Below are 121,896 nucleotides of genomic sequence, written 5' to 3'. Positions count from 1 at the left end.
TCTGTGTTGCAGTAAGAAGGTGCCAGAAGAGGCACAAGGGTAATTTGCAGCATGGACTGGTTTTCATCCTTCCTGTGTTTTGTTACAGTAACAGCTCCTTCTTAAATTCTTAAAACTAAGCTGGGAAGATTTCTCTACTGTGCATTGCTCAGGGGAGAGATAGATCCATCCTTGGCAGAGGACTACTCATCATATACCACCCATCCACAGTTACTGTAATAGGACTGTACAAAGTAGCCAACTTCGAAGTTATTATCTTTATTGCTACCTGATTGCAATTTTATAACTGATAGGAAGGAGAAAGTCATTGCAGAGGCCAAACCACTTTGAAACAAACCACCAGGGATTTACATCTTTTCCCCACTGCAACAGTACTAAAACTTCACAAGAAAATACTACTTTGTTTGGGCCTGTAGTCAAGTCTTTAGAAGATAATCAAAATCTTCTAGGATCACTTCACTTGGATCATTGCTGCATTTGGATGAAGAGGTGACTCAGTTGCATCATGAACTTCCTTTGTTCACAACTTCTGTTGTCCATCATGGTCAGGTAAGTGGTTCTTCATATCTTCAGGGTTTTGAACTGAGAAAAAAAAAAGATATAGAAATCTCTTTATGAGGCAGAAGTTCTTAATCTAGAAAACAAAAAATTTTGTAAGGACTGTTAAATACTGTGTAGTAAAATTATAGATACCACAGCCCCCATTAAGGAGTAGGTTCAGTGGTCCTATACCGAAAATAGGTCACAATGTAAACATGAACGTTCAAAAAAGACATTAACTAGGTATAGCTTGCTACAGGATACCATGTAAAATATCTTAACATTTTCAGTATGTGATATTTAGGTTAAAAGTAGGGGGGGTTTACCATTTTCAATCCCTGCAAGAGCTGCTTGCTTATCTGTTTCTGATTCAACTTCATTCACATCTAAATTGTAATCAACATCCTTGTCCTGGTTCACTTCTTCACGTTCCTGTTTGTCTGGAAGAAGATTAAGTAGTTTTATGCTATACCATAAGGTCATCTGCACAAAAAAAGAGTGATTGTAAACATCTTCCACAGAATTACTTTGCTATTGAATGAATGGTGTTTGAGTAAGTTTTTATATTATTTTTCCTTTGAAGTGTTAATTTTCAGAGCAACTTTGGCTGTAAATCCTGTCAAAAGAACTAGACAGAAAACAATATTTTGGGATTTGGAAAGCATAGCAAAATCAGCTAGCACTCTGATGAACATAAAGAGTATTAGACAATTTCAGAATACGTTACAGGACAACCTGAGGAAGAGCAAAATCTGAAGCCATTCCTCAAAACCCCTTGTTGTTTTAGCTTGTCCAGCAAGCAGAATGCTATAAACTATAGTACTTTTCTCCTACAAGAGATTTTCTTCATTCAGTCATTAACTCCTCTCAAGGAACATTTACTGACTGTCATAAGATTTCTTTAGACTGAGGACTCAGACATAAATGGAAACATTTCTGATTGCCAGAAGACTATCATTATTTTTCAAATAATCAACCAGGAAAAAAAGTAACAGAAAAGACGTGTAAGCAAACCTCACTTAAGATAGATCATAGCCTCTGTTCTAAATGTTCTGAAGACAAGACTTCCAGTTAGTAAGTGACTAAGAAAGAGGGCTGAAAATTGTAAGCCATGTTCAGACCACCATATCAAATATATTTCTATTGTTAGAGACCTAAAGATCTGAAAATTTCAGAAGCCACTCTTCTTGAAAGAGGATGCCCATAGACTACTGAAGAAGTCTTTCTACCTTAAGCTCCTTTGGCTACAAGGAACCTATGCAGTAAAGTTGAGCAATAAAGCCTGAGAGTATCCTCCTAACCTTTTTAGCTGACAGAAATGAGGACCTTTGAAGCAGAGCTTTCAAGGGCATGGAGGAGATTTTTCCTTGCACTAACTGTTGGATGATTTTGTTTTTATCTATCCTTTCTGCTCTTTATTTCTGTCAAAATGAAAGCAGTTTAGGTAACTTGTAATTACATCTCTTAGCCTGCTCTGGCCAGCATCTTTTTGGACCAGTTGGAAAAATACTGCTTTAATGCCGTTGAGATTATTGTTGCCAAGTTAGCAACAATGTTGACACTGCAACTTACAATTCTAAGGCTGTGTTTACTAGAAAAGCATAAACAGCATTTTTGTGGGCATCAATTCTTGCTCTGCCATAAGGCTTCCTTTTAATTACTTGGGCTACTGAGTCAGAGCTTCAAGTCAGAGGAATGTCTGGATATCAGTCAGGTTTAGACACCACATTAATACTCTGCTGCTCAGTGCTGTTGAGCTGTGTAGTTCAGGGTCACCTGATAGATGCCAGAAACTGGCACCTTTACAATATCTGATCCATGTTTTTGAAGACTCACAACACTAAACTTCAGATATCTGAAGTCTGAGTTACCAGTTTTACTCATGGTAGCTTCTTTTGAAATAGGAATAGCTAGTATTCACACATTGACATTGTAAAAAGACTAACTGCAAAACATCCATGCTTGAGTAACCCTCTACTCATCAGTGCTTTGGATGATTAACATACCATCCTTTTCAGATGCATCACATTCTTTTAAAGCTGCAATACAATAAAGTTTTGGGCTGAATTTCCCTAAACACTTTGTGGAGCCAGTGGAAAGACAGTAGGGCTGTTATGATGTGGGACACATATTGAGAAAGTAAGAAAATTACAGCCTGAAAAATATTCCAGGCTGGAGCTTTTCAGCTCTGTTCCCAGCCAATAAGCTGGGCCAGCTCAAGGCTAGGGAGAATTTCTCCCAGGGTGATAATTTGGCCAAAATAAAAAGGAGGTAATAACAAAGATAGAACACCTGTTGTGGTGTGTGACCAGGCCCTGGGAATGGGGTGTCTTCTCTCTGAACCAATCACCTTTTCTCTACTCTTGGAATTGCGAGTCATGCTATAAAACCAAGTGTGTTTCTGAATAAACTTGTCTCTTTCTTCCTGTCACGAAAGATGACCATGTAGCTGTGCATCTTATTTCCGCTGCACTTAAAGGGTTAAAACCCCATTCCACTGCTACATTATGGTGCTGCAGAGGAACTCAGCCTGGCAGCTTTGTGTTGCACAATCAGAAGCCTACATCCTAACTCGTGGACTGCAGCAGATTGCTCGGGACTGACACCTTCCACATCACACTGACCTTTATGAAAACTTGTACTAGGTCTGTCCAGCTTCCACCACTGTTGTAGAAATCATGCCCTATTCCACGCTTTCATTTATTTACTTTTTTGTTACTGTTTTTAAGAATACATGACATGCTACAAACCAGCCTTTCCAGGGGGCAAATCATCCTGCTTATCATCGTAATTTAGGAGCTCTTCCCTCTCTATTTCCTCACTGGCAGCTTGCTCTGCTGCTGGCTCTAACATATCTTGCCCAGCTACACGTTTCTCATCCTCAGGTGGATTTGGCTCCTTCTCTGACTCAGGCAGCATCTCCTTGTGATCTGCAGTAGCCTTGAGTGACTCTTGAGGTTTTTCCAACTGACTAGAAAGCTGCTCCTCTTCTGCCTTAGGCTCCTGTTTTCTGATGTCGGTTAGGCTGTCTGTTCTTTCTGAAAAAAACAAAAATGATTCTGAGTGGAAAAAATAATGCCCTCCAGCATGGCAAAAGTTTAAAACGTTTAATAAATAATTATCAATATTTAATTTTAATAAATAGTAATAACTAATTATTAATACTAATTATTATAATATAATTATAATTATTTTATAATTATAATAAATTCTATAATTAATAATTCTTAATATAGATTGATGAATAGTAATTAAATCTTAATTATTACTATTTAATTTAAATAATTATTAATATTATCATAATTATTATTTTTTATTTCTCACTAAATTCTTGGTTTTCCTCTGAAAGAATGTCTTCTAATCACATCAGTTCCAGAGATAAGAAGACAACTCATGTTTTTCGTACTGGGAACAGCTAAAGAAGAGAACTTCATTTACTGTCAACAGCTTCATGCTTTTACATCCTTAAAATTTTGGTACATGGGGTTAATAAACTGGGCAAGTGAAACGGAGAAATTTAAATAAAAATTGTGGTGTCCTATATAAGCATCAGGTTTCTGTGTGTTACATCTTATTACCAACAATAAAATGGATTTAGTGTTCAAAAGTAGCTCAGGACAAAGGATCACAGAACGAGATTTGCAACTATCCAAGTCTGTTCTTATTTTTAAACATCAAGAAGGAAGTGCAGGACTGCTATAATTTTTAGTTGACATTAACATATATCTTTTTTCTCATGCATCTGCATTTTAATTTTAAGAAACTCATGAAATTTTCTGAATTAAACTATATGTAGACACTGTAAGAATTTAATTTCTATCACACACACTACTATGCAGAACAGACACACGAGGATACATCTGCAGACACACTGTTAGAGACCTAGAAAAATTACAGCCAGGAAAATCATTCCCAGGCTGGGGTTTCTCCTGGTTCTCTCACAGATCCGTTCCCAAGCTGACAGCTTGTTCAGCTCTCCCAGGATGATAATTTGGTCAAAATAGAATCGAATTAATAAGATTAGATTAATACCTGGTGCCAACCGTGGGACCCATTCTGAAGTACTGTCCCAGAGGTGTTTTCTCAATTATCCAATGAGCTACTGTCTTGTCTTAGCTCTGTGGAACATGCTATAAGTACAGATTGTGCTCTCAATAAAATGCCTTCTTTCCCTAAGAAGGTCTGTGTGTGTTGCTGTCATTGCTCTCTCTCTTTAGCCCAGTAACCACATACATCCACTCAAATTAATAGTTTCTGAAGTTTAGTGTCAAAAGGAACCACGAGGCTAACAACCTAAATCCATGTTTATCATTTCTCTTTCTTGCATTTGGCTCAATGACAACACATGGGAAGTATGGATGTGTGCTTGTTGTAAGCCTAACTTTCAGCTATTCCACGAAGAAGAGGGGTACCAGGCTGAGTATGTCAAACTTACTAAGAGAGCAAATTTTAAGTATGCTTGAAAACTATTCTGTCCAAAAGTTGGGTATTTTTTCCATATTAAATAAGGAATGTGACTCCAAAGTTGTAAATACTTCTCTTATCCGTTATGTGCAATGTACCTACTACAATAAAACTGAACAAACACAAATCCTAGCAAGTTTTCCTTCAGCTGGAAACCTGATTGATGTTCAGACTGTTGGTGTCAGTTTTTCCATCTTAATCTGGTGTAAAAAAAGGTTTCTAGATGTTCAGTTGAATTACAACCGTTCTTAACTAGTTGTTAGTGAGACAAGGATTTCCATCTCACCTTTAGCCTGCATCATGTCTGTCTCTCTTACTGTAGGTGCTGCTTTAGGAACATCTTCACTGGTTTTCTGCTGTTCCAAGTCAGCCTGCTTGAACCCTGTTTGCTTCAAGGCTGACAGTTGAGTATCGACCTATAAAGTGAACATACACAGGTAAGCACTGGTCTATATAACTGCACCTGGATTTGAAAAGGGAAGTAGAATTTAGATAAGAATTCTGCATGAGAAGAAGTCCTAACACACTCTGAAGTATTTGGACTGAAATGATTTATTGGTGATAGAAGTACTGTACAATTCTGAATATGCCGTAATGTTTCTATGTAACAGCATACCACATCAGGAGAATTTTAAGATATCTTATTTAACTGCAGCTAATGACAAGATTACTGTCCTTGGTTATTCTCAAGAGTGTTACAGAACAATAAAACCACATATTTATCCACTGTTGTTCTGCTACTGTGTCAGGGTCAGTAGAGCAAATAAAGAGATGCCATTTACTATTACGTGCACAGGGCAGGAAAACCGAGTTTGGTCGTCATTAGACTTCACCTAAGTAAGGCTTGTATAGAACTGGTCTGTAACTATATTAAATGCAGGATTAAGAAAAGTGTAAATTAACCAACTAGAAAATAATACCTGTTTAACATGATGAAGCTTGCTTAACAATGTATTAAATTCTGGTGCTAGACTGCTATAAGCATCTGACCAACTTAGATATTAAGCCTAAGATGTATACCATCTTGAAGATCTTCCAACTGGGCAATTAAAATTCTATGTATGATTTCTACTTACTTGCATTGGCTCCCTCACATGGCCATGGTCTCTCCCTGTATGTCAATGTTGGCACGTTTGCCTACCTGAGGCCCCCTTCCATCTCCTCCCCATCTCTGGTCTAGTGGCTGGCAGTCCTGTGCTTGGTGCTGTCTCTGTCGGTAAATCCCCTCATCTACAGCATGGTGAACAGGCAGCTCAGGAATGCCATGTCACCAACTCTCCATAAATGACTCCTAGACCATATGAATTAAGTATTTGGGGGTGTAGGTTTGTACTGGACCTCTTGAGAGACACAGGACTCAACTTATGATTCACCATTAGTTCCAGGAGAAAATGGAAGATGGCCAGTGAACTGAGGGATATACCCAGGGGCTTTCACACAGGTGAAATTAAGAACACCCATCCTCTAGGAGGGCAATCTGGAGCTGCCTGTAGAGAATGCTGATTCTCCAGCTACAGTATGTTTCTGGAGTTGAGTGGAGGTAGAAGAGGTTTGAAAAGATGGGGTAGCCATGCTTCCCCTAATGTAACTCTATCACTCATATGGTACCCCTTGTAGCACCCAGGCTCTTCATGGTCAAGGCTCAAGCAGTCAGGACCTTGCTTGCCTTGGTATATGGAATTATTCTTTCCCCACTGTCATCTTAGAAACATTAAATGAGGATGCAAAGCCAGGACCAGTGGGGGATAAGCAAAGCTGAGCTGTTTGCAGATGAATTTATGAGAACAATCAAAAAGAAAGACTTGAGAGGAAAAGAAAACAAAATATACAGGCTCGGATATGGGATTACCAACCTGGCAGCCCAGCATCACTGACTTCAGTGGGACCAAGAAGCTACAGTTGATGGGTCCAAACAAATGTTGCTTACTTCCATGGTCACTGGAAACTGGAAAGCTCTCCCAGTCAACTTGATACATTACCATCACTGCTCTCTAGCACCACCCCAAAGGAGGTAGTTGTATCAAGGTGGGGGTCAGCTTCTCCTCCCAGATAACGAGACAGAACAATAGGAAATGGCCTCAAGTTGCCATTTCAAACCGGAAAAGGTTTAGATTGGACATTATGAAAATTTTCTTTTCTAAAAGGGTGGTCGGGCTTTTCCTGGAAGTTTGGAAAAGTTGTGCCACAAAAATGGCACATGGAGACATGGCTGAGTGGTAAACACAGCAATGTTGGGTTAATGGTTGGACTTAGAGGAAGATCTTAGACATCTTTTCTGATCTTAATGAGATTATGATTCTGTAACTGACATAGAGCTATGTCAATTCAATTCACACAAACACTGAAAATGGAACATGAAATACAGATGGGAGCCCATTTTGCTCTAAACCAGCTTGGTGAAAAAAACCCAGAGTGTTACAAAATCCCCATTTGTTCAGTGGGGATTTTTTGTTGCATTTTTATTTTTGTTTCTTTTGCAAAAGAAAATAAAGCCAAGTATGTAGAGAAAGAAAAAACATGCACACATTTAGAGATAAAAACCTCTTTGTGTCTGGTAGTTTATAAATGAATGGGCAATCTTATGGTATAGGAAGTCTCACAGTTGACAGAATTGTTTTCTGTTACCCATCGTCATTGGTACTGTCAAGACTAGCTTCCCATTTATCTAAGGAGGGCAGTGAAACTATGTTGTCAAATATTCATTCAGTCATTTGGAAAAATGACTGCAGAAAGAAGTAGCTAAGTCACCAAGAAGACAGAGTTGTAGCATGAATACTTGGCTATTTTGAAAAGCATTTAATTTCCATCAAAGCCAGGCCTTTGTGTCATGACCTCTTTGTGTCAACACCATGAAGTCCAGTATCAGCAACTAATCTAGCATCAACTCTTACCAATGCTTGATAAGCAAATGTTACTATAGAATATTTGGTTATTGCAATGAAGATGTTCAGAAGAACTCTATCTTCCTTCAATCAGTAAAACAAAAATGCTGAATTTAAATATGGTTCCGTTTTATAAATAATTCAGCTCCTTGAGATCACTCTACAGTAGAAATCACCAGAAACTGAATATAAGATCATTTTTCACTTTTTGTTTGGCATGAATTCTTCTGCAAAAATACTGAGCCTAGACTTAATAGCAAGAAGTTACCTCTTTAATTACACATGCAAAATCCTTTACTTATCTTAAATTTCTAGCCAAGTAATTCTTAATGTCAAATACATTCAAAGGGTATATGCTGATTTTTTTTAGGTTGAAACAGTTAGATAAAAAGATAGCAATTGAACATATTATATTTTCCTCAGCCAAGAAGTACACATCATTCCTCAAATTACAGATCTCTAAGTAAAGCTGTTTATAGAATCACAGAATCACAAGGTTGGAAGACACCTTAAGATCACCAAGTCCAACCCATGCCCTAACATCTCAACTAAATCATAACACCGAATTCCACATCCAATTTTTTTTTTTAACACGTCCAGGGATGATGACTCCACCACCTCCCTGGGCAGACCATTCCAGTACTTGATCACTCTTTCCATAAAAAACTTTTTCCTAATTATTAGCCAACATACAACCAACATACAACATAAAAACCAACATTCTGTTTTCTTTCTGTTTTAAGACAGACTTTCCTATTACATAAGCACATACATCTTAAAAATAGGAATTATTACAGCTTAAAACACTGGACAAAAACATACATAGACTTTGTCAGGGTAATCTTGCACTAACATAACATAAAACGAAGTACACTTTTATAAAAGCAAAAGGCTGAAATTCTTGGGCAAGCAAACAACAGAGAAAGTTACTGCTTGGCCAAAGAAACACTGCCACAGATACTAGGGAACACAAGCAGACAGAAATTATTTAGGCAGTAGCTGTATTATCTCAGATGAGTTCGCTCATCTGAGACCGTCCCATTTACACATAAGAAGGATAAGAAATAATCTGCCCAGCTTTACGGATAATCGGCTTTGAGTAAAAATTGCCTCCAACTATGCACTTTAGGAGACTGAAATTGTCCTGCAAAGGAGCTTCAGTCAAACTCCTCAGGTTGCTTCCAAGATGATTTATCTTCCAAACTGGAAATGGGAAAAGAACTCCAAAAAGGCAACAAACAAACACATACAAACAAATAAACAAAGAAAAGGAATCTAATGCAAGTAATTGTAACTAAAATCTGTTGCAAAGCCACACTAAAAGTTAACTTGAGCTCTATATTAGGGTCTTCCCTAGATCAACTTTCGTAAACAAGACACATCTGACTAACAGATGATCTCCAAATGATGAGGGCTCTTTTCACTTACAATTATATATTATTTACTTTTTATCTACTTATTTGATACTGTTGATAAAAACTATTGACAAGCTGTAACTTTTATTTTAAGGCATAATTGGATAGCACTTCCTGTTTCTAATGCTTCATTCAAGTTGCTCACATAGTTAGGTTCCCAAGATAAAAGGTCACACACTTCAATAGTTCTGTCTCCCTCATTTTATATAAAGGACGACACAGACCTGGGAATCTCTGGGCAGACAAGTCATCAGATTTAGTCTTTTCCTAGCTAAAGAAAAAAGGGTATACACTACAAAGCCCCCACTGTCTTTGTAATGATAGTAGGTAACCCAAGGTAAAGGGAAAGGCCCCACTGCAGTCACATGTAAAAAGTCTAACTTAACCTCTGTTTATTCAGTAATCCTGAAGAAAAGGCTATTTTGATACAGAAATAAACCGGGTGCCTTCTCACCCGAGAGTTTAATTGCCTCTTTCCAGGGCCGTCCATATCAAGCTTAACCAATCAAATCCTATGCTTGACTAAACCCCGCATCAATGAAGAAGCATCAATAAATCACATGCCAAAATAACAAGATGAACTGAAATTTCCTTTTCTCAGGATTTTCTGCCACCCTCTGCATCCCAGGAGAAAAAGCCAGCTGACATAGCCAACCTATTTCAGAGCCTGCCCTCCCCTAGTGAGCCTTTCAATAGGTTCAGCAAAGAATGTGTGATTCTTTGGCTCAGAATATCCAACAGCTGAGATATCTGATTATCCCTTTATTCCTACAGTAAAATGCTGACATAAAGGACTTCTGTGAAAAGTCACAGCTGATGAACCTTGTACTACAATATTCAGGTTTGCTGCTTCTCTGAAGTGATTCAAAATTTATCCTCACCCTTAAGACACAAAGCAACTAAGTTCTTTAAAGTTTAGTCGTGCAAACGTTCCTTAATGGATCCCATACTGCTTCCAGCATCATTTCTCAAATTCTGCCCATCTCAGAGACACAGTGATTTGGAGTCTTCTACAGGACATTTCCTTGTTCTGTCCTTGAAATCACCCCATTTCCCATAGATCAGAAACATAGAACAAATACTGAAGTAGTGAAAAATTTAATGGGAGATGGGGTAATGCTTATAGGAGACAGCAGAAAGGTGAAGAAACACTTAAGAATTACAAAGAAAGTATTTTCAAGAAATTATCCAAACCATACCTGGCTATCTTCTGTGAAGTCTTTGTGTTCTTTGATTTGTGGTACATCACTACTCTTTTTTGTAAGCTCACCTATCCTTTCTTCACATTGTTCTTTTAATTCTTTCATCTGATTGATACACTGCGACCTGAAAAAAATATGAACAAGATGTTTAACTCTCATCTAGACTCTTCTATAACGTACTTTTGTAAAATTATCCAATTTTTTTCATATATCTATTTTTTTCTTTACTTTTTATTATTTCCTTCATTATACTACCTGGGCTTACATTTGAGAAATCACTAGGAAACAATGAGGCCTTGACTTAAATCCTAAGGACAAATTCATAGTGCAGGCATGCATTCTTTCTTCTATTGGAAGAAATTAATTTAAACTACTTTTGTTTGACTAGATCAACAAGCTATATGACTTTTTTTCTTTGTGTCTTTGCTAACCAGTAAAGTCCAGTAAGGTAAAATCAATTTTGATCCTTGAAGCATTCATATTTTGATTTTAGCCAGCAAGTGGAAACAGAAAAGTACAGCTGAAATAGAAAACAGATGTAATCTACTGTTACTAAACTGAACGCTCTTCCTCAGTATTTCAGCAAAATGCAGTGCTGCAAGATGTAACAAAATGTATGTTACAGAAATTGAGTTAAGTAGTAGCTACTATAAGTTCCAGAAGGAATATATCCTAAAGATGCAAGCACTGTATCTTTTACATACTTTAATAGTTAGACAGCACCATTAGCATCTTAATCTTTGTGACAGTAGTCTTCTATCTGCATCTGTGCAGCCTGCCTTTCCCTCACAGCTCCCTAAACTCCTACGTCAGGTCTGCTGTATGCAGCAGTGTTTTTCCTAAAGCTGCCAGAGCAGTGTTCTCCCGTTCTAAGAATGTGCTGGGGATCCTGTGCAAAGCCCAGGAGTTTTGTCAATCTCAGTTTCTCAGGGAAGGTGGCTGCAGACAGGGCAAGATTATCCTTTCTCTCCCACTCTCTTCATAAGTCGTTTTACAGCTTTTGGTTTTTATCAGAGGAAGAACAAGACCTAGTGAATAGCAAACCAAGATAAACATTACCACCAACATGGGTGATAAACCTCCAAGTTTTCCAAAGGCAGACTAACTACATCTGTCTTGAATCACTTCCCTGCACGTGTATATCAATCCAGTGCCTAACGGGTGTTCCTCTCATGACTGTCCAGCAGATAGATATATTTGTGCAATATACAGATCTATTTATTCCTGCTGATCTTAGACTTAAAAGGAAGACAGACACTGGCAAACAGATTCACTGATCAGCACAGAACTATCAACAGAAGTCCATGAGTCTCAGGTCTGTCATTTAACTAAACAGCAAACAGTTTTTGGTACCATGGTACACAACAAACACAGAGAGGGAAAAGCCCCTTAACAGATATATAAGCAGCACAGCTTATTGAAAGGCAGGCACATACTTTCCAACTTTGTTCTACTTTGCTGTTAGAAATCTTAAATTACAGCTCCATTAATATAATCCATCTAGGTCATCTTTATTACATGAGTAATAATCCAAAAAAGATCACAACCACCTGGTAATCAATAAATATCACAGAAGTAGTAATATTAATCCTTAATTCTAATGTCAAGGAAACACAAAAAGAAAAAAATACTTACTTCAAGTGTAGCCTGCAAAATTCAAGTTCTTTGACTGTCATGTTCCACTTTTAGTCATAATTCCTACAAAACCTGGCTAAAGAATGGCTGCTGAAAAACCACCTATCACTACAAAAATTACATTCTTGATGGAATATAATTATGAGAACAAACACAAACAACAAATTCTATTGCTCTTTTGTATCTGTCCACAATGGGGAAGATACTAGAGGTTGTGAAGGCAGGTAGAGGAAACAAGAATATTATTGAGAGAAGAACTGAGGAGAAGTTCCTAGAAATACCAGAAATGTGTATTTAGTGTAAGGATACTATAAGTACTTCTGTTCAGTTTTCCATGCTTTAAAATTCAGTGGGAAACCTCAAGAAAAAGCCATGAATAGATATGTCATGTAAAGCAGAACATATGAGTCTCATAGTACCAGAAATTTCCAAGACTTTTTAACTCAATAAGGTGCAGCTTCTCATCAGGTATTCCCCTATCTTAATTCAAACTTTTTCACAGTTTAGGCTCTTACTGTTTCAATTTTCCCCCACAATTCTTAAGTGATAATATTGATACCTTTATCCTTCGTCCTTCCTGATGAAAGAACATCAAGAAATGTCTGGGCACAGAGATGAAAACACTAGGAAGTTTATGCACTTTTCCGAGATCAACTGTGAGCAACCGTGAGCAATTTTCGAAGATGTGTCAGATGTTACCTTCCCCTTAAAAACGTATATTTGCAAACAGAGCTATAGCTAACAAGGTACAAGAGTACCTTGGTTTATAACCAAGTCACCTATAATTTGGGAAGTCATCTTTCCTAAAGAACATACTTACAGGTCATATGAGAACTTCCTCTGAAGGTTAGTCTGGTTCTTCTGAAACCAGTAAACATCCAGCTGTAGCTTTCCATATTCTGTCTGTAACTCTTTCAAGTGTTCTGGTCAAAGCAGGATTAAAATACACATATATGTACATATTCTACAACACAAACGTCAAGAAACAAATCTACAATAAGAATGCTAAATTAATTCATCTGTCATGCAAACTACATTTCGTTCACAAATGCATAGATAATTGTTACATTTATTCAACAAGAGTGCACAGGATCTGGTAAGAATAACCTTTCAGCATAATATATTAGCAAAAACAGTATAATGCATATTTTTACCTACTTTTCCTCTAAAGGAATACAAAACAGATTTGCAAACCCCGCTAAGTTGCAGTCTGGAAAATCCTTCTATGAAATCATAATCAGAACACAATATGAAACAGCATTCACATTTATCAGTCATATACAGACAAGCTTGCAATGCTTCCCTGAATAATATGTAATTTATAGCCATGTTCCGTAGCAAAAGAGGCATCTGTGGTTTAGAGCTTCCTGATAGAAACCTTTGTGAGAGAGCAGCAGAAGACAATACCACAACACACACACTTCTTTGTAGGATTAATTCCCAAGAACCTCCAGAGGAATACACTGCTAACAACAATTTTGAAGCACTGCCATGAATAGAAATGAATTAGACTGATTTTTCTTATTTAGAATAGGATTTATGAATTCCTCTGGTGCTAAAATGCAAGACTCCACATCTCAGGGAAGAATGCAAGAATATGTTGCCAGGTAAAATTAAGAAAAAATGCATTAACTTAGTTCTATTCCGTATTGCATCGTAAGAGTCACGAGTACTACATCAAACACGACATGGACAAATCCTCCTACTATTGGGGCAGATTAGTCTGATACTTAACTGGAGCTATGCAGAAGAAGTATCTCAGTCATGGCAGCTCCTGTACCACACCCATAACTTGAGAAAGGCAGCATTCTCAACAGACCACAGAAAAATGCAAGTCTTAAAAAGAGAGGGCCTAAAAGTCAATATGAGAGAGATACACGGGGTACTACAACCATACCTCGTAGGCTCTGAATCAGTCGATCATTTACTGTGATGTTATTCATCAGCACTGCCTGAAAGAAGAACAAAAAACAGTATTTTAATTGTGAAGGACCTGTATTACCATTATAAACAACACCTATTAAAGCACTTGTAATAAGATCTACTTTTTGCATGTCACAGTTGTAACAGTGTCACAGTTGAACAAAACCTTTTAGCTGCTTAGAGATCTCCTATCACAAACAGCATTCATTTTAACATCGATTTTCCAGTAAGGGGGAATGGGAGAAGGTATCACTGCAGAAATAAAAGGAGGAAGAATTTAAAGTAATTTAAAGACACTAAAATTGCTTGTAACTTTATTCTAATTTAATCTCACGACTGGAGTCACAGTCAGACTTACTGTTATTTATCTCTTGAAGGAAGAATACAACATCACAGCTCACTACAAATTACCCTCTCACTCAGGAATCAATATACCTACATTCAGGCATGCAAAGATGAGCTATGAAAGCATTAATCATTCAGCATTAAGCAACTCCAAGAAAGCAAGGTGAAGCCCTTGCACTGTATATCCCTTTTCTCCCTATCTTCTTGATTGCTTTCATGTTGGAGTGGCATCCTTCCACTCCCTCACTTTGTTCTCCCTCTCATTCTGAAGAGGTAGCCAACACAGGAACATGTTTCGTCTATTCTTTCATCAAACTCCATCTACCATTTCATATACACATACCTCAAAACACCTGAAAGCTGAATCAAGTCATGGCTAAGTGAAATTATTCCTGTGAGCCAGATGTCAGGATAACTCAGGTTCATATTCAATATTTATCAAATCTGATGCAGAAGAGTTCTTAAGAACACAAAAAAGAGATCCAGTGACTCTTAAGAAACATCCCAGTCTAGTCTTAGGAAGGTATTTCTCAGGCTCCATTGTCAGTTCCCCTATTATCCATGTCGTGGGAAACTTCAGGGTTCTTCAAGGGTCCCAGAAAATCAACTCCCTTGTTTCCCAAAGTTTCTGCTCTAGCATTGATATGCGTATATGTCCACACCTGAAAAGAAGTAACAGTATCCCACTCTGTCTGCCCAAGTCACCCTGAAACATTGACAGCATTGTCGGTGCCTTTCTTCCCAAAGGCTACAGTAACAGAGCCAGTTGATTAGGTGAAGTGCAGCATTCAATAAATCTGAGTGGGCTAGCACCCAGTAGAGTAGTTGTGCCTCTGAAAGACCCTTTAAAAAGAATCCTGCTTCACAGAGATGGTCATTCCGCTGTTGCTAAGTATTTGTACACCATTCTATATGTACAGCTGTTCTGTGAACACCACCATGAAACCTCAAGAAAAAACTCCTTTATTAAAAAGGAAAAAAACTCAAAAAGCAGTAACAACTTACACGTATGATTGTTTAAATTCTCCCTCTCCTTTTTCATAGGCCAAGTAAATAAAAAATGAATCTGTTTTCACTGGTTTATTGGGGAAAGGAAGTTAAATGTTTCAGTGGAAATTCCAAGTTTTGCTAATGTGTGGACAATGTAGTCAGGTTGTTGCAGGATTATTATCTTCAGGATAATACAGCATTTGCCATTACCAGAAACTGTCAGTGGACTAGAAAAATCAGTATGATACAGAATTTTATAATTTTATGTTCTTAAAGTTTTTTGTGGGTCTTTGTTGGTTTTGTTTCTTTTTTATGGTGAGGAGGGAGGGAAGACTGGGAGAGAATAGGGGGTGGGGGGCAGGGAGGTTCCTTAAAATGAAACTCCTAAATGCCAGGATCACTTATGTGACAGTAAAACATACAAGTGTTATATATTTTATACATTGGGACAACAATAACTGTGATTAGCTGAAGTAAAAAAAATTACTTTCCATGGTAAGAAAAGTCTCTTCAAATCACAACAGGGAAGAAAAGAAGTCTGCCTTGGTCTTTCTGGATTATATATAAAACTTTCTTTTGGCAAAGCCACACCTATCTCCTTGAATGTGTGCAAAAGTCCAGGCAAAAACCTGTTAAAATCTAGTTACCTGTTTAACTTGAGCAGGAAATACTGTTTAATAATTTACAGCACAGTACTGCAACTGCCAGCTTCCAAGCTGACTAAGTCAATAACATCAGGCCTTCCATTCTTCTTCCTATCATTCAAGTGTTAACTAATTTTTAAACTAATAACTGGGGTTTTATGCAGGTCAAAAATGAAAACTGCTGAGAAGCACTCAGCAGACACATGCCAATACTCAGTTCTAGAAAGAAACTCACATTTTAAACTTCATTCAGCCCACAGAACAATAGCTGTAATCCCCAGGAGCAAAAAATTCAGCTTTTGGAAAACCACTCTATCACCGTATCAAAGTCTGATATTCTGTGACACAGTAACTCTGTAATATAGAACCAGCTTATTCTATTTGTAAACATGTTTGCACAGAAATCCTTATCAGAGAAGGAAAAAAAACAGTCTTTTGATTGAAGATAATGCTGTGGACAGCAGGGCTTCAGACACTAAAGCTCAAAAATCACACTTCCACCAGCAGTATGGGAAACAAATTGCTCCAGCTGTACAGTAAATTTTTTTATGACAGCTGCCAAAGACTTGTTTGTTATTCACCACAGAACATGCCTACATAAGTCTTATTCCTCTTAAGAAACACACAGCTAAAATTTGTTTAAAAATAATAAAACATAACGCAGAAATATGCATGAGAAAGCTCTGAGATAAATTACTTGAAGTCTTTATTTTGAGCACATACTTTGAACTATGTAAATACATTTGATCTGAATAACGCCAAACAGTATTCTCCATACATATATTCCTTGGAATTCCTTACTACAGTAAATCCTCCAGCATTTGCTACTGTCAAGACTCAAGCTAACCCAAGCACACTGAACTGACATACGTGCTTTCTAACACTGACTGTATGTGGTGTATATAAAACGAGGTAAGATAATAATGAGATATTGGAACAGAAAAAAGAATGCAAATAGTTTGATAAGCATAAACACTAAAACTTAAGAAAAAAGGGAGTTTGCATTCACAAATATAGCACAAAGGAGACAAAGATAAGCCATAGGATCAGTAACTCAGCTGGTAAGAACAAAACCAACTGCGAATAAAGCAAGACGGGAAAGTAAGATTTATACATGCAAAACCAGCCATTTACAATTAATCAGGGAAAACCAGGGCACTTATTTCATTATTAACTCAAACTGATTTAAGTCCTTCCAGCAAAGAAAAAGAGCGGCTCTGTCTTGCATGCTCCTAAGACTCCCCACCACTATTCTGGCATTAGCATGAGAATGAATAAGGCTGGCAACAACTGATGTTTTAGTTACTGCTCAGTAGTGCTTACACTAAGGCAAGGATTTTCCCATGCTCTGCCAGCCAGCAGGTGCACAAGAAACCAGGAAGAAGCTCTGTCAGGTATCCCAAACTGGCCAAAGGGACATTCCATGCCATAGAACAGTGGGACATAAAGTGGAGGAGTTAGCCAGGAGGCATCTATAGCTGCTGGTGAACAAGTTGGGCATCATACCACAGGTGCTAAGCAACTGGATTGTGTGTGTTTTTCTAGGGTTTTATTCCTCTCAGTTATCAAACTTTCTTAACACAGAGTTTTCTTCAAAAATCTAGAGGAAGATGTGGGAAATAAGTGGGTGCATGGTATTTAGTTGCCAGCTGGTGTTAAAACATGACAACTAACCACAAACAAGCTTTTTGGTTCCAGGACAAGAGACTAACAGCTAAACTACATATTAGAGTGTGGGGGGGAAAGATGATAAATAAGATTTTTAAGGAAGTATTTCTCTTTAAGGTTAATCATTGTGCTGCACACTCATGTACACTTCAGTGGAGGCACATCAATTAGGTAAGCCTTACAACAAATTTCAAGCTCAAAATGAAGGAGATATTGTTCATTTAAATCTATTTCTCAATAAACTGGAATCTATTCAGAAATTGCATTTTTCCTCAATAAACATAAAAAACCCCACCCAATCAACAAAAGAACCCCAAACAAAACACAACCAACCAACTGAACAACCCACACACCCAACAAAACCCAAGCCCCCCAGAAAAACACCTCTATTTCTATAGTGGTCCATTCATTTAGCTGTGAAGAGGTAGCAACATTTCAGTAGTCAACTTTAAACTACATATACTCTAAATTCCTTCTCTCTAGCTAGCCTCAGGCATCCTTTTTTTTTCTCCACACCATGTGAAGATATATTTTGAATAGAGATGATCTTCTAGACCTCTGCTGTACCAGTTATGAGGATGCATAATGATTTCTATTGCTAATTTAGTAATATTGTACTATGGCAAATATGGGACATGAGGCAGTGCTTCCTTAACTCAAAGCTTTTCCAAAACTAGATGATGCAACATTGTTTGGGTTGGAAAAAAAAAATAAAAAAACTAAAACCAAAACACATACAGCCTTCAGTGAAAAGGAAAAGGTACCTTTCTACTCTCTCCTACAGACTACTGTAATTCCTTCTGAGTGGAGTCGACTCCCTGCATACCAATAAGTACTTTGTGTCAGAAGACTGTGCTGGAATTGAAATTTTCCCAGAGGGAGGGGACCAGAGAGCAGCTGTGGCCAGTGTTAAAAGATACTGAGCAACAGGACAGTGACATGCTTCACATAGAACGTACTAGTCCTTCTCAGTAAAACGGGATTTGGACTGGAGTAGATTTATGTAAATCAAAAGAAAATTACCAACTGCGAAATCATACTCATTCAGTTAAGAGGTATTGAACATACTGTTGCTCTGTTAAGCTCTTCAAAGAGATTTCTGTGGCTCTGTACATCCCAGAAGCTACAAGTCCTGAGTAACACGCACAGAGAATATTGTTCTTTACAAAATTACAGATTAGAAACAGCCCTTTTGCACTCCTGAACTGTTGTTATCAAGTGTTACTGTAAGACTACTTGATCTCGTCATTCTACTTCTGTATGAATTTCCAGAAGCCATTTCCTAAATCTACACTAAAAATTCAAGCAGGTTTTTTAAAAGTAGACTGATGACAGTAGTGTTTTATACATACTCAGACCTAAGAAAATAATTACAGCAGCCATTTTCCAGAACTACACTGCCCCAGTGAATGGTAAGCCCACCATTATATACACTATATATACTACCTACCTTCTATGCCCTCATCCTTCAAGTAGCATAGAGACAGTTCTACTACAAAAGCAGGCAGATTTAACTCCAATTACTGCATTGCTAGTGACAATTATTTTAACTGGGCAAATACCTTACTGGTGTTTTGGTTTGGTATGAAAGCAAATCAGTAATATAATTATTCTGTATTTTTATCAGCAGAGTAATAAGACATAGTGAGCAGAAATGAACTGCAATTATGATAGGTCTTAAATGTTACTTGTGAGGTGCTTTTGATTAGAAGTCCAGATTTTGTAAGTATACCTCATATGAAAGTCTTTTTTACAGCCAAAAGAACCATAATTTCTTCCTGAAAAAGTGGGAGGTTTGAGATGGACAAATCATTCCTACACAACTGCTGAAAGCATTGGAATTTTTCTTTAAGAACAGCAAGAAAATCAAAGAAAAATCTCATTTATGCCTTGAAAAATCTCTAGTTAGTTATAGAGTTTGTAAAATGCCTGAAAAACTAGTTGAGAGTCTCAGGATTTAGATCTGCTTTCCTTCTTCCTGACTACGTAAATACTAGCTACTAATCCTCACAGAGTAAATAAAATTCAGTTCAAGGAGCAAGCTTCCTATAAGCAGAAAGGGTGAATTAATTACTTGCCTCCCAGGAAAACCAGATTCCACTGCAATCCATGGTGCCAAAAAACAAGGATATGGGTGTGTATACAAGATATGGACGTACAAAACGTATTTACACACGGATATAGATACACATAAATAAAAAAGCACTCAGAAACTGTCTTTTCTTATATTTCACACCCCTCTGTAGAATAACTTCTGATCCTAGACAGCTTCTTCCAATAAAAGTCATTATCAGGGAGAATTAAGCTTTCCCTCTCTTCCCTGCCACCATACTGGAGGCATTCGTGAATTACAGTGGATGAATCTATGCCAATTTGGCTGATGTCTTCTTTTGACAAGCGCACAGCTCTCCCTACTCTAAAGTCAGAGTTGGAAAACAAACAGCATCTCTGCAGGATATTTATTTGTGTGCCACAAGAAAAGCAAATTTTGAATTTGATGCAAAATGGTGCACAGGCATATACATGCTCACTCTACCACTTCAGGCTCCTAAGTGAGACACATGCTCTTCTCCAGTCACAAAATGCAGAAGACAGGAAATTAGTCCAGTGCACCACTTTCATAGGGTATCACTTCCTAGGGGTTTCAAAGCAAGCTTCATAGACCATTTCATGACTGAACAACTGTATTTTAGGATGATAGAGGGAAAACCACTTAGGAGGAAGGAATTGCTACTAGATTGGTGCCAAAACCCACCTTTCTCAGCATCCCACCTCTAACACTGAAACGCCAAATGAATTCCAGGGCAGCCATAAAACACAGTATTTTCCAAGCAGTAGCTTCTTCTATCTGAGGAACGCTTGGAGACAGAACAAACACCCTGGTACTGGGTGGCGGGTTAGGTGTTTGTCCAAGGTCATCCAGTTCCTTTTGAGCCTGCACAAACCCATTGTAACTGGGTATTATGGATGACACGCACTTGTGGCTTCACCACCTTCTGCATGAAGAGCACTACCTTCTGCTCAGTCTGAACTACAACTTGATGATGGCATTTGAAGCACATCAATGAATGCAGGACAACCCTGCCTTGTCTCCCCTAGCCACAAACATTTTCTGTACCATTTGGAATCCTGGAGATGATTGTGACAGCTCTCTTCTGCTGACTTGTCCAGCCTGTAAACCACATACCAGATTCTCATAGAAAATCTACTGCACAGCTTTGGTGACCTTTGCTCTCCTCTCTGTGCCTTTCACAGCACTCCAAAACACCACTGGTGACCTGCCCACAGTATAACAATTAACCCAGTGTATTTCTAAGCTGCTTTGTAACTTTTTCCATGTCATTCACCCTTCCAATACCACTGTCTTACCACACGGATGCATAATATCTCTACAAACCATTGCAACTCCAGGTGTAAATGTGCTCACTTGTCTCCCTCACCTTTATCTCTGACTCCTTCAGAAGAAAACTCCAAGGTACTTCAGAAGAAAGACTTTCTTTTCTAGAAGCCTAGAAATTTGACTTTTCCCCAGACACCACATTCCACCCCATGTCCAACAGCAGTTCTAGTTCTTTTCACTACTTCTGGCACAGAGGCCACATTTTATGAACACTTCCTGTATGTCCTCCAGACTCAAAAACACCATAAGGAAAGTGGATTGTGTGGTGCCATCTACCATTCGTCTGATGTCAGAAATTTGAAGCAAAAAGGTGGCACATTGTGCTTGGCAGAAGCAACATTTCATTCACCAAACTTCCTCAAAACTCCGGGATGAGGTCCTGTCACCATCTCTCAATATCTGCCCATCTTGCTAGCCTGTGTTATAAACTCTCTGGCCAGCCCTAGCAGTTTCAGTGCCTTTTAGTAACTCTGGTGATATCTACTCATGGAAAGGAAGCATAATACTGCATAACATTTGTCTTTTTCTTACCTTTGAATTTTTTTTCCCACTCATGCATGTGTTTTCACTCCCTGTAAGACTGAAGCAGAATGCAAGAAAATGCCACAGCATTCAGTAGCAATATCAAGTAACAGGAGGCAGAAGTGACAAGATTGATTACTCATTTGAATCCTGTCTGAATATTCTGAGATATCTTTTTTAAAAATGCATACATTGAAAAAACAATTAGACAAACTATACCTCATCTTTTTTAAAGTATATGCAAAGACTGAACACAAAGAGAAGAGAGAAATTATTAAGGAAACATGCTTACCTCAAAAGAGGTAAAAAGAATCGATTTATTATTTCCTTGACGACTTGGGGTAAAGATTACTTCAAAATAAATTAATGATATATGACATCGATGTGCACATTCTACCTTCCATTTTTACTCAATTTTTGTTCCTCTTTGTTCTTTAAATATTAATCTGGTGATATTTTGCTCAGGCAGCACATTTTGAGGAGCAACCATTCCCTCACAGTGAACCTGCTACCTGAAGAGTACCTATTACCATTACAAGATGTGCCTATTCAGCCTGCTGAACATAATAGTCCTGGAAAGTTGATCTTATAAACTTCAGTCAAGAGACTCTACAGGAGAAGCAGTTGAATACTCTCAACTAAATACTTCCCTACTAACAGGGATAAAAGGGATACTACTGGACTAAAAACTGCAATGAAAGCAGTATCAGCAACACAAGGAAAATACACAGTAAACTATTTGCAAGATGCTACACTGCCACATTGACTGGTGCTGTGCTTGAGACAGAAAACACGGCACTCTCTGATCCATGTGAAAAAAGCCTCTATTCTTCTGACTTCTCCTTAAAATACCTTTCTTAATGTTCCTGGGTAAGCGCCTGTGATTGGTTTCAAGTGCAGGCTGCTCAGCCCTCTGATCAATAGCCTGTGCAGCTTAGGCTGGAACTCAATGGGTCACATCCTTGTCTATCTCGAATTCTGTCCTATCTCTGGTCTCTGAGGGCCTGTCCATCAGACCAGGCCGCCTCTCCTATCTGTTGACAAATTCACTGCCCAGTGTAAGCAAGCTTGCACTGTGACACTATACAGCAGGAATCATACACAATGCTGTTAAGTAGTTTTTTTCACATTCTTCACAAAGGAATACCATCCCCCTGATAAAGCTGAACTGTCAGGAGCGCTGCCATGAAAGTCCTACCTTCTCATATCTTCCCAATATTATTGGGTTTTGGAGGCAGAGAGCCAAGATGCCACAAAATTTGTAATGCATTTAGAAATAAACGTCAACCATTTATGCTTAAAAATATATTTGGGAATATATCTCTTGGTGCGTCTTCCTCTTTTTCGTAATTTTTAAAACATCAGTATACAGGAAAGAAAGCAAGGGGACAAACCAAGCATGGTAACGAGTTACAGAGAAGATAAGAGTTTTATTCAGAACTACTGTTACTTGCAGCTTCTAGTATTTCAAAGTTATACAGTAAATGCTAAAATGTCCATTCAAGGTCCATTTTCTCAATATCATACAATCATAAAATGTTTTGCCACATCAACATTGACTGTAAGCTGTAACACATGAGCATCACTTCTGTTGCAGAGTGTGTCTTGGTATACCACAGTCCCACAGAAAATTGTGGCTAGGAAAAGCCCTACCTTCTCTTCCTGATGTACTCTGTTGGCGTTTTCCATCTGAAAGCTGTGCAAGGACTGGATTTTGTCGATCTGCTGTCGCTGCTTCTCCAGTTCCCCTTGGAATTCATTCTTTTTTTGCTCCACAGCACCCCTCTCTGCTGCCGCCCTGCGGACTTTGCCTTCCAGATCCATGACTCGAGCCTGAGAAAGAGCAGATTAGCCAAACCAAACAGAAATGCTTCCCCCCTGCCAGGATCTTGTCCAATATATTCAAGGAATAGCAAATTTCACAGCTCTAACATGCTGATTTCACAGCTGATATCATGAAAGTCCTGTGTCAGCCAGAGATACTAGTCATACGCACACACACCTCCCTGGTTTTATGTAAATTAACAGGAGTGCGTGTTTTGTAAAGACTGTTAAAATATCAGTTAGAGATAAGAAAAATGAAAAGCTCAGTACTTGAGCTTAAAAAACCCCTAAGACATAAACATAAAAAAGATTAGAGCCTACAATCTTTCTGCAAACTTTTTTTTTTATTTAGCCCATACAATTCTGACAGCTCTACACTTCTCAATGTTGACCCCAAACTAATTCAGTGTGAAAACTCAGCTCTCAAATCAATCTGATTTCCTGGAAGAGCTAGATTAGAGGGAGGACAGCACTGCCCAACTTTTACATGAACAATTCACATATGGCTATTACACAAAGACATATATGAGAAAAATCTATTCATAAACAGAAAATTATAATTTTTCTTGACTGCTCGAAAAGCAGCTACAGTCAGAAGAAAACTCAACATCATAACATCCTGTACATACAAAGACATAACCTAAATCATCAAGCCTGATGTTTTCACATTCTTTCCTCCTCCCTCCGTTTTTTGTAAGTACCAATTTAGTTTTGCAGAACATTGTTTCTAAATATTTTGGATTAAAATTGTTTCTCAGCAGCAACTAGGAATACAAAACATGCACGGGGGTGGGGATATCAACAGAATCTACCCATATGAAGAAAGACCTGGTGATTCCTGGATTAAAAATTAGATATAATAAAAACTGTGCATGTTCCAAGACTCCAAGAAAAATGTACCGTGTCTTCTTACATCACAGTATGTAGCATATCATGACCCACCTACCCTGCTTCTCTGCCACAGAAAGCAAGAAAAGGGAGAGGAGGCAGAGAAAAAAAAAGGAAAATTACATGCAGTTTACCTAGAATAGCAAACAAAAGCATGCATTCCATTTCAGTCATAACAGCTGCAAAGTCTTGCCAACAAACAAATGGGTCTACAGAGTGCTTTAGAAGCTCCATCCATGATCACCTATGCTTTTATTCCATTCAGAGTGAGTGACCATGCAAAACTGAAGTAATTTTCAGGCTAACTTTAGGAGAAATGTACAGGTGGTACAGTACATCAGTACTATCAGAGGACCTTGTGTTTCCAGGTTATTGAGACCAAGAAAAACTAGGATGGTAGCATATTTTTCTCACTATCAGCTTCTTCATGTCTGTGCAGCAAAACTTTAGCAGTATTGACTCAGTTACTACTCACTGGTAGCCACCATCCTGATGCCACTGACTAAAGGGAAAGCAAGGGATAACCAGAGCCTCAGAAGTCGTAAGACATACCCATAACAGCATGGCCAGACACAAGTCCTGTTTGAACAGTGCCTGTTCTGCGGTGAAACAGGAGGTCAGCTCCTTCAGCTGTCCCCTCAGTAGTAAAATTTGCCTCAGTCACAAAGAGCATATAAATTCACCAGATAAACTGGGAAGGAGCTCTCATGAGTCACATTTAATCAACATGTTGTTAGCTTTTAGGTTAGGTTGTTAAGAACAATAAGAAAAAGAGGGGAGAGAGGGGAAAAAATGGAGAGAGGAAAAGCACTGTCCTGGAGAGACTGTCACAAACCAGAAACTTGACTCACGTACTCTGTATCAGAACAAATGCTCCAGAAAGGACTAAAACCCAAGCTTTACAGCCACAAAAAATACAGTTATAATCAGAAAAATACAGTTATCATCACACAACTTGCATGACTTGCATGTCCTTCTGAAAGACCACTAAGAAAATTCAGATTTTTGTTTCTGAACAACCTAGATTTCCTTGTACTGAGTGGAAAAGTATGCATACAATATTATGGGTCATGTACAAAGACAAATCTAGGGATATGAATGTGCCAGTTTTGATTGGGATAGAGTTAGTTTTTTCACAGTGACTGGTATGGGGCTCTGTTTTGGATTTGTAATGAATACAGGGTTGATAATATAACAATGTTTTTGTTATTGCTGAGCAGGACTTGCAAAAGCCAAGGCCTTTTTGCTTTGCATACTGCCACAATGGCGAGGAAGTTGGGGGTGCTTGGGAAGGGACAAAAAACAGAAAATGGCATTTGTCACATATTTAATGTGAAACAGCACAAGACAGCTGAATGTTTTGTGAGAGCAGAAGTAACAAATTATCACACATGCAGGTATGTTCAAGTTTTGGGTTCTTCTCAAATAGGCACTCCTCCCATCCCCCCCAGTCTCCCACTACTGATAAGCAATGACTGTAAAATCTGTGGAAGTTCCTACAAGCTGAAGTTCCTGACTTGCCACATGAAGGAGAACCATCCTTCTTATGTACTATATTTATTATTTGTACAAGTACAAAGTGACACACAGAGCAAAAGGAATGTTACCTGCAGATCCATGCTGCGAGAACTTGCAATCCAGTAATTGAAACCCAAAACAATTATGCACGCCACAAGTGCAGCCATGAGGAGTGGTGGAGACTTCATCCCACGACAGCTGTTTCCTAGTCCTACCATTTCAAGGAAAGATCAAATCCGAACAACCCCAGCAAGTATGGGAACCTGCAATATAAAAAGGGCACATTGTACTGCATCCTCAACCACAGCTATTTTATATGCACAATAAAACATTCTTTGCAATAATGCAACAGCTGTCAGCTGACAGGCTTACACCTAGCAAGGAAGGTAAATGCATTAGTATTGACTTGTCTAGATATTTCCATCTGAAAGACAAAGAAAGGTCATTGCATGCTATTAGCTTGTACATAAAGCTCCACATGGTTTTGAGGGGGATGTCTTGAATACTCCTAACAATATAATGAAAATCTGCAACAAAGAAAACCAGCCATCCTTTTATCACACATCTACCCGAAAATCTATGTAGGCAACACTGGGCTAGAATATAGATTGCTTTTTACCTAATTTACTCAGAAAATTAATTTAGTCTTGCTGTTTGAGGAGTAATTTGCACTTTGCTCTCTAAAATTAGACAGTTTCAACTTATTCAATCTGACACTACTATTCTAACGTCTTGTTCCCAAGCTTGTAAATAAATACATAAATCAGATTGAACCAGAATCAGATTGATTCAAATTATTTAAAGGAAAATCTAAAAATAACAATTAATATAAATATGAGCAGACACTCCAATGATTTCAATGCTACACTGCGTTAAGTGTTCTCCATTTTCATCCTCAGCTGCTTTGTGTGCTCATACAGAAAACAAATAATTAATTAGTAGTACCAGGGATACCACTGGTTGTTATTGAGACTTGTGTTATTTCGGTGAAACAAGCCATCTTAAAAGACAGGCAGGAGCAGGGTATTTGCAATTCTCTTTGAAATAGGCTACATTGATTTTATGATGTGGTAAAATCTGGTCTTAATAAGCCTAATGGCACCTAGCTTTCTGAATCCTCAAACTCCACTGGGAATCTTGGCTGCAGTTTATAGAAAATTGGTCCCTTGTAAACTGAGATTAATTTTTTTCTTTCTGCACTCCTGCAGACAAGAGACAGCAAAAATAAGCACAGAAGACCAGGCAGACAGCAAATACATATACATCACAAGATACTAGTTAAATCTAAAATGGGTACATTTACTAATAATATATTGTACAAGTGCTCAAGGTACAGGCTCTTAAGCAAAGCAACCTCTTCCCTACTGTTGCAATGCACAGGTGGAAATGTTTTAAGTTAATAAATGACAGCAACTCTCAAAGGATTTATAGGTGAATATACACTGCAAACAAAGAGAAAGAACATGATACCAGCACTTCACAGGTACCAGAAATGTGAATTTTACAGTACATCCAGCACTTAAGTCGTTCAATAGCTCACCTATACCTCAGTGTCCACGTGCATTCTCTGCAAAATTCCATCTTTGCAGTCAAGATAGATTATATCTTCTTCTCTTTTCTCAGCAGGCAGTGCACAATACTGCCAGATTCACAAAGGTTTCAAATCCGTGTTTATTTGAAAAATTTCCTAATTTGTATTTGAGGGTGGAACATACAGAGGATATAAGAGTAAAATGTAGCTTCCGGAAAATGTTGCCTCTTCATAAACACACACACCACAAAACAATCCAAAACAGTATGCAAAAAAGTCTAATACCTGAGACTTGAGTTTCTTGCCTAAAGGAAACCTCAGCTAAGGGACACATGCAGCACAGCTCCAGTGGACATCCACAGGGCAGACAGGGTCAACACTAAGAACCAAAGACATGGAAAGGGAACATACTTTTTTTTTTCTAGTAAAGCAAAAAATTAAGATGCAGTAGATTAGAGCAAAAACAGAGACATGCACAAATTTCCAATAGAAAGCTATGAATTGCAGAAACACATACATTTTGCACAGACTATTTTCCTACTGTGTCATCCTAGAAGGAGCACCTGAGAAGCACAGAGCCACCATGTCTTACACATGATCCCTGAAAACCAAGAATCCCATGTCTTCGAGTGACTGTATGATGCCTATATCCCCAAATCGTCTGTTCTGTTGGTGTTGAATATTAAATTCTGCAACTTTAAGACTGGTTCCAGGAGTAAAAGGTCGGGGGTGGAAGAAGAAGTGCAGAGTTTGTTATCAGAGACTGCACTGGCTCCCCTGCATTCCTGCACTCAGACTGTGTTGTCTGCGGTGAACAGTGAAAGAGAGCTCTCCTTTGCTCTTAGTTAGTTTTTTGGCTAGCTGAGGCAGAGAAACCCCCTGGATTGTTTTTTTCCCCCTTTTTCTGTTTTCCTGGAACTGTTTGAACTGAAAACCTGCTTTGAACTGAAAACCCAGAAGAGCACCATGAGCTCACACCTGTGGCCCACCGGGCCTGGCCTGGGCCGTGGCATTCCCCAGCACAGGAGGGACTGAGAACAGACTGAGAACAGACTGAGTGAGCCGGGCTGCCCACGGAAAGAACTCTTCTAAATCTGCCATCTCCTCGGAACGGCGAGGGGTTTTGCTGTTTGATATTGCTCATTGTTGCGCTGGGAGGTGTGTTGCCTGTTGAATAAACAGTTTTCTTTTTTCCACTTCTCTCCAATTTTTTTCCCTTTTTCCAGAAGGACCTCATTCAGAGGTTTCCTCCCAAATTTGCCCCAAACCAGGACACCCCAGATCTCCAGAGTAGCAAAAATGAGAGCACAAAGGGCATGATTAGCACTGCCATTTCAGCAAAGAACGAGAGAATTTATTTACTTTTGTGTACCAGTAGAAAATACTATATTTCAAAAAAGGTCTGTCAGAACCTGTCATGAAATCATCTGTATCTTGGTCTTAGCTGCAACACTATTAGTAGGTACACCTGACACATGGAAAAACTACAAACATAGCACTGCAAGATGCAGTGATTCATTCCAAGTGTGACTTCAATAAAATAACCAGTATTTTCCTCACAGCTGTCATAAATAAAGTGGTTCATATTATCAGCAGTAACAGCTTGCACTGTAATTTATCTACCAGATAAATATATGGACTAGCCGTTTAACTCAAAAATTTTCTGAGGTAAAGCACCTATGTTGTTCAAAGAAAGAATGATCAGTTCACCATGAAGCTTAAAGCACAGGCATAAAATCATGTTAAAAAATGCCAATGCACCTAGATAGTAGACAGATCTGGCAGCATCAGCACCTTTTCTGCTATTTTCAGCTGTTAAACAGGCAAATAAGCACTGATTTCACTAAAGAGTATTTTACTTGAACACATTGCTCTTTCTAGAAAAGTCAGTGTTGTCTTTAAATAGTTTATATTAATTAAGAATATCTTTTACTACTGAACAGGAAGAAAAGCAAAAGGAAGAGGAAAGGCATAAAAGAAAGAAGAAAGGCATGATCTTCCATTTGCATACTGCAGACCCAAAACTTTACCTCAGTTGCAATACTGGTATTCCCTGTTTCATCAGTTTAAAAAACAAAAACTGTTTAACTTTCTACCGTGGATAAACACACACATTTTGGAGGAGAGATAAGCAAATCAGCTCAATAAGCACATTTACATGAAAATCTGTTTGCACATGCTGTTTTTCAGGAAACATCTGGTCTGGCACAGTTACTTGAGTTGAATTTAAAATAAATTTCTTATTTAAGAAAGTAATTTTACTGAAGATTAAATTCAACAATGTCCATGGCAGATGTAAAAATAAACATATTGGTAAAATTCCTGACATCTGAACAGCAAATTTCAATCTTCTGTTTTGCCAACCTAGTGGTGCTTCATTAAGAGGGAGATGTTTTAGACTCTGACATATTCAAGCAAATTAACATACAGCATACTTTTACTTCCCACAGTGACCAATTCTTTCTTTTACTGTACTCAGATGAAGTAGGCTATCTGGTATCCAGCAATCTTCCACTACAGATAAGCAACAACGTTGCCAACCAAGCCTCAGGACCAACAAACTACGGGTAAAGGCAAAACAAAATGGTGCATTTCAGACTCCCAGAAGGAAAGCCAAGTCTCTCTGCTCACAAGGTTCAGCTCTGTGTACTTCCATAAGACCTGCCGAGCTGAAATCAGAAAAGACAAAAAATTCAGTAGACACACAGCAGAACAAAAATGTTCCCTGCCTACCAACCACCTCCTCTACCACCCATCCACTGCATGGTACAAAGCCAGTATAAGCCAAAGGAGGGGCTAAGGACCAACTACAGCTGAAGCAGTCACTGAAAAGTAAAGGTACAGCTTCTTGGAGGTCTGAGTACTTGCAACTCAGAGTAAGGATAAAGCCTTACTAAAACCCCTGTAAAAAGTAGAGCCACAACCAGACACAAGAGAAAAAAAAAACTCCAACAAGGACCTAAGGGCCAATGCACAGCACAGAGCTCACACAATCCCATCCCAACCAGACTGTACCACAATGGGGAAACCTCCTCCCATCAAAGGAGCCCCTCAGACAGACGGTGGTGCTACCCCCACCTATTGAAGATTCTTTTCCAGCCTCCCAGAAGAAATCACTGGGGTTTTTTTCAGATATTGTAATGAAATTCCTACGTCTGACTGCTTGAATTAAAGCATACTGGATTAATCAAGCAAGTTAATCAAAACTTCTTCTATTGATAAGTTAGTAAGTTATACCCAGATACAACTAAATCAGACTAAAAGGTACTAGAACTTGAGTCTTATTTTTCAAAAAACAATTAAATTAAATTGGAAAAATAAGTAATTCTTTAAAAAGTGAATCAGAGAGCAAACATTTGTGTGCCCGGTCTTCCAAAAAAAAAAAAAAAAGGTGACCGGCTTTTGCCTGGGTGAAAATGGAGTACAGAAAAAAATGAGTCAAACCCTTTCAGTTTTCACTTTAAAATGGTTAATGCACAGTAGCGATTATCTTTGAAAGATAAATCCGGTTGGTTCTTACTCACAGCAGGATCTTACTTACAAATACCGCTATTCACAGCCCCACGGTGAGAACCAACTAAAGCCAGCAGCAACCTTTATGCTTTCTAAGCTGCAGACTGTACGCAGGGGCCAAGGAACTGTACACCGTCACAAAACAGAGCATACGGATTTCTTATTGTCCTCTGCAGCAACACTGTCTGAGGGTGGTTTCTCTTTTTAAATTTGCAAGCCAAAAGAGGTCAAACAAATATTTTTCCAATGGAGATTTAAAGTTTGTGCACTGAACTCAAATCTGCTGACCATAAACTTTCTATATGCCTTTCACAGGGATTTACAAACTGCAGGAAAAAAAGAAAAGAAAAAACACCCTGAAACTTTGGATGAATGTCACAGAGTCACTATTTATCCAAATTATCAAGTTACACTTTTTACAGGAAGGGAAGGGCATTTTCACCACAACACATTCAGCAACTTCACTCTCATCCTGCTCAGGAATAACCATTTAGTAAATTCAGGTCTCAGGTCTTCCTTTTCTAATGCATTTTAAAATAGAAGTAACATATTAGAAGACTATGAAAACCCTAAAAATACACTATCTGTCCAAAGACAGGGTCACTGTTACCACTTCACTAATCATATTTCAGCTGAAGAAGTCTCTCTTCTTTCAAATGACTACCTTACAAGAAGCTAATAACCAAGCATCCTCAATGTCCTTTATCTGATTAAAAAGAATTCCCAAACAGGTATGAAGCAAAATAGAAGCTAGAGGTTTAAGGTAGGTACCTATCTCAACAACAGAAGTTGGCTAACCAAAAATAACTTGATAAAATGCTCTAGATACCTGGACATGTTGCCTAAGTGTGCTTTTGGATAATAGTATTACCACTGAAATACTGTGTATGAAAACAAAATTAAACAAGCAAACTTATGCACCTGAACCTTCTCAAGAGTTAGTCATTTTTATGACTAGTTAGTTATTTTCATGAATATATTTTGTTGCTGGTATTTTTCCCATATAACATGAACTACCTTGTTAAGATCACAATTAATAGGACACCTGCTTATGTTAAATTAAGATTATGAAACAGAGTACAGTAAGTTTAGATATGTGATGAGAAACCCAGTAAACTGCTACAATTTCCCCACCACTGCAAAACTATACATATGGTTTGACTCAAAAACATGCAGACCTCCCACTAGGAGAAAAAAATTTCAACATAAATAGTTCTTTAAGAGCAAAGTGCTGCTAAGATGCAAGATGAAAGGCCACTCAAAAAAAGTAAATTCAAGAGCAACATTTTCTAAAATCCTGATCAGCTCCTCCTATCTTCATGCTGACAAGGGAATCCAACGAAGTAAAACTAGTCAAATCTCCTGAGTGCAGGCGATAAACACAGTGTCCACTGTGTGCCCAACAGCCGAACCAAAATTTCTGAAGAGTGGGGGTAACACTTTTCCAAGCAGGAGCTGGAAGGTCTCTGGAGGCACAAACTGTTGGAAAGCCATCAGTCCCCGGAGCAGCGGTAAGGCCTCCGCAGCTCTGCCCATGGAGAGGGAAGGCAGGGAGCGGGGCTGCCGCAGGGCTGGCTCGGAAGGAGGAGGAGGATGGTGAACAGTCTCAGGTCACCGCCCGGGCTGCGACAGACCACGGAAGGGCATCTAGGCCGACCCTTCCCGGGAAGAGTAGCCGGGAGGTATCTCATCCCTGCATTGATTTTTATTATTTCTACCACCGCCGCGAATACTCAAAGATATTTCGGCTCAAGACCCTTAAGAAGGAAGGCTGGCTGAAGAAACACGAAAATGCTACCAGTGTCCAGCAGGCGCGCCAGTTGAGCCCTGGCAAGCCGGCCCGGTACCTCTGCGAGCATGCCGGCGGCGAGCGGGAAGTGCCCGCGGGACGGAGCCCCCCGGGGCCGCCCCTCACCGCCGTCACGGCCGGGGCCGCCGCTCGTCCCCCACCGCCGCCGGCAGAGCCGAACCGAGCCGAGCCCAGCCGAGTCCGGCGGAGCGCAGCCGGCAGAGCCGCGGCCCGGTCACCGTCGCGCCCCACCACCACGCGGCCCGCCCGGCAGCCTCACCTCGCCGCGCCCCGCCGAGCAGAAGCGCGACCGCCGGTGCGTCGCCTCCCGCCGCGCCCGTCGCCCGCGGCAAAGGAGAGTGGCGGCAGCGGGCGGGCAGGGCGGGGCGCAGGGAAGCTCCCGCTCCGCCCCGCCCCACCCAGCCCCTCCCCGTCCCGCCGGCGCCTCCGGCCGAGAGGCGCCCGGGGCTAAGCAGAGCCGTGCGTTTGCCCCCGCCCGCCAGAAAGCCGCGGGATAGCGGCTGCGGCAGCACCTACCGCCCTGCCGTGTGCCGCCCCGCAGCCTCCGCCCCAGCGGCTCCGCCACAGTCCTTCCTTCACCAGCGCTTCTGCTGAGTTCCACATTTCCTGTCCTGACCACAGGCACTTCAGCTTCTGGAAAGCGTCACGTAGGCGAAGCTGAGAGTCCGAAATCAGATACGGAGTGACAGAAGACTCAGGAAGGCTGTTTCAATACCTACTTTTAACAACCAAATGGATGACGGTGGTATTTTCTTCATTTTAAAAGAAGAAAAGTTAGTCCACCTGTTTATTCCATGGTTGTCATTAACTCAGCTGGACACTTTCCACTATCTAGATGGAGTCATAGAATTGTTTTGTTTGGAAGGAACTTTAAAGACAATCTAGTTCTAGGCCATGGACAGGGACATCTTCTGCTAGGCCAGGCCGCACAAATCCGTGTTCAAAACGGCCTGGAACACTGACGGGGCTGGGGCATCCGCGACTTCTTTGGGAAACCTGTTCCAGTGCCTCACCACTCTCACAGTAAATAATTTCTTTCTTAATTTTATAATTTGTAAGGATTTCCTTTCTAAATTGCCCCTCTTTCAGTTTGAAGCCACTCCTCTTTGTCACATCAATACAGTTGTGTCTCGGTTTGAAAGACAGGTATTTTCTAAGGAAAGGCAAGAACCCCTTTCCTGAGATTGTAGACTGCAACCCCCTCCCTTCTAATTATTTTAGTTTCAAATCAGAGGCTTTCAGGCAGAAGATATGGGGATAGGAATAACAGTTCTTTACTGATATCTAACAAGGCAAAATAGTAGAAACAACAACAGCTATAAAAATTGACAACAAAACAGAGCAGTGTAGCTCAGCTCCAGTCCCTTTGGCCACAGGCCGTCTCCCTGCGCTCAGTTCCCGGTGCTGTGGGCAGGGCAGGGCCCGCGCAGCTGAAGGCGCTGGGTGATGGCGGCAGGGCCCAGGGCTGAGAGGGATGGAGGAGCCGCTCCCCCCTCACGGTGTCGGTCGTGGTGCTCAGCAGAGTGTCCGGAGGCAGTGGGATGAGGTGGGAGAGCAGCAGAGCGATGTCCAACGGCAGGGAGTGTGGATCTCAGCGCTGGGATGGCAGGGGAGATGCTGGATCGGAGCAGGGGCCGTCCTCCTCTCACTCCAGGAGCCAAGCGAGAGAGCGAGAACCCGCTCCAGACCCCGTCCCACCTTTCCTTTTCTGGTATCCCCCCTATCCCCCATCCCCCTGGGAGAGAAAACTATTGCTACTAAGGTGTAGCCACAAATACTTAGTATAACAATGGGAAAATTCCACAGAAAGAAAAGGGAATAATTCAACCCCCAACAAGTTGCTAATGAAGAGTCGCTCTCCAGCTTCCCTGTAGGGCTCCTTCAGATGCTGGAAGGCTGCTATGATGTCCACACTATCTTCACTTTTCCAGAGTGAACAGCCCCAAATTTCTCAGCCCAACCTGCATGTTGTTTCTGCATTTTATCTTTTGCAAGTGGAAGTTTAAAAAACTGAGTGAAAGCAGAATAGAAAAACTAGTGAAGCACCAATTGTAGGCTCTGAAAAAAGCAAAATTATTTCTTTATGTATATATGTAAAGTTCTAACTTAACAATAACCACAAACTTCACAAAAGTGACCTTTTACATGTCAGAACATAATGCCAAATATGAGGCTTTCTTCCCATCTTTGAAGACTATTTAAAAGGTGATGAGTGTAACACCTGCACCTTAATCTTTTCATGGGAGAGAACATATATTTGTTATCATATATTTATTTTTAAAACAACTCATAAAATAGCTTTGTCTAGACCGAACACAGAAAATTTTCTTACAAGTACACATTAGATCACTTCTCACTAGTTAGGGAATTAATTGATTTCCAAGTGGGATCTGCAATATTAATAAAAATGTATCATTCTTTTAAAACATAAATAGCCCTGTATTTTAACAAAGAACTAACAAAAATACAAGGGCACATCTACATATGTTACACTGCAGAAAAACTGAGGATCTTAGCACAATCTCTTAGGACCAGTACTAGAAGCAATGTACTACTGTGCCTGAAAAGACGAGAAGTAAAGCAATTTGCAGAAGTCTTCTGGAGATCTATCTCCTAAATAATTTGTATCTGAAAGAGAAGGGGTGACTCTCAAAATTTTGTGGAAAAAATAGATTACCTTGAACTATTTTTTATTTAATAACATGCTGCACTTTTTTTCCCTGCTAAATGGTAAGTTAAACAAATCCAATTCTTGTTACTGTTTCATTGAATGGGATATCTAACCAGAAAATCAAGTACCTCTTCTTTTTTTTTCCTCAAAACTACTGACATCTTTCTGGTAGAATATGATTGACAAAACAGTTCACAGAACCACAGAATTGTGCGAGCTCTGGAGATGATCAAGTTCAACCCAAACTCTGCACAAGGCAGGGTCACCTAGAGCAGGTTACAAAGGAACTCATCCACGTGGGTTCTGAATGTCTCCAGAGAGGGAAGATCCATGACATCCCTGGGCAGCCTGTTCCAGTCTTCTGCCACACTCAGTGTAAAAGAAGCATGCTCCTCATGCTGACGTGGAACTTCCCGTGTTTTAGTTTAGGGCCATTGGTTCTCCTCCTGTCTCTGGGCACCACTGAAGAGTCTGGCACCATTCTTTTGGCACCCATCTTTAAGATATTTATATGGGTTAATGAGATCCCCTCTCAGTTTTCTCCAGACCAAACAGGCCCAGCTCCTGTAGTGTTTCCTCAGAAGATAAATGATCTAGACCCCTGATCATCCTTGCGGCATTCCACTGGATCATCTTCAGTTCTTCCTTTTACTGAGCAGCCCAGAACTGGACACAGCACTCCAGAGGTGGCCTCACTAGGGACATATAGAAGGGCAGATGATACATCTTGACCTGCTGGCCACACTCTTCCTGATGAACCACAAGCCCTTCTGGCCATGAGGGCACTGACGGCTCATGGACAGCTTGTGATGCACCAAGAGTCCCTGGTCCTTCTGCACAGAGCTGCTCTGTAGAGCAACCCCTGACATGTGCTGGCACTTGGGGCTGTTCCTTCCCAGGTGCAGCACCTGACACTGGTTCTTGTTGAAGTCATTAAGTTTCTCACTGCCCAACTCCCCAGCTTATCAAGATTCTGCCACAGAACAGCAGCAGAACCTTGAGGTGGATCAGCCACTCCTTCAGTTTACACTGGCTAAGCACCAGGCACCCAGGAAAACCATTCACTCAATTTCCACTGCTATAACTGAGCAGAGGAGGGGGAAAAAACAAAAGGCTCATGAGTTGAGATATGGATTAGGAGAAAACACTTTAAAGCCAAAAATAGGCTTAAACTTAAACATATAAAGTGGAAAAAACTGCTGCTAATAAGTACCATTGTCAACAAGTTCCACCAGTTCTAAGATTTCTGTAGGGTTTTACAGTGCTGAGAAGTAGATCTCTGGATTCCATGTCAGGGAATTGATCACCAATATTTTTGCTGCTCGCCACACGATGCCCACCACCACCAGGCGGGTGGTGCCAGCTGCCACAGTGCCAGCACCATTCAGAGCCTCTCTTCATGCAGGGAGCTGAAAAGCAGAAGCCACTGCCATCACCACCTCTGCCCTTGTGCTCACAGCACGGCTGGCTAAAACCAGCTAAGCAGGCACAGTTCACTGCGAGCCGTGCCGAGATGGTGCCGGCTGCCTGGCCCTGGCCATGGCGCTGGCCAAACGGTGCTGGCTGCATTGAGATTGGCCACAATGGCTACCTTGCCACCCCTGGTAAAAAGAACAGCATGTGCTTTGTTCCTTCTTAAATGTGTCATCACAGAGGTATTGCCAACTTCTTTAATTGGGTCAGCAACATGACTATCTTTAGAGCCATCAAAGATTGGCTCTGCTGGAGCAGAAGCGTGAGCAGTTTCTCTCAGAAGCCACCTCTGCAGCTTTCCCTGCCCCCACCAAAAAAATGGGCTGTGTTAAGCCACCACAAGTGCTATCAGCTGAGGCTACTTACTTGCTAAGGGTACGTTCTATTCCCTTTCCAAGTTGACCAAGACTGGGCCCAGTATTGATCCCAGAGAATGCCACTGGCTGTTGGTCTCCAGGTGGATTCTGCTCTGCTGATCACGACCCCCTGAGCTCTGTCACTCAGCCAGTCCTCAATCCACCTCACCATCCATTCCTCTAACTCCCATTTCCTGAGCTTACCTGTGAGGATATTATGGGATACAGTGTCAAAAGCCTTGCTGAAGCCAAGGCAGACAACATCCACTGTTCTCCCCTCACTGACCCATCCTGCCATGCTGCCACTGAAGCTTATCAGATTGGTCCAGCATGAGTTCCCCTTGGTGAATCCATGATGACTACTCTCAATGGCCTTATTGTCCTCTGCATGCCCGGGCACGACCTCCAGAATGAGCTGTTCCATTTCCTTTACAGGTATGGAGGTGAGGCTGACAGGACATATCTTCCCAGGTCCTCCTTATTGTCCTTTTTGGAGACGGCGATAATGTTGACTTTCCTCCGGTCATCGGGCACCGCTCCTGTTCTCCTTGATTTTGCACAGATAATGGAGGTTGGCTTAGCAACATCTGCCAGCTCCCTGGACACCCATGGGTGCATCCCATCAGAGCCCATGGATTTATGGGTGTTAAGTCTCTCTGGCTGATCTCTAACCCTACCCTCTATGACCAGGGCAAAGTCTTCCTTTCTCCAGCCTTGCCCTCTTGCTTCTGAGGTCTGGGACTCCTGAGGGCTAGCCTTACCAGTAAAGACTGAGACAAAGGAGGCATTCAGTAATTCTGCCTTTTCTGTGTCTTCCATCACCGGGACACCCATTTGATTCAGCAGATTCCCTAATTTTCCTTAATCTTCCTTTTGCTCCTGATGCACTTGTAAAAGCCCTCTCAGTTACCCTCTCCAGATTCAATTCCAAGTGGGCCTTGGTTTTCCTCATCTCCTACCTGCATACTCTGATAATGTTCCTGTAGTCCTCTCACAGGGCCTGGCTCTTTTTTCACATCACAGAAATTTCTAGACACTCTCTGCTCATTCATGAAGATCTACTGTCTGCTTTACCCCATTTCCTGCTCATAGGGCTACACTGGTCTTGAGCTTGGAAGAAGTGATGTTTGAATATTGACTAGCTCTCTTGGACCTCCTGATCTTCTAGAGCCTTATCCCATGGGATTCTTAAAAGTAGGTCTTTGAAGAGGTCAGAGTTGGTTCTCAGGAAATCCCAGAATCTATCCCTCCTTATTGCTTTCTTTACTTCACATGGATCCTGAATTCCACTATCTCATGGTCACTGCAGCCAAGACTGCCTCCAACCTTCATATATTCAACCAGTTCCTCCAGGTTTGTTGGTAGAAGATAAAGCAACACAGCTTTCCTCATTGGCTCCTCCACCACTTGCACCAAAAAGTTATCAATTTTTATCTGCAGGAGCTTCCTGGGCTGCATGTGCTGGGTTGTGTTGTCTAGCCAACAAATATCATCAATATAATTGAAGTTCCCTGGAGAACCAGGGTCTCTGATCATGAGGCCACTTCCAGCTGTGCATAGAAAGCCTCCCAAACATCCTGCTGATTAAGTGGTCTGTAGTAAACACCCATAGCAGTGTCATCCCTTTTAGACTGTCCCTTAAGTCTTACCCTTAAGCTCTCAAATAGTTTGTCTGTCCCTGAGTGGAGCTCAACACATTCCAGTTTCTTTCTCACATAAAGAACAACTCCACCACCTCATCTCACTGACCTCTCCTTTTTGAAAAGTACACAAGCATCCAAGACAACATTCCAGTCACATGAGCTATCCCACTGTATCTCTGTAAATGCAATGAGATAATGGCCCTGTATTTCTGCAAATGCAATGAGATAATGGCCCTACATTGGCACATGACCAGAGATTTCTAGTTCTTGTTTATTCCCCATGCTCTTTGCATTTGTGTACAGGCATATCAGGGAGATAATCGATCATCCAGGTTCCCTAGAAGAGCTGTAACTGGATTCCCCATAACAATACACACCCTTGATGTGATTAGCCCTATGATTCTCATCTTGAGAGGAGGCCAAGGTAGCACTGGTTGGCCCACTCTCCAGGAAGAAGCAATGGAATAAGTATTGCCCCATTGGACCCCACAAGCCCTTCAGTGTAAAGCTCCTCTCACCAAGTTGGCTGGTCTCTGCCAAAGATTTTCTCTCCCTTTTTAAACAAGCAGATCGCATCTCTCCCTAACAGGTTACAGTTGTGGGAGTACAATCCATTGCCAAAAATGCCAAAGCTTTCTTGATGGCACCAGCCATGAAGCCAGACATTGATCTGCAGTATGCCTCTGCTTCTGCTTTCTTCATTTGTGAAATTACCCTCTGGATACCATGTAAAAATTAATTTCAGAAAATCATTTTCAGATAGCAGAGGAACAAAAATTCAAATTATTCAAGAAAGACATTAGTCGTGTGTTGGTGAGAGTTAGGTCAACTGCTTTACTATACTATTACTTATGAAGAAACCACAGTCTAACTTCCCACAGTATAAAATGAAGTTCAGTCTTTAATATGTTCTCTTTTTTCTATATACCATTAACTTAAATTGCCAGACATCTTTGTCTACTGTTGACATGCTTTATCCATGCTATGTCATGCACTGTAGCATTTGAGGATCCTACCTTTGAATTATCATGAAAGAGTAACAGTGGAGATTTTTTGTTATTTTGATTTTTTTCAAATTTCACCAAGAGCGAAATGCCAAAACCAAAGGGGGCTGAGATGCTGAAGACAACAGCTGAAAGATGGATGATGTCTTCTGCCTCCTGTCTTCTGCTTTCAGATGTGGACATTTTAAATCCATGTTACATGCTTCAGAGGTACTGAGCATATTAGAGGATCTGAAAGATCATATTTGCAACAATTTTCTCAATAGCAGACAAAAAGTAATATGTGTGATTTTTCTTCTTCTGCACATGTGTGCATATATATTTTTACTAAGAGTGTGGTGTGCATATTCACTTCTGTGCATATTCAGGATGTACACCTTAGTGATGTCATTTGGCCTTGAAAATTTATATCCAAAAAATCTTGAAGTAAAATGAGTACAGGCTGAAACACTGAAAAAAACCCAAACTCTTTCACAAACTAATGAATATAATAAGCTTTGAAATGCACTTATGAGGTAAGAAAATTCTGGTATGTGTATTGCAGAAATTGACGTCACTATTCACTCGGTTAAGCAGCATGCCTAGTATTCACCTAGTAGAATTTTAATGCTCTTACTCTTTAGAACTTGATTTATGTACTGTGCTTTGTTTTGAGATGTAATTTCATTGCTAATTGGAAGCTGGAATAAGTTTTTGCGTATATGTAACAATATTAGGTGGTATTTTCTACTTCCATTTTAAAAGAAAACTTTCTGAGAGTTTTATCTAGGTTCCAACTGATCTGTGCATTTTCAGACACAGAAAGTTCTTACTTAGGTAATCACTTCGTCATGTTACATCAAAAGAAGCCATTTACAACCAAAACAAGAAATAACTAGGAAACAGGGAACAGTTTGCGTCTACAAGGATACTTAAAGGAACTGTCAAATGGAACCTTACAGCAGTCTTGTATTACTGAAGCACAATGATAACAGTTTTTTTTTTTCCTTTCACAGATTTTTTGTGCTCTCTCCGAGCAATTCTGTATGTTACCCCTGGGCTTAACTTCTGCAAATGGCAACATTTTTCTGGCTTCTTCAGGTCTGCAGAAGTTGCCTCAAGTGTCTTGCTTAACTGCACTGCCTCATTCAGAGAAAATGCTCAATGTGCTGTGATATGTGAAAGAAGAGCTTCATGGAAAATCCAGACCTACTGTAGGAATTACAGTTAGGCAGGCTGGTCTTGCTAGAACAAAATCAACATCTCCTGTAAGGGCAGTAAAACACCACCTTAGAAAGGAACATGTTGACTTGGGGAGCTGGATCTTTACCAGATGAACTTCAGCTTCACTGATTGACTTCTTTTTCTTGATGCGTCTTTGGTATTTGGCCTAACTTGCCCTATTCTGGGAAATAGGTTTTTCATATGTGAGGTGCCTCTAAATGTTGCATTAGGAGATTTATTGATTGATGTTAATCTTCCATATAGGTTGATGCCATTTTCTTGGGAAAAATGTTACCTGTAGGCAATGGCTGTATTTTGTCTTGATGGTTCACCTTGGACACTTATAGAATCAGAATCAAGTCATTCTTTTCTCTTAAAAATGATAAGTAAAAGACCCTTATAAATAAGACTTATTTTAAACATCTTTTGGCTTCCAGATGTGTAAGCCAGTAAGAGAAATGGAACACATTATTTTCTCTGGTTGTTAGATGGATGGACAACTTTATGTGATATCAGTTGTATATGCGATGAAGGATGCCAGATTTGCAAGCATTTGCTACAACCTTGTGCATATGTGTACAGCGCCATGCACAGGTTACAGGCTGAACTTGGTTTTACTAGAACGTGAGCTGATATTTGTAAAACTTAGGACTGTTTGACTGGAATTCATAGGGTGAAGGACATAGCCTGACTTCTGCTGTGCAATTAAAGAGCAAATCAGTCTTCTCTGTTCTTCAGTGAGTCAGAACTGTAATGCTATTTTCACCAAATGAGGGCACTGAGAGGCTTAACTTATTAGGGATAGCACAAGGCTAGTCCCATACATAAATCAGGGTTTAAAAGGTTGAACAAATTCTCCCTGGATCTTGAAACAGTGATATTTTCTAGAACAACCGTCAGCAATACAAAACTGCAATTCTGCAGCGAAGGGCAGTGTTAACTGATATGGTAACTGAATGCAGTTTTGGCTAACTTGCCTCACTTAGTTTATAGGAAGATAAAACATATAAGGATCATTTTTTCACTTCTTAGTGCCAGAGTTCACATTTCATAAGAGGATATGGTAATTTAATGATAGACTGTATGTGAAATTACCTGAGAGCCACAGTATTCTAGCTCCAGTGGTGCATCTTGGTATACAGGGCTTCAGTGTTATTACAAATGAATGTTTGAGATCACTTACAGTATCATTTTGCAATCAGCAAAAGCCAGATTTAATATTAAGTGACATCATGACAAAATCCACTGGCAAGATTCACTCTACTACTTGCAAGACACTTAAGGCACAGCAAGGAAAAACAGGCAACAACAAAACCATAAAAAATCCAAAATAAAAAGAGAAATTAATAGAGAGCTACCTAAGGGTGTGTATGTGGGCAGGGGGGTGGGTGTGGGGGGGTGTGTAGGTGTATTTAAGTCTGTGTGACAAAGGACAGTGAGGCCAAGGGTAGAAAGGAATGCAGACTAAAACCTTATTAGCACTCAAACTTAACAGTACTTGAACTTAACTTATACCTTAAACCTAATAATTTAACAAAGGAACATTTAACTTAAATGATACCTCAAACTTAATTTTTAATGCAACCTTAACAATTTTAACAGAGGAATAGCTCTTAGCAGCATTTAAATAATTTAGAACTTCGAAGTTATTCTTAGCAACTTAGCAAAAGAACAACACATATCAGCATTTAGGTTGTAAGTCACAAGCTTACTTATAGGCTTAAGTTACCAGGTACTTAAATATAAAAGAAAGCAGCATTTCTCTCAGATTTGTTCTAGCATATGCGCACATGCATGCAACACAGACACGAAGAGTCAGTGCAAGCAAGGTATCTGTGAAAAATTCCTCTTGGAGGTCAGTGAAAAACTCACTTTGGCTGCTTTTGCGTTTCCTGACAGGTGAAGGCTCAGGCCTTGAGCAGTGGGGACATCAGCCCAAGTCTCACTGCTGTTCAGCGATTCTCCAAGTGTAGCAAACTTGAGAGTTCACTGGCTCGGAGAGGTGTTCCTCTGAGAGGGAGACTGCTGGTCACAGCCCACTGAGGTCCAGGAGAGCTCAGAGGGTCTCATTTGGACTGCTCCTTATAGGGTCTCAAGACAGTGGGCTTTAATCATAATGTTTCATCCTGGCCACAGTTTGGATTGGCTCTTTCTCTGAATGTGTGAGAAGAGGAATGCTGTGCCATTGAGGCAAGAAAAACACTTTCCAAGGCTGTTCATAACGAAAACAGAAGCTCCTTAGACAAAGTTGCTGGGAGCAGACCATGTTCCTGATAAAGCTTGGGAAGAGCTGAGCCCAGGTGCTGTTTCCAAGGCTGAGGCCTAAAAAGCATTTCTTAATTTGCAGTGCAGCCTGGAAGGGGGGAGAAGAGGGAATGCACCACCATAGGTGTCAATAAAGCACAGGCTTATTTACACCTCTTTATGTGAATTCTGCACTACCTTGTATACAAGTACATGTGCTACATTTGCAGGTAGAGAGCAAAAAGAAAAACAATTATGAATGTTATGTGGGAATTGCTATAAGTACTTGGGAAATGCAGGTGGGAAACTGAGAAGTATCCAGAAAGGCAGTCTACCTATACATTCAGTAGTAGTAAGACAAAGGAAAAAGTATATTCTGTTGAATTTACAGAGGCTCAAAGCATAAGTTTCATACAGTGGTATTTGTTAACGTGGAAGTAATGCTGTATTTTATGGGACTGATGCCTGAGAGACACAAGTGTCTGTGTGTGAAACAGATTTGTCACCTTATGGGTCAAAACAGGGAGCTTGTACAGAATAACAGCCTTACCAGTGATTTAGCACCAAGACAAAGCAAAGTATTTCCACTAGGGCTGCTGGCTAATTATCCATTCTTGCTGAGACTGCTGCCAGCATTAACTCCCTGGCTACCTGTGTCAAATCTCCTTTTGTCAGCAGCTCCAAGGTGGTATGTGCAGGATGCCACTGAAATTGAACAAATGGTATTTCTACACTTCCAAAACAGCAGCAGGAATAAGAAAGCATCATCCTTGAAATACATCACATCAACAACATTTGCACCTTTTGTACCCCAAAAAGACAGGTACCGCAGCAAATCCTGAAGTTTCAGACTAGACACAGCCTCCGTGACAGTCTTTCACTTCTGCAAACGTGCAAGTATTACTGTACAACAGGCCCATTAAAAATAAATTTTGCACCGCTGTTACCTGAAGAGACAGAAATCATTAGCAAATAAAAATACCATGTGTGAAGATAGCCACCAGATGGTAGCAAACACGTAGTCTAGATGTCTGTCAGATTTTCTTAATTATATTGAATTTCTTGAAAGAGAGAGCACTCATGTACATGTTTAAACACATGAGCTCAACAAGCTGATCTATAAAAATACTAAAAAAACTTTGAGCAAACACTCAAAATTTTCTATGTCAAAATGCACCACTGAGTTATATCCGTCATAGTTACTTTGCTGCTGTTAGCAGAACACATCCTTCCTGTTCCTTCTGACAAAGAGGGGAGACAAAATTAAGATGATTGTAAGACTCAGCACAATGATTGACAGTAGTCTTCAGACAACCGGTTGTTGAATTGTCATATTTTATCCTCAGTCTAATGTTAAGAAGATTTCAGTGTTTACTAAACTGCCTGACAGCTTCTGCATAAAGACCGTAGAAGTGAATAATGTACAGTGAAAAAAACCTTTTCAGGATCTTCAAACATGACTCTGTTCTACTACTAGCTGTTCACCAAAGCAGCAATGAGACCCTGGGCTGTAGACTGTTCTAGACAAATATAAAAATTTACCCATTCTTATAGAAAAATAAATACTGACCTCCTAATTGAAAATGGTAGTTTCCTTACATTTCTGCTGACCCTGATTGACACAGCTATGGTTGCATGATACATTGGTGGTCACAATCTCCCTAGACATTAAACCAACATAACACTTATGAAACAAGGCTTTCCAAAGTTGAGTGTATGTGTAAGAGAGAGGGCATCAAGCCTTCTGGGAGCTTCCTTTGCCCTTTGTTTCTGGGTGAAGTGTCAAAGCTTACATCTGCAAGGGTTATCACCACCAGCTGTGAACAAACAAGCACACAAGGAAACTAAAGCAAAAAAACCAAACCAACAAACAAAAACAAAAACAAACAAGAAAACCCAAACTCAACCCAAAACCCAGCACTCGAATCTATGCCACCACCACCACAAAATTACTACTATTTTGTTTGTAGAACTCTCTGATTCAAGAATTGAGATACTGATAGGAAAGAAGATGGTGGCTTTTGGAGAGCTCACAATGTCATTGCCATCTCTTCACAAAGGATGTTAGTGCTACTTTGCTTTCCAGGTATCTCAGGCCTCTAAAAAACTTTGTATCAGAACCATGAGATATGATTTTGGATCCTTTGCTTTTAAAGCATGTGAAAACAACAGTTTAGGTTTCTATGTATATGGGTAAATTGTTGCAAATTGACTGTCTCCAAGTTCTTTTTGGTCTTCGTGCTTTTCTGGATCTCTTTTTTGTACCTCCTCTCTTGATACGCTTGAGGCAGCCAGTAGAGCTGTTGGGAAAGTATGCATCCACCATGACAAGATCCCATCAAAGCCTCTATGTTAAATAATGTTCTGTCTGGATTGCTTTGTTGTTTTCAGATAGCTGAAGAGATGTGGACTTTAGTATAAATAATCCCTTGCTCCTGCTTCTACCACCTTCTTTGTGATGACAGAAATTAACACATATCTGCACCTGTTCTCTTCCCCAGTGGCTGCAGTTTTCCTTGAGAAGAGGTACTGTTTAGTAATATGTTCCATCATGTCTCCAAAAGATTAAATTATTTCATGGGGACTAATGATACAGATACTAGCAGTAGTGGAAAGTGTAATGCTAGCAGTGCTAATTCCATTATTGAATTTGTATAGGAAACAGACAGCAAAAGACTATTTGGAGCAGCAGTGAAAAATTGATCACCCGTGGCACAGTGATGTAATACTGCTGCTGTATCTTGGAAGAGGAATCTGTGGGACATTTGAAACATAACTGTGAACAGGGTCTGTTACCTTTTGCCTGTTTACGGCATGCCATGTCTAATTCCTGAAGTAAACTCACAGTCCTCTGTACAGCCATAGCCTGCCTTAGGTCTGACAATAAACAAGCACCTTTCATGAGCTAGCATCTCCGCAGCACAGAAAAGCACAGCTGTCCCAAAATAGACTAGAGCTGCATCAGATCTGCATGTCACCCCCTGCACTACCCTGAATAGCTCTTTGTGGATACCACTTTTAGAAGTGCAGCCAGACTTGGCCCTGAGACAACATCCGTAGGCCTTTATAGACTTGAAGGGTCTAAAAATAATGTGTTTGGAATAATATACTGCAACTAAGACTGTGACAACCCACTGGAGCATAGCTCAGTACAGACCATTTCTTTTGCTGCCTGGGGAGCAGTAAGCAGGAACTAATTGCCTTGATTTTTTCTCTCCCTAATAGTGTGAATTTAATTTTTAAGACCCTGGTATAAGCTGCATGTACAAGCAATTACAAACTTGAGAACCATTTCCCAAGCTGCTCCTGCCAACAGCATTTTGCCTGTTCCAGTATACTCCAGGACAAAGGGAGAGCACAAACAAGTTCTCACTTTTCCCCCCACCAATGGCTGCTCAGCAGTACTCCAAGCCTGCAGTCTTACTGCTGAGTGTGATCTGTGTGCTACTCATGCTGCTAATATTACACAGCCATCACAGAAAGAAGGAGATTTTCACAATCTTCCCTTGTAACAAAACCATCTTGTCAGGAAAAAGAAATCTCTTAAACTTTAAAGAAAAGAGGGATTTCCTAGGCAGACCTGTAACATTTTTCTGTGTCTGCTTTCTGTGAGATTGCCATTAGACATGGGAAGGAAAATCCGGACTGTCTTGAGGTGTCTTGATTCAAATTTAGTCATTCACCTCTAGATAAAGCCCATTAAGCAATTTGAAGCACAGCCTAGCAGTTGTGCTTTCTCACATCTTGCTGTATCTGCTATGGCTTATGCCACGTCTCCGACTCCTGACTTTTGCTTCATGCTTTTTTCAACTGGCTACACTCTCTGAGTCTATTCTCTGCAGTGCCTTGGGAAACCACAGTCAAGGTCTTGCACCTGCATTACATAGAATTTACAACTGTGAACTCAGACAGCCATTTACATGTAGTTCTGCTCATGGTGCTTTGGCAATGCACAGGGACTTCTCGATCAAGAATGCAAGAGAGGGAGAATTTGTATTTGCTTTGGAACTATGGATTATTTACAAGGCACAAATGAAGAGACTAAAGCCAATAGTTCTTGAATGTTATTTCCAGCCGTGTTACTTCATCTGTGTGACCTCAGGAAGCAGTATCTATATTTGAGCTTCCATGCATGTATTTGTTTCTTACAATGTCTCTAATGCTTGTAAGGTGGTAGTTGTCCAGTGTGTGTATATGTAAACATATAACACAACAGAAACATCAAGCTACATGATAGAAAACCCAAATTTACAAGCTTAAATTAACAGGACGAGAATACTGATTTCCACAGTGGGAAAATAATCAACAACAACAACAAAACTATATTACCTTGTAAAAGTTTTGAAACTATCTCTTACTTTGCTCTTTTCATGATCACAGCTTGAGTCACCAAGTGTCTGTTTACAAGAGCTTGGGGAAAGCCAGTTAGCCCCCCCATTCAGCATGCATGAACGTAAGGGAACACTGTCAGGCACTGCCACAGCCAACCCTTACCCCAGAACTAGGCACACAAACTAACAAGCAGTAGAAATCTGTTATATGTTAGGATAAATCGACCCTGTAACTTGATAGACATTGTAGCAAATCTGTACTAGGCAAATAATTTCTCTTCCACATAAAAATCACAGTACCTTTTAAGTTGGGAAAGGCTTTTGAGATCATCACACCCAACCTTTAACTGATAAGTACCTTGTCAACTAGACCACGGCTCAAAGTGGAATGTCCAGTCATTTCTTGTACATTTCCAGGGATAGTGACTCCACCACTTGCCTGAGCAGTCCATTCCAATGTTTAACAGTCTCATTCATGAAGAAATTCCTCCTGATGTCCAGCCTGAACCTCTCCTGGTGCAGCTTGAGGCTATTTCCTCATGTCCTGTCACTTGCTGCTTTGGAGAAGAGGTCAATCCCCACTTGGCTACACCTTTCTTACAGGTGGTTGTAAAGAGTCATAAAGTCACCCTCGAGCCTTCTTTTTTCCAGGCTAAACAACCACATCTCCCTCACCTGCTCCTCATCAGACTTGTGCTCCAGACTCTTCACCAGCTTCATTGCTCTGCTCTATGAAGAGCCAAACTCCAGCTGCATCACCCTGCTGCTGCACCTTACTCTTAAAACATAATGAGAAAGAAAGACATCAGTAAGGATTATAAAGTCCTGGTGGGGATGGATCCCTTCTTTCCAATGTAAGAAATGCCCCTGGTTCTTTGTGTATTATAAATAATTCACAAAAGAGCCCGGTGTTTTGTTGACTCCGTGGTAATTGCACAGTGAAGCTGTGCTTCAGATGAGATAATAAACAATCCGCTGAAACTCAGCCTTTTCTAGTAACTCATGCTGTTACAGTACTGATCACAGAGCAAATAAAACTGGTGCATCTGCATTGTTGGATCAGAGATAGTAGCAGCCATAAAAGGACAGAACCCCCCACCCTCACCCGCTCCCTGCCGTTTTCACGGATTCTATTTGTTTCACTAGAATCCACACTTTCAAGTCTGAAATGTCAGAGAGTTAAAGAAAACCCGAGTAGAGCTATTTGGGGGAGGAGAGGGAACAGAGGGCAGAGGTTTAAGATGTAATTTTTAATCATCTTCTCTGTAGCAGAATTCAGGCTCGCATTAGACAGCAAGGTTTCCTCCTGCAGTGAACAGGAAGGGTGCATTCAGCCAGCTCCAGCACCTTGGTGGAATAAAGCACTTCAAAATTAAACATTGAACATCACAACCATCACTGAAAGCTGAAGTCTCACATCTGTTAACAAAGACAGCTACAGGTGAGGAGTAATAGTTCCAATTGTTCCTCAATAGGCATAGTAGATACTGAAAATTTGAAAAAATAAGCTATAATTCTCCTAAAAAACTTTCAGTTACTCAGTTTCAGCAAAGATTTTAGAATAATTTGAGTTAAATTCTTTACTATGAGAACATTTATACAAAACACAGGTTAGAGTGCATTCCTAATTCTCATTTGTTTTCCCTTCAGGAGCTTCTCCAAAGGCTCTTGAACAACATTTGGTTGAGCTGGTCTGTGATTTTTTTAACATAATTAATAAAGACAGCTTAATCTGATCTCCTGTTTTACACTAGGAATCCTTTCAAATTAGGTAAGACCGTGATCAAGTATGAGAATGCTACCACTGAAACACAAGCACTGGTTTTCTTTTGTTTTAGAAGCACTTGCTCAAAGATCTACAAAGCTTTAATTTGTGTTACATATTTCACTCCAGCAGTATGAACCCATCTAAAGAGATGTAGGATTCATGTTTTGCGTGTGGATTTATATGCGGAAGGAGTCAGAGGTCTTTTGCTTTATGATTCACTAGATCACTTTGCAAGGGAAGGACTCTCCAGTGTTACACCAATATCAGGGAGAGATACGAGTCTGCAGGAGCTAAGGCACAGCCTTGCCTTTGGGCAGCAATAAAACACCTCCTTCTTTAAAATAAGTAATTTCTACAGCAAATGGATATAATTATCTTGCAGCTAGAACGCTTTTTTACATTTTTTTTTTTCAGGAAGCTCCTTCTCATGTCTGGGGAGCACACATGTCTGGGAAATCTAGCGATGTGTCCTTTCAAACTATAATTCTAAAGCAGGAACAGTTATTATCAGAAAATAGCCAGAATTCTCACTGAATAGCTATCTTTCCTAGTCGGAAGGAATCCATTTCACACTTAATGATCCTAATCCAAAAGTTCACTGAAGCCTGGAGGCTTTCATTAACTTCGAGGGGTTTCGGATCTGTTAATTAAAAAGAAAAAAAAACCAAAAGCAAAAAAATTACAAAGCAACACTTCACCACCTAGCTGCTGGCCTTTGTGTGGGGATACAATTAAAGTTGAGCAAAGTAGAAACCAGCTGAGGTTTTCACTCTGCTTTGTATCATACCACTTATGCATCTGAGAAAATACTTTATAGCTTTAGAGTAATTCTCTGGAGAAATTCCTACACAGCTCTCACCCAGTGGGATTTCAGCTGAGAGAGCAGCTAGTGATGGCAGCTAAGGGAGCTTAGCATTCTTTTTCTCAGGTATCTCCATAAACACCATCCTGTGCAGCAGGAACATGATTGCTGAAATAACTGTTTTCATCACTGTGCTGAACAGTCATTTATGTCTCCAAGGAATAACTCGTTTGCATGTTGTAGAGAGATAAAGAGTGCAGTTACCAGGAAGATCCCAGCAATGGATCAACCTCCCAGTAGCCTGAAGTTGTTTCTGGGTACCCAGAAAGAAAAGAGACTCTGCTGAAGCAACACCTCTGTACAAATTGGTTAGCCATGGCAACCAGGAAAAACAAAGGTATTGCTAACACTTGGAGACATTTTGTGGATCAGGCAGAGAGATCTCTTTTGTAATCAGGACTGGGGAAATTCTGTCATAAAACAGGATAGTCTGATGAGTTAAAAGAGAATTGAAGAGAAAGGAGGAATACAACTGGGATATGTATTCCTGAAAAAAAGTAAAGGACTGTTCCTTGGCATTCAACACAAGGACTTCTTCATGACCAGTAAGAGTAGATTGAGAGGAAAAATGATCAAAAAAAGACTAAGACATTGTCTGTAAAGAGGGTAGAAGAAAATGGATAAATACATAGAGAGAGCTGAATATGCAAAAATAAGGAGAGAAATGAAAGGATGAGAGAAGAGGAAGGGCAGACTTGAGTTCCTTAATCTGAGCAGAGCACAACCTAGTTAGTTAAGTGGGATGGTTATTGTAGAACACACCTACTCTCAAGACCACATCTGGCCCAGGGATATGTCAGACAGCAGCTAACTGAGCTTGTCTCTCTAGACTAGGAATTACACTGAACAGAAAAATGCATACTACGTTTCATTTATACTATGTTCCAGTAGAGACAAAGAGATATAAGCAAATTATTTTTCTGAAGGTTTATGTTTTCCTCCAGCTGCTCCACATTTAAGGAACACTAAAACACTTGGGAGAGTCATATTGTTCTGCTGTGTTAGTACAACGTGAGAAGGTCATGCTTCCCATTCAATTTCCAGCTCCTACTACAGTCTGAAGAATAATTAAAAATAATGGTGACTTTTTAAATTGCCCACAGCACTTCAACATTATTTGCTTTCTCTGCTGAACTGCAATATTTTCCATTTACATTTGTGATGCAGAACAGGATATGAAGGATAAACAGAAAAAAATTATTGAATACTCAAAAATCAAAGAGACAACATAGCATGCCTTCTGAGTTGTTCCTTCTAGTATCTTGAAAGATCTGTAAATTGCTTCTTTAAAAAAAGTTTTTAATGTCTCTTTTATCTTCACCTGCTGTCAAATTTTCCACTGCAATCTCCTCAGACTATGGAAGATCACATAGGTATTTCTGACACTGGCAAAAAGAAATATTATTTTAACACATACATATTATTTTAACATATACGTATATATATTACAACATTTTCCCTAGAATAAGTGGTAGTACATTGTAACAAGGTAGAACACTGACCTCTATATGTTGTAATTTAAAGTGGTGCTCAGTACCCAACACTTTCAGTGAGATATCTACACTTGATAAATGCCTATACTGTTTGTTGTTGCTACTTCTTGGAAGGAAAAAGAAACAAAGGAAAAAAACAAAGCAGAAAAATAGAAAAAGTGCTCCTACTTCTGCTTTCTCTGGAGTGAATAGAGTTATTTTTACTGGTTATAAAGTCATGAGATAAAATAATTCATATATAATCACTGTTTGGCACTCATCTTGCCAGTCTCAGTCATGAAGCCAATGGCCAAATGTCAGCACTTGACAACTGCATACTCTTACAAGAGTGAGTTGCTGGCAGGTCCAAGAAGACGGGTTTGAACTGACGCTGGCTATGTTGCATCTGCTATTTGAAACAAAAAACAGATCTGATTTCAGCTTGTTTCAGTCTGTCACCATGTTAAAGCCTTTTTTGTCATCAAGGTATTGATTTTGTTACTGTTGGCCTCTGAGGAACTGTCTAGGTAGTGTGAGAACCAACTGAAACCAGCTGCCTGAACAGTTGTCAGCTCCTTGAGGGATGTAAGGGCGTGGATGCTATGGCAGTCTTCAGGTGATGACTCACCTACCCAAATGTAGTGCAACAGTGGAAAATATACTGCCTCCATCAAATCATTCCTTGAAGACTTGATGTTGTATCTGAGAAGCCAAGAGCTAAAACAAATGGTTTAGATTTTCCCAGGCTATGCAGGAAGGCCACTCAGAGCCATGGTATTCTGCTTAGCCATGGTGTTTGCATGCACTCATGCATATACACACACAGAGGGTAATAGATGAAAAAATTATTTGTAACCCTGAAGTTCTTTGTAATAATGAAGGTGGGGAGGAGGAAAGAAATTTGGAAAGTATTGCTTTTGCACATATTGTCCCTTTGTTGTTCAAGTGGAACTAAAGATGCACTGGTATGGTAACCTCTCTGCACAAAATGGCCACAGTATATGCAAGCCATTAGCTATAGCAGATTCATAAAAACAGCTTGTTAATACATTTCAGAGCAGGTGTACTGTGTCATGATTTTAAGAGGAGAAAATTGTATGTGTTAATCCAGATCTCATCAAAATCCAGGACACTGAATTCAATGTCAGGAGCAACTAACAAGCTTGTAGGAATCCACTATGAACATGGATCTGAAAGTGCTCCCAAATGCCTGTAGGGCCTGTATATATTTTTAATACTTATCAAGATTTTGTGGATAAAATCTTGTTTTGTATAAATAAATGTAGCAGATTGTTTGCCTACTTCTGCTTCAACAAATGTATTTTTTCATATCCTGGATAATTCATGCTTCTATTACTTACAAATTGTTTCTTTGACTAATGGCTGAATTCCTATATCAACAAGCTGGATCTTGGAATTCAGACTTTTCCTTCTTTTAATTTTTGTTCTGTGATTCCTGAATAATTCCATTTGTAGTACTCTGAAACATCCATAAATAATTATTAGTACAGATTGTTCACCATCAGAATTGTGTAATGTAGATATGGATGAAGTCTTGAATTTTGACTGGAGTCTTTTCTCTTTTCTAAAGTGTTTCATTTTGCACAATGTTTCTTTCCCCTCCCTCCCCCTGAAATACTTGTCTTGGATCATAAAAACTGGCAATAACACATAAGGAAGTGTAAGTTTTTGCAATGGCTTGCAGACCAACTTCTTTGTGTCCTCCAGCAACAGGTGCTTTTCACTTTGATCTAGAGAACTGTTTGACATCTTCAGATATGGAACTATGTGGGATTCTCATTCCTGTTCTTATTGATTCAGCATCTTGCTCTTCAGCATCTATTTGCAAACAATTGCTAATAATAGGCTCATGAGAAAGCAAGCTGTGTTTGTTACATGCTGTAGCATTCCAATTGTTAGATCTTACTGCTAACTGCAGGGTATAGAAGAGAGATGTCTGCTTGGTCCAGAAAACACGGGTACCTTGATGCTGATTTTTGTTATTTGTGAGGGATGACAACAGTTCCTGAAAAGCCTATTGGAAAGTCTTCACACTGATGGTGCAGGACTGCAAAAATATATTAATTGGGTGACTCTGAATATTCTGTTGTTGATTAAATTTTTTGAAGACTAGAAGCTTCGATAAAAGTTGCAGTTCAGTAGCAACTGATTATCATACAATGCAAACAAATCATCTTTGGAAAAAATCTTAAAATCTAAACAGATAATTAAAAATAATCATAGGCTGGGTATGAAAATAAAAGCATGACCACGGAAGAGACAAAGAATCATGTTCCCAAACAGTCTACAATAATGGTGAGTACATTTCCTTTAAACTCATATGTAATATGTATATCTTAAAATGTTTGTAATAAACTGCAGATGTCAACTGCTCCATGAAAAAAAAATTCTAATTTTCGGTATTATGTCTCAATTCATAGAATTGTTCAAAAGTAGTTTAAAAAAGTCGTTTGTCTGGAACACTGTGTTACGGTACATGTATAAAATGGATCATGAAGAAGAAAGAGAACTTAAAGAAGCTGTAACAGTATATCTCTGCTGAGTTTATATCCAGAACCCAGTATCAGCAAAATGCCAGTCTATCTCTTAGTAGGAAGCTGTGAAAATGAGGAGGAATGGTGAAAAACTCCTATGCTTCAAAAGCTAAAGCTGGTCCTAAAGCTCCTCTGCTTTCTTTCCATCTTGGAAATGGTTTGGCAATTTGGATTTCTGCAATCATTTGCCAGGTATCAGAAACAGATATAAAGCCCAGAACCGAGTGCAAGAAAGACAAACAGCAGAGCTGAGCAATACTTTTCACCTGTATAGCCAGAAGTACTCTGGTATTTGGGAAATCTAGTATGAAACTTGGAACACGGACATGAGGAAAGATGGGATTTGCCTTTTGAAACGTATGGACTAGAAACTTGCTGCCACCCAGCGTCAGTAGGTATCTGTTCCCATGAACTAGCCCTTGGAATTCAGTCTGTGTGGGCCGGCCACCCTGTCCCTAGACAGAGTCTGAGATCCCTGGGTTCTCGTGTGAGGAGCTCGGGGTGCACAGCTGCCTGCTAAGGCACGCACAGGCTGAGGCATAGCCCACTGAAAGGGAGGATAAAAGGTAAGGGTGAAGATCCTGCAAAAATTGAGGGGTTAATCTTCCCTTGCTGCACCTCTCTTTAAGAAAAATGCCAGACATCGCATATAAATGTTGCTATTCAAATGCTGTTCAAGCCCAAAAAGCATGCAAAATTGCATTAAGTACGTACATTTTCCTCATTATGTTGAAGCAGGATATCTTAAGTGTTAAAAGTGGCAGTAATGTGCACATTAGCCCAAACTGTTCACTGTCCGACAGATCACAGACAAAAAGCTGTATTGGTCATGAGAAAAAGTAATTTAAAAGTATTCTTTTTTTAAAAATTTCAGTACTCTTTTGAGGGTTATTTTGGGATGAAGACAGAGGCGCACACTCTGCCACATCAGACAACTATAGAATTCTTCTGTAAGAAGAAACTGCAAAATTTTAGCATCACAAAAAATTTGTGTCATGAACAGCCAGGCAGCCAGTGTTAAGCACAATAGTGGTTAAGATGCTGATTTAAATGAACAGGGGTATTAACAATTACAATTACAAAAAAAAAGAGAGAAAGAAAAAAAATAACAAAAAAACCCTCAACAAAACCAATAGAAGCAACATGCAACATATAGAAATTAAGTTTAAAAAAATGAGTATGTTTCTTTTGCATTGAAAAGTCAGTCCCTGAATCCTTTTTACTTTGTAGCTCCTATTCATATTGTCCATCACCTGATGTCCAGTTGACTTGTATATTGAGCTACTTAATTTTTTCCTAAACAAATTCTTCTTCTTGAGCCATCCAAAAAGAGCTATAAAACTTGGTCAAACAAGGCTACCAACCTGGTTGAGCAAGAAAGTGGCTTTTTACAAGTTCTGTAACAACTCCCAACAGAAAGCTTTTCCAGGCTCCTGACTGTATGAAGGATTTTTCTCTCTCTCTCTAGCATAGTGAATATGCAGTTGTATCAACGACCTCTCACATTTTCTCAGAACTCATTACTTTACCTTCTATTGTTCAGAATCTTCACCTAACAGCAAAAGAAACCTTTAGAGGTGCAAAGACTGTATCGAAGAGAAAACCCCAAACGTGTCACGGACATAATACACTACAGAATTTTAAGTGCTATGATACAGCACTGAAGTGGAATGGTGAAGAATGCCCTTTACTCTCATCCTGGAAACATCTAGCCATTGAAACACACCATAATGATTTTTGGTATGGGAAAGCCTTCAAAATTTATTCATCTTGTCTGCCAGAACTTTTACCCTGAGAGTAGTGTGTCATGAATTTTAATAGAAGGCTATGCATCAACAACACACTCTCCCAGTATGCACTAATATCTTATGTACATAGTTAACTAATTTGTTGCCTTATATTTCTGTGCCACTTCAATGCTGTTATAATCTTTGAATGTTGAATATTTTGGGGAAGTATTGAGTCAGGTAACAATAGCATTGTGTTCTACTTTGTAATCCCTGCACACAAACCTGTTCTCTCCCCCAGTGCTTTTTTATTACTTTAAAAAATCATTCAAGATAGGAATATTTCATGGTTACCAACAGGCTATATTTATTATTATAATTGAGGACTCTACATACATTGTTGCACAAAATTATCATGGACCAATCAACAAAACTATACAGTTTGTATGCAACTGTAAATAGCACTTTAGCAGAAGTTTAACATATTGTGCATTAGTTGTCTTAGTAAGGTGACAACTTAAGATGATTACTTCATAGTACAAAAGTGCAAACTTTCATTCAAGGCATACACAAATACACATAAAGGATTGCTATACATGCCACAGGTCTGTAATAAACTTCAAACCAATTCCCTCCACCCTAAAGTTAAATGAGTTAAGTACCAGCACTCTTAGCAACCACCAGTGTCACCACATTCCAAGTCTTGTCTCTACCAAGAAGCAGAGAAATGCAATCTGAAGAAATGCCCTTAGCTTGGAGTTTTAGAATTTTAGATGTAATGCAAATATGTCACACGAACTCCATGTTTTTTTGTCAAGAATGAGTTACACCACTATAGAAGCACTTCACCAGTGTATTACCACTAATTCCTGAATCACTATATAAAGTAACTGTGTGCAACAGTTGAATGTTGAAGGAAATAGTGTCTTTACATCAAAAGGTGATAATAAAACCAGAATTCAAGTATTTACTACTAGACTGTAAGCAATTCTGACCTTCTGCTCCTGTGCACTACATAAAGCAGATGAAGCAAAATTTTTTATTTTTTCAGTTTTATTTTTCCCTTTGCCCTGGGAAAAGGTGCAGAGGGAAGAAAAAAAATGTAAGAGCAATCCTACATATACAGCAGTTGGTGATAGACATGTGGGTACAACTGTCCACATCAAGATGACCTCTGGATTTTCATTTGCAGCATTAGTGCTCTCAGATCACTCCCATCTCAACACCTACAAGACTCCTGCTGTCCCTCTACTTTTTATTTGCACCATTTTCACCAGCCCAAATCTGTTGCTCAAGCAGACATGTGACTTCTTCTCTGCACAAGTGAGCACCTGAGCTGCAGGTCAGGTCATTGTCATCTCTGGACAATCAGGAGATAAAAGGGTGGAACAGTTCCTCTCTCATACCAGGTTTTGGGAAGGTCTGGAGAGACATTTACACTTCTGTCTCAGCACCAATGAAGAACTGCTGAAGACTGTATAAGCTTGAAAGACATTTGTTTACAAAACCAAAATTCTGATAAAGTACATTCCAAAGAAAAAGTGGCCTTTTATGGTATTTTAATTACCGCTTAGATTAATTTTAAAGTAATATGAAATATTAAGGGTTTTATTAATTAAAAAATGCTTTTTCTCCTGTTATCAAGTTAAATCAAAGACAGGAGTCAAACAGAGGGGACCATAAACTTTGGTGAAAAAATTCTCCTACCTAGAGAGTTACGGAAAAGTGTTCAAAGTTTAACAAAATTAGTAGCATGCATGATTTCCAAAAAAAAAAAAAAAAGTAATGAGAAATTTGAGATTTGTGTCTCAATAAAAGTTTTCATAGATTTTGGTGCAAACACAGCACATTCTGTGAACATGGGAAATGAGAATGTGGAAGCAGTTCTATCACCCTTGTAAATTACTTGAGGCAAGAAAAAAACTGAAATGTGAAAAACAAGGCCTATGTATAACTTTTTAGCCCTCAAGTGCCCAGATACTTCATGCTTTGAAAATGACCAACTACAGAAGGGATTGTGCCTTCAACAAAGAAAGGAAAATAATTAAAATTAGGCTAGCCCTCTTCAAAGCATTTCTACAACAGGCACTACCATAGCCTACCACTATATTAATACACGAACAACACTTTTATTTCCCTGAATTTAAGGGAAAATAAACCAACAGAAAATGCACTTGTAAAAAGATGAAAGCACTGGAAAATTACAAAGTAAGTAAGAACTGTGAGCTTTTATGTGTAAATCTTTATAAATACATAGAAATGGTTGCAATTTTTTTCATTGGTTTGTTTTCCCCAAATCAAAGCAGAGCACAATGTATTCTTTCAAATGGTTTTGAACAGGGACGTATGAGTAGGATTGACAAAGAAAATGACAGAGAAAAACAACAGTGAAATTTTATTTCCTTGGCAAGTGGAAGTACAGAGATGTTACTGCAGTACTTACTGTTCTTACCTTTTAAATCCCAATTCATCACAAATTACAGCATAACTACATCAGTGGTAGAATTTAATACACAGCTTATATTTTCAAATATTTAAGTTTATTTTTCTTAATAGTATCCCCACTTTACGCAGCCTACAAACCTGAAGGAAATGCATATGCTTCTGAAAGTCATAACAATAAGTGTTTTGGGCTGCTCTAAGTCAAAGAAGTAGTCCTGAGATTTCAGATGTTAAAGCTTTCTCCACAGCCACATGTTCCTTTGATGTTTGGATTATTGAAGACAAATTCACTGGACAGTTTGTCTTCTACATAGTCCATTTCAGTTCCTAGAAGTGTCAGCTGTGCCTTCTTTTCAATAAACACTCTAACCCCTTGGAAAGAACAGAAAACCAGAAATTACATACAACTTTGAAATTCTCTTTTGACCAGTAATAAAAAAAGAGGAAGCTAAGCATAAAGACTACCAGTACACCTTGGTTTCCCTGGCCTAATGTGGGGCACTTTAATCACTGTTTTCATTTTACCTATAGAAGCCTGGCAGAAGTCTGGAACTGTTACTTATGTGTGCATGTGAAAATTTTTTTTTTTGCCAGGTGACAAAAAAATGACACAGAGGGAAATAAGCTGTAGAACATGGCAACGAACCTCAGCTTTAGTACACAATTCCCATGCATTACAGAGAGTAACCTATTTCATACCCTTCTTAAAGACTGTGAATCCAACAAGAGGCAGAAAACTTTGACAACATAGATTTCTTCTCTCAAAATGACCAGGTTTCCCCCACCACAGAAGCTTGTGCTGCTGCACCAGAAACTTACCATCCTGAACTACTTCTTCATCAGAGTCTCCTTTCGATTTTGTATATTCTAATGTGTAAGAAAGTCCATTGCATCCCCTTGTACGAACACCCACTTTCACACCTACCTAAAGAAAAAGAAACAAAAACCACCACCACATGCATGACTTCCTTTTTAAAACCTATTCAGAACATCAAGTTAAAAAGAATGCAGAACAATGAAATGCTGACATTTTTTTTCTCCACTGCCCAAATGCAAAAGTGAATTACTGTAACAGTTAAGAGGTAACTTTTTCTTTTTTCTTTTATAAATTTGGCTGCTGAGGTAAAAAAACAATCTGATGCTTGCTGGAGTGGATCCTGCCCTACAGGATGTTAAATTTTTGAAGTAATGAATGAAGTAATGAATGAAGTAATTGGCACTCCTGTAGGAGCCAGGTCTCAAAAAGACAGTCAAATTTCAAAGACAGCTATTTTTGAGACTTCAAATTACAGTTTACTCAGATGCTAATTCAGGTACGATGGTAAGATTCTAGACAGTAACATAATTATGAAGCTGTGAGGCCAAAACAAGGGCAGTTACTAGATTATCACATAACTCTTATAATGACACTATCAGAAAACTTACTTTAAATCAAAGTTTGGAAAAATATAGTTAGATTTTTCATTACCTCTACTGCCAGTCTCAAGAGGCAAAACCCTCCCTAAATAAAGTATACGTATATGTTTACTGTTTTAACTGGCCTTAAAAGCCAACTTAGTCAATTTTTGTAATATTCACATCATTCAACAAGTCTGGCAAAAAGAGCATCCGTGCAAGGAAAACATCAGGAAGTTTTAACGAAGTAGAAAACTATTTGTGTGTAAGAATCTTTAAGAAGTATCTGTATCACCTTTGACACACCAGTGCTTCATAACTGAAGAGGCAAATTTTATTATCTATGTCCATATGTTGTGATAACAATGTATCAAAATGTAATACTTCTCATCAAGAAGGGCTCTCAAGACAAACTGGATCTTATCCTTTCAGACTAAATACCTTTTTCTACAGGAACTGCTACAAATAATGGGTTGGAAAACGCAAACGCCATTTACAGTCAGGAAATGACTGATCATATAAATTGTAGGCCCAGAGCTTCCTTAGGATGATTTAAAACATTAGAACAAGTAAGTCTAGGTAGCTGCAGACATGCAGGAAGCAAAATAAACAATGGCCTTCGTTAACAAAAAAAATATTCTTCTTGAAATAATACTTACTGTAAAAAAAGCTAATGTTTGTTTTTACAATGGTTATAAAAGAAGCCTCTGTGTGTCTTTCCCTCAAGAAAAGATGACAAACTCATTATTTGGTGATACAATGGTTACTTAAAAAAATACATTGTCTGGCAAGTTTCCTAAGAATTAGATGTTCTCCAATGCATATGAATATAACTTTATTATTGCATACTTTACAATAACTACAAGAACTTAAATAATAACAGCTGAAGAGCTCTCTCCCTATCAGAAGTCACTATTATGCCATACTAAAGGGTTTCATTAAAATGTAGCTCAAAAATATCTGAAGCCTAACATTTTTCCAGCTTTATTAACCTCAACAATAACTGTATAGTGAAATGTCATTACAGTCAGTTATTCTTGCATTTCATTTTATAACAAAACAAAGTTGGATATACAAATAAGCTTATGCATTTCCCCACCTAAAAAAAGATGTCAACATCTCTGACAAATACCTCTAACAGTGTTCAGTTCAAACTTCTAAGCCAGAAATGCTATGCAATCATGAGCTGTGCTAATATCTTAGCATACCCTACAGATTAACCCCACCTACACTTACATGGTCAGGCTTATCTTTCAGAAGCTCTTTTATCTTCTGGACAGCAGAAGGGGTCTGAAAGACAAAAGCATCCATATAAATTTGATTTTTTTGTTTGTTTATTTGCAGTAAGTGCTTGTATGTATTAAAGTTGATGCCAGCAAGATGCACACTTCTGTAAAACAGATGTCTGCTCAACCTAATTGACATAGAGCACACCACCTCTTCACTCCTCTCCTCACCCACACTGCCAGCAAACAGACACCTCAAGAATTCAATACTTAATCCTTAACAGTGGGGGTTTTGGCTGTTAGAATATCAGAATGGCTTGGGTTAAGGAAGAGAACCTTAAAGATAATCTAGTTCCAACACCTCTGCCATAGGCAGGGACAGTAGGCCAGGATGGTCAAGGCCTTACCCAAACCGGCCTTGAACACATCCAGAACTTCCCTGGGCAACCCACTCCAGCATTGCAACTCCCTCACAGTAACAAATTTATTCTTAATACCTCATCTAAATCTCCCCCTTGTCTTATCACTACAGCTCCTGATCAAGAGTCCCTCTCCAGTTTTCCTGTAGGCCCCTGCAGATACAGGAAGGCTGCCATGAGGTCTTCAAACAACCTTCTCTTCAAGCTGGATGGCCCCAGCCTTCTGATTCTGTCTTCATAAGGGAGGTGGCTGCAGTCCTCTTACCAGCTTTGTGGCCTCCTGTGGACCTGCTCCATGTCCTTCTTATGTTGGAGGCACCAGAGCTGGAAGCAGAGCTCCAGCTGGGGTCTCAGCAGAGCAGAGGGTAGAATCCCCTCCCTCCCCTGCTGCCCACACTGCTTTGGATGCAGCCCGTTTGGCTTTCTGGGCTGCAAGTGCACATGGCTGGGTCATGTCCTCTCATCAACCATCAGACCCAAATCCTTCTTGACACGGCTGCTCTCAATCCATTCTCCACCTAACCTGTTGGTGTGCCCCGACTCAGGTGCAGGACCTTTCATTTCATTTTACTGAACTTCATGAAGTTTGTATCAGCCCACCTCTCAAGCCTGTCAAGACCTATGTTGTTTCTTCACAACTTTTCCCCCCCAAAATCACTACCATGATTCAATCAAGTAGGTCTGTTCTTGTAAAAATTTCTTCACATATCCATTACAGACGAAAATCAGTTAGATATACAGTTAGATATACTCTCTCTCCCCATTAACCTTAAGGGAACTTGTGACTTAACAGCAGATCTAGTTGATGCAGAAATGCAAGAACACAACGCAAATGTCAAAATTTCCATTACATCTCCACAAGTTTCTAAGACACTGACAAAAAACATTAGTAATGCGAAGTTCTTACTACGAGCCGAACTGAACACACAAAACAGGTAGACTTGCAGTAGAAAGTCCTTTCTAATTACGGCTACCACTCTTGTTGTTTGTGACCCACTACTGAGCAGGAATTACCTGCTCTGACAAACGACTGAACTGTGTGCACTCCGTCTGCCCCTGTTCCTGCGAGGAACTGATTGTACTTTTCTCTGCAGTGACCTCTCTCAGAATCAGAGGTTAGAAAACACCTCTGAGATCATCGAGTCCAACCTATGACCAAACATCACGTTTTCAAGTTCGGCCTCTCCAGCACGACCCCTATTATTAAGAATGCATGCGTTTTATTATTAACAACAGGATGCAAAGCCTTCTTCGAAAGAACCTACGCATCAAAGTCGGTAGGTAACACATTACCTTTTTACAAAAAATTTTGATCGCATACTCTTTTTTGGGGTGTCTATGAGACAAGGCCCCGCGCTCGCAGGGGCCGCACCGGTGCTGCCCCGGAACTCCGCGGTTCCGCAGACGGAGCGGCGGAGCGCGGGGCCTCCTCTCAGCGGGACTGGTGAGGAGCAGGAAGGAGCTACGACCTCTCAACTCTCAAAAGGGGGAAGAAGAGCCCCCTGCAGCCCACCCGCCGCAGCCGCTCCGCTGGGGTCACCGCCGCCGGCGATCCCGGCCCGGCGCTGCCCGGCCGAGCGGGCACAGCCCGGTGGGGCGGCCCGTCCCCGTCCCCGTGCCCGCCCCGCTGTAGCCAGGGGCCGCCTCACTGCCCGGGGCGGAGGGGCCCGTGGCGCAGCTCCCGCACCCGAATTGCCGCGGTGCCCGGGTCCCGCCCGCTGCCTGCCCGCAGCACTGACCAGCGTGAGGGCGGCGCGGGTCGCCTGGATCCTGCGCTTGCTGACAGCGCGCACCGTGGCGCGCACCACGGACGAGGCCATGGCCCGGCGCCCTCGGCCACGGGCAGCACCGCCCGCACGCCGTGACGACAGCGCGCACGGACCGCGGGCGGGGCCGGGAGGCGGCGGCTCCACGCCGGGACCGGCGCCCCGCCTCCATTCTGGCCCGGGCGGGCCGGGCTCTGCCGGCACAGGGGCTGCGCGCCAAGATAAGCGGCAAAGACGGGCAGGCCGCCCTGCCCTTCAGCTGCCCCGGCGGAGGCCGTGGCAAAACAGCCGCTCGCGTGTCACGTGGAAAGGGTCGGGGTTTCTGAAAGCCTTTAATGATTGATTAGTCTGTCACCGCCCTTCAAGGTTCAAGTTAACAGGTTACAGAATAACAATGTTTATTAATTTAGAATGTTAGGGCTGAAAGAGCATCTACTCCCAACCCTTCTGCTGTGGGCAGGGACGCCTCCCACTAGACTAGGTTGGTCAAGGCCTTATCCAGAACTTCCCTGGGCAACCCATTCCAGCGGGTCACCTCCCTCACAGTAACCAATTTCTTCCTAGTAGCTGATCTAAATCTCCCCCTTGTTTTACCACTACAGTTCCTGATGAAGAGTCTCCAGCTTCCTTGTTAGGCCCCGTGCAGATACGGGAAGGTTGCCATGAGGTCTCTAGATACCTTTCTCTTCAACAGTCCCAACCTTCTGATCCTGTCTTCATAAAGGAGGTGGCTGCAGTCCTCTTATCAACTTAGTGCAGAAGAGGCCACACACTCAAACAGTTCCATATCCTTCCTCAGCTGGAGGCCCCAGAGCTGGATGAAGTGTTCTAAGTGGAGTCTCACAAGAGGCAAGCAAGGGGCAGAATCCTCTCCCTGCTGTTTTGGATGCAGCCTTGAATTCTGACATGTAAATGTTCAAGGATTGCTGATGATAGTAGCTGAACGCAAGTATATTTAAAGCAATATACTGATTCAATGTACTAAAAAGCTCTAATCCCTAACAAAAGGGAGCTTAGGGCAATTATTTACCACTCATAGAACACTGTTCTTACCCCATACTTGTCCTCATAGGGGCAAAGAGATGTTGAGTCTGTCAACTGATTCCAGAAGTCAAAATGGAGTCTTTCCTAACTTCACACTCTTCTAAATTCACTTTTATACTATTTTCTTATGTTTAGATGGAACTTAAGTGGCTGTAGTCACATAGTTTACCTAGTGAGGTATCTCAGAAGATATAATGTGTCAGCCTAAGGAGAGTCAAGTCGCCACAATTGCTGATTCGACAACAGGACATCTTCCTTTATCTCCCTTGGTATTCAGCTGCTGTGCAGTTTATCAGTCAGAAAGAACCACAAAGTTCAAGTCTCTGCAAGAGCCTGGCTACAATGTACTCTACTCCACCCACCTTTAGCACATACAGTGAGTGGGAAGGCAGGTATGCTGACCACATTCCATGCAGGGAGTAGCAATCCTATTTTCCTCTACAATTTCCAAACCGTTATCTTTTTATCCCCAAGCATTTTCACACACCAGGGAACAGTGGAGGTCTATGAGTACACAGTCTCCCACCCACAAAATACAGGCACAGAATGTGAATATTTATTGATCATCACACTAGCAAGCATGTTAAAGTAACAATGCTTATGGCTACTCAATAGGAAGCTTTGGCTCAGCAGACAAAACCCATGTGTAGAGTTATTCAGTTTGGACAAATCCCTGAGCAAAGTGCACAGGACCTGGAACCAGTGACTGCTATGATCCATCACAGACAATGCATTGTGTCTGCCCTCCTACTGACCAGGATCCTGCCCTTTCCTCCGGGTTCATGCCTTTCTGGAGCCAAGTGAGAGGATGCCCACCGTGGTCAGGGCCCAGCTGTCCTTGATCCCTGCCTCGTGCAGAGGCATCGTGGGAGGAGAGCATGAAAGCTGCTGGATGAACTGAGCTGCCATTCCCCAACTCCTGGTGCTGCAGTGATTTGACTTGCAAGAAACCCCAATAGCTTTGGTACAGGAGACTCATGCCATTACTTTAAGTTGAATTGTGGCTACACCAGAAGGTGAACAAGTACTCATTTTTCATTTCCACATTCCAGCATCCTTAAATAGGCTAGGTAATACTTTAAATCCCTGTTTATGTAGTCCAAGTACAAACAAATTTTGGACTTATCACCTCGCTTACTTCCCTGATTCTGAGCTTAGTAGATCTGAAGAGCTTGATAGTAAGATGTGTTTTATGCATACATAATTATGCTACTGCTCTTCACTGAGGCACACCTCAAATATAAACATAGCAGGTGTATAAAGGAAGTCTCATTTTATTTAGCTATAAAAAGTGTGTCTTTTCACACATAATTCATGGACCTTGAGCATGCATCTCAAGTAAACTACTCCTACTTAGGGGTGGGAGGTTTAACGCACTACTGGGCTGAAGTCACTTGAAGTGAAGTACACTTGAAGGGGGAAAGGTCATGTACTAATGCAGATAATACCTCCATCATTCACAAGCTACCATGCAGGCACAAAAGCTTTGATTTCCTCAGGAGGCTTCCAATCATCACTCCTCAGTCCCCTAACTGCAGAATCAATCTCCACATGGAAGACTGAGAATGGGCTAGAAATATAGCCTTCTCAGAGAAGATAAATGCAAAAATCAGTTTTAAAATCTAACTGTTCAACCGAGTAACAAGAAATGTTGATAAGTTATCAGTATGGAAAAAAGCCAACAACCTTCCATGCTAGGAAACTCCCATTCTAAGCAGCTATTTCAAACCCTGACAACTTATTATAAAACAATTTACCTTTAAGAAGGTAATTTTTATGTGGCTTCTGTAGTTCTTACAAAAATGTGATGATGTTTATAAAACAAATTACTGCATAATAAATTAAGTAAAATTTTAACAGATGGGGAAACAGTTTTAAATATAGCCATGAAACAAACCTCACAATTGCATTAGGGAAAATGGATGTGTGTGATCTAGAAGTTAAATAGCTAAATGACATTGACTTAGCTGTTTAAGATAGATGAAGTTTTTTGAGGTTTGCAACGCAGTTAACTTTCTCAGTTTCTCAGCACTGATAACTACTGTTCACAGCATAAAACATATTCCAACTTTGGAAAACCTGGACATCAAAAGCACATGAAATTCCTGTGAAATATGATGACATCACTTTTTTTCCAATACAAAAGGCAGCATAAATAAACAACTGCATGTTCCTCCATATCATTAAGAAGGACAGGGTAATGCACCTGGTTCAGAAAAGGTTTATACACTTCATTCCCACGAGCAAAATTGGAAGTAACTCTGAACAGAAAGCTAAATAAAGCACAAAGATAATAAGCTTGAAAATGTGTTTAGGAAAGAACACAGAAGAAATTATTTGTGAAAGCAACACATCTAAAAGTTGATAGATAGCTGGCTTCAGATGGGTGAAAACCAAAGCAAGACTTAGGATGCTAGTTCCCCAACTTCCATAAAAATAGATTGAGAAGGAAAAAAAATTGAACATGATTGTTCTAAATCCAGATAATTATAGTAAGTTATCATTAATTCTGTATTTATGCCAGGAATATTGGAAACTACAACCTCAGAAAAAAAATGAGAAACTTAAGTCTGATTTTCACTTTTTTTTTAAAATTTATTTCAGATTCATAAATTAACAGTGGTTTCAATTTTAACACATAACTAATTATTTTCTGAACAAGGTAAGATGGTTTATTACCACCTCTGGAAGGACTTCAAGTAAAGCTCAATTCATACTACTAATTAATGTAAATTCTTGACTGGTACAAGGATCCTCTTCACATTCTATGAAAACGGACATGTATTTTTCCCCAGTTGCTGAATACAATACCTCTGTTTCTTAAAGCATTTTTGTCTGTATCCCCAAGGCCCTGAAAAAGATTCTTAGCAGCAACAAAACAGGACTGACCTGTTACCTAGTCTGTCTTTCTTTCTTCTTGAACACAAGCACAGCAGCAAATGAACTCCCATAAAAATCACAGAATGGAAAACAACCCCACAAAATCTCAGTGGCACTGCTTGTCCAGAGAATGCTGTATATATGATGACTAGTGGCTATGTTTTTAGTTCTCTGGAGAAATTAAAAAAAAATGTAGCAATCTACAAACATCTCAAACACTTACACAAGGATTCAGTAAACAATCAACATTAATAAATATCATTTGCTCCTTCAAAAGATTCATTTTTGAAGAAAATATAATTTATTTGGCTAGCACATAGTTTTAGTGCAGTTTAAAATGGTCAGGTGGAACAATAAAACCCTGAAAACAGTTTATTTTTAGTACCTGCCCTTTTCTAAATGCATTACCTAATAAACAAATACAAAACATCATGGCTTTCTATTAAAATGCTCGAACAATCTAATAAAGAGCAGGGGTCTGTATTAAAATCCACAGTTGCTTGTACTAGCAATCTAAAAGAAAACACCCATATTTTCATTGAACTTAAGCTGAAGGTTGTCTATGCTGCTGTCCTGTGAATTCAGACGCTTTAGCCAAAGACATTTCTTTTAAGTGAATTATGGATCTGTGTTGCAATTCATCAGTGCTTAATATCCCTCATGATTCTTGCTGGGTCCTCTTCTGTGAGGCTTTTCCCTGAGTCATGTATTTATCGGAAAGGCTGCCTAAATTGGGAGGAAGAAAGCATCATGCTTTAAAGGTATTATTTGTTGGGTATTTTTTTTTAAAGAAGAAAAAGAAAAAAAAGAAGGAACAAAAAGACATAAACCAACTGAAACAAAAAGACAGGAGAAAATTGCTGTCAAGTCAAACTGTAATGAAAGACCATACAGATCAACTTTAAGATCATTACCTGCTGAAGGACAGTAGGAAATAATAAAATCCAAAATTGAAAACCACCATTTTCTTGAACTAAACACCTAATGACAAACCACTTTGTGTTACAAAATTCCCAAACTTAGATTTGAAAAAGGCTTCCAGTGAAGACAAAAAATCCAATGTGTCTTCCCAACAAAACAGATAATTTAATTTAAGGTGCTTCATTGCAGTGAAGTCTCTACAAACTACAGAAAACTAATTAGGTCCCCCTCCAACTGCAGAGAGATTAGTGTATTATATACCCATGCTGCTGAAAGGTTTGCAGAGTTGTACTAGAAGTTCTAATTAAAACAAAAGCAGCAATTCTTAAAATCTTCGTTGTACTTGCTAATAAGTGTGTGAAATTACTGTAAGGAAGCTGCATTGTTAATCACGTATTTAAAGCAAAACATCTCTGATTCAGAAAGAGTACATAAAGGCCCTTTATAATACAATCTCAGTGCTACTTCTAAATGTTAATTTTAGCTTGATTGCATTTTGGCAGCTCAGACCAAGATAATCAAGTTTGATAATCTCTCCTAAGTTAATCATGTATAATTTTAGACAATTACTGCAAGAACCCCTCACAAGAAAGCATTCCATATTTTTTCCCTGAAGAACCAAAGAATCCCATGTAAGCTGTAATAGAAGAGATTGATACAACTCCACCCCTCCACACCCTGCTGCAAAATAAATCTACCAGAGTCAGTGATATAAAAGGCATAGAATTGTTATACCCAAATTTTACTTCCAAAACAAAACTCAAAATATGTACACTTTCCAAATAAAAAAAAATAGGTGCCTTCAGCCTGTTCAAGCTGCCAGTGTTCAGCAAATTAACTAGACTTCCTATAAGGACTGATAAAGAATCACACAATTACAGAACAATTTGGGTTAAATGTTATTTAGTCCAACCCTCCTGCCATAGGCAGGGATATCTTCAACGAGATCAGGTTGCTCAGAGCCCCATCCAACCTGATCTTGGATGCTTTCAGGGATGAGGCATTCACCACTCCTCTGGGCAACCTGTGCATGTGTTTCACCATCCTTGTTGTAAAAAACTTCTTTCGTTAATCTAATATAAATTGACCCTCTTTCAGTTTTAAACCATTACTCCTTACTATTGCAACAGTTAAAAGTTGGTTCCCATCTTTCTTAAGGACTCCTTTTTAGAACTGAAAGGCCACAGTAGTCTTCCCTGAAGCCTTCTTTTCTCTAGGCTGAACAACCCCAACCCTTTCAGCCTCTGCACAGGAAAAGTGCTCTATCCCTCTAATCATTTTGATATCCCTCCTCTGGACTCCCTTGCACAGTTCCATGTCCTTCCTGTGCTGGGACCCCAGAGCTGGATGCAGAGTTCCAGCTGGGGTCTCACCTGGCCAGGCTTTTACACATAGTTTCTGAACTGAAGATATACAAACCTGACTGGGGACTCAAAAATACTTTTCCTTTTTGTTTCTTTTTTTCTTCATGCATAAGCACTCCCTATAAAAAACATACACACATCAATGAACCAACAAAATGGAAGTATTTAATTTCACAACAGAAGATTTTCCTTGAAAGCATTTTCTTGATTACTTTATATGGACTTTAAAACATAAAAAGTAAAAGATGAAACAAAAGTGACACTTGGTGTTTACCTGATTTAATCTACCAGCCTGTTTGACAGCAGTGGGTAAAGAAGGGGACCCATACAACACTTCTGGTTTTGAGCCATCTGAAGAAATAATAAAAAAGAGTTGCTAATTGGAAACTAGTTTCCATTTCAGTTATCGTAAGACAGAAAAATACCAAAATATTTTAGATCTAAAATCAGAAAATGTAGAATGTAAGATATTGTTATTTTTGTCAATTTTATGACATGGAAAACTCACATAATGTGGTATTAAGCTAGGAGCCTACAATAAATTAAGCTTTGTATCCTCTTCCAGAATCAGCAGGAGACAGGGAACTTAGAAGAAATGAAGATAAGCTGGTAAATGGAGTCTCACAAAACACAGCAATGCAAAAAGTGAAGTCTGAACTTTGATCCTTTGTCCACAGTACTTTATTCAATTAGAAAGAACACTTCAGGCACTAAGCAAGCAGTAAAAGACAAAGCCCAACCTACAGTAATTCTCTCAAATTGAAACAGATTAATTCTCAAAATACAGATAATAGATAAAAACACCTATTGCAGAACTTATTATTTTACCCATATATTCTGTACAGCCTAAGTATAGTTCCATATGATGAATGCTAAATATGATTGACTATGAAACAATCAGGCATATTCCCCTCCACCTCTGCAGACTCAGTATCATGGCGAACAGAATGACTGGAAGAGAAGTTTAGTGAGAAAAGGTCAAAGATAAACAAACTCAGAAGTTAAATTTAGACTTGACATATACCTTCAAAAGGTCAGAAGCTGAATGAAGCATGGCTTCAATTTTTAATCAACTTTTCTGTCCATCCATTACTTCTAGTGGCCTATTAAAGAATACTTCTAAATATATTCCCAATTCTAAATATACATGCACCATTTTTCTCCCTCTTCCAGTATTTTAACAGTCTTATGCCCTCTTCCACTAAATGCATCTGATTATGAAGAGTTCCCTGATCTAAGGCAGACAGGATATTTTTGCAAGTAAAAATAAAGAAAAAAAGCTGGTTTGAAAAATATGTTAATATAAAAGACTCCAATCTGTTCCTTTAAGAGGTCAAGTCATGAGTAATTTGTAAAACAATTTTTTTCCAGCCTGAATTTAAATGCACCCAGGTTTACCTACAGGTAAACAGTAATACTTTGCTCTTTTGGAAGCTAATTACAAGTACCCATGTACTGTCTTAAGGCTCAATTTTATCTTAGAAAGATATTCCTTTATCACAAATGATGAGCGATCCATCTGATTTCAAAGATGACTTAGATAATTAAATACTCTTGCTTAGCAGTATTTTAGTCAGGATCTATAAAATAAACTTCTGTATCCTTTGAACTGCTGAGTTGTCAGAAACATTGTTTTATTTTATTCACAAAATTCAATCTGAGCAAATCTGTACACTTTTCGTATTGACTTCAGGGTCGAATAGAATCATTCTGGTTTAGGTAATGTGAAGAGCTGTAACACTAGCTTTTGTTGCAATTATGATGCACTGGAAGAAAAGATGTAATCTGAAATATTGGCAAGCTCACTGGATTCTTTTTATTAGAAGTATCTTATCTGCTAAGAGAAACTATGCCAAACCTCCCAGGAAACAGCACATTTCTGAAAGGAAGGTGAAGATGAAGGGAAAATGGTTAAATGTGACTACATTAAAAAATCCCACATTTACATGATGCAAAAAGCTTATCTGTTAGTCAATCATGTTAAAAATACAAAAAAACCCCGCATAAGTGCTATTTAAACTACTCAGCTTGATCAGTTTCATACCTGCAACTCCTTTGTACTGTGGGCATTCCTTTTTAATATGACCTTCTCTTCCACAGATAAAACAACGTTTTTCTCTTAGGTCTCTGTCTTCCAGGCGCTTCCATTTCTCTGCCGATTGCCTGGGAGTCTTCTCTCTTCCAGTTTCCACTACTACCCTTGCTAGTTTCCTCTTCTGAGGTGTACATAGGTGCGACTTTCCCTCCTTGATTAAGTTCTCCCTTTCTGTTGGTTTATTCTGCATTTCTTTGTCCTCTTTGCTTCTTTTCTCCTTGATTTCTCCATACCTTTGTGTACCTTCATAATCACGATGCCGTCTTAGTCTGCAGGAGCAGAAAAGTGCAGCAGAATTCAGAGGCCTTGCATTCACACAGAGAGCCAATAAAAAAACCAGAAAACACACTGTCCTTAGACAAAATAATTCTTCAGTAGGATAAATAAAGTGAATTGCCATACTTTTCCCTTGACTCTCCCACTGAACAGTGCTCCACTGATGTTACACATATTTAATAATTTAACTTTACTATTAGATGATAACACAGTCCTAAAGCCTAATACTTGTAACTCAAAAAATATAAGAGCAACTGAAAATCTGGCTGCTCAAGTCCAGACAAGAGAAGGAACATCAAGAAAAATGCTAACAAATTACAAACAGAATAGGGCTATAATTCTGGGGGTTTTTTTTCCTATTTGTACAATTCAACTAGAACTCAGTTCTTTCCTTCTGAAACTGTGCATATTCACTCTAAAAGTCTCTTCTGTTGAGAGAACCTTCTAACATTCTATGCAACTTAAAGGTCTAGCAGTGAAGAAACACTACCACTGTCAGACTTGTTTCATCTAACAATTTCCTACATGACTAGAGAAGGGGACAGGAGTGAAACCTCCAAATCTGAAGATGATACCAGGCTCCTCTGGCAAGTTGGATGCATTGCTAATAGCTAGAAACTTGGAAAATACTTCACAAAACTGAATGAAGGGCAAAAGAATGACATGAGCTTCAAGGTGAGCTTTTTTTTTTTTTCCATAAAAGGCATAAAAGGAAAACCTGGACAACTATAGGCTGGTCAGTCGCACCTCTGCCTGGTAAGATCATGGAGCAGATCTTCCTGAAAACTATGCTCAGGCACGTGGAAAACAGAGAGGCAACTGGTGACAGTCAACATGCCTTCACTAAGAGCAAATCATGCCTGACAAATCTGGTAGCTTTCTATAAAAATGGGTTACAGAAATGGTGGGAAACGAAAGAGTGACTGACATCATGTACTTTGACTTCTGCAATGCATTTGACACTGTCTTACACAACATCCTTGTCTCTAAAATGGAAAGACATGGATTTGATAGGTGGACCACTCAGTGGGTAAGGAATTTTCTGGATAGTTGCACTTCAAGCATTGTGGTTGATGTCTTGATGTCTGTGTGAACAACAGTGACGAGTGCTGTTCCTCAGGGGTCTGTGTCGGGACCAATATTATTTAACATCTTTGTTAGGGTCACAGGTAAATGGATTAAGTGCACACTCAGCAAGTTATTGGATGACGAAGATTAAACAGATACAGGAAAGTACTGTTTTACATATCAGTCAGAACAATTATGGAACTAGTTGCCATAAAAAATTGCTAAGGAAACCAGGAGAATCAGGTTCAGGAAAAAAAAACAAAATGAAAAGGACAAAACCACAAACAAGCCCAGTCCACAAATGAGCATTACCAGAGCAGGGCAGGTATGGGCTCTAACACCTCTTATACAGCAACTGCAGATGCTGAGGGGAATGCATGAGAAGAGACTACAGAAAACAACTAGTTTGCCCTTCATGGACAGCACTCCCTTTTGCAATAAATGGCTGAACAGAGGTCTCAAATGTAGCAGTGATTTTAACCTCACAGGGCATTTCTGTTCTTAGACGCACAGTCCCATTTACTTTTCCTCTAATGTTGTATAGAACATAGCTGAGTATGTGCAATGAACTGGTGTTTCACTTCAGAATGCAAGATTAAAAGTCCACAGTTGTAAGAGTAAGATAACAGTTTGGACGCTGAAGAGACTTTCACACCACCTTCAGCATTCTTGAATTTCAAACTATCATCAGCTACTGTGCTTGCAATTGCTAAAGCTGAGTAAATTTCTAAATTAACAGAATGAACAATATAAGTTCACAAATCTCTAATGTGTAGCAGAACAGCTACTTCATCCAACATGATGTTAGCAGCTTTTTTTTATTTAGTTACAGGAAAGCGCAAATTATTTTTAATGACAGCTTTTAATATAAATAGATTCTAAACAATGGCTAGATTTTTCCATCCACCTTACAAGTGAGCATAAAGGTTTTCAACATTTCACTATTTTTTAGACAAAGTTTTTAAAGAGCTTTGTCTTAACTAAAATCAAAATTAAAGGATGAGTTTTAAGTTTAGACATTTCATAAGAGGAAAAGCAGCAAAAGCTATTTAGCCATTCATTTGTTGCCAGAAGAGAGTCACTGAATATTGGACATGGCTACTCAGGGACAGGAAGCATTCTTTTGGATGTAAAACAGGACATTGTTCTCATACATGTACGCTTATGAAAAATAATGACACTACTCCTGCCTTGCTTTTGATAGGAATTGCATGATTCTGTGAACAAAATCGTGTCTTGCTAGGAGTGGTAAAATTCTGGTAGTAGAAATCATTAAATAAATAAAAATATTTGTATCCACAAGTGCTTTTCACAGCACATAATTATTCTCTTTGACTACTCCTTCCCTGTACAACAAAGTGGAGAGTCAGCATTGATACTTTAACAGTTCTTCAGCAACAACACTATCCACCACTGCAAAAATAGGTACTGATACATTTTGAGTTTAATTCAGGTTCACGAAAAAAGTCTGCAACAGGGACAAATTTTAGTAATATATGCTTAGCATTACTATCCTAATCTTTTCCTAAACAAACCTGAGGAAAAAAGTCACACACAGGTGCCAATACTATACTCACTTTCTTCTCATGGGACAATCTTTCATGAAATGGCCAATTTTACCACAAGTTCTGCAACATCTATCATTTGGTGCCAATTCTCCTTCCGTTAGTACCTCAGGATCAAAAAAGTACTCCTGTAAAAGAAATCATGTATTTAAAATGAAAATCCAAACACTTGGAAATCAAGACAGATAAAAAATTGTCAAAGAAGCAGTAAGAGTTACAGAAAAGAATAAACAGAGGTATGTAGCTGAACCCCGAAACACCTAATGAATTAACTGGCCACTGACCTCTTCTTTTACAGGCTGCCTACTCACCACCAGGTCTGCACACTGTTATAAAACTGCAGTTTTAAGAAATGCTAAGCTGGTTTTAATTTGGATTAAAATATATAAATCCGTGCAATGAAACTCTGACTTGACTAGTATTCTGCATACCGAAATATTTTACATGCAAGTATCATTAAAACAGTACTCAGCAGTAACTCCCATGAAGATTTTGAGAGTAGTGTGGGAATTTAAGAGAAAGAGCTTACAGTGAGTGTAACTATAGTCCTGTAAAGGCTAAGTTATATGCCAAAGAGCACATACATACTCCTCTTAGAAGGAACTTACCATTTTTGATGGGTATTCTTTAGGAAATATTTTTATAGGGGTACCAAATACCCTTCTGCCATTAATAAAAGCCTTCATTATAAAATTTGTCACTGTGAAAGAAAAAAAACCCCAAACTGAAATAATCATTTAAATATCAAACTAGAATGCAAAATAATATCCAAGACAAGATCTTAACTTTGTAATTGAAATTGTTAACAGAAGACTTACTTTTTCTTGACAATCCAGCTCCAAGATTGTGGTTCAAATCAAAGGGATCTGCAGAAAAGAACATGACAGGCATTCCTCAATGTGCAGAAAAAAGAGTAGAAATTCTTTCCATGAAAATGAAATGCGCCAGAAAACAGTTTACAGACTATTTCTAAAATATGTTGCTGCATTTTCTCCGTCAGATCACAGTGATATTAAACAGTGTAATCATACACAGAGTTGAATCGTTTAAGTAAATGTGGGCTCAGCTAAACCTAGTATTTTTGAGAACATCTCAACTGCATTATAGCTCATTTCTTTGCCAAAGGATTTTGTTAAATCTATGTTTCTCCCATTTACTTCATAATGAAAAGTGTGAAGTTTGCTTTGCAACTTCTTTTCAGTAGCCAAAAACTCCCTGAAGAATAATGTTTAGCACTACCAAAACTCAATGGCAATTTTGTGATGGTTTGAAAAACATGAGCATATAACAATTTATAATCTAGTAATAGAAAAATAAATCAGCCTTGTGGAAAAGCAAAATTTTCATGGTGAAGAAGTTCTGTATATTCCTACATACTTCATATGCCTTTACCTTCAATTACAATATATTTCGAGGTCCACTGCTTCTTGAAAGTTGTAAGCAGATTTTTTCTCCTGATGCAGATGACATGTTCTTTAAAATCAAATTCTTCTGTGTAGAATCGGAGAAGTCCCAGCCACAGTTGCCCCACAGATTCAGTGTTTTTCCCATAGTCTGGCCAAACAACCGACTAAAATGACAAAAATATTGTTACATCCAGTACTTACATTAAGCAGAATGATTTTCATGATTTCCATAATATATTTTCATCATTTAATTTATACAGAAAAACACTGGAGTTTTACTAGAATACTTTCTTTCATAATTTATAATGATACTCCAATACCGGTTTTAAATGGTATATTTTTTAATCTATTAACAACAAAAGAGGACAATTAATAATTCTGGCACTAGGTTTTGCCTCTTAAGAGGAAAACACAGGAACAGGATATTCAAACAGGATATTCACTTCCATTCCTGTATTTGTTCTGGATAGAATTAATTTTGTTCTTAGTAGGCTGTATAGTCTGGTTTGTGTATTTAGCATAAGAATAATATTGATAATGTAGATAACCCACTAATATTTTAGTAGCAGCTCAGTAGTGCCTACCCTAAGTCAAGGACTTTCCAGTTTCCCATGCTCTGCCAGCCAGTGGGTGCACAAAAAGCCATGAGGGAGCATTAGCAGGACAGCTGACCAAAACTGGCTAAAGGGATATTCCATAGCATGGAGTGTCATGCCCAGTAGACAAACTGGGGGAACTGGCCAGGAGGTACTTACTGCTGCTGGGGGCCATCCCTCAGCATCAGTCAGCAGCTGCTGAGCAGTTGTATTGGGCACCTCTTGTTTCTCTTGGGCTTTAGTCCTCTCTCTCTCTTTTTCAATTACTACCATTAATGGTATTATTATTATTATCATCATCATTGTAACAATTAAAAGTATGAGGATTATTATTTTATTTTGTTTCAATTAATGAAATGTTTTTTATTTCAATGCACAAATTTTACTTTTTTTTTTTTTTTAATTAGCCTTCCCACTAGGGAGGGGGCAGGGGGAATGAGAGAGTGGCTGTGTAGTGCTTAACTGCCAGCTGGGGTTAAACCACAATATTCAACCTCTATATTTGAGAACAATGTCTTCAAAAGGAATTTCTATATAATTGTCAAGCTACAGGTAACATTGAATTGGTCGGATTTACTCACCAACTCCTCTATCTTATCAAAGAAATATACATTCCAGCCATCAACCAAAATTTCAGGCTTTTTTGGTTCTTTGTAGATCTAAAAGAGTAATATTAAAACTCATCAGAAGATCCTTTCATATTCAGCACTGACATTCTTCTGATCAATACTGTGTACAGTTATTTCTTTATGATATACCATACCTCTTGAAGAACAGGGATGACTGGTGGATTTCTCTGTTGAAGAAAATAAAGCACCATAAGAGTATATGCATAAGATGACAGGCTACCTCGAGACGCATCTCCAATGTCACATATCTAGAAAAAGAAACATGATTTTTATCTTTCATGGTGATCATCCCTTGCTGCAGGAACTACTGCTTCTAGAATGTCTGAAACACACCTACCTTTGTAAAGACTTTCATTGTGTAACACAGATATTTTACTCTAGGATCAATAGCTGCGTATGATGACAGGAGTCTGGTGTTATGCAAGGCCTACAAAAACAAGTCATGTAGAAAATAAAGAAGCTCTGAAGTCATGAAAAAAATAAGCTGAAAAGCTGAAGAACAAAAACTCTAAGTTTTGTCCTCAAGAAATGCATGTGTGAAGCCCTGCATAGTAGGAATATATATTGAGAAAGGAAGCACTCAACAATGAGGTCATCACCTGCTCTTTTAAAAGCCAATCAACTTCCTTAATCTGTGTGGAAGTGGTACAAAACAACATTCACAGAACAATACTTCAAAACAAGAAGTTCCTACAGTTCCAAAATATTTGGTAGAAGGTAATTACTTGAATCCAGAGATTTCAGTCCAGATCTATAAGAGCTACCAACAGACACATAGGGATGCATAACTTCAAGGGGAAAACTTTCACACTTAGTGGTTGAGGTATCTTCCTCAAGACTCCTCTTGAGCTCATTACAAACCTTCAGAAAGTTTAAAAATTGTCTAAGACTTGACTTTCCTTTGCTGTTTCAAGGAATACGGTTTTGAAATTTAAAAACATTGAAATAAACGAAACCTATTTTTAAAATGTTTGGCCAAGAACACATGAATTGTTTTGGGTGGGGTTTTTTTTTGTGTTGTTTTTTGGGTTTTTTTTTACATTCTAATATATTACAGTTCAAAATCATTATTTCAGGCCTCAAGGCTAGGAAAGAGCCATGACCCTAAGAGGAATCTAAAATAGCTGAAGCTACTTTATTTTGTCTCTTATTTAAGAAAGACTTACAATACTTAAACCACTGTTTCTTACTATTACTGAAGAACTAATAGATTTTCTTAGGAAAGTGACAACTCTAAAGTTACAATTGTGCAGCGAACTCCACTCATAGTCAAACAAAACCAAAAAGGTTTCTTTGAAATATAAAACTACAACAGGTAATTTAAATCAGTTGATTATTGAACCTCATCCAAACTATCACTTCAGTCTCAAGAAACGGATCCTCAGTTTTTTGTTACACAACATAAAATAAAAAAGGAGATAACCTTACCAGAGTATTATATAAACTGATGTCTACTTCAAGACCACTTCTGACATGGAAAAATTTGACAATTGGGACTTTAGCAGTTGTTATAGGCAAGACATTTCTTAAACCTAGGATGAAATGTTTTATTACTGAATGGCTACAATACAGTCCTACACAGTATCAAATAACTTTCACAACTGTAGCCAGAAGGCTACAAAATAAAATCTTAGTTGACACCAAATTTGTAATTCAGTTACGTTTTTACACTGATTTTAGAAATTTGTCAAACATGATCAATCTGCTAAATGTAGTTCATATAAATGTACGTTTAGCCCCCTTAAAAAAATCAAGAGCAGTCTGAGTATAGAATTTCTTTATAGAGAAATAAGCTTAAGAGATAAATGATAGTCCATTACAACTCATTGGAGATACACCAAAACGAGCACTGTAAAATTCATGATTTCTTGTAGAAAAAACACGATTCTCATTGCAGACTTGTATCAGAATATCTTTTACTATCAACTTCCAATGCACTGAACATACAAGTACATAATTATTAAACTGAAGCCTCAAATCTTAAAATATTGTTCTTAGGCATGTAAGTGATAAATATACTATCTGTCCAGATCAGATGTGGTCCAATAACATTATAACCTCGAATACCTACATATACGAACAAAAATAAATCCAAAAGTTCACAAAATTCAACCTCGCTCTTACGAACATAAGCTCTTTTTTGCTAATTGTATCTTAATGATTTTCATCTGCAGTGCCCCAGAACACTGTCACTACAGCAAATGAAGTAACAAAACCAGAATCACTTATTTCAATTTTCCAGAAACTTACCTGACTGTTTCTTGAGAACTTTTGCTAAATCTTCAATGATTCTGATGCAATCAAGTCCCTAAGACATTAAGAAAAAAAGCTGAAAGATGTATCTGCTGCAAGTATTTTAGGCAAACCTTTTATTATGTGTCATTAAGCTTAAAGCTGTATAATCAAATGTTTCATGTTAAACAGAATTATGTGAATCCAAGAAATTGTTTCAAAATAGCATATGCAAAATCAATACTTGATAATATAATAATGTAAACTTTTTAAAACCTGATATTAGACATGAAAGGAGACTGATGTGCTCTTCCATTGCTTCCCATTCCCAGTTGTTTATGCAATAAAGAGTGTTACTTATCTGCACAAATTAAGCTAGAAATGCAGAATTCAGGAGAAAACTGGCTACTTCATTCTTAGACTCATGCCTAGGGCAACAGTAAACACCCCCAAAATAATCTGCCGTAGTGGTATCTTAGTGTTTTCTTCTAATATTAAGAGCTTTTATAAAATAATGAATTTATTATACTAGATATACAATATAAGAATATTTTGCATTTATTTAACCATAAAACCAAAATCTTATCAACCTACCTCAGCAGTTTCCAGACCATCTATTGTCATACAGATATCAAGATCACTCTGTTTGAAGCCAAAGCCATTTTTTGAGGAGCCGAACAAATCCAGCTTGGTTCCTGTAAGGTATGGTGTTACAGCCATATATCAACAAAATGTCAAATTATATATAACTAAGAATCTCAAATTGTATGTAGCTGCAAACCACTGCATGTCTTCTAATACATGAATCATGCATGAAAATATTATTGTATTTCTGTGGTACATGAAAACTTTCTGATCAACTTTGCTTGTGAGAAAAGAATCTCTACTACTATTGATTCAAGTAAGCAGTCTGACAAATCCAGAAACAAGTTAGGTTTTCCAGTAAATGAGTAAGCATGTAGGTTCAAGCTGACATCTGATTGAAAAATGCTTTGTACAGAGATTCTTAGGGTAAAGGATATACTTGGCTCCAGCCAAAAAGTATTTTTCTAATTTTAAAAGACCATGAACTGAAATCCGGTGTTACAGGTAAGAACCCCAGAAACAAAGGCAAAAAATAAAATGTCTAGGTTCTGTGAGTAGGCCAGATGTACATGTATTTTAAAATATTCCAAACCCAGTAAGTTTCAGTAGGAAATACTACAAAAAACCTTGCGGTTTGTAAGAGCAGTTACAAAAATAAGTCTGATTAATAAATAAAGTGAAAATAACAAATATAAAACTATTCCACTTCTGCTTTGATTGTTTCTTCCTTAACTTGCCATTGCTCCTTCCTACTAATGTGTGCCATACACGAATAAATAAAAGAATCTCAAATTTAAAAAGTCTTAAAAGACTTAGAACAAAAATTAATGCAATGAAATATTGCAATGCTGAGCAACAGTCTAGGTTAAATATTCAAAACTAAAGTGTTTATTATAATGAAATTATGTTTTCTTGGTAAACACTCAAGTATGAACAATTGAAAGTATAAATATGAAGTTAGAATAGCCTAATTACCTGGGAAATCCTGTCTAATGAATATTTCCAAGCTTTGTCTTATATGTTCCCGAGCGTGATCCTCTATTGTATTTGGAGCAAAATCATCTATAAAAAAAGAAGAAAAAAGACAACAATTCAGGCAACTGCCCTTTAGAAAGAGTAAAGATTCAAGTGAAAATAGAGAGGGGTTTACAGTGGGGTAGGGGAAGGGAAAGAGAAAAAGAAAGAAAATTCACATGTGAAGGAAAGAAAGCAAGGATGAAGTAGAAGAGAAATACCTGTTCAAAAAAAACATTAATTAGACAAATAATGCATTTTGTCTGGTCAGAAATGGCGAGAGAGAAAGGAGGAAAGTTGGGTCACTCTGAAAAGAACAAAAGTGGAGAAATGTTACAAAATTATATTTTGACACTATTTTTTTCTAGAATACTGTAGTCTTTTTTATGACAACTACAAGTTAAGGAACAGTTAATATAATTCAAATCAGACAAATATAAAAGCATCAGTCAAAAATTCCACCCAAAATCAGACTCTCAGGAAATGTATTTTCCTTCCCAATCAGGCAGGTGGAAGACATACCTGAACACTTTCTAGCTCTCTACATAGAAACTGCTCAGCAGTTCTATTAGAGAGCTATTACCAATAAGCCAAATCCTAGAATTGTATCTAAGAGTTGGCAGCAATGTAGCAAATAAACTGTCACCTTATAACACCATTAGTCCGTGGGTACTACATTTTTTTTCTGATTCTTTTTCAATGGCACAACAATATTCAAAAGAAACAACTTACAGTAACACTGGGCACAAACTTGATCTAGGATAGCTGAAAACTTGGGTGGCAGTGGTGGCAGTGGGTCAAGCTCAATTTTCTTGAAGTCTTCTGGACAATCATTCTTTAAATGACCTTCCCGTTTGCACAAGCTACACACTACTGTAGGAGACTGCATGAACAAAAAGCAAGATTGGTTTTAAAAAAAGTATAGTACTTTAATGAATTTGAGCAACACTTTTATATAAACATCTAACACAACATAAGCAATATATTTATGTTCTGATACAGCTTGCTTACCTTGCCCTTTGTAAATGCTTGTTTACTGAACTGATAAAAAAGTTCAGATTCCAAGCTCTGTTCTACTGCTGTGGTATCTTCAGAATGGCTCCCCTTCTCAGTAAGATATTCTTGACTCAAATTGATCCTCACAGGTTCATCTACAATTTCTTTGAAATGTTTGTTTTCATATTTACTGGGGATGGGAAAATCATCTTCTTCCTCTGACAGTGCATCATCATCTCCAGATCCAGCATATGTGTTATCTAGTTCACCTCCAGCTCTAATGGCAACACTGCATTCTCTCTGATTTGGAAGACTTGATGCTTCCTCTTCTTCCTCTTCATCATCTGAGTTAATCATTTGGGATATCTGACTCTGTGCTGAACATAGGAATTTTTGTGGGGACTCATCCAGTTCATCACTACCTTCAGTGCCACTATCCTCATCAATGTCAATCTTGTCATCTGTTATACCACTGCACTCCAAGCCACATTCATCACTCTCTGTAAGTGCAGTATGTTGAAAACCTTCTAAGTCTGAAGTACTACATATCTCTACATCGTGCTCATTCACCATAGCAGGGAGTTCTCCACTGTCACTGTCTTCATCAATTGTCTGCTCAGCAGCCAAAATATTAACCCATTGTCTCTTTTGTTGTTCATGTTCTTCCTCTTCCTCCTCTTCTTCATCTTCATTTTCACTTTCTGTCTCTTCATAGCTAGGTCTAAAATCCTCATTATCCCCAGAAATAATTTCCTCAATTATACAGTCCGAGTCTTCATGGGTAATTCCCAGATGACTTATGTCATCAGCCAATTCTTCTTCTGTGAAACTTTCTGAGCCATCACACTGTTTTGAAGTACCAATTTTATGTTCCTTGGGCATACATGTATTCTCTGTTATGCAATCTTCTACTATGGCTGTGTTTGTTCTACCATCCAAGTTTTGCAAGTCAGAATCTTCATGCTTTATAGCATCTTCTCCATGATCTAGTATTTGGGATTTCTCTTCACTTGCATTTGAAGAGGGCATTTTGCTCCATTTCGCACTTTTTTTGTGAGGCAAGGCAAAATATTTATAAGTTGCTCTCAGACAGTGAAGAATATACTCATACACTAGCTGGCTGTTCAGAGTTCTTGCCACATTCCTTTTGACTGAATATGGGTCTAGTAAAAAGAAGTGAGCCAGCGAGTTAACTTCTTTAAAAAAACATACAACCTTACAGAGTCTGAATTGCTAGTAACTCTTAAACATTGTGTAAGGATACAAGATCTACATTGTGCTGAAGACATTTTTTAAGTTTAAAATTATCTCTGATAATGTTTAAAATAATACTCAATAGAAGTATTATATTGATTTTTCTGGAAAAAATATTCTCCTATAACCAGTCCAATATAAAAATTTCTAAGTTGTGACATATTTACATACCTTCCACAGCAATGCGCTTTTTAGGCCAGTCCTTTAAATCACGAGACACGGGTTCCTTCAGTCGTATGCTAATAACCAAATCAGCCATACTGAACTCCAAAGCATAGAAACGAAGCAGCTCAAGCCAAAGCTGACCAACAGGTGCTGAACACCGCTGACCTAAATCAAATACTAAAGGAACCTGTCAATTACAGAAGAAAACCTTAAATAATATTTAAGGTGCATAGGCATTTAAGAGTTTAACTGTTACACTTCCTTTACTTCATTTGTAATCTAGTGTGGCAGAATTTATCATTGGTTCTCAACTCCTGCAATTGCAATAAAAACTGCAATTGAAAAGATGGAAGATATAGCATAAAACTTCAAAATGAAAGAATGCAGCAATGGTAAAGAGTAACATCAAAGATCAATAGCAATTGCTTGCTTCTGTAAGTGTTTATGCTGCAATTTATAAATTTCAAAGAAAGAAGCATACATACCTCATCTCATAGGACACAATAGCTTATACGGCCTATTTTTCAGCCAACTCTAGACTGAATTGTTAACTCTCACAACATGCAATCATATAGTGATACTGATTCTTACAAAGTTGTTGTAATATAAATAATTTGTAAGAAGAGTTCAAAGCAAACAGAAAATGTTTTTCATAGGCTTAATATAGTTCCAAGATAAAACTGCTTCAGCTTTGTAAACTATATTCTCCCCAATAGATGAAAATTCAGGGTTTCAAAGAGTTTGAAATCATATCTATTTTCCTGCCAGCTCCTTAGCACCAAGAGCTAAGCACAACAGACCTTGAAGCAAGCAGTCGTGCAGTCTCTTAGTTCAGCTCACGGTTTTGAAACATAAACACAAAACTGAAATAGTCAAAACAGTCTCTGCTAGACTACAAAAAAACAAATTTAAAAGTTCAGACCTTGCCCCTTCTAGGGGAAGTTTCCTGTGGCAAATCAGAATCATCAGTGGAGTTATGCTCCCAAACCACAGCATCGTTCTTGACTTCTCTCAGATGAAAATTGGTTAATTTGTTTAATGAGAATCCTCCAATCTAGAAGAAACGAAAAAAAACATAGAGCTAAACATCATGTGTACTTTAAATTTTAGTCCCTACATCGTAGTAGAATGAAGTTTAAAAACAGCTGTTCCAGGCCTAGAATACACCCCAACTTTTTTCTCTCTTCTCCCCATACTTCTCTACAAAACACTCTCAAGAGCTCAGTGCTCTTGGAAGGGTATGCTGGTGTCCACACTCAGGAAATATGGACACTGAGGTGGATTGAAAACTGGATGAATAGAAGATCCCAGAGGGCTCTAATCAGTAGTACAGATCTAAATATGGGGCTGTCACAAGCAGCGTCCCCCAAGGGTCAGTGCTGGGCCCTGTGTTGCTTGATTTGCTCCTCAGTGATTTGGACAAGAGACAGACGCCTCCTCAGCAGGTCACTGATGACACAAGGCAGGGAACAGTGGCCAAGACCCCAGAGTGCAGCCTTGACAGGATGGAGAGACGGCCAGAGAAGAACTGTCTGAAATTCACCAAAGGCAAAAGCAGGATCCTGCATTCCACTGGGGGAGGAATAAGCCCAGATACCAGCACAGGCTGGGGCTGACCTGCTGGGAAGCAGCTCTGTGGAGAAGGACCTGGGGATCCTGGTAGACAGCAAGCTGTCCATGAGCCAGCAATGTGCCCTCGTTGCCAAGAAAGACAATGGTGTTTGGGGGTGCATTAGGAAGAGCATTGCCAGCAGGACGAGACAAGTGATCCTGTCCTTCTACTCAGCCCAGGTGAGGCACAACTGGAGTGCTGCGTCCAGTTCTGGGCTCCTCAGGACAAAAGTGGTATGGAGCCCCTGAAGTGGGGCCAGCAAAGTGCTGCAAAGGTAATTAAAGGACTGGAGCACCTCACTTATGAGGAAAGCACCTCACTTCCTCAGTTGGGCTTGTTCAGCCTTTAGAAGAGGTAACTGAGACAAGACTTCATCACTGTGAGTATCTGAAGAGAGGGTGTCAAGAGATGGATCCAGGTGGTGCTGAGTAATAGGACAAGAGGCAATGGGCAGAAACTCATGAAGGAAGTTCCACCTGAATATGAGGAAGAACTTGTGTGGGTGTACTGTGTATTGGAACTGATTGCCCAGAAAATTCTGTTATTCTGTGTCATGCAACCTTTTCTTCACACCTTCGACAAGCATAAATATGTATCTTCTAATTATACAGCCATATAAAATAGGACATTTATCTTATCCAGTTCAGGAAGTGCATATGCTTTCAAAAGCACCAGGAACGTCGTAGAGAAAATTGTTAACTGAAAGGTTCTTGAAATTAGTTACAGGAACTGGAACACATGTGCTAAACATAACAAGAGGCTGTAAGTACAAAAATGGGTGCCATGAAAATAACACATAAATAGTGTCCTGGAGAACTGGATTCTGGATTAGCATCCATAATAGAACTCCTGACATCAAGATGCATTTCAGTTTCTTAACCTAATAAATACATGCTCTAAACTCCTAATGTGATCCCTTCAGATAGTATCACACCAGCATGCTCCCCAACCATGGTCTATGTTTTGGAGAATTAGATGGCAAATTCCAAGTCGTTTTGGAATGTAGCTACATGGATTGAGGTCTCAACAGTCTGAAGGCAAGGCTGAAAAAAATGAGGAAGTAAATTGTTGCAAAATGCATTATTCAATGCCCAGCTCTCCTTACTCACAAAAGGGGCAATAGAGCATTTACTTGATCGACTAGGATTGTGATACACAACCTTACAGCTAAGCATAAAGTGTAGTCATTGAATGATGATGAATTCACACATTAATTCACATTCTCAATTCCTGCTGAAAGGGCTCGCTTATGGCTTGCTCAGAGTAGCATAAAACTGACAAAACCACAAGCAACTGGTCCTCTCATTTACACTATTCAGTGTATTAACACACATACCCACGATCCCAAATAGACAGGCAGAAAAGGCTCTTTCCTCTGTTGTAGAAAGAAAATAACCATTAAAGCGAACACATAAGGTGACAAGCCTCCCTCTTCTGGACGATCAACACAGCATAACTGTAAAAACAAATTGTGCAGTTATTAAAGCTTCAAGTGATACTATGAAAAATATTATTTTAATTACTATTCAGAAGTCAATCACACTGAGTATTATAGAAACTCAGATATGTTTGAGTTCTTACCAGATGCAATTTGTTCTCAAGGACTGCATATTTACTGCAGTTACTACCATACTCCCAATGTTTTCAGTGTAAGTCATAGGACACAGTCTGGCAAAACAGGTGGCATACAGCACATTTGCAAAAAATGGTAGCTCCTTTTGCATAGATACAGTACAAGCTCCTTTTGCATAGATACAGTAAAAGTCCAAAGTTTTTCAATTTTTTAATTAATATTTTAATTTCTGATTCACAAATTTTACAAGTTAATTCACAAGATTGTTTTCGTCTACAATAGAGACAAACAGTTTTTTCTTCTTTTTTTCCAGGATGGATTAAGTTTATGAGAAACTAACAACGTCATTTCATATACGTTCCTCTGACTAGTTTGGCAATAGCAGGACACTTACAGTCTGCATGCCACTGAATGAAGCTTAAAATTCCACTTTAGAAATTTCGTGGAACATTATCACACACAAATGATAATTATATAATTTATAAAATTTACAGTTTTTGAAAACTTACAACCTTATTTCAACTCTCCAAGGACTGTTTCAACAAACATTTTCTAAACCATAACTAGAGGCATAATATCAAAGTTCATTCAATATTTTTTCACAGGTAAGGGAATACAAATGACTCTCACCTTTGCCCAGTACCTGAAGGCAATCACTAAAGGTACGATAGTAGGTTCGAGCTTTCCAAGTGTAGCCAAATGGTTTGTTGTCAGACAAGCATTCTCATTCCCTGCACTCACTTTACAAATAAGGCCACTAAAATGCAAAAAGAAATGAAAGATCTTGAAAGTTTTGTAAGAACACCCATAGGTCAGATAACACCTCACAGAACAGTGTAGCAGAAGGCTGTAAGGAAAGACTTGACAGCCTCTCAAAGACAGCATCTCTGCATGAAAAGCAGCATGCAATACTATTTTGATCTATGGTTAGGCTGAGAATATATGCAGTATAATTTTCTGTACAAGTGTTTTAAGATACAATTCAAATTTAAGTATATTTTCTAGTATTAATTTACTGAATTGAAAAAGTTACAGTATTAATTTCCTTCATGAAACAGAAGTGTCTTCCCACACTACACCCACCATCAGTTTCTATGCTGTTTTCACACAACATAAAATATTTTTAGACACTGAAAAATGAAGGTAGCAGCAAATAACTGGTAATATTTTTATCAGCAGCTGTTTATAGAATGTTTCATGAATCTTAATTGATATTCATCAAATGGGCAAAATAAAATATTTCTCACTTGTTCTTAAAATGCTAGCGAAGCTAAGCAAATTGTTTTTATCCTTACAGAAATCTATAGTTTAATATGGTGTGTACACTACCTATAAGAAAGGAAAGTATCTGCTTAAAGCAATAATCCCAAATGGAAGGGTAAGGGTACATGCTGGAAGCCATAATGGTTGAAGGGGTTGGGAAATACACAGCTGAGGACAGAACAACCCTTACCCTCTTATTCTAGGCTAGGAATGACTTGCCCATGAGTGTTAGTTTGTGATTCAAGATCCATGGAACTGTAATAATTTAGTACAGAAACGTCATTTATCAGGTGGTAATATAATTTACATTGCTATATACTATTAGAACACACAAAGTGACAACTGAGACCTTTGCTTTTCTCTGCACACCACCACTGGTATTCTAGCATGGAAATCTGCATCAACTTCCGTAAAAGACTCTAAGTGGGAAAAAGAAAAAGAAGCCACATTAAGCATGGTGTTGACAAAAAATACATTGAGCTGGATACAACTAGAGAAGTACAGGTAGAATTTCACCTTCTAATACAATGACTAATGAGAAAAATGAAGTACGTGTGATACAAGTATTTCACATGTGATGGGAATAATATGGTCTACACAACAAGCGCTGTTAGGAAAATACTGAGAAAAAACAGAAGTTTTCAAAATTCCTATATACACAGTAGGTAATAATTATGGAGGTATACTTTGTTTAAGAGCTGGCTTCAGTAATTCAGGCATGCAGAGACCTACACTACCTATGGAACAGCATTTGTGTGAAAAATAAACAACCAGAGTGTTACATCATTACTATAGAGAAAGAAATTTTTCCCCTGATTATCTGACAATCTTTTATGTAGATATAGATCAGGCTTGCATACATGATGTAATGTCCTTTTGCTATGCTTTTTATATTTTTTCTTCTTATCCTTTATATAATTTTCCAAATATGATTCAGCTGTCAGCCACTCTATTCCCTTCTCTTAGTGGTGTTGATTGATCCAAACTGGACCTATTTTTGATACCTCATGGTTTCACTGTGCCAGGAGGGGAGGAAACTGTCAAACAATTTTAGATACTTAACTCAAAAATTCTGAAATGACAAGATTTTTGTGATGTTACTTAGCCAAGTGGACACCTAATTTCACTGAAAATTACCTTGCTTTTGCCACTGGGGTACCTGAAACACCTAATACTCTATCCCTGTATCTTCTCAATCACAGAGAAGACTTTGCACAACACATTAATGCAAATATTAATATTACAAATGTTAATAATATCGTTTTTTGATACAATAGAGATCCTAACTTCTTACAAGATCTGGGTCTTCTTCCTCTAATCTAATTTAAAAATAACATAATGGTCCAGACAAAAAAATGCACAAACAACGATGGTGGGGGTGCCACTGAGAAAATCTAGGTCAGTAAATACACATGCTTTGAACCATATGGTCTGTTTCCCAATCTGTGAGCACAAAGCAAGGCAAGAAAGCAGTGAAACTACTTTTTGCAATCTGCGTTTGTCCTGGCGTGACTTTAGGATGCTTGTATCGTCTGTTTAATCATCTGTTCTGTGTGTGCTGGATATTGAGTTCTGAAGCTTTAAGACTGGTTCCAGGAGAGAAGTGGGAGAGAAGAGGTGCAGAGTTTGTTATCAGAGACTGCACTTGCTCCTTCACATCCTTCACACAGAATTGTCTGCAGTGGGCAGCAGGAGAGAGCTCCCCTTTGCTCTTGGTTAGTTTTTGGCTACCTGAGGCAGAGAAGTTCCCTGGACTGTGTTTTCTTCTCTTTTTTTTGGAATTGTTTGAACCTGCTCTGGACTGAAAACCTAGAGGAACACCAGGAGCTCACACCTGTGTCCCACCAGGCCTGGCCTGGGCTGTGGAATTTCCCAGCACCGGAGGGACTGAGAATAGAATTGACGGACCCGGACTACAACCCATGGAAGGGATTCTTCTGAATTTGTCATCTCTTTAGAGCAGCGAGAGGTTTTACTGTTTAGTATTGCTCATTTTTGTGCTAGGAAGTGCTTTTCCCATTAAATAAACAGTTTTTTCCCCACTTTTCTCCAAGGAAATCTTTTCCCAAACCAGATTGGGGAGGGACTGCTTGAATCTGTTTCCTAGACAGACCCCATTCAGAGGCTTCCTCCCAAATTTGCCCTAAACCAGGACATCATTTAAAAAGAATAGTTTTCATGCCCCCCACCCAGTATTTTCATTCTTTTTTCTTGCCTGCATACACTTGAATTGGTTTGAGTAAGTGCATTTTTTAAAGGATCTTAAAATTTACGTCCCTGTATTAATGTGCCGAGTTACATCCATTACCTGAAAAGAACCCCATGTGTCTGTATGCACAGTCATCACCTGCACAGACAGACATGTGCAGGTAATTACAGGAGAAGAGACAACAACATGGAAGTACATTACTGGGTTTCTGTTACACGTTAACAAACTTAGGCAGATTTCTGTACTATGCATGGCTAATAGAGCAGGCTGGGGAGGGCAGCAGAGTCTACCTCACGTGTAATGACATCTTCACTTATAATGTAGAAGAAAGCCTCCCATTACGAATTTCTCACATCATCAAAAATAAGAGAACTTCAGCCCTCATAACACTGAATGCCAAACCAAAAGTACTGCTAATGTATTCTTTTCTGCAGTATTCAGTTTCATATCTTTCTAAAAAAAGAATAGCACATGGTGTACCTGTTCAGCAGAGGTGAAATGCAACAATAATAAGCAGCAATAGTTTAATAAAATTGAGAAGGCAACTACTTTTTCTTACCACTGTTCTGGAGACTTTCTTGCACAAGTAAGAGAACATCTGGTTGAGTCATCTGTCAATAAAAGGAATAAAGCTGGTTTTGTATCAACCATCTGTCAAGAAGGTGATTTTCTACAACTCAAATTTAAAACCACCTCTACATGTCCTTCACTACTATTAAGCTGTACCAAAAGGAAGAGTAGCTCTGCTTGCTTTGAAGGGAAAAGATAATCCTGGAGTAATTGTTACTAAAGTTATTTTTACCTCTGTCAAAGACTTCGTTATGGTAATAAAACCCCCACCAACAGAATTATTGTTTCAGTGTGTGCAGAGGGAGCAGAGACCATCTCTGAATCCCTAGAGAGGCCCCCATGGAAACCGACACCTTAGATAAGGAATTGTTTACTTAGAGTAACTAATACCAAGAAGCATCTTGCCCCCTGTAGACGTCTGTGTTATCTTTCTGTAATTTTAGTGGTCCATTTTTCTCTTACTTGGTCCCTTTTCCCCTGAAGTCTTTTGTAGGTTGGTTAGTTATAGAATTCCTTTGTTTATTGGTTCAAAATACAAAACCCTTAACCCCTATAAAAGTCCCCTTAGAACCCCCACCCATTGGATTTGCTGACAGGACGCCTTCGTAGAAGAAATAAAGACTCCGTGCAATCTCCTCAATGGCATTTCTCGATCTCTTTCTCTGCTGGCTCGAAAGGTACATGCAAGCCTGATTTCACAAAAGAGCAAAATGCCTGAATCCAGGCAAGGCTTGCAAGAGTACCTTGCTGCTGAGAACTGCCTGGGAGTAGGCAGTTTCGGGGTTTAAAAGAGACACCCTCACCGAAAACAAGTGTGCTTAAATATGACTATTCTGACACAGTGGACTTACATCATGTTAAAGACTGGAATTACAGCTTTTTAAAATTACATGCACTTTATGAACTTGGGTCATTCTTTGTTTTCTAAAGGAAATGTTAAATTCTAACAATGGGACTGCCAAATCAACTACAGTAAAGTAAGTTTAAGTATGGAACCAAATTTTTAATTCCTTTTCAAGCACAAAGATGCATAAAAACCATAACATGACAAATAATGACTTCAAATTATTCCACGTACAAATAACATAATATGGTTTCATGGCTCAAATATAACCTAGTAGTCAAAATGTGCATATGTGAATATATCAATACAAAACCAGGATCACTACTGAGACAAGATCACAGAAGTGTCATTTAATCCAGCTGTTGCAGATATAAATAATCTGTCTCATAGGACTGCTAGACTACAGATGTTGTGTTTTCAGAAGTTGTTTCAATAAAACACAAAGGTGTATTACACTGCCTGATGACTACAGCTTTGTGAAGAAAGGAATGTTATTTAAAGACCAAAACAGCTGTTTTATCCAACGAGCCTTTAGAAAAAGTGTTACTACCACACTACAAAATATATTTAAAATATAATCTACATGAAGATGCAAACATTCAAAGTCACTAACACATACTTAATAAAATGGTCTTACTTACATTGGCAGGAAACTGGGTATCTATGTTTATGTCTGAAGTTTTGAAACCAAATCTGCTATAGGAGGAGCCATACAATCTTAATGAACACTCTGCAACAAAAAGAATTGTACTTCATTTACACTACGCCTAACTCTAAGTCTGCAGCTACTTACAGCATTGTTAATAGATCTTAAACCTACACCTGGCTTTGATAAGCACAGGAAAAGAAGGGTCTTCAACAGCCCAGAACTGTTACTAAATCCTGCCTTCCATGCTGTTTTTGGTAAAAGCTCATCATGAATCTTTCCCCCATCCTTTTCATCTTCACTTTTTACTAGAGGCCTGTTTGGGTGATGAACACCATTGTAATTTAATTCTGAAACAGGTTCATATTGCTACATCAAGGTGTTCAACAGCCTAGTAACTAAACGTGCTGTTTCAGAATTTAGAGAGCCAAGTTTTTAAATTCAGTTTTCATTTCATAAGCTGTTGGGGAATTTTTTTTGGTTCATTTCTTTTTTGGTTTGTTCAGTTTTTGCTGTTATTTTGTTTTTAATAAGTTGGCATACCTAACACTTAAATTGCAAATAATACCTGGCAATTTTTGACGCAGCAAGTTTTCCATCATTGTTTTAATGTTAAGCCTTTCTTCTAGATCTCCATTATTTAAGCCAAACTCCTGCACAACATTTTCAATAGCAACACCAATAGCTTGTATCTGAGAAGGCGTTGGAGGAGGAAGAGCAGTCAGCAGTTGTTCTTCTTGCTTTTCCTTTCAAGATAACAAGACTGATGTTATAATTTCTTGAGTTTCTTAACATGCTAAAATGAATGTAAACAATTAATCCCAATCACCAAAGTTTTCTGGGTAATGTAAATAATTGGAAGCAATAAAGAATCTTATACTCCAGAAGGCTTCAGTAACATTCAGAGATATATATGCATGTATTTGGCATGTTAAAAAAAAATAAAAATCACGAATTCTTTCATCACTTATGAAGTGTGAAAAGGTAGGAGCTAAAGAGGAAGAAACAGAAAATCTGCATAAAACGTATTTTTGTCCTTAAAGCAGAGAAAGCAGATGATAATTTTTTAAAAAGCTAAAATTGATGTTATGCTGGAAGTTATTTTGATGTTTATACTCAAAACAAACCTATTTCCTTTATATATAAACAAGTCTGTAATACTCCACAAGTCCTTAACCTTTACAGTATTTCTGAACTGAAATATTCATTCCGACATATAGGTTATAATTCCTAATTCTGCCATACCAACTGCATTTGCCTATTCCTACCCCTCATTGCAAAGTCCAGGTCCCAAGCTTACTGTTTTCATCAGTATCACTATGTAACAGTTTTAAAAAAGATTGTAACACAGTAAAAACTAAATGTGGAACAGTTTTAAAAGCAGTGCAGTCTCACCATTAGTGGGGTAAGGAAGGTCTCATTAAACTGCAGTTTATACTTTTACTTGTGCTTAACTCACCTTCAAGCTTTTCTTGTGTCTTTTTTCTTTAATATGCTTATGAGCAAAAGCCACCGACTCAATCAAAACATCACACAATTTGCAGGTGTATTTTGCTGACGGGTAGCTTCGAGGTTGCTAAAATAAAGACAGTAAAAAAAACCCCAAATATATAAATGTATTACTTTCACTTCATTCACTACCCTTGCTAAGTTCAGTGGACTAACTCTGAAATCTACACCCACTCACTTCAGCTTCCTTCACTCCATATTTGCCATCAAAACATTTGCATATGTCAGAAGAATGATGCCATGGCAATCACACCCAACACCTTATCCTTACAGGAGAAAATACCCAATGGAAGAATATATTAATTGAACAAACAACTACTCCAGCATTTCAATTAAGATTTGATGTGATTCCATCAACTAAAGGAGAAGCCATTTTTTGAGTTTGAATTGTTATCAATGTTGTAGTAAAAAAACCCCCAAAATAAACCCTCTTTTTACAATTCAATAACAGCAATATCATTACTTAAATTCTCTAAATAAACTTTATAGCTACAATCAGAGATATTGCTCAAAGTGTACCCTCTACAATGTATTTATATTTACAATGTATTATGCACAAAAAATAGGAGAGGTCTATCTATACAAGTAAAGACAGTGGCACCTTCTTCAATCTATAAATGTAGTCTCGCTTCAATCGTTCTTCAGCTTGCTGCAGCCCCAGAAGTTCTTTTGCTGACAGAACAGATTCATCTATGACTGGACCTTCCACTTCATCATGATCACACTCATCTTTTCTAGTTCTTCTTGGTCTTCTTGGTTTTCTAAGCTTCTTCATTTCTTATAAAGAGTTATGAGAGCAAATGTGTCAAATAACTGCAGAGTGCCACACAGCATTTAAAGAAAATTTTCCTTAATAAACACTCTACTTCTATGAGAGTCAAAGAAGGCACAATTCACCCACTTGGTATGGTTTCACCATTTTTTTCTGTGCAAGTCTGATAATAAGTGTATATTATTATCACAACCTACAGTGCCTTTGTCCCAAACTACAAATAAATTAATTTGTCCCACTGAAGAGAATTATCTATTCAGATACCTTTGTTAAAACTGGCAAAAAAAAATAGAACTACATGCAATAGATATACCTGTATGTCATTATACGAAAAAGATAAAATATATCAAAAGATTTCAGGTTAGGCTTTTACTTAAGATTTCTGGTTAGGCTTTAGTAGACAAACAAGCTACACTACAAGTATGACAGAATTAAATTAAAAACTGTAGGCCAAACGGAATGATTGATAAGACCCAGCATCACTCTGATACAGCACAGTCGAGGTTTAGCTCACATATGACAATTTATTAATAAAGGTATTATTACCTGTAATAATGTCATTTGCCTTTCAGTTAAACCAGTATATGGACCAGTACAAGTGAAAAAAGTAAGCACCACTGCTGACTTCAGACTAAAGAACGGACTTGCTAAGTATATGCACATTGCCTAATAAAGCTGTAAAACTGTCATAATAATAATGCTTAAAAAGCTTGTTGTGTTTATAGCAAAAGCTCCAGAACAAATTAAATACCACTTCTACATTTAAGCAAATTTTATCATCATTTTGAAGCCAAAGCTGCTATTGGCCCAAAGCCACTACCTGTAAAAATCATCTCAGGAATAAATTCATTATTCTTACACTTTGTCTTTCATTTATACAGCTACGCAGGATGATTCAATGCTTGGAATTACTAAAGTTCCCTTCGTCTAAGAAAGCTTATGCAACTTCTTTAGACTCCCAAACTCTTATCAGCATAAGCATAAGCATGAGGCTTTAATTTGCAATAATTTAAAAAGGCCAAAACCCCCCCAGATAAACTGCTCTTCTAAATACATTTACAAAATTTCTTTCCGGTGACCACAATTTTTGTCTCTAATAATTGGCAAAAGGGAAACAACAGAGTTCTTCTGTATTTGTGACCAGTTATTTGATTCAGTTCACTAAGCAGCATGCATGTGTTAGTGCTGTAAACAGTACCAGGACAAAAATACTAATATAATTTATTTCCTTCAGCAGCAGCACAAGTTTAAGCTGCAATAAAGAGAATTTAAGCCTAATAAGTTGTAGGAGCAGTCCTCCAAAGGAATCTCCAGGAAGCAGAAACAGAAGTCTGAGCTTGTGAACCTTCTCTATATCCTCCATTTTGGCACCAACATTTCTGCTCAAATTCCCAACATGTGCCACATCTGTTTGGCTATATTTTTAATTAATCAGTGTGGACAGAACCTGGAGGTGCATTAGTGTTTTCACAGAAGAGCCTGTGACAACTACCTACTTATCAATTACTTCTGCAGTCAACAAGTAACTTTAAAAAACTTAAAAATTAAAGAAATACTTCTCATATTTGGTAGGTATACAGTAGTTTAAGTACATTAACCTAATTATAGGTTAATGATTAAATAAAGTACTAAAGAACAGTGTCTCAGATTTGGTAAACTTCCTTATGAGCTACAATAAAAAGACATGAATGTAATGAAAAGGACAACTGTGCAAAATATTTCAAGTAAATGCTGAAAGAAACATTTTGAGTAATTTTGCTACTTGACATAGAACTTCTGAAGGGACCTCAAGAGGTGAGCTATGCCATGCCTGCGCTTCACAGCAGGATGAAATAAACTCTGCCAAAACCTGAGCAATGCTCAGCTAGCCTGTTCTTAAAGGCTTTCAAGTACCTTTTCCATGAGCTGACCAGACAACCTCTCCAGAACTTCCCTAGCTTTACCTTTAGAAACTTGCCCTTTATTCATCACCTGAACCTTTCTTACTCAATTTTAGGCCCATTACCTTGTGTCCCATCTACTGGAAAGAAACAATATAGTTTGCTACATCAGCTTTTTACAGTCTTCCTAGACAGAGGAAGATTGTTATTATGCCTCCCTACCCTTTTCCTTTTGTAGAAAGGTTGGGTGGGCATTGTTCACATTTTGAACAGCTACTGTTTCCTACACATCTTGACAACCTTCTTACTTTTCTTTGCACAGTTTCCATTTTATTCATGCAAGTGGGGTACCAAAACTGGAGGGAGTACTGCAACTGAGTTTACAGAACACTCAGAGAAAGGGGTACTTCAGACTGTGAGTCTTTTTATCATGCCTCACAACTCCATAATGACTACTCACTATTATCTTCTGATTCGCCACATTTCAGATCCTTCTCTGAAAAAAAAAATATTACTTCATAGTAACTTCTCCTCCTTTATTTGCACAGTTGATATTCCTACTTAAACAATGGCATTTACACATCCTTTGTATTTCATCCTATATGTAGGTCATTTCCCCAATTGTGCAAAGTTATTTTAATTGAACTTCCTGCTTTTCTGCATTCCATTCCTACCAGCTCCACAGCATATTCAATTTTCAGAGCAGACAATTAATAAGTCTGCTGTCTTCATTCATCATTAGAGTAGTACAACATTGAATGGAATAGAACCCTCACACACTAGACGTTCGCTCACTACTTTCTTTTACTGACAAAATCTTTAGTGGTTTCTGAGTATAGTTACCTAATTACCTCTGCAAGTCTCTTACATTAATTTAATCTAGACAATTTTCCACTGGTTTACTTACAGAACTGTCACACAAAAGTATCTAAAGTAGTAGAGTACTAGTACAAGCAGTATCTATCAACTGCCTTTCCCATGTCCACAGGGGACTGATGACTATTTTAAATACATAAATTAGGGCTTGGCATACCTTTTCCTTAACAAATGCATACTTACTACTTCTTATATTTGTTATCTTTCAAATACTTATTATTTGTTCCAAAACTGACTCCCAAGACTCAAGCTGCACACAAATTATTTTAATTCCTCTTTCAAGAGACACCTGCCCTTTCCTGAAATCAGCAGCTCACTCCCCTTAAGTTCTCAAGCATGACTGCCAGTGGTTTCAAGAATCTATCTCACTGAGTTCCTGAAGTTTCACAGAAAGAAGTTCATTACATCCAGTAAACTGAAGAAAAAACTTGTGAAAACACTCTGCTCCTTCTTCATGTGAGGTTGAGCTGTGTGCAGCTTTCTTCTAACAATGAGAGGCACTGGGCACCTGTTCACAGTTTATCCTTTTAGTGACAGCTAGTATCAAGGGAAAGGACACTTAATTCCTGGACTTCCTGGTATCAACCAGCAATAGCTCTTCTTCTCAGCAGAGGGTCTAAGCCTACTGTCTTTGGCTCCCACTTTTAAATAAAATAAGACAAGTTTCTTGTCAAGTGGCATTCCATGTTAGCAACACCACACAAGTTATATTCTCTATATTCTCTGAAACTTCCTTTTTCTGCTTTACTTGCATTCAATGAAAATATTATGGTATCGATCATTTCACCCTCCCTTAGGCTGTCATTCTTGACATTTCAATGCTTTGGGTTTGTACTCTGATTATTAGTACCAACTGCCCATAGGGAAGTTAAATATGCATGAAGAACTAGACTTGTGTTATTGCTGTACTGAGTTCTCACAATACTGACATTGCTTTCAATCTTCATTAAGACACATCATTAAAGATCACATTGGTAGCTCCAAAAATCTTACCCTGTTATCAGCTTAACTGAAAGATCACTTACCAGCCTTGACAGATTCTATCAAACTGTACAGGGAAAACAACAAACAGGGACACTATACAGATGCTGCAATCTACTTACTCCTATCACTCACAGGTGAAACTACAAAGACAACACAATCCATAAAACAAGTTCTGTATTATTTGCTGTAACCATTTGTCTGAAGTGCTACAAGTACAGCGCAGTCAATAGTTTGCAACACACGAGAGAACAAAACCACTTTTTTTGCTTCAAGAATTAATCTTGAAATGTTACATTTCAGTAACACATGTAGGAAGCTACTTTACTGGATAGCCATGTAAAAACAAAGAAACATGTGATTACCAGAACTCCCTTTCTGCATGTCTGGCACATCTCTGCTCATTAAATCTTCCTGAAGTTGTCGTCTTACATTTCTGTTTCCAGCACCTTCCACCTCGTGAAGAGAGTCCTTTCTTGTCCTGCCATGCCCAGAAATCCAGGCAGCAGAACGGTACTCTCTCCAGGTGTCAGAAGTACCACGGTGGTCATCAGACACCCACTTCTTCATTTGGTCTCTTTGGATATCATTTACCTTTGACCCTTGACTGTAAGTTGTGTTTTTAAGTGAATGTGGGCTACTCAAAACACTTCGTGGTCCTCCCCTAGGACTGCTTCCATAACGACCTAGAGCTCCCTTTTTCTTTTGCAGGTTGGTATCGATTTTATGGCTATAGCCACGTCCATATTCATCCATGGCTTGGTAGTCTTCCTGTAAGGGACTTTCTTTTAATTCTTCTTGATGCAAAATTTCCTGCTCCTTTTTTTTTTTGGCAAAGCAAGGTTTTGCAGCATCTCCCATGGTTATTGCTGTTCAATTTAGTGATTCCCACCTAGAAATAAAAATGTTAAAAGCTGCATTTTAAAACCAATCAAGGAATAAACACTGGGTATTAACTGCTACGAAAATCTCAACAATCAAAGCCCTGGCTTGAACCAAGGCAAGAAAAATCAGTCTAAAACACAGCTAAGTCTCTTCTCTTAGTATGTCTTACCACCTATGGGTGATTCATAAAATGCAGAGACAGCCTGTGGCTTTTCCAGACACTAAAGTCTAGATGCCGTTGAGACAGATAGAAAATGTTTAGTCAACATCAGTATCAGCTCAGTACAAGAAAGCTTTGAAAGAATGGCTGAAGTAGACAGAAACAAAGATAGCCCCAAGGCCATTCTGCATATCAGAATATTTTTCTTTGCCCACAGTAGGTACTGTGTCTAATAACATTAAATCCTGTGTTAAGAACGAAAATCATGATCATCGAAGGACACAGAAATACAGAAGCTAAGTTGCAATCTAGCTATCAAGCAAGGATAATATAATGATTTAGAAAAAAATGTGCATCCTGCACATCTTAGCCGGACCACCACTGTGAGGTCTCACATTACTCAGTGTTAAGCACTCCTATTTCATATTATTTTAGCATTGTCTAAAACATCTGGACCACTGAATTGCTTGCATACCCACCCTCCTTTCCTTGGTCATCTCCATGTTCTTACTGCAAAACACCTCCACAGAGCTCTAACTCCAACACGTTGCCAATAAGCCACGTGGACTGTGAAAGGGGAACTGAAGAGACTGTGTAAAACATGCTAAGTAGCAGTGGTCTCATCAACACCAAACATTTTACAATTTTAATAGATATATACAACCAAACAAAAAAAATTTTCTCTTTCAAAATAAGTGTGTGCTTAAGGACGCAGATGAAGCTGTCAAGAGATGTAAAGTGCATTTTCAAGTACCTGAACATCACAAAACGCACTTCTGTTGCCATCAATACAGGAGTAGGGTACCTGATTTTTACTTTTTTCTTTAAGTTCTGCAGGCCACAAAAGCACTCTTAAGCATCTCAGTGTATGCATTTTATAGGCCTGAGGATTTTAGTATTTAGGCCTCTCTTAAGATGAAGATAGTTTTTTCGTCTCACACAAGCAACAAAAGAAATAGGATTTCTGTCCTAAAGACCATAATTCTTACCCAGTTACGTACATCTCTGGAAACGCAGCTGTTGCAGCTAAGAGCAGAAAGAAAAGTTTCAAACGCACAGAGTGCACTTGCCTCCTATTTCAGGCAAGAAACGCTGTCAAACCCGAATTTCCGAGTGACCTAAACCCAGCCTGTTTTAGAGTTATCCCCAGAAGCAACGCCAACACCCTACCGCCAGGCTGGTTGACGACACCTCCCTGCACTGGAAGGAAGCAGGTAAGTCAAAGTTTACATTCGGCTCCCAGACACGACTTTGGTGCGACCCTGGCGTGGGGAGGGGGCTGCCCTGGGGGTCAGCGGCGTCGCAGAAGGGCAGGACACGGTCGCCTGCGGAGCCAGCAGCATAAGGCAGGGCCGGCCAAGTTGCCGGGGGACTTAGGTGCAGGTGTTACGATCCTGGCACAGGAGACACACTACGTGGGCCACGGCTCCCCAGTCCCCACGCCGCAGCTCCCGGCTCGCTCCTCCTCGTCTTCCCACAGGCTAACAAAGGTTCCCGGCACCGTCCTGTCGACCCCCGACCCTGGTGGAGGGACTGTGGCGCAGCATAACCCGAATCTGCCGCCTCAGCCGGACACAGTCCGCGAGCAGAGGGGCCGCGGCAGGGCCAGGCCGGGAGGGAGCGAAGATGCAGAGAGGGGGAAGAGGAAGACAGAAGGGCGGGCGGGACGGACAGGTACGCCGGCGGACACCGCTCGCCGCCGGGAAAGGCCTCGCCCTGCCACCGGCCGCCGAGAGAAGAGGATACTCACCGCCCGCTACCGCCGGCCTGCCCGCCGCCCAGGGCTCGCCATTGTGGCGCGACGGAAGCAACTCCTGTCCCTCGGCGCGCCCGATCCGCGCGGCTCTTCCGGCGGCGCGGGCCCGCCCCCCGCGTCCGGCCCAGCCTCGCCCCGCCCGGCCGGGCGGGGCGAGGCTGGGCCGGACGCGGGGGGCGGGCCGCAGACGGCCCGTCTCGGAGTGGGCTCGGAAAGCGCGCCTGGCACGACATCGACGTGTCCTATAGGCTAATGGTGCTAAATATTGCGTCCGGTATTTCCTTAAACCTCCTGTCATGGTGACCCCACCACCTCCCTGGGCAGGCGGTGATTAGGCCACGTCTAATCACGCTTCTGTGTAGAAACTACTACTGCTCTCTTATTCTGTCAGCTGGTGGCTGTGGAAAGAAGCCGACCCCCAGCTGGCCGCACCCTCCTTTCATGCAGTTGCGGAATACCAAAAGGTTTCCCCTGAGCTTGCTCCAGGGTAAACACCCGCAGCTCCCTCAGCTGCTCCTCACAGGACCTGTGCTCCAGACCCTTGCCCAGCTCCAGTACCTCAATGCCCTTGCAGTGAGGAGCCTAAATATGGACACGAGATCTGAGTATAGGCAGATAATCATTGCCCTGGTCCTGCCGGCCACACTATTGCTGGTACAGGCCAGAATGCCATTGATCTTCTTGGTCATTGAAGAGGTGAATCATTGCAGTCATCTCCCAGAAAATAAGTACGTAATTTATTGGCTTGTTGAGAAGGGTGTCTTTCTACCATGCTTTTGCGTTCATATTTATAGAAAAGAGGGACTCTTAATAAGCCTTATGAGGTGGTGCTCATGGGAATTCACCTTCCCATTCCAGTTCAGATTCCCTGAGCAAAATGTGTACAAGTATGTAGTTTTTGAAGATGGGTAAAAGCTGAGACTTCCCAGAACGGTACCTTTCTTAGACAGGAACTTATAGCTTAGTGCTTCGCAGTTGCCCTGGCTTAGCACAAATTTGGGAGGAAACCTCTGAATGAGGTTCTTCTGGAAAAAAAGGAAAAAAATTGGAGAGAAGTGGAAAAAAAAAAGAAAACTGTTTATTTAACAGGCAACACACTTTTCAGTACAACAATGACCAATATCAAACAGCAAAACCTCTCGCTGTTCTGAGGAGATGGCAGATTTAGAAGAGTTCTTTCCGTGGGCAGCGTGGCTCACTCAGTCTGTTCTCAGTCCCTCCTGTGCTGGGGAATGCCACGGCCCAGGCCAGGCCTGGTGGGCCACAGGTGTGAGCTCCTGGTGCTCTTCTGGGTTTTCAGTCTAAAGCAGGTTCAGACAGTTCCAGGAAAACAGAAAAAGAAAAAAAAAAGCAAAACAATCCAGAGGGCTTTTCTGCCTCAGCTAGCCAAAAAACTAACTAAAAGCAAAGGAGAGCTCACTCTCCACCGCAGACAACACAGTCTGAGTGCAGGAATGCGGGGGAGCCAGTGCAGTCTCTGATAACAAATTCTGCACTTCTTCTTCCCCCCTTCACTCCTGGAACCAGTTTTAAAGTTGCAGAATTTAATATTCAACACCAACAGAATAGACGATTTGGGGATATAGGCATCATACAGTCACCCTAAGACATTTCACCCCTTATCTCCATATTGTCAACTTACTACCATATCTGATACACATTCTAATGTTACAAACACATACATTATACACATATATATATATAAGATACAGTTATGGACAGACAATGACAGTGATATTTAATAATAATATTTACATATGGTTTTCACCTAACAATTAGATTTCCCTGAGGTACACATTGCACTGTTTCATCTTTCTGCATTATCCACTATGTGCAACCTGGTCCTTGAGCAAAAACAATTCCATGAATGGGTTTGTTTGTATTCGAGGCAGAATTGATTCAAACTTTTTTCTAACAAACCTTTGGCATGTACCACTAGGACTTTATCTTCATTTCCTGTATACAAGGACTTAGACTGGGCAGGGCCTGCTCGATTTGTGGAACCTTGCGTATTAACTAATCAGGTGGCCTTCGCTAAATGCTGCTTCCAATTCTTAAAAGATTTCTTACCCAATGCTTTTAAAGTGGTTTTTAACAGTCTATTGTACCTTTTTACCTTCCCTGCAGCTGGTGCATGGTAGGGGATATGGTGTACCTACTTAATGTTCTTTGGTTCAGGTGTTGATAAGGTTATTTTTGAAATTAGTCTTATTGTCTGACTTAATTCTCTCAGGAGTACTATGCTTTTACAAAACTTGTTTCTCAAGGCCCAAGATGGTGTTCCGAGTAGTGGCATGAGGCACAGGGTAGGTCTTCAACCATCCAGTGGTGGCTTCCACCATGGTTAGTACATAGCGTTTACTTTGGTGTGTCTGGGGCAGTGTTACATAGTCAATCTGTCAGGTCTTTCTATACTTATATTTGGACCATCGCCCCCTATACCAGAGGGGCTTCACTCGCTTGGCTTGCTTGATGGCAGCACATGTTTCACAGTCATGGATAACTTGAGAAATACTGTCCATGGTTGGATTCACTTTTTGGTCTTGTGCCCACTTACAGGTAGCATTTTTGCTCTGGTGGCTTGAGGCATCATGGGCTCATTAAGCCAGGAACAACTCTCCCTTGTGCTGCTAGTCTAAGTCTATTTTTGACACCTTTATCTGTGCTGCTTGATTTACCTGTTTGTTGTTTTGGTGCTTTTTATTAGCTTTACTTCTGGGGACATGGGCATTTACATGACGGACTTTCACAGGTAGCCTTTCTACCCGAATTGCAACATTTTTCTATTCGTCAGCAGTTTAGATTGGTTTTTTTTAATGTTGCCAGTTAGTTTTTTTCTACCTTTCTAGTCAACTGTACAGAGCATTGGCTACTATTTATGAATCAGTGTAAAGGTAGAGTTTTGGCCACTTCTTTTTTTCAGCAATGTTCAGGTCCAGCTGAACAGCTTTGATTTCAGCAAATTGACTCGATTCACCTTTTTCTTCGGTAGTTTGTGCAACCTGTCGTGTGGGGCTTTATATGGCTGTTTTCCATTTCCAGTTTATTTTTACGATGTGGCAGGAACCATCAGTGAAAAGAGCGTAGCGTGTTTCCTTTGTTGGTAGTTGGTTATATGGTGGGGCTTCTTCAGCCCAGGTCACTTGTTCCTGTTCCTTTTTGTCAGTAAGACCAAAGTTTTCACCTTTCGGCCAGTTGGTAATTATTTTCAAAATCTCAGGGTGATTTGGGTTTCCAATACGGGCGCGTTGTGTGATGAGGGCAATTTATTTGCTTCATGTGGCGTCAGTGGCATGGTGGGTAGAAGGAACCTTTGCTTTGAACATCCACCCCAGCACTGGCAGTCAGGGTGCCAGGAGGAGTTGTGTTTCTGTGCCAATCACCTCTGAGGCAGCTTGAACTCCTTCATAGGCAGCCAAGATCTCCTTCTCTGTTGGAGTGTAGTTGGCCTTAGACCCTTTGTAACCCCTTCGTAACTTTGGCTCCAGAATCCCAGAGGTCGCCCTCGAGTTTTTCCAGGCACCTTTTGCCAAAGGCTCCAGGACAGACCATGGTTCCCAGCTGCAGAGTAGAGCACATTCCTCATTTCTGGGGTATTGGCTGATTTATTTCCCTGCCTTTTTGCCTTTTTCTGTTGCCCTACAGTATTTAGCACTGTGCAATAAGCATATGCCAGGGCCTAGCTTATTGCAATGATTTTTTTCTTATTAAAATTATCATGGCACTTCTTTTCCAGATATTTCCCTACCTCGTCTGGGTTCTGAATTTGTTCATGTGAAAATTCTCAGGCTGGGGGATCAGAAAATTTCTTCAGGGTTTTACCCATTCTTTCCCATTTCTTACACCACTCAGAATTTTCCACACCTGGGCCTGCTTTTGGGTTAGGGGTTCTATCAGCTCCTCTGGACACCTCAGCCCTCACTCTAGAGAGGCTGCAGACTGTGTAGAGGAAGCTTACCAGATTAAATACCAGGACGGTGGTTTCCTTGACATTTAGGGGAAACTGAACATCTTTAAAAAATGACTTAACAGATTCAAGGGAGAAAAAAGAAAGTAAAGGCTGAAAAGCCTCATTCCCTGCTCTTCCTCTAATAAACTGGGTGCAATTACTAATGAACCCCCAAAACATTCTATTGGAACTGGAATGGAGGGTAGGACGAAGAAACCATAAACCATAAATACCTGGAACAAACTCCAGTAGCTTTATGAACTTTCTATAAATTATTATCACTGAGCTCAGCATAATAGCTGGGCCACAGGTGTGAGCTCCCAGTGCTCTTCTGGGTTTTCAGTCTAAAGCAGGTTCAGACAGTTCCAGGAAAACAGAAAAAGAAAAAAAAAAAAACAATCCAGAGGGCTTTTCTGCCTCAGCTAGCCAAAAAACTAACTAAAAGCAAAGGAGAGCTCTCTCTCGCTGTCCACCGCAGATAACACAGTCTGAGTGCAGGAATGCGGGGGAGCCAGTGCAGTCTCTGATAACAAACTCTGCACTTCTTCTTCCCCCCCCCCTTCACTCCTGGAACCAGTTTTAAAGTTGCAGAATTTAATATTCAACACCAACAGAACAGACGATTTGAGAATATAGGCATCATACAGTCACCCCAAGACAGCAGTAACAGTTGGAAGATATTTTTGACTTCCCCTCTATTACTCTTTCCTGGTAAGACACTCTCTGGAAAGGGCCTGGCATGAAAGGATAGCATATCTTACCAAAGCAGGAAAGATATAAGCTTACACCTGTAAGCAGGTGTGGCTGGGGTACCACACATGAAAACATTTCTGAGCCCTGTCTTGCCTCCTTCTTCTGTAAAATTGGTGAGTGGCTGCAGGGTCAGAATGTTTCATGTCATACTGGCTGTGGTGGGATAAACAATCTTTGGTCTGATGAAAGCTTCTCACTAGTGCAGCCATGCAAGACTGTCTAAAGTTTCTGTCATTTTTATGGAACTAAAGTTCCTGTGGTTTTTATAAAAGTCAGTGATTTGAGTTTAAATTTCAACTAGATGTATTAATGTATATGCAAATACTGGCATTTTCTATGATCAGACAAAAATAAGAGGAAATTAGCTAAAAGTGTCGTGTGTCCTAAACACACATGCTGTGTGATTGTAAAGCCTAAATTTTGATCAGCTGAGATTTTTTTCCCTAAATAGGTAGCATGAAGATGCAATTAGTCAGATTTTGTGAGAAAAAGTAAACTTAGCATGTGGAATACAAATATTCTGAAATGGGAAAGATGACTAGCAGATCTTGCTAAATTATCAGTAATAAAATAAGAGAGAGAAACTGAGAAATAGTAAAAATCAAGATCAGCCAGATGCATATAAATTCTAAGACCAAACTTAAAGAACGGTATTGGGCATCACAAAATCATATTTTATTTTTGAAGAAATGTAGTCCCTGGAATTTTTTGAGTACTGATCTTGAATCTGCTGCAGACATTTTGTTCTACAGCTTGAGCAAACAAGCTATTTTTAATAGCTTTTATTTTGTTTTGCTGTTGAAGAAAAGATACTGGTTTTCTTTATGAAAGTTTGTTCACCACGGAATAAAGGATTGCATTTTTCCGTGGTTTTGTGAGACAAACTGGGTCAGTTTGGGATTATACTTGTGCCATACTTGTGCTAATGGGGATGGAATTGCCCAGGCACAGAAGTGGTAGGAAGCAGAGGTAGTCCTGTTTTGACTGTGACTCAGACAGCTCTTGGAGCCTCACCCATACCTGCTTTGTCACCTCAGCATTTTACTGTTGGGACACTCTCCATCTTGAAAAGCTGTTAAGCTACTAGAAGCACTGACAATGTTGCTGTTTGTCTTCATCATTGAAAGACTGCATCATGTGCAGATAAATCAGAAAACCTATCTGCTGGGTATTTTATGGTGAGATTTTCTGGAAGACAGTGGATCTGGCCATTTACACCCAAAAAGAACTTGGCCAAATGTGGTGCCCTTCTCCAACTTCTTGTGCATCTCCAGACTACTTGCTGGTGGAGTAGTATGAGGAGAAGAAAAGGCCTTGATGCTAAGTGCTACTCAGCAGTAACTAAAATATCTGTGTATTACCAAAACTTCTTCCAGGAAACATTCAAAACATTGTCCCCATACCAGCCACCGTGAAGAAATCAAGCTCTACCCCAGCCCAAACTAGAACATTCTCCACCAGTTATTCCGTATCATTTATGTCATGTTAAGGTCCGACTTTATCAAGTACCTGCTTCCCCTTAAAATGTTTGTGAAATGTCCATAATTATCCACAAAATGCTCACTGTGTTTATTTCGTGTAAGACTTTGTTCTCTATATGTTATGGTGGTCACTCAGGATGGGAAAAGGAGTGTGTTACAAGGAGTCATTTAGCACCGAAGGCTGCTCTGGTCAGGTCACTGCTGCACTCACACTGTGTGCAGAAAATCACACTGTTGAAAGCCAGTGTCCACAAAGGAGACAGAGGAATCAAAATCTTTATTTGCATAAAAGGAAAGAGTCCACTGGAATATACCCCCCAGTTTCAGGTTTTTCTCTGCAGGTTGTAGAGGACGCAGCCTCCTTTTATCCTAAACTCCCAGCCACATGCTGCCTTCTTCCTATCCCCATTGGCTGAGAAATTAGGAAAGTACAGGCTTCCTGAACTGCTTACCACATATTCCCCCGCTTGAACCTGTCACTTCCCTTCAAAAGTCAGTTCAGGTCCTGCAGTACGCTTGGTCTGGACCCATTTGTCTGTTACTCTAAAATTCAAGAGTCAGTCTGTTTGGGTTATGTAACAAACCTGCCCTTGAGGTTGGTAGAGACATTGAGACCCATTTCAAAGACATAAACACCCATATCCTCAGCCATCAAATTGTTTGTAGACACATTAGCACACATCTTTTCCTGTTAACTGCTTCTTGAATGAAGCAAATGTTCATCCTTTATTGATTCAGGTAGTTTCTGCTGTAGGGCTTTCTGTGACACCCACCTCAAATCATGTTTTACAACAATTTAAAAGTACATCCATTGCATTCTCTAGCCTTGGTCCCTTTGGATTAGGCTGTAAATTTTAATACGACAATGAATTCCTGCTCTTGTCTTTAGCTTTACTAGCAGCAAGAGGTTTCTGCTGTAATACCTTAAATAGGTGGCAGCCATAGCAGTGGTGATATACAGTGTTGAGTAACACTGCCATCGTACAACTCAAATAGTGAATTATTTTCATTCAAGATTAACCTTGAGGTACATGTACACTTCCCATCTTTCTGCTTTTACCAAGTCCAACCAGGTCCCTGAGCAAAAACCATCCCATGAATAGGTTTACTCTTTCCAGAAGAAGAAATAACTGTTTCTCTTAGTCAGTTTCTCCTATGTACTGTTTGGATCTTTTCTTCTTACACAGTGCACAGAGACCTTGATTCGGCAGGGCCAGGTCAAGTGGCAGATGCTCTAATGTGCCAAGTGAAGCCAAGTGGCTTCTGCTAAATGTATTTCACAATGGTTTAATGTATGTCCTGGTTACAGGAGAAGAATGCCAGTTCAGCGCTATGTGGGTGTTACCAAACTGAGTATTCTACTGCCCTCTACACTATTTCTGACAAGCTGTTAGTGATAAGTTGTTTGCAGTAGGTGCCCAGTGCACAGCTGACACCTCAGGCTACAAGCTGGGTGTTAAATGAGATAAGGGGGAAGAGCCAAACCCTGTGAGGAGGGGAGTGTTTCTTTTTCTTCACTAAAGACTCTGCAGTGCTAACTCTTTCTGGGGGAGCAACAGCACAGTCCCACCGATCCTGAGGGGGTCATCTCTGCCCATGGGCTATAATGGACTCAATGGCACTAGCAGAATGTTCCATTGTGAAACTGCCAGCCCTGGGGGAGGTACTGAGCATTCCCTGAACCTGACTGTGTATAATCTTGATGTCTGGGGACTTGGGACCCCATCACCCCTGGATAGGTCCAGAGGAGGACCATCACTTTTGACTGCAACTATCACTTCAACAGGACTGCAGTCACCGTTTGATAGGACTGCGACCACCACCTTGGCCAACGGGCTGCCAGGTTGTAGTCTGACTTTATGGGTCTAAGCCAGTTTTAATGTGTATTATTGCACTATTGTAATCTTTCAATTAAATTGTAACTCTGACCTGAAATCTCTCTTAAGCTAATTGGCTGCACTTCATTTCTCCCACCAGTTTACTTTCAAACCAGCCCAAAGTCCCAGCACCTATTACTCTCAGTGTAGTTTTTAACAGCCATTCAGCTTTCCTGGAGGCTGGTGCATAACAGGGAATGTGACCACCTGGTTGATGTCATGCTCCTTGGCTAGGCTACAAGTTTGCTTCAGGAATGAGTCCTGTTGTCTGATTTAATTCTTTCAGTCACCACCAAACTTGCTTTTTAAGGCCTAAAACAATAATCCAGGCAGTGGCATGGGTCACAGGGTATGTTTCTAACCATTCAGTAGTCACTTCCATCACTGTAAGCAGATAGTGCTTGGCAAGTTCATGGTAGTCTGATAGTCTGCCAGGCTTCCCTGTATTGATATTTCAGCCGTCACGTTCAATACCAAAAAGTCTTTAGCTCTTGTCCTATTTAATTATGGTGCACACTTTGCATTCATGGATAACCTGTGCAATGGCATCAGTGATAAAGTCCGTGCCTTGGTCATGGGCCCATTTGTGTGTTTCTTCTCTTTCTACATGTTCTGATATATCATATCAGATATATGTGACAGTTCATCCTTATATTTCCAGTCCAGATCCATCTGAGTCACTTCTATTTTAGCAGCCTGGTACAGCTGCTCATTGTTTTGATGTTCTTCAGTGGCAGACTCATTGCTACATGAACACTTACGCAATGTACTTTTACAATCAGGTTCACCACATGAGCATCAATATCTCACTGCAATTCAGCAGTCCAGATGGGTTTACTTCTGCTCTGCCACCTGCTCTGCTTTCACTGCCACCCCTGGAGCATTTGCCACAATCCATTAGTCAGTGCAGAGATAAAGTACTGGTAATTTTTCTCTTTCAGCAGTGTCTAAAGCCAGCTGGAGTGCTTTCTCTTCTGCAGACTGACTCAGTTTACCTTGTCCATCAGCAGTTTCTGCAACTTAGTATATAGCACAGCAGCTTTCCACCTTTAATACTTTTCTTTCTGTAAACAAGGCATATTGGTTTTTGGTAACTCATTATACAGTGGGGTCTCTTAAGCATGAGTCACCTCCTCTAGTGACACTCCAAAATTTCAGCCCTCTGTCTGCTCTATGATCGCTTCCAGGATTCCTGGGTGGTTAAGGCTTTCCATGTGAACTCATTGGGTTATCAGTGTGACCCACTTAGTCATGTCACATCAGTGTCATGATGTGTTGAAAAGGAGTCTCCTTTTGAGCATTCAGAACAGCATGGGCAAAATGGCACCAGAAGGTACTGCGCTTCATTATTAGTGTGGCTCAAATTGCTTTATAGACTCCTAGAATTTCTTTTTCAGCTGGAGTGCAATGGCCTTCAAATCTTCTATATCTCTGTCTTCAAAACCCTGGGGGTCACCTATGAGTTTCTCTGAGAGCTTTCTGCCAGAGCTTCCATGTAGGGTCGTTAACCATGGCTGAGGTATAAAGCATATTTTTAACATATTGTCCTTTTGAGACAGGCCCAAGTGCTAATGCATGAGCTGTCTCCTACTGGATTTGCTCAAAGGCTTACTGCTGCTCAGGGCCCCATTCAAAGTTGTTTTTCTTATGAGTCACATGATAGAGAGGGCTTGTAATCAGACTGTAACCCAGAATATGCAGAATATCCAGAAATTCACAACATCCAAGAGCTTTTTTGCTAGTTGGTTTGTTAATTTAGTTAGTTAGTGTTAGTTTCTTTTTTTGGTTATGTTATTGATCACATCCATTGAGACATAATGATGCCTATCTTGCCATTTTATTCCTGCAAGCTTGAAGCAGTGAGCTTCAATGGGTTCCTCTGAGAGTGACCTGCACCTTCAGGGCCTGGAGCATGCTTGCTAAAATCTGGCTGACAAAACAGGCGAAGGACAGGTCTTTATATGAAAATCCAAGGGAAAGTTTATTAGGTCTCGAAGGGAGTTCAGGGACAAAGACAAAAGTGGGTTGAGGGCACAGGGTTAAAGATGGGATGAAAGGGGTGGGTCTTAGGGTCAAGGTCCAATAGGGAGGGGAAAGTGGTGCAGAGGTGGGGCAACCAACCAGGGGAACCAGTGGAGTAACAGGGGTGGAGCATTGTGGCAAAGCACAGCCAATAGGGATCAAGGAAAGGAAGAATATTATGGAAAAGGTACATATAGGGTGAATAGGGGCTGAACGGGGGTGGAACAAGTGTTCAATCAGGGGTATATAACAGGGGTTACTATTCAGGGTATTAACATGTGCTTTCAAAGGCCTTTGGGAGGGAGGTGCTTCTCATCCTGACCTTAGAGGGATGTTTCTCCTTGCTTTTTCCTGCCCTCACTGGTTGAAGTGTTACAATCCTAGTTGCAGGCCCCTGGACTTCCACACAAACTGGATTTCCTGTGCAAGTACTTTGGCCTCGCTTTGTTTCATAGCAAAACCGGCTTTCAAGAGAATTGGCAATAATGTTCTCCCCTTCTCATGTATTTCCTTGTCTGTGTTAGCCCCACTATGATCTTGTTAATATATTGCAAGTCTTCAGGAGCCTCACTTTGTTTGTGTCCAGTCTGGATCTATCTGGAAAACCTGGTAGGCCTGTATTTCTACCCTTGGAGCAGTCAATTCTAGATGTAATGGATACCCCTCTATGTGAAAACCAACTGTGGCCTGCAATCTGCTGTCAAAGGATCAAGAAAAATGGATTAGTGATGTTAGTGGTTGCATACCATTTGGCTGCCTTTGACCCCAGTTCCCATTGGAGTTCTAGTATGTCTGATAGGGCAACACATTGTGTCACTTTGACATCATTCAAGACATGGCAGTCAACTGTTAACCTCCACTTTGTGTTACATTTTTGTTCTGACCTGGAGGGACTTACTAAAAGGTAAATGAGTCTTACTGATGACACCTGGACTTTTGAGTCACTGGATCAGGTTGTGTGTGGGAACCACAGAGTCTCTATTGGTTCAGTACTGTAGCTGATGTGTTGTCTTAACATCTGCTGTTCTCTAACCTGCAGCAACCCCACAATAGAAGGATCCTCTGAATGACTAGGCATGCTAGACAGCTGTTTAATCTTCTCTGTACTCAAGGTAGCTGTACCAAAAGCTCACTGGTACCCTTTTGGGTCCTTGAACTACTCTCTCCTGAGGTATTCCATGTCAAGGACACATGGATCTCTGGGCTAGTCACAATTGTTGCTTGTAAGATGGGCTTACCTCAGCCTCCAGCATGGACAGTTCTCAGAATCCTTGCATCACTCCAGAAGCAGAGGATTTTTCCTCTTTGTGATCTGGTAGTTTTGGTGTATACTGTGCACCAGTGTCCAGTAGAGCTTTAGACTCCTGTAAGGCTGATATTACAGGCCATCAAATGCATACAGTCCAGTGAAACCAGTTGTCCTCGGCCTGGCTGAAGGCGAGGCCCATCTATTCCTGCTTGGGGTCTTTACTGCTAGATTTTTGTAACTGCAAAACCGAAGTCCCTTAATCAGAGTCAAAAGTACAATCAACTCTTCAACTTGGCTCGACAGACAATGGACAGTAATTGTCTTTTGGCTTGTTGCTTTTCCTTCCGGTACCCCTAGTCTCCAAGTAAGTTTAATGTTCTACTTCCACATGTCCTCTCTCTTATCATGCAGGAAGAACTACAGCATTGCACGCTTTGTGTGATGGTGTGGGTACACTGATACCCTCTCCCTTGAACTGATGCCTGAGGAGCTGGAACAGAGGTTGCACACAGAGTTAAGGGGAACAAATGGGTATTTATTGTGAGGCCCACGAAAGGCCTACAAAAGCCACACCCCAGCAATACAAGTGCCACAGTGGTGGCCCCTGCCCGGATGGCTCCAAGATGGAAGGAAAGGAAGGGTTGGTCATGAGTTCTCACACCTTTATAGGTTTCAGTCCATTTGCATGCAGGAATCAACTGTCCAATTAATAGTCTCAAATAGGGAAGTTTCATCCTTCTGCTTGCTTGTGTGTCTGCCCTCCTCTTTTCACCTTGTTTATGCTTAGGGCTTGAAGTTTAAAGATACTGTCCTTGAGTCCCTAGCTGGAATCAGACTGTTTTGTCTTCATCACCCGAGCAGAACGGAAAAGCACATCCAAGCAGAACAGAACAGAAAACTTAAACTTAGAGGTATCAGTACAATAAAAGAATCTCAGAATCCATAGAATCCTTCTACTTGGAAAAGACCTTTCAGATCATCAAGTCTAATTGTTAACCCAGTACCACTGTGCTCACCACTAAATCATGTCACATCTACATGTATTTTAGATACTTCTGGGTATGGTGACTCCACCACTTTACTGGGCAGCCCATTCCAATGCTTGACCACCCTTTTAGTGAAGCAATTTTTCCTGCTATCCAGTCTAAACCTCTCCTGGTGCAACTTGAGGCTATTTGCTCTTTTCCTATCCTGTTGTTACCTGGGAAAAGAGACTGACCTTCATCTGGCTACCACCCTCCTTTCAGGCAGTTGAAGAGAGTCATAATGTCCACCCTGACCCTCCTTTTCTCCAGGCTAAAGACACCCAGCTCCCTCAGCTACTCCCATTATTACTTGTCTTTCAGACCCTTCACCACCTCCTTTGCCCTTCTCTGGACTCACTCCAGCATCTCAATGTCTTTCTTGCAGTGAGGGGCCCAAAACTGGGCATAGTACTCGAGGTGCAGCATCACCAGTGTCAGTACAGAGGGACGATCACTACCACACTATTTCTGATACAAGCCATTATACCATTGGCCTTCTTGGCCACCTGGGCATGGGCTGGCTCATGTTTAGCCAGCTGTTGACCAGGACGCCCAGATTCTTTTCCACCAGGCAGCTTTCCAGCCTTTCTGCCCCAAGCCTGTATCAGTGAATATGGATGTTGTGACCCAAGGGCAGGACCCAGAACTTCGCATTATTGAACCTCATGCAGTTGACCTCAGGCCATGATCCAGCCTCTTCAGATCCTTCTGTAGAGCCTTCCAGCCCTTCAGCAGATCAACTGTACCACGAGCTTGCTGTCATCTGGAAACTGACTGAAGGTGCACTTAATCTCCTCATCCAAGTAATTGATGAAGACATGAAATAGGACTGGCCTTGACACTGAGCCTTGAGGAGCCCCATAGTGACAGGATGCCAGCTGGATATGACTCTACTCACAAACACTCTGTAGGCCCAGCCAGTTTTTAATGCAGTGAACAGTGCACCTATCTAAGACATCGGCCAGAATGTTTGGGAAATGGTGTTAAAGTCTTTACTAAATACTTTAGTCTTTACTAGACAGCCACAGCTCTTCCCTCATCTAAAGTGCATCACCTCTTCATAGAAGGAGATCACCTACACCTTAATATGGAGGGAGAGCAGAACAAAATCCTGCCTGTCTTAGAAGTTAAAACCACTGCTGTGTGCAAAGCCCCCACATTTCAGATTGATATCTGCTCGCTAGATGGCAGCAGATTCAAAAACATTGCTGAAAAGTTACAGCTCAAACCAGCCATGAATATAATGTAAAGGCATGCTTTTGCAGTGAAATAAAAGTGCAATAATAAAACATTATTTAAAGCCTAGCCTCTCTGGATAAGGAAAATGCATGCTCAGGGGGAAATGAGGGCACAGACTTCAGACTGGTCTGGTAAGTAAAGACTTTTGCCACAATTTCTGTACAATCTCTGCTTAGCCTGTCCTCCCAGGCTGAGATTTTTGCCATTCTTCTGGATCACTAGATTACAGCTAGCATGTCTGTGCTTTCCTGTGTGACATCCAAGAGCTCTGTGTCAGTAGAATCTAAAAGAATATATTAGAATAGTTTCCTATTCTGTGAAAGACTTTCCTATTATAATGGTGTTTCACCTGAATAATTTCTTTACGCTGAAGTACAGAAACTGTATAAGAGAGGCAGGTGAAACATATTTAGGTAATTATCATGATCTTAAAAAGCTCTAAAAGATGTCTATATCTGATCTTTTCCTCAGAACTGGATGAGTTTTCTCAGAGAGAAAACATGCCTGTATCTGCTATAAAATTAAGAACTTGAGAAATAAAAGTCCTGATCAAAAATCTCATAAATTGAAAGGGTAACAGCTTCTGTTGGTGTAGGTTGAGTTAAAAGACATGACTGTCCAGGGACATGGATCTGTAAACTTCAGTGTGTTTTCAGAGGTTTGTCAGTACCACTGTAACAGAATTGAAGAAAGGCTGAGTTTGGAGAGGATGTCTTGTGATTCCGTAGCCTATAAATCTCTGTCAAACAGAGTAAACTTAGACAAGTTACACAGGAACACATCCAGTTGGATTGCTTGGATTGTTACATGTTTAGGTCTTCCAAGAGCAGTTCTTAGTCGCTGTAAAGTTGTTTTTTGTAAAAGGCACATCAGTCTCAAAAGACAGAGTCCCAAGTGTTGAAGTCCATGCTAAAAGCTTTCAGCATAGAGTCCCGAATAGAAGTAGCTCCCTGGTATAAAGTCCGGGGCAGGGGCAGGGGCAGGAGCAGCAGCCCTCCGGCACAGAGCCCAAAGCAGAGGTAGAAGCTGCACTCTGGTACAGAGTCTCAAGAGGTAGATACTTCCTGATCTTTCTTCTTCTGTTTTTTTCCTCTTCTTCCTCTGCTTCTTCTTGCTTGTGGTGGTAGTGATGATAATGATGATGGTGGGAGAAGTGAGAGAACAAAAGTGAGCTCTCACTCCAATACATGGATTGTATTATTTACAAATTACCCAATGAGCTAAAAACACAAATCTGAAGCATTTCTTCTAAACCTATTAGAGTTCTGGTTCTGTAACATGAAAGTTTACATATAATTTGCGCATATAGCCTATCTGTTCTATCTGAAGAATGTAAGCAATATTCTTACTGTATTTTTATTTTGTCAAGATCCATGTTTTTGAGCTCTCACTGAAGCTTTTTTTTTGCACTAGATTCTGAGGCTTTTGCTCTTTAAAGCACTTAAAACGTATTCTTACTTAAAATTACTTAAACTTACTTACTTACTTTAAACTTAAGCTTACATCTCTAATTCATGTATGAGTGGCTTAAAATACTTTAATTTCTCTAAAGGTTTTTAATTTAATTCTTGCACTCTGTTCTCTCTCTGAGGGACTCAGAGAGGCCTCTGTTTTCACACTCCAACGTGGATTTTGAGTATCTCAAAGGACTGAGATGCTGGGGCCTCTCTGGGCAACCTGTGTCACACTTTAATTGCCTTCAAAGTAAAAAATATTTTCAGCTGAAATTTAGTATTTTAATTTGTGCTCATGGTCACTTGTCCTGTCGGTAGGCATCACTAAGTAGAACCTGGTTCTGTCATATCTGCACTCTCACATTGTGTACTTATGGACACTGATGAGATACTTTTACCTTGAGTCTACTACAGATGAAGAGGCCAGCTCTCTCTCACCCTCTTCTTGCATGAAAGACTCTGCAATCCCTTCATCATCTTTGTGTCCCTCTGTAGGACTGGCTTCAGTCTGCTCATGCTTCTTTTTGTTTTGAGGAGTCCAGAACTGGGCTGAGCCTTGATATATCTCACCAAGGCTGAGTAGAGGGAAAGGATCACATCCCTCAGCCTGCAATGTTCTTCCTAGAAGCTGCTGACATCTTTTGCTTCAGATTGCTGGTTCCTAGTCAATTTGTTATGCATAAGACCACCAGTCCCATCTCTGCAGAGTTGGTTTTCAGCCAGTTCAGAACCCAGCGTGTACCTGCCCCGATATTGTTTCTCCCCAGGGTTAGGACTTTGCACTTTGTTGAACTTCATAAGGTACCTGTGACCCAATTTCTCCAGGCTGTCCAGAACCTTCTGGCATATCAGCCTCTCCTCACAGTTTTATATGTCTGCAGATTGGTGAGGGTGCACTGTGTACCAGTGTCCCAGTAATTTGTGACAATATCAAACAGTAGTGGCTCCAGGATGAACCCATAGGGCCCACCACTAGGAAATGACCTCCAACTGGACTGTGCCACTGATCACAACCCTCAAGCTAGAATGGGAGAGACAGCTACACAGGCAAATCCTCCTGATGGAAGTTACATGTCAAACTTGTGGTGCAGTGGAAAAGGCAAAATGGTTCATGTGCTGGTACAGCCTGCAGTTTTTCACTATATGAGTTAAAGGGTGCTGGCAAGGGGAGTTTATAATCTGTAAGACTGTCTACAACAAAGCTTCTGCTGGCATAAGCAGACTATGTTATTTTTCCATGCCACTATGAAGTGTAAACCAGGCTCAACATGTAAAGGGGTAATGAAGCCTGTTTGTGACACTGTCTGATGGCAGATACTCCAGGATATGTGCTCACTCCATAAAACAGATGTCTCCTGCTCTCAGAGCAACCAGGGGATTTTGACAACATTGCTGACATTATGGAAAATATTAAGCAACAACCCTTTCCATCAACTAAAATCCCAGTTCCTCAGCTAGCTAAAAACATTGTAAGTCTTTTATTAAGTGGATAGTTTTACAAACCTCACATTTTTTTACTTCCCAGGTTAATGGATTTTTTTAGTATTATAATAAATTAGATTACAGAACATGACAAGTTGCTCATTATGAGAATTTCTTGTAAAAAAAGAATATAGATAGTATTGACTTCTTTAATTTACTGTTTATAAGAAGCATTACTTTATAAAAATAATTAAATGCTTTCAGTAAATACAGTCTATGTACTTGTACTTACATATATGTGTATATATATGAGTATGTAAATGTGAGGAGTGAGATACTCAGTTCTTTTGAACTGATGTGTTTCTATTGACTTTAAAAATTGAGAACAACCATAATTCAGTGAACAGCATTGGCTGAAAATCCTTTTATACAAAGATTTTAAGTTGCTTGCCTGTAACAACTGGGCTGTAAAACTCAAAATTGTGCACTCTGTGTAGTCAGAACTATTGATCTACCTTCAGTACTTCTGGGATTCAGTGATAGTCCTTAGTTTCTCTAAAAGCAGGCTGCCTATGTGATATCTTTAGACCCATGTATCATCTTTATGTATTTAAACTGAAAATGTTTGCTTAAGTTTTAAGGTAAACTTATTATATTGTGCTTTTGTAATATGAGTTTTTAAAAGTGAAAAGCTACAGACAGATGAGATAGAATATGGCTTTGTAATATTGTTCTTTCCCTATGTTTTACCTTCAAAAGTCACTTTTGAAGTACTGACAAGAACAGTTATGCGATAGGCCAAGACCCAGGAAATTACTCAGTGGTAATACTGGATGGTATCTTTTCTATCTTGTGTAGCAGCACAGCGCAGGTGTACATGAACAGAGCTGTGTTGGAAGTGGTGCCCATAGGATCACAAAAGGACCTGTGCTTTGTCCTGTTGCACTTAGCATCTGTGGTGAGACAGCACACTCCCTGTGCCCCTACAGCTCTAGCTTCTGTCTCTGGCCACTCTGGATAAACAGGGAAAGATGGGATTTTTTCTGCAGACCTCTTGGGGCTGGATACCGTCCTTGTGCCAGAGTGGAATGTGGAGGGTTTTCAGCAGTGTCCAGTGTGAGCAAGTACTGCTCTCTGTTGAGACAGTTTGGTGCCTGAAAATCTAATGTAAATATCCAAAGTGTCCCAACTCTTCCCAGAAAAGATTGCAGATTGGACAAGAGGACACAGCTAAGAAAATCAAAGAAAGCTTGTTTTGGAGGTCACAAGTCCACAGAATCATGGAATAAGCTGAATTGGAAGGGACCCACAATCAATTCCCGCTCCTGGCCCTGCACATCACCATCCCCAAGAGTCACACCGTGTGCCTGAGTGCATTGTCCAAACACTTCTTGAACTCTTTCAGGCTGGTTCTCCCTGGGGACCCTGTTCCAAAAACCCTCTGGGTGATGAATCTTTTTTCGAATATCCAGCCCAAACTTCCCCTGACACAACTTCAGGCCATTCCCTCAGGTCCTGTCACTGTCAGCACAGAGCAGAGATCAGTGCCTGCCCTTCCTCTTCCCCTCATAATGAAGTTGTAACTGCAGTGAGGTCTGTCCTCAGTCTCCTCCAGGCTGAACAGACCAAGTGACCTCGATTTCCACTCAAGGCCTTTCACCATCTTTGTTGCCCTACTTTGGACACTCTCTAATAGTTTAGTATCTTCCTTATATTGTGGTGCCCAGCACTGGAGGTGAGGCTGCCTCAGCTCGGAGATGTGATGCTGTGCCTGATGCCCCCCAGGACAGGGTTGGCCCTCCTGGCTCCAGGGCACTGCTGGCTCGGGTTCAACTTGCCATAGACCAGGACCCCCAGGTGCCTTTCCTGGCACAGCTTTCCAGCATCCCATTCCCCAGTCTGTCCCTACATCCAGGGTTGCCCCATCCCAGAGGCAGAATCCAGCACTTTGCCCTGTTGAATTTCCCATGTTTGGTGATTGCCCAGACCCCGGATTTGTCAGGGTCTCTCTGCAGGGCCTCCCTCCCCTCGAGGGAGTCAACAGCTCCTCCCAGTTTTGTATCGTCTGCAGGCTTGCTCTGTATCCCTTCCAGTCCTGTGTCCAGGTCATTTATGAAGATGTTGAAGAGCAGAGGGCTGAGGATGGAGCCCTGTGGAACCCCACCAGTGACAGGTCCCCAGTCTGATGTCACCCCATTCTCTGTAACCCCTTGTGCCTGACCCGTGGCCCAGTTGCTCCCATCCCATGATGGGGTTATCCAGCTCTGGGCTGGACATTTTGTCCAGAAGGATCCTGTGAGAGAGAGTGTCAAAATCTTTACTAGCTTCCTTTGGTCAGCTGGGTGGGTTACCTTGTCATGAAAGGAAACCAGGGTGATAAGCAGGACTTTCTTCTCATGAAGTTGTGCTGGCTGTGACCGATGAATGTGTTGTCTTTCAAGTGTTTTTCATTACCCCCAGAATAAACTTCTGCATAACTTTATCAGAAACTGGATTGAGACTGACAGGCTTGTAGTTTCCTGGGTCCTCCTTCTTGCCCTTCTTGAAAATCAGGGCAGTGTTCGCCAGCTTCCAGTCATTTGGGATCTCTCTGGATTCCCAAGACCACTCAAAAATCATCTAGAGAGTTTTTGCAATTGCATCCGCCAGCTCTTTGAGGACTCCTGGATGAATTTCATCAGGCCCTATAGATTTGTAAGGATCCAACTGGAACAGGACATCCTGCACAGTTTTGGGGTTGACTGGGAGTTCATAATTCTTGCAGTTATGGTCAGGGCACTGAGACCCCCCCCTCCTTGGTCTGTGTCTTGGTTTAAAAGACATGTATCTGCCAAAGAAGACAGGAGCCTTCTTGGAATGGAAAGATGATCCCCTCCCTCCAAATTATGATCCTAATTTCAAAATTATGGGGCTTCTAGGCAAAAATATGGGAAAAGGAGTAACAGTTCTTTACTAGAAAATACATATATATATATATGTAAGAAGGCAGAGCAAGCAACAACAACAAAGCAATAACAGAAATTCCCACGTGTACAATATGGGTATCCTGGCAAAGACAGCCACTGATGTTCCAGTCAACCAGCAGCAGGGACCCTCTCTCTGGACAGAGAGAGGAGGTGAGGGGCCCAGTCTTCCCCTGAAACACTCAGGCAGATGGTGAGGGTCTCCTGGCAATGGCAGGTGCTGGAAAGTCACAGTCAACCAGCAGCTCCTTCCTGCAAGCAGCAGGCTCAATGACAGGCAGCAAGGAGGAGAGCAGAGCACCCAGAACCACAACCAAGCCAGACAAAGACTGCCTGCCCCCACAAAGAACTGCTAAACCCACATTCCCTCCCTCTCCCAGAACCATTTCAGTAGTATGTCAAGGCACTTGGCTACTTGTTTTCTTGTACTTGGCTACTGTCCATTCACCATCTCTGTGACAACAAATGGGAAGGTATTCCCTGAGAAACCTAGCCCAGAACAGTCCATTTATGTTGAAGATGGGAGGTAAAGAATGCATTGCTGTACCTCTGCATTGTCCGTGTCCCTGTTTGTGAGGTGACCATCCTCCTCCTGTAATGGGCTGATGTTATTTTACACTGCCTATTGCCTAATATATTTGAAAAAACTCTTTTTACTGTTCCCTACAGTTCTGGCAGCTTCAGCTCCAGCTGATATTTGGCCACATGAATTTTCTCCCAGCAGTAGCATGCAACATCTCTCTGTTCTCTCTGTGTCACTTGACCTTGCTTCCACTGGGCATACACCTTCCTTTTTTGCCTTATTTCCAAGAGAACATTCTTGCTCAGCCAAGCTGATTCTGCCTCTCCAGCTTGGCTGTTGGCATTTGGGAGTGGCTCTTAAAAGAGGTGATGCTTAAGAAGTGGCCAGCACTGATGGATGCCAACACTTTCAAAAACATTGTCCTCCAGGACCTGATTACTAATTGTCTGAGCAGCCTGAAGTCTACTCTCGTCATGTCCAGAGTTGAGGGTTTGCCGGCACTTTTCGTCCTGTCAACAAAGATTTTAAGCTCAATCACTTTGTGGCGTCTGTGGCCAAGGTATCTGCAAATCTTCACTTATGAGATCCACTCTCTCGACAAGCAGTAGGTCAAGGAATAAAGAGAACTACTGAATAAGGTAACATTTTTGGACTAGTTTCCCCTTGCAAGCATATGTATTCTTAAGAGGGCAGTTGGCATAAGGAAATGCAGGTTTCCAGTCAGGCTTAACTACATAATTCTGGTATTTAAGGAATCGTTAGCATTGTTATAGGATGGTTTTCCAAGCAGTGGTGGCACATTATCTTTATGTGGGAAAGGTCTGCCTTTCCTCTAAAAGGAAGCAGGACAACAATAATGCATAAAACACTAATTCTACTTTTTTTTTTATTCCTTTCAAAATATGCATTGCCCAGTGTTACAGATTGTCTAGTGTTAGAAAGATATTGTATTATCTTTTCACGTGCAGCAAGTTATTTGTATTTAGGCAAGTTTAAAAAGCCCCTTGAGTATATGAGGAATGTAAGAAGATGTAAATATTTC

The 121,896-nt window shown here is 39.8% G+C and overlaps 3 protein-coding genes across 7 annotated transcripts; all 3 read right to left on the bottom strand.

The window, feature by feature from the left end:
* Positions 1 to 242: 242 nt before the first annotated feature.
* GOLM1 (golgi membrane protein 1) lies at positions 243 to 33,318 on the bottom strand. Of its 5 annotated transcripts, XM_088156459.1 has the most exons (12): positions 32,974 to 33,057; positions 30,023 to 30,060; positions 27,677 to 27,770; positions 25,950 to 26,123; positions 23,284 to 23,463; positions 14,036 to 14,090; positions 12,959 to 13,061; positions 10,501 to 10,627; positions 5,291 to 5,420; positions 3,291 to 3,578; positions 867 to 980; positions 243 to 582 (listed from the first exon to the last, which is right to left on the bottom strand). In XM_088156459.1, the coding sequence occupies exons 4-12, from the start codon at positions 26,076 to 26,078 to the stop codon at positions 521 to 523; spliced, it is 1,188 nt and encodes a 395-aa protein (XP_088012585.1). In that variant the 5' UTR covers positions 26,079 to 26,123; positions 27,677 to 27,770; positions 30,023 to 30,060; positions 32,974 to 33,057; the 3' UTR covers positions 243 to 520. The 5 variants fall into 5 exon arrangements, with proteins under 5 accessions (XP_088012585.1, XP_088012583.1, XP_088012584.1 ...); XM_088156457.1 differs by lacking the exon at positions 30,023 to 30,060 and having other exon boundaries at positions 32,974 to 33,100; XM_088156458.1 differs by lacking the exons at positions 30,023 to 30,060; positions 32,974 to 33,057 and adding an exon at positions 29,827 to 29,844.
* Positions 33,319 to 56,365: 23,047 nt separating this feature from the next.
* ISCA1 (iron-sulfur cluster assembly 1) lies at positions 56,366 to 63,398 on the bottom strand. Its single transcript, XM_014869130.2, has 4 exons — positions 63,245 to 63,398; positions 61,097 to 61,150; positions 59,285 to 59,390; positions 56,366 to 58,837 (listed from the first exon to the last, which is right to left on the bottom strand). Exons 1-4 carry the CDS (start codon positions 63,323 to 63,325, stop codon positions 58,689 to 58,691), a joined length of 390 nt encoding a protein of 129 aa, XP_014724616.1. The 5' UTR covers positions 63,326 to 63,398; the 3' UTR covers positions 56,366 to 58,688.
* A 3,491-nt stretch (positions 63,399 to 66,889) lies between these two features.
* TUT7 (terminal uridylyl transferase 7) lies at positions 66,890 to 101,038 on the bottom strand. Its single transcript, XM_014869132.2, has 29 exons — positions 100,892 to 101,038; positions 98,462 to 98,988; positions 94,189 to 94,364; positions 93,538 to 93,654; positions 92,647 to 92,824; positions 92,074 to 92,162; positions 90,578 to 90,629; positions 88,159 to 88,228; positions 87,177 to 87,303; positions 86,310 to 86,429; positions 84,284 to 84,415; positions 83,368 to 83,548; positions 81,958 to 83,105; positions 81,679 to 81,829; positions 80,908 to 80,994; positions 79,942 to 80,042; positions 79,366 to 79,423; positions 78,544 to 78,647; positions 77,453 to 77,542; positions 77,250 to 77,363; positions 77,068 to 77,145; positions 75,877 to 76,054; positions 75,303 to 75,350; positions 75,093 to 75,184; positions 74,497 to 74,612; positions 71,525 to 71,844; positions 69,755 to 69,831; positions 69,536 to 69,599; positions 66,890 to 67,921 (listed from the first exon to the last, which is right to left on the bottom strand). Exons 2-29 carry the CDS (start codon positions 98,955 to 98,957, stop codon positions 67,854 to 67,856), a joined length of 4,632 nt encoding a protein of 1,543 aa, XP_014724618.2. The 5' UTR covers positions 98,958 to 98,988; positions 100,892 to 101,038; the 3' UTR covers positions 66,890 to 67,853.
* Between the last annotated feature and the right edge of the window lie 20,858 nt (positions 101,039 to 121,896).

Source organism: Sturnus vulgaris, chromosome Z, assembly GCF_052056855.1.
Source record: "Sturnus vulgaris isolate bStuVul1 chromosome Z, bStuVul1.hap1, whole genome shotgun sequence".
Taxonomy (NCBI): domain Eukaryota; kingdom Metazoa; phylum Chordata; class Aves; order Passeriformes; family Sturnidae; genus Sturnus; species Sturnus vulgaris.
This window is presented reverse-complemented; position numbering and strand designations above follow the sequence as displayed.

Bases quoted from the DNA above. Each gene is read 5' to 3' on its own strand.
- ISCA1 (XM_014869130.2), bottom strand. From the start codon at position 63,325: ATGGCCTCGTCCGTGGTGCGCGCCACGGTGCGCGCTGTCAGCAAGCGC. The intron at 59,391-61,096 runs GTAAGTGTAGGT...CTTTTTCTTTAG, and splicing joins TGAAAGATAAGCCTGACCAT to GTAGGTGTGAAAGTGGGTGT. The intron at 58,838-59,284 runs GTAAGTTTCTGG...GTTCTTTCCAAG, and splicing joins TGAAGAAGTAGTTCAGGATG to GGGTTAGAGTGTTTATTGAA.
- GOLM1 (XM_088156460.1), bottom strand. From the start codon at position 26,078: ATGGTAGGACTAGGAAACAGCTGTCGTGGGATGAAGTCTCCACCACTC. The intron at 23,464-25,949 runs GTAACATTCCTT...GCTCTTTCTCAG, and splicing joins CTCGCAGCATGGATCTGCAG to GCTCGAGTCATGGATCTGGA. The intron at 3,579-5,290 runs GTGAGATGGAAA...TGTTTTTTTCAG, and splicing joins AGACATGATGCAGGCTAAAG to AAAGAACAGACAGCCTAACC.
- TUT7 (XM_014869132.2), bottom strand. From the start codon at position 98,957: ATGGGAGATGCTGCAAAACCTTGCTTTGCCAAAAAAAAAAAGGAGCAG. The intron at 90,630-92,073 runs GTAAGTAAGACC...TTTTATTGACAG, and splicing joins ATACCCAGTTTCCTGCCAAT to ATGACTCAACCAGATGTTCT. The intron at 76,055-77,067 runs GTGAGTAAATCC...TTGTCATTTTAG, and splicing joins TTGATAAGATAGAGGAGTTG to TCGGTTGTTTGGCCAGACTA.